This window comes from Lygodium microphyllum, chromosome 14 (assembly GCF_053477565.2).
Source record: "Lygodium microphyllum isolate KBCC chromosome 14, Lygodium_microphyllum_v1.1.10, whole genome shotgun sequence".
Taxonomy (NCBI): Eukaryota; Viridiplantae; Streptophyta; class Polypodiopsida; order Schizaeales; family Lygodiaceae; genus Lygodium; species Lygodium microphyllum.
In genome coordinates this window covers 84,968,843-85,099,056 of record NC_141148.1, presented here as the reverse complement: position 1 = coordinate 85,099,056, position 130,214 = coordinate 84,968,843, and the positions used below count along the sequence as shown (strand labels likewise).

At 40.2% G+C, this 130,214-nt stretch overlaps 1 protein-coding gene across 4 annotated transcripts; it reads left to right on the top strand.

Annotated features, from left to right (window-relative positions):
* The first annotated feature begins 9,012 nt into the window (after window positions 1-9,012).
* Window positions 9,013-74,784, top strand: LOC148025801 (kinesin-like protein KIN-14C). Of its 4 annotated transcripts, none has more exons than XM_087693042.1 (22): window positions 9,013-9,711; window positions 10,057-10,214; window positions 10,301-10,420; window positions 37,077-37,494; window positions 37,654-37,778; window positions 37,933-38,007; window positions 38,178-38,255; window positions 38,378-38,479; window positions 38,856-38,885; window positions 62,654-62,995; window positions 63,083-63,164; window positions 63,458-63,553; window positions 63,709-63,888; window positions 63,993-64,099; window positions 64,321-64,501; window positions 64,640-64,802; window positions 65,108-65,361; window positions 65,437-65,600; window positions 66,306-66,512; window positions 69,156-69,904; window positions 69,984-70,171; window positions 74,393-74,784. In XM_087693042.1, exons 1-22 carry the CDS (start codon window positions 9,669-9,671, stop codon window positions 74,458-74,460), a joined length of 3,930 nt encoding a protein of 1,309 aa, XP_087549168.1. In that variant the 5' UTR covers window positions 9,013-9,668; the 3' UTR covers window positions 74,461-74,784. The 4 variants fall into 4 exon arrangements, with proteins under 4 accessions (XP_087549168.1, XP_087549166.1, XP_087549167.1 ...); XM_087693040.1 differs by having other exon boundaries at window positions 69,150-69,904; XM_087693041.1 differs by having other exon boundaries at window positions 62,651-62,995.
* The last annotated feature ends 55,430 nt before the right edge of the window (window positions 74,785-130,214 follow it).

Genomic DNA, 130,214 nt, shown 5'->3' with positions numbered 1-130,214 from the left:
GGCCAATAAAAATCTTCAGTTAACATGCGTAATGTAGAAATGATACCTCTATGACCTTGATATGGGGGACAATGAATTTCATTCAAAACAAAAGATCGGAATGGAATAGTAACACACAGTCTCTTTTCAAAGAACATGAATCCATCATTATATGACAATGAATCAACAGGAATGAAATTATTTTGAACTAATTTTTGCCAATCAGAATGAAAAGTAATATCCTGGTGATATGTGTCTTTCATAGCAATCAAAGAATCAAAAGATATGATAGAAATGTTATAAATTGCAGGTCTTCTACTTAATGCATCAGCAACTACATTTTCTTTTCCAGGTTGGTATTGAATGATAGGATGGAAACTTTGAATGAATGAAGCCCATTTGATATGGCGGTCAGAAATTTGGGGTTGGCTAAGTAGATGTCTAATGCTTTGCTGGTCAGTCTTTATCATGAATTCTGAACCCATTAAATAATGCTTCCATTGTTTCAATGCTTGGACAACTGCTAAGAGTTCCTTGTCATAAGTGGAATATTTAAGCTCAGAGGGTTTCAGCTTAGAACTAGAATATGCTATTGGATGGTTATCTTGCATTAACACGGCTCCTATTCCTGATCCGCTAGCATCAGTCACAACTAAAAAGAATGGTCTGTTAAAGTCAGGCAATTGTAGGACAGGGGCATTGGTCAATGCACGTTTAAGTAAATCAAAGGATTTCTGCTGGTTTTCAGTCCATTGATAAACAATACCTTTCTTAAGAAGTTTGGTCAATGGTAAAGCAAGTAATGAGAAATTACGTACAAACTTCCTATAGAAACTAGCAAGACCAAGGAATGAGCGTAATTCATGTACATTTTTAGGAATAGGCCAATGCAATATTGCGTCAATTTTCTTAGGATCAACTTTTATTCATTCTTCTGATACAATATGACCTAGATATTCTATTTCTGTCTTAAAGAATTCACTCTTGTCAGGATTTGCAAACAATTGATTTTCTTTCAGTAATTGAAAAACTAATGATAAATGCTCATAATGCTCTTTTTCACTTTGAGTGAATACTAAAATATCATCAAAGAAAACAATCACACAATATTGATATTTTAGAAAAATACGGTTCATCATTCTACTGAAAGTAGCAGGTGCATTAGTTAATCCGAATGGCATAACTAAGAATTCGTAATGGCCAAACTGTGTCCTGAATGCAGTCTTAAATATGTCGGATCTATCTAGCCTCACCTGATGATATCCAGATTTAAGGTCAATTTTACTAAATATAGAAGATCCTTGCAGTTTGTCCATAAGGTCATCAACTCTAGGTATAGGATACCTATTCTTTACAGTGATCTTGTTTAATGCTCGGTAGTCAATACACATCCGATAAGTATTATTCTTTTTCTTGACTAAGAGCACAGGTGCACCGAATGGGGAACTGCTAGGTCAAATTAAACCTCTATTTAGTAATTCTTCAACTTGACTCTGGATTTCTTTTTGCTCTATTTGATTGTGCCTATATGGGGCTTTGCAAGGTGGTTGTGTGCCAGGTATTAGGTCAATCTTATGGTCTTCTGGACGTGATGGAGGTAAACCTGGTGGTAGGTCTTCTGCAAAACAGTCCTTAAAATATGCGAGAAATTCCTTATGCCTAGGGTGCAGATGATTTTCTTTTGCGTGTAATTCATTCACCCAAATGAGATATGATTTAGTATTCTTGCGTAGTGCACGTTTTGCTTGAGTATGCGAAAGCAGTGGAAACATATGAGATGCATGCATACCAAATAATGTAATAGATTTTCCTTGAAAATTAATATTCATTGTGTGTGTGGAATAATCTATATTGGGATTATGTTGGTGTCTCCATGGCATTCCTAGAATAATGTCGCTAGACTGTAATGGGACAACTAAGAAATTTCTTCTTTCAATATATGGACCAATTTGAATTTCTAAATTTTGAACTTCTTGTGTGCCATTGTACCTAGTGCCTAAAAATGCAGCTTTTATGCGATAGTGCGTAGGTACTGTATGCAATTTCAATTCCTTTACCAATTTTGCTGAAATAAAGTCATGCGTACTACCGTCATCATGCAATACAATTCTTTCCTTTCCATGCACCATACATTTCATAGTCAACAATGAATGTAAATTAAGCATACCTGGTAAAGTGTCGGAAGTAGTAGTAGGATCATCTTCTTCTTCAGTGAAATCCGGCATATCCTCATGCTCGTCTTCGTCCATAGCTCCAAGGTAGCTGATATGTGCTGATGGCTTCTTTGAATGACAATTTGCTGCGAGATGGCCTGGCTGGTGACACTTGTAGCATACGATAGGCTTTGCTTTGGTCACATTATTTGCAATGGCTGGGAGTCTGGGTATATTTGGATTTGCTTGTTGGATAGGCTTAGGATTTGGATTGACAGTGGATGGTAATGCAGGTGGTTTAGGCCAATTCTTGCGGAAAGATGGAGATGAAAAACGACCTGGATTAAACCTTCTGAAATTTGAATTGAATTGTTTAGATCCATAATTACCGTTTGCTTGGAATGGCTGTGGTCGTCGATCTCTTCCACGTAACTTATCTTCAGTGTCGTGAGCTAAGGAGATGGCATCTTCAAGGGTAGCAGGCTTGAACATATTCACCTCAGCGTAGTAATGTCCAAGAAGTCCAGACATGTACTTCCGCTTATGTGTCGTCTCTGGTACGTCTTCAAGCATGCGTAGCTGTAGGAGTGCATTCCAAAAACGCTCTGTATACTGTGGAATAGGCTCACGGTCGCGCTGTTGTAGTAAATCCCATTGCTTGATTGCATTCTCATGAAATTGCGGTGGAAGGAAATTTTGCATGAACTTCTTCTTAAAATCTTCCCATGTAGCAGGACATTCTATGCTCTTGCGGACGACAGTCCACCAAAGTGATGCTCTATCTATCAGATGATTAGTAACACACTTGATTTTATCTTTCTCAGGATAAGTTTCCTCATGGAAATAGTCATCAAACTGGCTAATGAATGATAAAACAGTCTTTCCTTCTCTTATGCCATTGAAAGTGCGAAACTTGAAACTTCGTTTACTTATCTTGGATTCCTTGCGAATGGTTTGTGCTTCAAGAGTGGCGTCGATGGTACGGCGTATCAAATCTTCAGCTTGAGGTTCTTCTTTATCAGTGGACGCTCCTTGTAGCTTTGTCAATTGCGCTTGCAAGGCTTGCCTAGCTCTTCGCTCTTCGTCCAATTGGAACATGATAAGATCCAGCTTTTGCTCCATGGTAGGCTCGGTAGGTCGTCTTCAGCCATAGGATCATCCATATGTGGGGTAGTCATCCTGTAAAACTCAACAAACCTTTATCACTCAAAATCAGTTAGCGGGATGAGCGTAGCTCAAATTTGGGGTTACAAGCCTATGTATTTTTGGATATTTTCTTCTTCAATTTTCAGAAATTCTGAAATATTTCTGTCTCCGTTTGCTGAAAGTACTTCAACGAACTTGCAGATAGGTAAAACAGCTTGCTGCGAACAACTTTCCAGTTCTGAGTTTTTGCAAACGAACAAGTCTTCTAGGAGTTTCAAGCGTTAGTCAGTTCTGATTTAGTCTGACTTGCAGAGTTGCAGACTTAACAGACTTGCAGGGTTGTTGACTTGCTGGACTTAGCCGATTTGCAGGACTTAGGCCGACTTGATGAACTTGCAGGACTTGATTCCAATCGACTTGCTGAACTTGACTTCTGTAGTGCGAGACCCGGAGTATTTTGACTTGTCAGATCTGTGTGACTTGCAGAGATTTGTGTGATTTGGCTTAATTAGGCTTGGTGATTAAGCTTAAGAGCTTAATTGGTGGACTAGCAGGCCGCCGTTTTTCAATCGTGGGGGGGGGGGGCCGTTTTTGATTCCGCGATTTTCGGGGGTCCTCCTCTTGGCAACGATTTGTTGATTTGAAGCTAATCAAGCTTCTCTAATACCCTTAAGCTTTATGATTAAGCTTTTGATTAATAGGATTAAGAGCTTTTCTCACAGTTTCATCACGACTTGTTCATGGAGTTGAGGGAGTGGTCCTCCGCCGACAGAGAGTGGTCCTTCGCGATCTGAGAGTGGAAACAGGGGTTCTTGATCGCCAGAAGTCTGCCTGTATCGACGGTTCGCGACGAGATTGACTGTAGAGGCCGTTTGTTCCTGGAGCTCCGCCTTCGCCCGAGATTGGTAGCGATTGGAAGCCCTTGATCTCTGCTCCGCTCTGATACCACTGGTGCGTAGATCGGACGCAGGTAGCTCACGTAGTGAATTCCCAAAGGTCCCCAAGAACAAAGCACTCTACTTTTTAGTACAAAAACCAATGTGAAAGCAAGCACGACATAAGACAAGAGACAAATTGGGTTGAATCTCCCCCATGCCTTGTGTGAGCGCTTCACAAAGCATGTATTTAATATATATTTCCAATCTTTATGCTCAAAAATAGCCCAATTACAAAAATATGACAAGCTTTTAGCTTTTGAGTTTGCTTTCTACCAAAAATAGGAAAATAAAGCTAATGGACGGTGCCCAAAGAGTCTGGCACGCCCAATCTCAATGTCCAAATAAAAATAACATATCCAGGCGCATAAGCGCATACAAAATAATAATAAATAGTCGATGTCTCTATAGACATAATCAAAATATAGGCGTGGCGCCTATCAAAATATAGTCGAAAGATCGGAAACCCGCTAGACTCCAATGCTTTCCTCCGCCACTGCTGCTATCTCTACACATCAACTGAAGCATTCACAATCGTTAGTAAAATAACACAATTAAACCGACAAAAGTGAATACCTAGCAGTCTTCAGCTACATAAATAAATCAACTGGTTAGAAATAAATCCTAACCTTAATTTATTACGAGTGCGCACTCTAAACTCATAAACGTTTATTAATTTAATATGCATTTTGCGGAATCACCCGCTATGGAATCACCCATGTACACACTAAATTAATGAAACGCCCGAAAAGGACAGGCGTCCCCATCAACTTCTCGCACAAAGAATCCTCTTTGCGTATGAGCCCCGGTCATCTAAGTTTACGGAATCCACCGTAAAACCTCACGGAATCCACCGTGGAATATGCCTCCTGGCATCACTCTCTCTACCTAACTAACCAACTAATGTAACTAACAACTAACCTACTCTCTCTCTCTCTCTCTCTAACTAACCAACCTACAAACTGCACCGAATAAACCAAAATACTAATACATTAAACCATACCAAGCAAACCTCTCTCTCTCTCTCTCTCTTCCTTAACTAACCCATAACACATATATAAACTAAAACAAAAAAACAAACTAACCCTAAACTATATCCATAAATAAAAAATTAACATAACACACAATCTAAAGTAACTAACTAACTAACCTACTAACTTGCTATATCTCACTAAAGTAATCTAAGGTAAATAACTATTGCAAGGTAAAACCTACTAACTTACTAACCAACAAACTAAAGTAAGGTAAGCAACAAATCTAAGGTAAAACCTACTAACTTACTAAACTAACTTACTATTTAAAGTTAACTCCTAGTTAACTATCTAACTAAACTAATCTATACTATATCCACAAATAAAAAATCAAAATAACATAAGAAAATAACTAACTAACTTACTAACTTACTAATTCAATCAATTAAACAAAAAAATAATTAAAACTTACTAAATAAGTATCTCACTAAACTTACTAAAAGTAACTAACTAACTAAACTAAACTAACCAATCAATCTAACTAAACTATCCAATAGATAATAAACAAAAATAAACTAATCTAATGCAAGCAACAAAATTAAACCAACATAAAAAGCTAACTAACTAACTAACTAATTTAAACTAACTAATCTAATAAGCTAATGTATCTAACTAAACTAACTAACAGTAAAAAACTTACTAAAGTAAACCAACAAAACTAACAACCTATTTAACTAACTAACTTATTATTTAAACCAATAAATACATCAAAACAAATTTACAACCCGAGAGAGAGAGAGAGAGAGAGAGAGAGAGAGAGAGAGAGAGAGAGAGAGAGAGAGAGATCACCGACCTGAATAATAGTTGCAAATATTGGCTAGACAACCAATTCTCACAAACAAACTGCACCAAATAAACCAAAATACCAATAAATTAAACCATACCAAGCAAACCAACCTCTCTCTCTCTCTCTCTCATAACTAACCCATAACACATATACAAACTAAAACAAAAAAACAAACCAACCCTAAACTATATCCATAAATAAAAAATTAACATAATACACAATCTAAAGTGACTAACCAACCAACTAACTAACTAATCTACTAACTTGCTATATCTCACTAAAGTAATCTAAGGTAAGTAACTACTGCAAGGTAAAACCTACTAACTTACTAACCAACAAACTAAAGTAAGGTAAGCAACTAATCTAAGGTAAAACCTACTAACTTACCAATCAATCATCAATTTATCTACTAACTCACTAAACTAAACCAACTAAACTAACTTACTATTTAACTAACTAACTTACTAAACTAAACTAACCTAGTTAACTATCTCACTAAACTAAACAATCAATAAACCAGAACATAAAGTAAATCAAATCAAACAAAAAATTGGAATAACTAAATAAACTAACTAAACTAAACTAACTTATCATTCTCTAACCCTAAACTTTAAAGTAAACTAAACTAAAACCAAGGATTAAACTAACCCTAAACTTTATCTACTAACCAACTAAACTAACTTATAATTTAAAGTAAACTATATTAAAAAAAAAAACTAACCCTAAACAGCTATATGTACTAGCTTACTAATCTAATCAACTAATCACAAACAATTAAAACCTACTAACTTACTAAACCTAAACAACAAAATTAAACCAACCGTAAATTAAACTAAACTAAACTAACTAACATAAAAAACTTACCAATCTAAATAAATAAACACGACCGTAAACAAAACTAACTAACTAAACTAACTAATCTAATGTAACTAACTAAACTAAACTAGCTAACTAACTAAATTAAACTAACTAATCTAATAAGCTAACATATCTAACTCCTCTCTCTCTCTCTCTCTCTGCATTCTGCCCGCAGCAGTGCTAGTGTGCCTAGGCGCCGACAACAGCAGCATGTGCCTCCTCTGCCTTTGCCACCTAGTAGCAGTGCCTCGCGTCAGCATCTCTCTCTGCCCAGCCACAGCATTCGCAACACACGGGCCTCTCTCGCTCCCTCTGCACGGTCTACAGCATCCGCAGTGCACGAGCCTCTCTCTCTCGAGAGAGAGAGAGAGAGAGAGAGAGAGAGAGAGAGAGAGAGAGAGAGAGAGAGAGAGAGAGAGAGAGAGAGAGAGAGAGAGAGAGAGAGAGAGAGAGAGAGAGAGAGAGAGAGGAGACTAACCTGCTTGCTCCTATTTGTTGCCCGTGAGAATGAGAGTGAGAGGAGAAGGTGGTGGAAAGAGACCACGTTTCTCTTTGCCCTCAATCATGTGACATAAATGGTCACTTACCTTTCCTTCTGCCTCCAATCATGTGAGCATCTAATGCCACTTTGGTTTGGTTTGGAAGCTAGGTTCAGGAGCACTGTGGTGCTTTGACACTTTCCTGAACCTGTAGCTCAAATAATAATGTAGTATAGATATCTTTGAACTTTTTTTGGGTCATCTCTAGTTGCCATATTATTGGCACATCTACCCCAAATATTATTCAAATATGCCCTAATTTCTATTCCTTACATTCATTCCATCCCCATTCGGATGTTTTTATAATCATAAACAAAGATAGGACTTATTACAATGTTTTTCTAAGTGGTGGTAAGGGGTAGAGTACTTTATATAGACCTCATAAAAATTAGTCTAATCTTCAAGGATTCGTTGAAAGAATCACAACTATAGGACTGGAAATCAATTAGAAGGTATATACATCCATTGTAAAGCATAACAATACAATCTTATGTCAAAATTCTTCAATTTGGAGCTCCTCTTGGATGTAGATACAGTGGTGTCCGCTGCAAACCTTGTTACACTAAATATGTAATAACTTTTGATTGGATGATTCGAATTAGACTTGTTATAGCTCCAAACTGAGATCTCTTTATTTAACAACGGATTTAGAAGAGTTTGGGACATAATTAGCTTTGGTAATTTGTAAACTATGGTCTACTAGGAATGATATCCTTTTTGGTAGTTGTATTAGATATAGAGTTTCCATGATCAACTTTGCAAAGATCATCGTGAAGGAAGTTGTGCCTCCATGGGTAGATTAGTTAAGAGATCATCCACTTTCAAGGTGGTTGCCAAGTTGCCCAAGAAAGCCTTTTAACCCCCTTGTATATTGACTTATGTATTTTTTTGAAATCTAATATTTACAACCATATCTCAAGGAAAAAAGAACGATTGAGGTCTAACTATGCACGAAAGATCTTAGGCCAGCTACACATAGGCTTATATAGCCACATTGATGTGTAGAATGAAAGGTTGTTGAGTTGACACATAAGCAAATGATTGGATTCTCATTTTGTGCACTCTAATAGATTTGGGCGGGGGAGATCTCTCGTTCAAGGGGTCGCATGTGTGCCCAAGTTAAAAGACGATAATATCTTTTATTTAAATATTGTAGAGGAGCTGACAAGGGATTTTGCTAAGTGGCCTTATCTTTGGGATTTGTGTTTACATGCTTTCGTTTTTTATCTTGAATGTAAGGCCACCTAAGGCCCCCCCCATCCCTTAAAAAAAAAAACAAAAAATAAAGCTTCCAATGTGGAAGTGGCCTTTCCAACGGTGTCATCTCCAGGTCTTGTATAGACGCAGCTGTGTGATTAAAGGAATTACTCGATTTGGACTAGGAGTTTTTAAGTAGGAAGAGTGGGACCCTCCGAAGAAGCAGCAGCAGAGCCCAGAGGAGGAACAGCACGAATCCTACGTGGCAACAGGAGGCGGGGCCCGCATTTTTCGGAGGAGAGAGCATTCGCGCGCGTACGTGCTGACGTGCCCGGATTTGAAACCAAGGAGGGAGCCAGAGATAGCGGGGGCGGGGCCAGAATAGCAGCAGGCCCGTGCAGAGGGAGCGAGAGCCGGGGGACGGCCGAAGGCCCCAGAGAGGCATGGCCGCCTCACCGCCAAATATGGCGGCCTTCGCGCCAGTTTTGCACGACATCGGCTTCTTGCTCTCCCCTCTCTCCCCCTCTCTCGCATCTCCTCGCCGTTGAGAGAGAGGGAGCCTGCGTCGCGTGGAGATCCTGTATTATCGTCTCTCTCTCCCTCTCCCTCCCTCCCTCCCTCCCTCTCTCTCTCTCTCTCTCTCTCTCTGCGCGTGCTCTCTTCTTTCCTTCTCTCCCTCTCTCACAGCGCGCGCTCTCTTCTTTCTCCTCCTCCCTCCCTCCCTCCCTCTCTCTAGATCTGCTCGTTCGTCAGCCCTTGTATATACCCTCCCTCCCTTGCCTTTACATTCCTTCGCCATAGCCTCCTCACTACACAAGCTCGCCCCTCCGCCTCGTCCGCGCAATTGAAGCTCCGTCATTAAGTTATGTACTCGAACGCGTGCCTGGCTTCTCGTTTATAGCTCTCATCAAACGCGGCAGGTGATCGACATTGCTTTCCATTGAGACCTCGCCGATTTCCACACCTCGGTCCCTGGTAGCTCGTTCAGGAACATGCGCTTTTCAATGACCGCCTAGTGACGCAGTGCCTACGGAACACTTACCATGGAAGACCCTCGCCGGCTTTTCCAGCACGCCGAGGAAGCAGGTACAGAGCATTGCTTCACCTCGTAAGTTTTTTGGTTACAAGGGAGCACGGGTTGAATCCTAAGAATCGATGGAGAAAGTGGCACAGGCTGCATTCTTATCGAGGGAGATCCAATCCCTACTGCTTTATACAAAGGAGCGTTTCCCCTGGGCATTTAGATGAGCTTTTTGCACAACATGGAACATGTAGAGGCAGGTCCTTTTGGCGGTTGCGAGTGTCAAAAGAGAGCAAAAATGCTTGTCTGCATGCGCGCGTCTTAACGATTTACACTTTCTTTTTCCGCCTACCGGAGTGATTGTAAGGCAAAAGTCTGCGTCGAATCTCATTATGCTTTACGTTTTCCAGTTGCTAGGAGGTACCAGGCGGCATCATGGTTGCAGAGGATGATTGGACCTTTGGATTTACCGATTGATCCATCAGAAGAGGATTTACGATTGAGCTTAAGAGATGGAAACGTACTTTGTAGGCTTATTAACAAAGTTGATCCAGGACTCCTTTCCAAGGTCCAGTTACACAGGCTAGTTTTGTCAAGAGTTCATGTAACTGGATTTGCATACGGTTCAATATATATTCGGTCTGGACCATGCAGGTGCAGGATGTAGGTGACCCTAATCAGAACTCAATGCTTTCCCGAGGCAACTTAAGGAAATTTCTTGGAGCAGCAGCCGAGATTAAGATAAACGTTTTTGAAGTTTCTGACTTGGAGCAGGTATGATGGAGCTCCAAGCTTATCATAGTTTTGTTATGTCTGTGTTAGTTCTCTTGCTCGCTGTTCCACATCTTCACAGTGGTTTTCAAAACATGTATTGACGAAGAGACATTCCGATATACTTGGATAATGACAAATGGACAGTTCTAACAGGTGTAAGTCTTAGCTCAGGCGACCATGCATGATCACTTGGTTGCACACTAAATTAAAAAGGACTCTTGCTTCTGAAACTTGCTTTCACATCTTGCCAATGGCTTTTCAAAACATGTATTGTTGGAAATACGTACTGATAATCTTATGTAACAATGAAGGCCTATCAGGGACAGTTCTAACTGGTGTAAGCTCTAGCTCAGGAGACCATGCAGGACCTTTTGTTCCACGTTAATTTAGGAATTGAGGAAAGGGACTCATGTACCTGTGTATCCAGGAAAGAAATGGTCCCGTTGGATTTGGAAATTGTGGTTGACAAATATGCTGGCGGTCCAAGTCATATTGAACTTCTAATGTTCTGGTTCACAATTGTGTCATGGATTGGATTAGTAAAAGGATTTGGTTTGGCCGGAACTTGAAGACCATACAATTTGGTTTGGCTGGAACTTGAAAACCATACAATTGTTTCACTATCAGCAAACAAGGCCTGAAACCTCAGGCTGAAAATGTCTTATCTCTAACAAAAGTAACAGAGTGGACCAGGATAATGATCTGGATGTATTTCAGAAATGAAGGCTTGAAGGATCAGTTGGTGCAATATTGTGAGCAATTGACTCCAATCAACATGCAAGTTACCAAGGTTCTCTTTTTCGTATCTCTCTTCGCTCCTCTTTCTTCATCCCTTTTTGGGCTTAAGAGGGGGTGTTGAGAAACCTCTTTTTCAGTTTATACACTTCATTTAGGGTTTTGCACCAATAGGTTCAAAAAGGGCTGGTGTCCACATTTTGGCCACTTTTTCAGTAGTGGTGCGCTACCCTAGATAGCTTATGCCTATAAATAGGTAGTCACTTCATTCATTCTTCACCACCCTAACACTCTTCAGTCATTCTTCACCCCTCTTTCTTTGTCATCAAACACCCTTCTCTTCTCTCACCAGCCCCTTTCATTGCCCTCATATCCCTTCAAAAGGACATTGTGGTTCGTGGCTTATGGCTACCTTCACCTTTCCTCTTCTACTTTAGGTGCTCTGTTCTAGCATCAAACCTTGTGTTTGGAGCTTCTTTCACTTGGCATCACCATTATCTGCTTGGCGTCAACACCCTTCTCCTTTAAGCTCAACCTTCACCTGCGTTTTTCAGTGTGGAGATTTTCTCCTCACTTGGCTTTATCATCTCCAACTTGGCATTTGCATCCTAGCCTCTAGCGATAGTCTATATCACTGAGCGTCAGTGATTTTATCACTCATCTATCACAAAGATTGTTGGGACTTACATTTTTGTAGCTTGGCTTCTTCTTCATCACTTGGCGTCACTCGTGTATCACAGGGGCTGTTGGGACTTGTGTTTTTACAGTCTGGCTTATTCTCCATCACTTGGCATCACTCATTTGTCACACAGAGACTGTTGAGACTTGCGTTTTTGTAGCCCAACTCATCTTCCATCATTTAGCATCATCATTATCCACATGGCATCAACATTTAGCATTTGGGTTGCTCTCCTTGCGTTTGATAGCTCCGACACTCTAGGATTTGTGTTTTGTTGCCCAAGTCACTCCTTGGCATCAGAGGATTGCAGTTCGCTCCCTTGATAGTTGGTGATAATCTTTCATATCTCTAATGGTATCGGAGGATTGTGGTTCTCTCCCTCGACAGCTATTCCTTACCTTTAAGTGATTACTTCGATAGCCCACTACTCGGAGGATTGCATTTCACTTTCTTCATTGTGCAGATTTTCCATAGGTGCTGCTACTTGATTCAAACAAGACAATGCAGTTATCTTCTAAACTTTGGCTTCGCTGTATCAACTTTTCTTCTCATAGCATAATGCAATGCATCATCATCGTGTTCTTATTGTGTTTTTGAGTCTCTCTTTTCTCTTAGTATTTGCCATATGCACTCCATGTTACTCCTTGCGAACCCTATTGTCTCTCTACATTGTTGCTTATTTTGACATGGTATCAAAGAATACTTGCTATTTTTGACAGTGGTAAGTCTACAAGATCCCATGTAGAGTTAGTGGCAATAGAGTCTAACTCATCTTGTATGGCTTGTATCCAATGTACATCTTGTTGAGCTTCGTCTAAGGAGGTAGACTCATTATCATCCAATAGTGAGCGCATAAAAACATGGTCATCACAATCATCTACTTTTGTAAAATCAGCCAAATGGGCTCTCCTTGCATCATGTGTTGCATGTCAAGAAGCCGCTCTTCCAGTGCGTTGAGCTAAGGGAGTATCCATTTTACTTTCTTGGAGAGTTTATAACAGCCATCTTAGGATTGTTCTTGTTGCATTTATAGCAGCCCTTTCATGCTATATAGCATCTTCCACTGCATGTGGCAAACCATTATCAATACCTTGTTGTTCAGACGTATATGGTGCAGCAATAGCTTGTTGTATTATGTCTGTCCGGCCATTTACAGTAGGCACGGACTTCAAAGAAAGTGACAAGAGACCCTCAAAGATATCACCAATGTTATGAGTGGCTAGCAATTTGAAACTGATCATGTGAAAATGTAGCGTTTTCAGCGCATGACATCTCTACTGACAAAAACTTTCTTTGTGCATGGGTCATATAGGCGATAGCTCTTGCTTTTTGAATTGTAGCTAGTAAATATGCATTTTACAGCCTTGTCATCAAACTTTCCACGAAGCTCTTTTGGAACATGTGCATACGCTATGCAATCAAACATTAGAAAGTAGTCAACCTTGGGTTTCTTGCTATGTCAAGCTTCAAACAAGGTATTGTCTTTAGTGCTTTAGTGGGTGTATGATTCAACACATGATTTGCGCATTGAAGGCCTTCTAACCAAAATTTATGAGGTAGCCCCTTACTTTTGAGCATAAAACGAGTCATCTCCATAAGAGTGTAATTCTTCCTTTCAGCAACATCATTCTTTTGAAGAGTTATTCTAATAGTGGCTTGATGTGTAATGTCATGATTAAGCAAATATGTCTCAAAAGCATGAGACATGTACTTCCTCTCCTCTATTTGTGCAAAGTGTTTGTACTTTCAAGCCAGTTTCAACCTCAAGCTTTGCAACAAGATGTTTAAAGTGCATAAACACATTAGATTTTACTTTCAGCCTATACACCCATGTATACTGAGAGTAGTTATTAATAAATATAACAAAGTAAAGATGACCTTCAAGTGCATGTATCCTCATGGGATCACAAACATTAGAGTGAATAAGCTATAATTTTCGGATACCACGCATTGCACCATTCTTTTTAAAGGCAAATTTGTGTATCTTGTTCAAAATATATCCCTCACATGTATGAGGAGAGATGGAGTCACTATTGGAGGCAATTCATCTACCATATGACACCTCTGAAGGATCATCAAACTTCCAAAACTCATATGTCCATAGTGGGCATGTTATAGCTCCAGATTTTACATGGCAGGCGATAGAGTAGTAATTGCTAGAGCATTATGAGACACTGCATCATAGGTATTCAACAAAAAAAACCCTTACATAGGGTTCTAGACAGCTTGAGTGGTCATCAATCACACTTACTGGTTTATACCAGCTACTTATCTCATCAAAAACATCTCTGCTCATTGTAAACTTACGAGTAGAAGGGTTATAGCTTCTATACTCTTTCTGCTGCTGCAGAGAGTAACCAATAAAGATGCACTTCTCAGCTTTTGGATCCAACTTGGATTTCAACTCATTTGGCACATGAACATAGACAATGTAACAAAAAATCTTCAAATGAGAAATATGTGGTTTTCTACCAGTATACCTCTCCTCTGGAGTCATCCCATGTATTGCTGCAGTGGGAGTCCTGTTTATTATATAGACTGCTGTAGCAACTGCTTCAGCCCAGTAAAAATCTAGCAAGTCTTTTTTGTTGAGCATGGCACGAGTCCATCTCCTTGTCTTTGACAATACGTTTGTCATCCTCAAAGATGACTTGAAAGCCATGCTTGCTAAAACTAAAGATAGACAACAAGTTTTTTGTAATGATGGATACAAATAAGACATCTAAAGCATGAAGTTAGAATCATCTCCAATAATAATAGTGATTATTCTAATGCCACAAACATCATAACTGTTGCTGTTCACACATTTAGTATGCTTTCCAACAAGGGTTGAATGCAAAGAGGAAAACAAATACTTTCTAGAAGTGATATGCTTTGAAGCTTCATTGTCAAAATATCATGTGTAATGTACTCGCCTTGGTTATGTGATGGATAACGTTTTAGTAGTTGCCCAGAGTTTACCTTCCAGCCGTTGCCATCCGCCAGAATGATCGGATTTTGTCCTAGTTAACCCTAGCTCTACCTCGCAAGGGAAGCGTCTTGATGCTACCCACCGTGGATCGACCTAAAAGTTCCTAATTGGCCTAACAGTCACCTATCAACAACTAGCTCACATTTAGAGGTGTTTTTTGAGAGGCTTCTTGTCCGGAAGGAGTGATTGCCATTACCCTTCGTTCATGAAGTACAACACTTTTTTCCAATAGTAGACTAAGGATTTATGAAATCCCTCGCAGTGCTCTGGCACAATCGTTGTATCTTTTTCCTAAGATAATTTATAGCTTGGATTCTGAGACCAAACCCTAGGTAAGTCAATGAATCGGCCCTTTCTAGACTTTTTTTCTAGCATTTGTTTTTGGGGAAACCTCTCGGATTTAGCACTCAACATTCTACGTCTCTAGGCATCATCACATGGATCACATCTCACAACCCTTCTCTAAACAAAATAGCTACACCACCACATCCCTCCAGACCTCCTAGGTTGAAGTTAATATGTACTTTCCCATCCATATCTACATAAATCAAGTAAGTTACTACCCACACATTGGTGTATCTTTATATATATAGCAATGTTTGAGTTCTTGAAAGTATCTTCAAATTACCTTATATCAAATCTTAAAGCTCCATTACAATTCCAAAAAACTATCATATGCAAAGTCCCACAACTATGCATCATCATGCAAACGAGCATTCCATAAGGATCACTCGTCCCACTCATCCCTCTTGGGCCTCCACCTTCACCACAAGATATTTCAAAAACCGCTTTTAGCACAAGGTACGATCATTACGAGTTCATCGTAATGTCATTTGGATTAATAAATGCCCTTGCTACCTTCAACATATTAATACAAGATATATTCAGACCTTATCTTGATGATTTCGTCCTTGTATTCTTTGACGACATCTTAATATATTCCAAGGATGAAGGAAGTCACGAGTCACAACTGCATACAGTTCTTGAGACAATGTAGACTCACAAGCTATATGCTAAGAAGAAGTGTGCATTCTTCGTGAAGCAAATCAAGTATTTAGGGCTTATAGTTTCAGTAGAGGGAATTTCAGTAGATCTGGTTAAGGTCAAGGATGTACAAGATTGGTCGCCTCTAACCACTGTAAGCAAAGTTCATAGCTTTTTGGGTTTAACAGGATGGTACTGGGTCTTTATCAAGAATTATGCCTTGATTGTTGCACACCTCACCAACCTACTTAAGAAGTAGGTTGGCATTAAATGGACTCAAGTTGAACAGTCTAGCTTTGATAGGCTCAAGCTAAGCTTAGTCACGGCTCCGATCCTTAAACTACCTGATCTTAGCAAAGAATTCGAAGTGGTGACCAATGCGAGATTTCTTGCTTTGGGATGTGTATTCATGTAGGAAGGACATCTAGTAGTATATTTCTTTAGAAAATTGAAGACTCACGAGAGAAGTTATGCTATTCATGACCTAGAATTACTTGTAATTATCCACGTTCTTAAGTTATGGAGACATTATCTACTTGGAAAGAAATTCTCACTGGTAATTGACTATAAAAGTCTTAAATGGATTTTCACTCAACCAGATCTAAATATGAGGCAACGTCGGTGGATCAAAGTCTTGCAAGAGTATGATTTTGAGATCAAATATAGACCGGGCAAAGAGAATGTAATTGCAGATGTTTTAAGCCGCAAATCATTTCTCAATGCACTCTCTCACTTATCTTAGAAGAACCTCTTAGAGCTCAAACACTAGCTACAATGATATCAATGTCTACCAATCCCATCATTGAGCTAGCCAAGGAGAAGGCAAACAATGATCCCAAACATCAACAAATGTTGAAGGAAATTCAGAATAAAGAGCAAAATCCCAAGCTTAAGACAAAGTATCTTAACTTCTTTGATGACGAAGGGCTTATCTACTTCAAGACAAGATTATATATTCCTTCAAGTCAAGAACTTAAGAAGAAGATACTATGGGAAGCTCATGATTTCCCATTATCAGGATATCTTGGCTATGTCAAAACTCTCAATGCAGTTAGGAAAAGCTATCATTGGGAAAAGCTCAAAAGTGACGTACTTAAATAGGTAACCGAATGCTTGAGTTGCCAACAAATAAAAGCTAACAAGTTAAGATGTCAGGAAAGCTACAACCACTTGATATTCCTCATATGAAATGGGAATTCATTATTATGGATTTTATAGTTGGATTACCCTCAGTTTAAGGAGAATACAACTCGATCATGGTAATTGTGGACATGTTGACTAAGGTTACCCACCTTATTTTGGTCAAAATCAGCTACAAAGTCTCAGATATTGCTAGGTTATTTATCAAAGAAATCTTTAGAATTTATGGACTGCCAAAGAGAAGTATCAGTGATCGTGATTCTCCATTCACTTTGCATTTTTGGAAGGGATTATTTGAAGCTCTCGGTACACAGCTTTGTTTTAGTACAACTTATCACCCTCAAACTGATGGGCAGACAGAGCGTGTAAATCAGGTCATTGAAGACATACTAAGGGCACATTGTTGTCACTTGGGTTAATGAGGTAACCCTTATGAAAGAATGCCCCTAGTTTTTCTCGAGATGAGGACATCTCGATTTCTCTAAGGAAGGAAGAATGTAATGTTCCCATTACTTAGTTTATTTTAATGTGGGTATATATTCCAAAGAAAATTGATTTATGTTACACATTTAAAAAAAAAACTAGCTCTAATTATGAAACTGACTCTCATTATGAAGATAATTATTATTATTAATGAGGTATTATATGCCAATTCATGGAAGAAAGACTTGGGAGACTCTCCTAAGACAAGCTTATTAAAACTATGTTTGTAGTATAGAATAACAAAAAGAACTAGTCTAGTGGATAGTCACTTGGCAGTTAAGTGCGCTTGGGTGACGACATTGTCGGGATGGGTGATCTCTCGGGAAGATTTTTTTACAAGCTAGTGGAAGCTTCTCGTGCGCAAGCAACGGCACCAATGAAGCATTTGTAGCCCATTGCCAAGTATGCCAAGGCCAAGAGGCCAAGGTCTATGCCTTGGTTGTCGCCTTAGTCGTAAGCCCTCTTCTCGGATTAGAGTAGAAGAGAATGAGAGACCTTTAGTGTATCCCTTTCCTTGGGTTGAATGGAATGATGTCTCTTCGTCTCGCAGAATAGAGTCTCCTCCTTCTCGATCAGCATCTCGTCCTCATTAAGATTGCTCTTGTCCCTCTCCCCGGTCATTCCCAAGCCCTCAATTTATAGTTTTACAGGGGAGGGGGTAAAAGAGAGAACTAATGATATAATTGATAACGTGAGAGAGAGAGCTCCATTTTTGTAGCACGAAGATGAAGATTTACGAATATATGGGCGAGCACCACGTGGCGCGTCATCAAGCGACCAGCAAGGGGGATTTGTGAAGTGTCACAAGGAGGTTAGTGTCGACTGACACTAGTTGAGTATCAATAGATACTATTCTTGAGCTTAGTATTGAATGTCGGTGCTTGATCTTTTTCTTGCTTGTTGATTTGAAGTGTTAATCTTGTTGGGAACTGAGTTCAAACTCAGATAAGAGTGGCAGTGTGTGCCCTAAGTTGAAGGGAATGAGAAATTGAAGAAAAAATGAGCTGCACCTTGATGGCTATGGCTTCCTGGATTAGGGTTTTGACCTAGGCCTGGTTTTTTTTCAAATATCTAGAGCTAGAGTTGATCATTTTGAAAACTTTTTTTATGGAAATGTAGCTTACTCCATGCTCTACAAGAGCCCCATGATAATTGTCAAGATCGGGTACAACAGTATGCGCGCAGATCAGCAAAATGTAACCAGGCGCAGTTATGGCAGCGACGTCGAATTTCAGCAATGCCAGGCTTGTAAGCATCCAATATCAGGCTTAGATGTGATAGGCAGAAGCTCCTTGAGTAGAAGAACAATCCTCCTGAAGAAAGCACATTGAAATATTGCCTGATTTGAGAGATATGAGAGCTCAAAGTGAGGTATGTCCTGTAGGCCACAAACTGGGGCTATGGCAGCAACTGACAATAGTGACAATGCTGAGGTCCAGATAGCCAAATCTCATGGATTGATGTGACACAGGCAAGCTTTGTGAGGTGGGGAACAACTTTCCAGAAGGAAGCTCAGAGAAATTTGGTATGTGGAGTGAGATACAGGAGCTTCAAGATGACAGGGTGCTGCTGGCTATGGCTGCCACAAGGTCCAACTGAGATTTGAAGTTGAAACTGAAGATATGAACTGAATGTGGGCTGGTTAGAGATCACTAGAGATGAAGGGAGACTAGAGATTCAGAGTGTGAGCTGTGCCATGCCCAACTGGGCTCTGATACCATGTTAAATGATGTGGATCTAGGACATGACACAAGCTATGGTGGATCAAAGATGTAAACCAAGTTCATAATGACATGGACAAGTAGAGACAAACTATTACACAAGTGAATTAGGTTCCAAGATAGATTAGCTTGGACTCATAAACACAATCTTGTGTAGAATTGACAATGACAGACACTTAACTGAAAGTACAAAGCATCATGATATTGTGTTCATTTTATAGTCAAGTATAATGCTTTATAGGCTTTGAGTTGTTCCACTCTCCTCACTGTGCATATGGGATTCAGGACAGCTCCTCTTGGAGCATACATCATTTGTCTATTTCTTAACAGTAATACTAGCTAGCAAAGGTGTGAGACTCTCGATGATGATGATGGTTATTGCGAGATTCAATGATGTAGGCCTTACGGAAGGTTCTTCTTGCCTCATGGAGAGCAATACTTTTCTCTCTCTCTCACCTTGGCAAGCAAGGGTAAGAACAAAGGTGCTCTTTCTCTAGTATAGAGCAAGAGTGAGAGAATAGGTATGATCTCTCTCTCTAGTAGATAGAATAGGGACAAGAGTAGAGGCATGACTTCTAACCGGATCAATAGAATAGGATAGAGTTTTCTCAGATTATTGGAGCTGCTCAACATGGCAGAACTTGAGCAAATAGCAAAGTTCAATGGAGAAGGCTTCCATGCCTGGAAGGAAAAGACCATGTACCACCTGATGCTAGGGGAAATGTACGATGGTTGTGCCAGAGCATTGCGAGGGATTTCATAAATCTTTAGTCTGCTACTGGAAAAAAACGTTGTACTCTATGAACCAAGGGTAATGGCAGTCACTCCTTTCGGACAAGAAGCCTCTCGAAGGACATTGTAAACACCCCGAATAACGTAGTATGCTTAACAATTATGATTTTCGCTTGTTTTCGAGATTTAATATAAAAGAGAATGAACACTTAAAGCTGAAAATGAAAATTACTCACAAAATTACAGCCATGAAAATGTAAAAGTAATGGAGACAAGATTGAGGGTTGAAGATGGGTAACCCCTCCCCCCTCCCCCGAAGGAACGTATTTTTGCTCAACCCAAGTCCCTTAGGGAAGAGCTCAGTTACAATCAACCTGAGAGTGAGGAGAAGTAATTCTCACTCTCACAAGATTATGCAAAGATGTACAAACACGCATGCATTATCTATTATGCAATGATAAGAACTGATTTCTTTACAGTATGAGAGAAGAAAGAGGGGAAATCAGCCTTTCTCCATCGTTGATCAGCAGTACATGGATAGGGCTTGCTTCTTGTTGCTAACATGGAAAAAAGAGTTTGAGAAGGAGGTGCTGTAATGAATTTATAGGCTTGCTGTCCTGTAAAACAACAGTGATAGAAGAGGGAATATGGAGGAATTTGATAATGGAGAAGTAGGGAATGATGATGGGGATGGATGGGCTAGTTTCTGGCTATTTGTGGGTGCTGTACATGAGTTTATAGCAAAGAAAAATGATGTTGAATGAAGAAAAACGAGCTCTTATTTATAGGAGAGGGAAAAGCCAGTATAAAAGGAGAAAGTGGAGTAATACAAGACAAGTGTCCAGCCACATGTCATGAGATGTGATAAGTCGTGGGACACTTGGAAACTTGTGTGACAAGTGTCTTGACACTTGTCTCTTCTCTATGGCCTTCCTTTTTGGGCTGAATACTGTCAAGAATAGAAACAACCAAATTTAGTAAGCACAGTCAAGGTACACAATTTACTATTTTTAGAATGACATCCCTATTTTTTAGGACTAGCATTTTTAGGCTAATTCGAGGCTCCTAAAATTTAGGGACCTCTTAAAATTTAGGGACTCCCCAATATGGATGTCATATGAAAGCTTTTTCCATGTACATCGCAAAAACGGTATCAGAATCTTCATGTGACTTTCCTATGCAAAGAAATGTGCATTTCAAGCTTTCAGCCCACACATGCACTTTGTACAAGCATTTCATGATCATGCCATCTTGTTGATTGTAACTGTCTGTTCTGGTGTGAGTTTTGGTCACAGGCGCCCAATCGGGCCATATAGGTGGAAGTGTGAACTATCTTTTCTCTAATCCACCGCACGGGTCCACCATAACCTGTGACTACTCATCAGTAGCCAGCTCCAATGCACTTTTCTTTATATCTAATTAGTGCAAAGGAAACAAATTGAATAAATCATTATATAGAAATTAACGAAAAAAGATACAAATTCTGTTTCTATAGAGTTGTGACAGCTCTCTGGCTTTTATTCAGCTGTCCTCTGCTGAAAAGCTTCTTGATATGGTTGAAGAATGTCTGGGTAATCCTTTATGAATTTTTCATCTACCCACTGTGCATCTGTTGTGGGTAGATTCTTGAATTTTAGTAAGAATTTTCGTGTCACAAGGCCAGTTCTCGTGGTTCGATCCTTGTGAAACAAAATCTGTTCAAGTTCCAAGAGTTGCTCTGTTTCTTCAACTTCTGGGGGATCTTCAGTAATAGGTTTCTTTGGTTTTGGTCCTATGTAAGGTTTTAGCAAACTTACATGAAAAGCATTGTGTATTTTCCAATGAGCAGGAAGCTCAAGTCGATAAAAAACTTCATTTATTTTCTCAATCACTTTGAAGGGTCCAAAGTATCTACTGGAGAGCTTTGGAAAAGATGAATTTTGATCGGAACCTTGTTTGAGCTTGCTTTTATCAAACTTTAGCAAAACATATTGACCTTTTTTAAAAGCCAAAGGTCTTCTTCGTTTATCTGCTTGCTTCTTTTGTTGCTCTTGGGCAACTTTGATAGTGGCTCAAACTTGATTCATTGCTGTTTTTAAATATGAAGCAAACTCATCAGCAACAAAAATCTTATTTTTAGTGCGAATAATTGGAGGAGGAATCACTTTACCCTGTACTATTTCATTTGGAGCTTTCCCTGTGGATGAGTGCACTGTATTGTTGTAAGCAAACTCCAATAATGAAAGATATTTCTCCCATTATGACTTATGTTCACTAACATAAGCTTTCAACATATCTAAAAGAGTGAGATTCATCACCTTTGTTTGGCCGTCAGTTTGAGGATGAAAAGCTGAGGAGAATTTTAAAGTGGTTCCCAAATTCTCAAATAAAGCACGCCAAAAGTTACTTGTGAATTTGGAGTCTCTATCTGAAATGATCTCAGAAGGCATACCATGTAATCTGAAGATATGTTGAATGAAAAGTCTTGCAGCTTGTGCGGATTTCAATGTTTTATGACATGGAATAAAATGTGATTGCTTGCTGAATCGATCAATTATGACCCAAATGATATCATGACCTTGAGGTGTTCTTGGAATACTTGAGATGAAATCCATTGTGATAGATTCCCATGGATCTTTGGGCATCTGAAGATATGTTGAATGAAAAGTCTTGCAGCTTGTGCGGATTTCAATGTTTTATGACATGGAATAAAATGTGATTGCTTGCTGAATCGATCAATTATGACCCAAATGATATCATGACCTTGAGGTGTTCTTGGAATACTTGAGATGAAATTCCATTGTGATAGATTCCCATGGATCTTTGGGCACTGGAAGAGGTTGCAACAATCCTGGAGTCTTCTGCCTATCATACTTGGATTTTTGACATACTAGACAAGCCTCAATGAAGTTATGTGTATCTCTTCGTAATGTTGGCCAATAAAAGTAGCGCTTAATTGCACTTAGAGTGGCTGCCCTCCCTCTATGCCCTGCATGAGGGGGTTCATGACTTTCTTTAAGCACCTTTTGTTGAACAGAAAGAGTGACACAAAGGCGATTGTTCATGAGAAGGTAACCGTCTTTGATGGAATAATCTGGATGAGAACTTGCTTGCTGTAAATTTGACCAAATTGTTGCAAAATCAATATCTTCATCATAAGTATTCTTCATCGTTTGAAAGTCTTCATGATGAGCCACTGTAATAGTTGCAATGCGAGGCACTCTAGAAAGTGCATCAGCAACTACATTTTGTTTCCCTGGAGTGTACATAATTTGAAAATGAAACATAGACAAGAAATTTTCTCATCTTGCATATTTCTCTTGCAAATGCTTTTGAGTCTTGAAATACTTCAAGCTCTGATGATCAGTTTTAATAAGAAATTTATTGCCTAAAAGATAATGTTTCCATATCTTCAAAGCATGAACCACTGCTAAGAGCTCCTTTTCATAAATGTCATACCTTTTCTCCACATCATTTAGACGGCGGCTTTCAAAGGCTACAGCATGGCCTTTTTGATTTAGCACTGCACCAATACAATCACCGCAAGCATTTGCTTCCACCACAAATGATTTTACCAAATCTGGAATGATAAGAACAGGTCCAGAAGTAAGAGCTATTTTCAGCCTTGTGAAGGCTGCCTTCTTTTTTTTCTTCCATTGGAAAGAGGTCTTTTTCTTTGTAAGGTTATGAAGTGGAGAAGCCATATATGCAAAATGCTTGATGAAGGGGCGGTAATAAGAGCATAAGCCAAGAAATGATCGCACCTCATGTACATCATGAAGATGAGGCCATTCTTGGATTATCTTGATCTTTTCAGGATCCATTTGAATCCCTTCAGAAGAGATGACATGCCCAAGGTAATTTATTTTATGCATGAAAAATTCACTCTTTTTACCATTTACCAAGAGTTGATTTTGTTGAAGTAATTGTAGAACAATCTCCAAGTGTTGATGATGCTTTTCTTCATTCTTACTAAAGACAAGAATATCATCAAAGAAAGTACCGACATATTGTTGATACTCTCTAAAGATGCGCTCCATCATTCGATTAAAGGTGGCTGGTGCATTGGTTAATCCGAAAGGAACCACCAAGAATTCATAAAGACCGTATGAAGTGCGGAAAGCCGTTTTGTGTACATCTTGTGGTATTACCCTAATTTGATGATAACCACTCTTTAAATCAATGCGGTTGAAAACCTTTGAGTCTCCTAGACGATCCAAAATGTCGTCAATTTTGGGAATAGGAAACCGATTCTTCACAGTGATTTTGTTGAGGGCTCGATAATCAATGCATATCTTGAATGTGCCATCTTTCTTTTGAACAAGAAGAACCGGTGAACAAAATGGTGAGCTACTTGGTCTAATTAGCCCACGGTTGAGTAGGTCTTCGACTTGCTTTCTGATTTCTTCTTGTTGAGGACGTCTCACACGGTATGGTGCTATATTAGGAGGAGAATTGCCCGGAATAATATCAGTATGATGGTCTTCTGGCCTTTCTGAGGGAAGTTGATAAGGAAGATCTTCCGAAAAACAATCTTTATACTTTTCCAAGAGTTAAAGTCGCTCTTGGTTTTCGGCATTTATATTATCTTTTACATCAGTGACATAAAGCAAACAACATTGAACACAATCCTTAATTGCTCTAGAGACTTGCATATGGCTTACTATAGGTATGGTGTCTCCAAAAACTCCAACTTGGATCTCGTACTTCTTGCCTTTGTTGGTGAGTTCTATCTTCTTTTTTTGAGAGAAGATGGTTGAATCTACTCTATGATTCCAGGGCATGCCAAGAATCACATTGTAACCATCAAGGTCTCCGTTACAAAAGGTATCTTCGTCACTGTAGCCTTGAATTTGAAACTTGAGCTTGCCAATGTAGGGTGTCACAATCTTCACTATGTCACCTTCATCGGTATTTAAAGCTTGGCGAACTTCTGCCGAAGTGTCTATCTCTTCATTCTTTAATCCAAGCTCTTTAGCTAATTGCAAGGAAATGACATTTTCATTCGCCCCAAGATCTATCAAGAATAGTGCTTGCTTACCTTGCAACTGTCCCCAAGCTTTTAATAATTTGCGCATCTCTGGAGTGTGAGTTGTGTTTGCAACTACATCACTGATAGCATTGATTTTCACTCGCGACTTAGGCTTGTTGTCAGAAACCTTGCTTTGTCCTTTGTTTGGACATCGCGTCGCTATGTGGCCTGTTTGTCCACATTTAAAGCACTTCCCTTCTTTCATGAAGCGCTGCTTTTCTTCTTCGGAAAGTTGCTTTGCTTGTGGGTATAGATTGGAGCGAAATTGAGGAGCATTAGGAGGTGCATAGGGCTTCTTTTGATTTGATGGCTGCTTTTGCCGCTGTTTTTATCCTTCATTTGGGGCTGAACACTCCTCATCATCAGCTATTCTCTTCTTATCATTCTTTTGGAATGATTTGTTGCCATTGTGCTCCATTTCCCATATCTCAGTATGGTCAATGAGTTCCCTGAGACTAGAACAATGATAATGATTAAGAGCAGTACGAAGTTTAAAATGCAAACCTCCTTAAAACTTCCTAAGCTTTTCCGAACTGCTGATCTTCTTGAAATGTTGGACCTTCAAAAGTAGCTCCCAAAATCTCTTGGTATAGTCACCAAGTGACTCATTTTTCCTTTGCCAAAGCCGATCCCATTCCATTTTTACATCTCTTTTGAAATGAACAGGAAGAAATTGGCTTTGTATCATGTGAACAAAGGACCGCCATGATTTTGGGGCAGCATGATCATATTCCAACCCCGTCTACCAAGTATGGGCTAAGTCGGTCAAATGTAAAGCTGCAAACTTAATCTTTTCTTTTTCTTTATACTTGTCACGACCATACAAAATTTGAAATTCTTCTTCTTCTTTTTATGCTTTCGTCCATGCTTGGATCTTGAGGTTGAAGATGGTGAAGTGCTTGATGTGGATGAAGATGGAGATGAGGGTGAAGAATGTCGACGACTTTGACGATGATGAGGTCTTCCACGAGAAGGCTGTGACTCTTTGTCACTAGAAGAGGGTCCATCAGAGTAGGCGCCAGATGACTTTGAGGAAGAGGATGAGCTTCGACGCGATCTCTTTCTTTGTCTTGAAGTAGAATGGGACTGCCTCTTAGAAGTAGTTGGACTTCTTGATCGGCTCCTTTCATTGATATTGCTTTGTCTCCTTGAAGTAGATGGGCTTCTTTCCTTGAATTCTTTGGGATTCTCAACTTTTTCTAGTTTGAGAAGTTGCTCACGAATTTGCTAATTCTCCTCTCTAAGACTTTGAATGGCTTGAAGGATAGCACTCGACTGATCCATTGAGACTCTAAGAAAAATATGCTCAAGCACTCAATGCAAGGGCTGAAAACAAATAAACTTATAATTGTAAGCACTACCAGTGTTGGGGTGAGGACCGAGCCAAAGCTCTGATACCACTGTAAATGCCCCGAATAACGTAGTATGCTTAACAATTATGATTTTCGCTTGTTTTCGAGATTTAATATAAAAGAGAATGAACACTTAAAGCTGAAAATGAAAATTACTCACAAAATTACAGCCATGAAAATGTAAAAGTAATGGAGACAAGATTGAGGGTTGAAGATGGGCAATACTCTCCCAAAACCTCTCCCCCCCCCTCCCCCCCCCCTCCGTGATAAACCTGCACTTGTTACGCACCCAACACGGCACAGAAAGGTAACACGATATATGAGCTCAAGGTATACTCTTGTATTATTCAATCCAAAAAGCGGGACAATATAGACACATCCCAAGACTACACCCTCGTGACGCTGCACATAAGAGGGTTCACCATTGGGTATAGGGAATCACACGTAGAGTGGAAACAAGGCAGGGCTTTGAGTCACTACTACTCCGTATATAGGTGCATTCGGTAGCAACGGCATGGTATAGTTACAAAGCCCTTACACTCACCCCCGCTTACTGGATTGCTGTCCTCAGCAATCTAAGGGTAGCGTTTGTTATTTTGACTTATCCGGGGTCTTAACACAGCTTTTCCTAGCAAGCTGGTCAGTGTCTGCCGGTCTAAGGGGGACTGCGGGGTCTTAACACAGTCTATACTATCAGACTGGTCAGTGTCTGTCGCACTAGGAGTTGGGGGTCTTAACACAGTCTTTTCTAGCAAGCTGGTCAGTGTCTATCCATCTAAACTGGACAGTTGGGGCTTTGTTCCTTTTGGAGTGATGTGCTGATTGTTACCATGCGGGTCCACCCTTGACTCGATTACATTTGAGGAGTGGAGGCACGTTTGGGGTCTATGATTGAGAACCGCCTTATTTTTGGATTTTCTGGAGAGGCTCAAGGGTCGTTGGAAGAAGCAGGGGGGTTCTCCTCGAGCCAAAGGGCAAAGGCATCCTTTTCGCATTTGCGGGCCTCCGCTTCTGAGATCCAAGTGGTCTCCTTGAGTGGACGCCCGTACCACTTGGTGAGGTATTCGAGAAAGCCTCTTTGCTCCCGGCGTCGGAGGAAGGCTTCTACTTCGAAGGGACCATTGGAATGGAGCATTGGTACGTGCCGTCCCGATTGGTTGTCTAGATAGAACCTGCGCAGAAGACGAGCATGAAATGCATTATGAACACAAACACTGTCTGGCAAGTCCAGTTTGTAGGTGACTTCGTTCAGCACTTGAGTGATTCGGTAGGATCCATAGTATCGGTGATTGAACTTGGGGGTCATGTTTTTGGAAAGTGACATGTTCTTGGAGCTAACTAGGACCATGTCTCCTTTGGCGAATAGTATAGCCTTTCTCTTCTTGTTTGCTTGCTCTGTCATGGTGATCTTGCTCTGCTCGAGGCTTTGCTTAGCTGCTGCATTGCGGTCTCTCCATTTCTTCAAGAATTCTTCTGCATCCTGATCTTCCGCTTTGGCCGCTCTAGATGCTAAGGCTAGTGGGGTAATGACTTTTTTTCTTGTAGCTAACTCGAAGGGGGTGTACCCCGTTGCCGAATGGATTGAGCTATTATAGTGGAATTCCAAGACATCAAGGTACAAGGCCCAATCTTTTTAGTCCACTCGGGTATAGCTCCGGAGATAATCTTCGATGCCTTGGTTGACTCGTTCTGTCTGTCCATCTGTCTTCGGGTGGAAGGATGACGAGAATCTCAATTGTGTGTCCAGGGTCTTGAAAAGTTTCTTCCACATGTCGCTCATGAATCTTCCATCTCTATCTGATACAATGGCCAGTGGTAAGCCATGAAGTTTGAATACATGTGTGAAGAAGAGGCGTACTACCTCCTTGGCATTCAGTGGTGGTTTGGCTGGGATGAAGTGGGCCTGTTTGGAAAAATAGTCCACCACTACAAAGACGATTGTGTACCCATGGGACTCGGGTAGTTCCACAATGGAGTCCATGCTGATGACGTCCCATGGGCGGTTGGATACCGGTAATGGTTGTAGTAGTCCTGCTGGTCTTGATCGTGGTGCTTTGACCATTTGGCAAGTGGGGCAAGTTTTGATGTAGTCTATCACTTTTTCCTTTATATTTGGCCAAAAGAACTGCTTCCTAAGGGCCTCCAAGGTTTTGCTTTGCCCTTTGTGGCCTCCAATCTTGCCATCATGTATCTCATGCAGTATGAGTTTCTTCAACTCCACATTGTTGGGGATATACAGTCTCTTGCCTAAAAATAGGATGCCCTCCTCTAAGATGTACATTCCATGTGGGGTCTTCTCTGCTTCCACATCTTTGATTATCTCGTGCATTTCTTGGTCTTGCTCTAGGATCTCTTTGACGAGTTCTATGAAGTTGCTGCTGACCACACTGATAGCTTTCAGGTCAGCTTTCTAGCTCAAGGCATTTGCTATCTTGTTAGTGGAGCCGGGCTTGTGCTTAATCTCCAGGTCGAATTCGGCTAGGAAGTCTAGCCAGCGGGCTTGCTTTGCCGATAACTTAGGTTGAGATTGGAAGTATTTGAGGGAGATATTGTCGGTGAAGACTATTGTATGCTTGTCTTGAACATAGTGCTTCCACTTTCTAAGGCAGTGGATGATTGCCAATATTTCCTTCTCATGTGTGCTCCACCTTGTTTCAGTATCGGTAAATTTCTTTGACTCATAAGCAACGGGGTGACCTTCTTGTACCAGTACACCTCCTATGCCGTAGTCAGATGGATCTGTAGAGATTTCAAAGGGTTTGGTAAAATTCGGCACTCTTAGGACGTGAGTTTGGCTCATGCACTTCTTCATGTGCTCAAAGGCTTCCTGTTGCGCGTTCCCCCATGTAAAAGAGTAATCTTCTTTGGTGAGGTGGGAGAGGGGGACAGTGATGAGGCTGTAATCTTTGATGAACCTCCGACAAAATACTGTGAAGCCGAGGAACTCCCGCACTTCTCTTACAGTTTTCAGTACAGGCCATCTTTGGACAGCTTCCACTTTCTTAGGGTTCACTTTGATTCTGTCTGCTCCTACAATAAAGCCTAAGAACTCCAACTCTTTCATTGCGAACTCACATTTTTCCGGCTTGGCATATAACTGATGCTGCCGCAGTTTCTCAAAAACTCGGCATTAGTGGTGTTTGTGTTCTACTAGGGTCTTGCTGTAGACTAGGAGGTCATCTATGTAGATAATGACAAAGATATCTATCTCCGGTCTAAAGATTCCATCCATGAGGCCACAAAATGTACTAATACTAACCACTCAAAACTACCATATCGGGTACGGAAGACTGTTTTTGGGATATCTTCTTCGGCTATGCGGATTTGGTGGTATCCTGATCTAAGATCAATACGGCTGAAGTACTTGGCCCCGTGCAGTCTATCTAAGAGGTCTTCCACTAGGGGCATGGGGTATTTGTTTTATGGTGATTTTGTTAAGGGCCCTATAATCTACACAGAGTCTAAGTCCCCCATCCTTCTTCTTTACAAATAACATTGGGACACCAAAGGGGGATTTGCTAGGGCGAATGAATCCTTGTTCTTCTAGTTCATATAGTTGCTTCTTCAATTCCATGAGCTCAGTATGGTTCATGCGATAGGGAGCTTGGGCCGGTGGGGCAGACCCTGGGATCAACTCAATTTTGTGATCCACATCTCGCCTGGGTGGTAAACCCTTGGGTAGCTCGGCTGGCATTACATCTTTGAATTCATCAAGTATTTCTGTCACCTCTGTGTTCCTATTCTATTGTTTGGGTCTCTTGCCCTTTTCTTCTTCTTCAATTGGTCGGATTATACACAGATAGACCATATCTCCTTGTTTGACTGATTTTTCAACCTGCTTGGCACTGCATGTCATGATACGTGGCCTGATAACGGTCCCTTGGACCGGTGCATTTTAGGTCTGGCCCCTTGGTTGGGTTGTAGCTGGTTTCACTGTTTGGCATGATACTCCTGGCTTATTCTCCTTCATTTGCACTTTGATTGGGGTTCTGCCAGGCAGTTGCATTCTTTCACATGGTACTCTGACGCCTTCTCCTTGCATATCTAGCATCATTTCATTCACACCTTTACCAAACATTGCAATGACATACTTGTCATAGAATTCCAAGCCCAATATCACTTTAAAATCATCCATGGGGATTACTAAGAAGTTGAGTTTGGCTTTCCACTTGTCGGCTTCCACTTGGACTGCAAAGACTTGTTTTACTTCCTTGGCTTCTCCTTGTGCGAATGTTACTGTTAATCCTTCTGGGGCCTTTGATAGTTTTAATCCATGTTTTGTTGCATACCTTGGTGTCATGAAGTTGTGTGTTGCTTTTGTGTCCACCATGATAGGTTGGTTTTCCTCGCCCACTCGGCCATTGATATATAGATTGTGGACTGCCGCTACTCTGGCTGCCATGCATTGGGGTTGGGCGCTAACTGACCCTACCCTTGGGTGGTCCGTGCTTTCCTCACTCCCATTTGGGATTTCCTGGATATGCGGTGGTTGTGGTTCTTCTCCTCCATATGCACTAGTTGCATTCACCCTTGATCCACTTGACGAAGCTGTATTTTCTACTAGGCATCTGTTTTGGTAGTGTGGACCCCCGCATTTGAAACATCTGATTCTGACGGACGGGCATGGGGGTCTCCACCATGATGTATTTGATCTTGTGGGCCCATACGATGTGCTAGGGGTTGGCCTATAGTGATCGTTTCCCCATCTTCCTGCTGCTCCTCTTGGTACTAAAGCAGTTTGTGACACGGCCGTGGTGGTAGTGGTGTTTTGGCTCCTTGTATTTGTGAATGTCCCTCTAGGAGCACCGGGCCTTTGGTTCCATGAGTTGTTGAAGGTGTTGTTGAAATTGTTGTTAAACCTGTTTTGATTCCCTTGTGCTGTTCTTCTGCCTTCCAGGTCCACCAGTCTTTTGGCCATTCTCATGGCTTCTGCTAAGCCTGCTGGCTCCTGTCTCTCCACATCTCTTCTAGCCCATTCTTGCATCCCAAACAAAAATCCATGTAGCTTAGTGTCTGTATCCATGTTTGGTAGCTGCAGCATGATCTACCTATATTTGCTAACATATTCTTTCATCTTTCCCTGTGTTTGCTTGAGGTTCCTCCATTCATCTCTCACTTTGAATTTTTCCATCTTTGGAATGAAGTAGTCATTCAATTCTTCCTGGAGTTCTTCCCATGAAAAGATGGTGTGGCCCTGCTCTTGTTCCAGCAGGTATCGACTGGCAGCGTTCTCCTCCAAGTAAATGGCTGTCACCTCCGCCTTCCTATCTTCGGTTATTCGTGAATGCTTCAAGTACCTGTCTACCTCTGCGATCCATTTCTTCAGAACTAACCCATCTCTCTCTCCCTTGTACTTGGTTGGTTGGGGCATCTTGAATTTTCCATAATCATATTCTGAACTATCACTATCTTCCTCTTCTTTACAGTGGTGCTTCTTCTCCTTTTTCTTGTCTTTCTTTTTGCTTCCTAATTCTACTACTTTCTCCTTCTCCTTCCTTGTATCTTGTGCCCTTCTAGATGTCTCCTCTCTACCCATTCTATCCATCTCCTCTTGCATTCTGTGTCTTTTCTCCTCTTCTTGTTGTTGTATCACCCATTCTCTATAGCCCTGCTCTGCTTCTAGTTTTTTCCTCCTTTCTTCCTCCTCTTTCTTCATCTGCATGTTTCTCCATATTGACTCCAGCATGCCTGACATACCATCTAATTGTCTTTCTAGTTCGGCCACCTTCTCTTGGGCCACTCTCCATTCTTGCCCTCTACTTTTCTTCCTCTCCTCCATTGTTGGGAGGGTGACGTTCTCCCTCTCGTCCTCCATGTGGTTGGTGGTGGTGTTGACGCGGGGAGGCCGCGTTTCGCCTTGTGGTAGTGTGGGTCGTGCCGCGGGGAAGCTGCGTCATGTCTTCAAACGGTGGGATGTCGATGTTGGGGCGTCACGCCGGGGTGACGCGTCGTCGTGGGGCGTCACGACGGGGGTCGACGTGACGTGGGGCGACACAATGCAAGGCGTTGCGCTGTGGTTTGTTACGTCTTCGATTTCTTCGGGGCACTGGATCTTTCCTCTTGCTTCTGTGAGCACTCCTTCACTCTGAGCAAGAGTCGCTCTAATACCAAGTGTGATGAACCTGCACTCGTCACCCAACATCGCACAGAAAGGTAACACGATATATGAGCTCAAGGTATACTCTTGTATTATTCAATCCAAAAAGCGGAACAACATAGACACATCCCAAGACTACACCCTTGTGACACCGTACATAAAAGGGTTTACCACTGGGTATAGGGAATCATACGTAGAGTGGAAACAAGGCAGGGCTTTGAGTCACTACTACTCTCTATATAGGTGCATTCACACACACACACATCCCCTCGAAGGAACGTATTTTTGCTCAACCCAAGTCCCTTAGGGAAGAGCTCAGTTACAATAAACTTGAGAGTGAGGAGAAGTAATTCTCACTCTCACAAGATCATGCAAATGTGTACAAACTTGCATGCATTATCTATTATGCAATGATAAGAATTGATTTCTTTACAGTATGAGAGAAGAAAGAGAGGAAATCAGCCTTTCTCCATCGTTGATCAGCAGTACATGGATAGGGCTTGCTTCTTGTTGCTAAAATGGAAGAAAGAGCTCGAGAAGGAGGTGCTGTAATGAATTTACAGGCTTGTTGTCCTATAAAACAACAGTGATAGAAGAGGGAATATGGAGGAATTTGATAATGGAGAAGTGGGGGATGGTGATGGGGATGGATGGGCCAGTTTCTGGCTATCTGTGTGCTGTACATGAGTTTATAGCAAAGAAAAATGATGCTGAATGAAGAAAAACGAGCTCTTATTTATAGGAGAGGGAAAAGCTAGTACAAAAGGAGAAAGTGGAGTAGCACAAGACAAGTGTCCAGCCACATGTCATGAGATGTGACAAGTGGTGGGACACTTGGAAACTTGTGTGACAAGTGTCTTGACACTTGTCTCTTCTCTATGGTCTTTCTTTTTGGACTGAATACTGTCAAGAATAGAAACAACCAAATTTAGTAAGCACAGTCAGGGTACAGAATTTACTATTTTTAGAATGACATCCCTATTTTTTAGGACTAGCATTTTTAGGCTAATTCGAGGCTCCTAAAATTTAAGGACCTCCCAATATGGGTGTTATATGAAAGCTTTTTCCGTGTACATCGCAAAAACGGTATCAGAATCTTCATGTGACTTTTCTATGCAAAGTAATATGCATTTCAAGCTTTCAGCCCACACATGCACTTTGTACAAGCATTTCATGATCATGCCATCTTGCTGATTGTAATTGTCTGTTCTGGCGGATCTAGCCCACACTTCAAGGCATCAGTCCTTTCTGTGTGCGAGTCTAACCCTGATATGCGTGAGTTTTAGTCACAGGCGCCCAATCGGGCCATATAGGTGGAAGTGTGAACTATCTTTTCTCTAACCCACTGCATGGGTCCACCATAACCTGTGACCACTCATCAGTGGCTAGCTCCAATACACTTTTCTTTATATCTAATTAGTGCAAAGGAAACAAATTTAATAAATCATTATATAGACAAATTAATGAAAAAGGATACAAATTCTGTTTCTATAGAGTTGTGATAGACACCTTCGGATGTGAGCTAGTTGTTGATAGGTGATTGTTAGATCAATTATGAAGCTTCAGGTCGGTCCTCCGTGGGTAACGGCAAGACGCTTTCCTTGCAAGGTAGACCTAGGGCTAACTAGTCGGGGACAAAATCCGATCATTCTGGTTAGAGTATGGATGACGGCGGCTGGAAAGTAAACTCTGGGCAACTACTAAAATGTTATCCGTTACATAACCAAGGCGGGTATGTTACACCATGTTTGCCATGTTTTATCAGCAGTAGATTTGTTGATTGATATCTCTTGCACAGCCAAACCAGAGTCCTTTTTTTTTCTCTTTGGCTAATCTCTTACAACATTCATCAATATAGTGATCTGGCTTCTTGCAATAATGACATTTTTCCTTCTTTTTAGACTTTTGTATGTCTTGAACAGCCTTATTTGATGGCTATCCAATATCACTCTCTTGCTGTTTTTGGCATTTTGCTTGACTTTTCCTTTTCCTTTGAACTTGGAAATGTCAAAAGACGCGGGTCTAGAGCATGGCAAAAGCTATGGCGGATGAAAGATGAAGACCAAACTCATGATGACATGGACAAGTAGAGACAAACTGTTACACAAGTGAATTAGGTTCCAAGATGGCAGCTTGGACTCATAAACACAATCTTGTGTAGGATTGACAAAGACAAGACACCTAACTGAAAAGAGAAAGCATCATGACATTGTATTCATTCCATTATAAAAGTAATAGTTAAGTACAATGCTTTATAGAAGTTGGGTTGTTCCACTCTCCTCACTGTGTGTGCATATGGAATTCAAGCCAGCTCTTCTTGGAGCATACATTATTTGTCATTTCTCAACACCCCTCCTCAAATGATGAGTTTCTACCCTTGTTGGCTTTTACCCCCCTGCATGTAAACATGGACCAGGAGACTAGCTCTTTGGTAGCCTAGTCAAGTTAAGGCTTGAAACTTTACATCTCGGTAGGGTTTGTTACATAAGTAGATCCACTATGGGAGCAAATTCCTTAGAACAATCTGTCAGAGTTGTTGATAGTAGCAGAAGCATCTTCTTCTTCTTCTTCTTCTTCATTCATGAATTGGTTTTGGTGGTGGTCATTTTGCATCTGCTGTGCTCTTCTCTTGTGGAAACATTTAGTGGCAATATGGCTAATCTTACCACAATAATGACATGTCATCTGACTTTTGTTGTCGGCGTTGAATCCTCGACCTTTTCCTTTGGGTCCAGTAGCTCCTTTGGTGTATAAGAGATTTTTCCTTGAGCTGGTCTCTTTGCTTTTAAATTTGCTTTCTCCATCAAGCAATGAGTACACAATGTCTTTGAGTGAGAAATTGGGAACATTACTTAGTGTTGAAACAAGGTTCTCATACGGTTCATGATTAACACTGGCACACTGGTAGGTAAGTCACTGGCTGCATGGGTAGTGGCACTAGCTCCCTCTCCAACAACACTTGCATTGGAATCTATAGATGATGAATGATTGACTATGGAGGGGAGAGCTTGAATATATAGGCCAAGAATAATGCAATAAATACATCAGGTCCACCAGCAATAAATGCTGATTGGCCAGCCATAAATGCCAGAAATCACATAATAATGACTAATAAAAAATGCCTGAAAAATCTATAATGTCTGGCCCACTAAATCACGTGCCCAACTTACTCATGAGCTGACTATACTGCAGACACATGGCCGGTCAATTTTGTGCAGCCTTTGATCCCCTCAATAACTAAAAAGAGTCTTGTATCATCGTGACAAAGTTATGAATCCCAAGTCTAGTCTTGAGTTGGTGTAATGGACATGCTTTTACTATCTTGAGAGAGTAGCCTGTGTTGATGAGTAGCCTTTTGTCCAGAGTTCAGACAAGTCAAGGGCAGTTGTATGGGAGATGCAATGCCAAATGACTAGCTCACCCAAAGGGCTGGCATGCTGAATGTATGGTTTGATTGCAAGACAGCTCATGCCATCCTATATATTTTTTGATCGTTTTCTGTGTTATTTGGTGCTAGCCCTGACCTTAGTCAATGCAGAAGGATCAGTCTTTTGTGTAGTGGAAAGCAGAGAGGATTATTTTTGCTACTTTTTGCTGTCTTGTTTTTGTATCTGCTAATTCAGCAGGTGCAATCTCTGACTGTTGCAGCCACTCTCCTTTGGATGCTGAATCTTATCCCTGAAGGATTCAATATGTTCAAAGCAAGAGCAAATTCAGGCTAGATGTAGTGCCAAAAGGCATCAGGTCACTGAATTGTTATGTTTGCTGTCAGCTCAAATGACACAATGCATGTATCGACAGTCAACATCAATCGATCCAAGGCTTTAGAGAACAAAACTTGTGAGTCAGGTGGCTCAAGGGAATTAATCAAATGGCTGTTGTCAGGCCAAAGGGCACAGTGCAGTGGCATTTTAAAGTCAATATCAATTGTTGCAAGGGTTTAGAGAACATTACTCGAGTTAATGGGGCTGAATGGAAGCAATCAAACGGTTTTGTAGCCGCACGTGACACTTGTAAATAGTGATAACAAATATCTAAGAGGAGGCATCTCTTCTCAAAGTGTTCACATTGTATAGAGTGGTGATTATGCTTATTTGAGCTTTGGGTTATATGAGCATCATATCTCCTTACTTCTGGGAAAAGAGTGTCATTTATTGTAGTAAGATTAATTATAGCATTATGTGTCCCTACTTTTGGAGGAGTTTCTTTTAGCGTATTAAGATGCATTGAAGAGGTTCTGAAAGACTTTTGTGTTTACATTCTCATCTCTAGTTTGCACCACTGCACCCCTTGAAGTATAAAAACTGTGAACACATTCAAAAAGGTGAGCCCTTTTTGTGTTGGAGCTGTGTTGTTCTTGCTTTCCTGGCTATGTCGGAAACTTTGATCATTGCTCATTATCAGTGCATAATCACCATCTGCTTCCCTCCAAAAAAGAAAAGGAGAAAAGAAAAGTATACCAAGATCTTTAGCAGTTTGTCACCTGAGTCTCAAATGGACATTTGTATATACAGTATATTGAATGCACTGGATTCTATGACATAATTCTATCTAAGAAAGAAACACTGCTTGTTCCTTGAGCAATAAGCCCCTATGTACATGTTGATAGAAATGACTCATTGGTTAAGTGAGCTCACTATCAGCCTTTTCTGCATCAAAATTTCCAGACTGAGAGAATGGATTTCTTAGGGTCCTTTATCCTTGATCAGCAACATTTTATTTTTCTAAATGTTTGGGTATTGGTTTTGCAGCCTAATTATCAGCCTTCATCGTCAGAATTAGTTGTGGATTGCATTCTTTTGCTCAAAGCTTATTATGAACAGCTACAAAGCAAAGATTCTGGGCTAAATGATAGAAATGCAAATTTCTATGGCACCAGTAGGGCTTCAATCAAGGAAAGCTCAGCTTCACCTTCAAATGCTAGCTTGAAGCCCTACAGCTCACCCAGCACTGTACAGAAAAGCCCTAGTCAGCCTCGTAAACGCTGGGTTATTCCAGAGTTTGATAATGCTGCTGAAGCTGACACGGTCCTCTCACAAAACACTGATTTTTCTCTGCGGCCGATTGGGGAATATCCGGAGAATGCAAGTATTCTGCATAGATTGAATGGATGGAAGTCCAGTCTGACAGATGAAAATTTTGTTCCCAGCTTGACCCAGTCTGGAACAGGTTTTAAAACTGATTTTCGCTGTTCTTTGGATTTTTCAGATCTATAAGGCTGTGTTGGCCATTTTGTTGTTGAAAGTGAAACAAATTTAAAATATCTATATAGCATTGACTATCCAGGATTCCTTGTTTCATGCTTAGTCAAGATGTTTTTCTTTGCAGGACTAACTTCCACACACATACATCATATTAGTCAGAAGTTCCGGGAGATTTTGCGCCTAAAAACGAGGGGAGCAATGCAAGACTTTGTGACGACAGAGAACTCTGGTGTTTTCGGCAATTTAGATGTAATTAGATCTACTCAACTTCAGTATGTTTTGGGACATGCTTTCTTTATTATCTGATTAAGTGATTTGTAAGTGGCAATAAGTTATATTAGTTTGTGGTAACTGCTTCTATACTTTTGGTACCTTGTTGAGCTGATTCGGATTTGTCTTTCAGAACTCTTCTTCTCAGTCTTTGTCGAGTTTAGTGAATGCTATACTCGGAGATAAACAACAAGACGAGGTTCCAGCTGTAAGTTAACTCATAATAATGTCACAAGCCGTCTTTCTTCAGCCTTTCCATCACATGTTTGAAATCTGCTATACATTTGGTTGAGGCTTTCTGAGGTTAACAGCACCGTATTTTGCTACTTGTTTCTTTGTTCTTTTTGTGTTTGAGTTGGACTTTTTGTACAATTTCAGCTTGTGGAGTTTATGCTGAAAAAAGTCATGGAAGAGTTTGAGCGACGCCTTGTTACACAAAGTGAACAAGTTGTAAAAGTAAGTACAGGAAGAAGTTGTAGAAATAAGTAAAGGGTTTTTAGTAAACCATGTTTGTTTTCTGTTTCTCCTTTATTTTCAATCTCATTAATATGTTGTCAATGCTGTTGCTATGAATGCAGCTAAAAAATACATTGAAAGAGCACTTGACACGAGAAGATAGGCTTGCTTCAAGGGCAAGAGTTTTGGAGACCTTGGCTGCTGGTACAGGGGAGGAGGTAAAGGTAAGACTATTTTCATGACTCACTTACAACAAGATAACTTTATTGCCTTTTCAGTTTCAGGTGATAGCCACCTGAGCTGTAATGAGAAACTTGTTTGATTTGTGGCTGTATGCTCATTTCTCATTGGTTTTGCCATCTGTTTTTAGTCTACTGTGTAATTCCTTAAGCACATGCTAGCAGCAATGTCCAAAATAGGCTTCTCTACATGATCATATTTGCCCTTTCAATTGATAATTTTGCTCTTCTCATTTGCAAATTATTTTCTGAATAGGACCATATTAATTTGTCTTGCGCATCATTGATCACATTTGCTTTTATTGCATCGCTAATTATTCTACTTTTATTGCTGATCAAGAGCTCTTCTTTATGAATGCAGATTGTATCAAATCAGCTCCAGAAAATGAAGGTAATGCTGCCATACTATCACTTAATTTTTCAGAAGTTAGAATTATAGTTGCAGCAGTAATAGGAAACTCTGGTACGAATGCAGGTACATGAACATACATGCATATGCAGGTACATGAATGTAAACGCATATGCAGACATGCATTTGTAGTCGGATGCATGTACAATGCTTTGAAGGGATTAAATTCAGGAAAAAGCAGAACATACATAATGTTGGAACATTTGGGGCAAATACTTCTAGGGTGTTTTCATAACTAAATAATTGTAAATGGATAACCAAAAAACCTCAAAATTACAAAAGATTTCAAAGATGAAGGGACAAACATGTTTGAAGTGATTTATAAGTATGACATGGATATGGCTGAGGTTGCAACCTTTGCTACAGATTTGGGAGGGGGTTCCCTTCCAAGACGCACCTATCTACCTATCTGTCCACATGTCATCAGCTTTACTTGCTTGACTGCTCACCTGCCTGCCTGTATGTGTGTTGGCCTTGCTTGCTTGTTTGTATGCTTGCTTTGCCATCCCTAGCTGCCTACCCTACCATACTGTCGGAGTGTTTGGGGTCGAAAGCCTACCACGAGGGTAAGAGACAGTAGAGTGAAGGGAGATTCAGGGAGAGCAATTGATGAAAGAGAAGGGGTTCGAAGAAATAGAAGATGTAGAAGAATACTCAAAAGGTAAAGAATGTCAATTTATTTTTGCATCTTGAGAAGATAAATCCCTTGTAGACCAAAAAGGTGCATCAAACAGTAGCTTCTTCTTTGTTGCCTAGATCGCCAATTTGATGCTTCCGTTGGTTTCGAAAGGCGGGTAAAATACTAAGGCACTTGGTCAGAATTCTCCCAAATAGCTCCTTCTTCTTCTCCCAGTTTGGAGTGTTGTTTGTTGCTTGTAAACTGCGATCGCGCATCGCGCGATTTCGCCAATTTTTCTTTTTGCATAAAATTCCTCAAAAATGGCTGAAAGCCACTTGCTTTTTTTACATGTCATCCTATTCTAGAAGTTGTCTACAGCTTTTGGATATTTATAAGAAATAATATCCAAAATGTTAAAAATAGGCTAAACTTGTCCAAAAATCTAGTATTTTTGAACCATCCACACTACGGACACTGACACTAATGACTAATATGACATTGACTCTCTAAATCAATAAGATGAATATGATAGTTATTTAAATACATTACAGCTATCACACCTTCATGCTGAATATGGCTGTTTTTTAAAAATTACAGCAATAGACACATAAAAGAGATTTTGATTATGACAAGTTGAGGGTTGCCCATCTTCAAGCCTTAACTTGTCTCAATCTCTCTTATTTATATATGGTTGTAATTTATTTTTAAATAAACCTCAAGTGTTTGTTCCTTTTCTTTTCTTGAAATGCCTAAGTATGTGGATACTCTAATTGTTTAGTATATATGATGTTATATGGGGTGTTTACAATGATACCAAAGCTTTGGCTCTATAATCACCTCAACAATATAGTGCTTGCAATTGCAAGTTTTCAATCCTTGCATCTGTTGCTTAAGCATGCTTTTCTTAGAGTTTCAATGGAAGAGTGAAATTCTATCCTTCAAGATGAAATGAAAGAAGCTCATCGGCTTCCAAGAGACAGCTATAGTAGTGGAAGGATTTGATCAAGAGGTGTTAGAGATTGGCATTCCCTAGACAGGCAATTCTAGTTTTGAGCAGCTTTCTATAGTCGCACTAGGCAAGCCACGTAGCAGACAGCCCGAATAGGTGATGTCAGCAAGTGCCACGTGGCATAGCAAGACAGGTTGGATAGTTGTTGGGCAGTTGGCTGCATTTAATGCAGCCAACCTACATTATTTATTGCATTTCTTGTTGGCTATTTGTTTGGCCTAGCCTCCACACACTCAGTTAGTTCAGATCTCAGGTTTCTAGACTGCTGATTGTAGAGACTGTTCTCAGGGTTCACAGAATGTGAGATCCTCAAGGTGGAGACATATGCAGACATACACTCTACGTCCATGTACATATCTGCATCCTTATACAACATTCTTTACTGCAGATTTTCTGCGTTTCACTGTCTCTTTCTCTCTCTCTCTCTCTCTCTCCTCTCTCTCTGTTCACTCTCTCTTGGTCATACGCTTCTGCATTGCATCACTCTAACATGGTATCGGAGCATTGAAGAATTGCCCAAGGGTAGACCTACCTGAAGAGGAGATTTTAGCGTGACACAAGGCTGTATTTTCAGCATTTAAGGGCGAGTAGGAGGGCTGTGCATCGAAACAAGGTTGAGGCGAGCGTGGGTATGCGAGAAAGGAGCAGATTTATTGAAGCTACTACTGATTTTTGTTGTTTGAGAAAAAAGAAAATTGCATTTTGGGCCTTTAAGTGCAGATTTTATCTTTACATCGCCTCCGGTGGGTGAAGGAGTAAGATGAGCGTGTGAAGAGTCCTAATAGGTTGCATTTACACAGTTAGAGACGGTTGCTTTTTGTGTTTTATGCAAGCATTGCAGGTGAAGATGTCTTATGAGGCTAATACAGAGTCTAAAGTGATCATAGATCTGAAGGTGTCCGTGTTACCGGCTCTTCCATTAGATCAAAAGCTGGATTGCAAGAACTACTGCATCTGGCAGGTTATGATGCTTGCCATTTTGGAGTCTTATGATTTGGCGGAGCTTGTTACGGAGACTATTCATCGTTCTTCTTCGCGAGATGAGTCCAGACTTTCTTCAAGGGATAAGTTGGAGTTGGCAAAGGCTTAGGCACATTGGGACAAACTCAATGCTCGTATTTGCTTGTTTTTATTTCTCTCATGCACTACAACAGTGATCTCTCATATACAGCATTTGACGTTGGCCCAGGAGATATGGCTGGAGCTTGATTAGACGTATAAGTATATGCTTGTCATGAAAGGAGTTTCTTTGAAAGTGCAGATAAGGGCCATGAGTGTCAGTAAGTCATCTTCTATGTGGAAGCATATCAACAAGTTGTGGCAGCTTTAGATGCAAGTACAAAACATAGGGAATGTGATCACTTCTGAAGACATAGTGAGAACTCTTCTTTCACAGTTATCAGTAACTGCCCTTGGCAAGCCACGTGGCAACGGTCTGAACAGGTGATGTCAGTGGCGCGGTAGGCAGCACAGGTGCCAATTGGCACAACAGGATAGGTCGGACAATTGTTGGGCAATCAACTGCATTTAATGTAGCCAAGTTGCATTATTTATTGCATTTCTTGTTGGCTATTTATTTGGCCCAACCTCCACACACACAGTCAGTTCAGATCTCAGGTTTCGAGGCTAGTGATCGTGGAAACTACTCTCGGGGTTCATAGAATATGAGATCCGTGAGGTGGAGACATACGTAGACATACACTCTGCACTCATGTACATATTTGCATCCTTATACAACATTCTTTACTGTAGATTTTTTGCGTTCCATTGTCTCTCTCTCTCTCTCTCTCTCTCTCTCTCTCTCCTCTCTCTAGGTTCACTCTTTGTCTTGGTCATATGCTTCCACACTACTTCACTCTGACAAGAGGTCCATCTTCTTCTAGTAGGAGGTGAAAGGGAACAAATGAAAGGATCCATTTTACTTAAAGATAAAGAAAGAGATTTTGTTGAAGCCTATCTTGTTTTTAAAAGACATTTGGTGCCTTTTTTGATGGATCCTTATCAAGTGAGAAAGAGTCATATCCTTTTCTTCGAAGATCAGATCATTGGCAAGGTTATTAGTATTCTCCACCCTTGTCTCCATTTTCATTTCCATCAGCCACTTCATTTCCTCCAACCTAGAGGTTTGGGTAGGAATGATGGCATAACAAGAATATTTTAAGTTGAAAAGAAGATCATAGTCAGAATGTATGATGGTTCTTGCAATCCTAATCTTCTTTTTAAGTTTATTTGTCAAAATTGGATATTGTATGATCATGGAAATTATAAAGTTACAGAAATGTTAAGTTTGTAGATCTAGCTCACACTTGGTAGATAGGGTTGGGATATGATTGTGTTCTAATTTTTTAAATAAGAAATAAAAGGCTTCATGATAGAAGAAAATTGCTTTAAATATGGAAGAACATGCCATATAGCAAAGCAGAGTTCAAACAAAGGGCAAATCAATATCTTTGATAGTAAGTCCTAGTTAATGATGTGATGCCAAACACACTTTGCACTTTGAAGATGATTAAAGGCTCAAGGATAGTTACAATGTAATCAAATACTATTCTTGATAGACCTTGGGGTGAATGAAACTTCATTTTTTTGTAGTTGGCTAAAAAAACTTGACTTGCAGAATGAAGACATGGAGACTCGAGCAGAAGTTTGCTAAATTTTAGATATTGAGGATGGTATCATAATAAAGATTGTTGTACCTTACATTGGTAAGCTCAATCTTTAAATCTAAGGCTACATTGATGAAGTTACTTTTTGTAATATACCTTACATTGGTAAGCCCAATCTTTAAATCTAAGGCTACATTGATGAAGTTACTTTTTGTAATATAGATCTTGATGGTTGTGATAGAATACTTAGTGTGCCTTGGAGGGTAGATGTAGTGGGACTTATGAAGAAAGGTAAGAAATATGAGATCCAAGTTGGAATCTAACTTAAAAGGCCATATCTATGATAAGCTACATATAAGTATCTTCAAAATATCATCCTTATCAACTTTTTTAGGAAGACAAGAAGTCTATTATATAAATATTATTCCTAGTAGCTCTACTTCTAATATAGTATATGTGTATGAGTTGACTTCAACAAGAAAATTATTGCTAGCCTTTATCATACAATAAATAAATATTAAAAAATTTGATAAAACATAATATGCAAGAGAAAAGACCAATAGACAAAACTTGCAAGACATAAAGACATTAGATACAATCTTTCTTTATGCATGGGTCTCTCTCTCATGCATGTATTTATAATTTGTATCAAGCTTTGTGCTCACAAATAACATTGAAAAGCATATTTTTTTAAAGCCTTTACTTTTTTTGATGAATGTAAATATTTTGCATCGATATTTTTAGCCCCTATTAAATATACCTAAACTAAGATTTTTAAAATAATAATGATCAAGCCTTCTAAGCTTCACAAAATAATATCATTCAAATAGATAAATTATGCATGTGCATCTATAATTTCCTTGTGCTAAGAGGCACATAAAAATATATATTTTTCATGTTGTGAGACACTTAACTATAATTAACTTTTATATATTAAAATATTTTTTAATCAAATATATTTATTTTGTATAACTTTGCTCAATAATTTGCTCATTACAGCACAAAGCACATTAACATCTTTCCATGTATCTACTCGAAAATGTTATGGAATCATGATATTTATGATATTTTACATACATTTATTATAAAAATAAAAATATTAATTTAATTTTATTTATTGTGAATTTTGTCAATTTGTCTCACAATCTGTGACTTGTTGCATAAGTGCACGTGTGATACTGATTACATTATATGTGATAGATAGATGGAAGGATACTAATGCACTTTGTGTTGTGATGAGTAAATTATTAGATGCAGTTATATAATATAAATATTTTTTGGAGCACATTTTGATACGTAAGAACTAATTATGGTTGAGGGCTTCGTAGTGTGAAAATATTATATTTTTGTATGCCTCTTAGCATAATGAAATTATAGGTACACATACACAATTTATTTGTTTGGATGTTATTGTTTTGTAAAGTTTAGAAGGATTGATCATTATTATTCTGTAAACCTTAATTGATATATATTTGAAAGGAGTTAACAATATTGATACAAAAGCATGATGTTTATGCAAGAAATGTAAATGCCTCAAAAAGAGATGTTTTTAAATGCTATTTGTAAATATAAAAGCTTAATGTAAATTATAAATATATGCATGGGAGAGGTGCTCAACAATATATGGGAAAATATTGTATCCAATGATCTGTTAGCCTGCTCTTATTTAGTCTCAGTCTGTCATCTCCTGGTTGTGAGCTCCTGTCAGAGTCTGACAGGAGACAGAGGAGCTCTGTCAGTGTGTTTTCAGGCTGCCTTAGTATGTATGCAGCCCTGGGCATTTTACAGCCCAGTTCTGGGCTGTTTTTGGGGTGACTGCCCATTATTTTGGGCAGTCGGACCAGTTCTGGTCAGTCGGACCAGAACTGGCCAGTCGGACCAGATCTGGCCAGTCGGACCAGATCTGGCCAGGTCGGCCAGTTTAGCTGGTCGGCCAGTTTTCTGGCTGGGGGCTATTTATAGCTGCCCCCCCAGTCAGTCCAGCATTCATCTCTTTCATGCTCTGCAGGTTCAGCACTGCTCCCTCCGTCTCCGTCTCCGGCATTGGTGCTGCCTCTGCTTCCAGTCTGTCCTGGTTCCCTCACTGACGCTCCGAGCTGCGTGCAGGGACTGTTCTGTCCATTCCAGTGTATTCAGCATTCATCTCAGTCAGTGCAGATTTTCTTCCTTCATTCTCTGCTTCATCTTTCCTCTCCTCTGTGTTCGTGTTCTTCTTTTGCTGCGCACTCTCACATGGTATCATCGCCTGATTGAGAGCACGGAGGACGCGAGAAATACCTTACTGCTGCTGTTCACAGTCCCACAACAGCCAGGCGATTCCTTCAGGAGGCTGCCAACAGGTCTACACCAGCCAGGCGACTGCATCAGAAGGCTGTACAGCCTGCGTTTGCTGTACACAGGGGCTGCCACGTCATCCAGTGACGCAGCAACCTTGCGTTTGCTGCCAGGCGACCTCCTCTGCTGCAGGGCGACCCTCCTACAGCCTGCGTTTTGCTGTTTTGCAGGTCGCTTCTACCCTGGCTGCTCCTATCCTGCAGGCGACCTCTGTCTGGGCAAGTTCCCGGTGCTGGTGGTCTCGATTCTGGTGTTCGCCATCAGATCTATTTGCGTTTTGCAGATCCAGGTGGCTGTAGGCGTTTTCTGCCTGCATCTTGGTGGTTGGTGACCACACTGTTGGTCCTATTTCGTCAGCGGCACAATTTTCTTTGGTATTTTGCAGATTGGAAGATGTCTTACCAGTTTTCAGGCTTTGAAGACTCAGAGGATGAGCTTCTTTCTCATCATTCCTCTGAGCGGAGGCGGGACTATCGTGAAGTTCGACAACGGGATGACCCTCCTCGCACTCGTCCTTCTTCAGTCCATGCATCTCAGAGGGTTCCATCTACTGCGAAGGTTTCTTCAGTGAAGACTGCATCTACTGTGCGGATGCCTTCCTTGATTCCCTCTATCCAGGTGCCGATTCTCCCTTCCTTTCCGAAGGAAGACAAGTTGGATGGTTCCAACTATTCCCTATGGTCATGCAAGGTGGCTTGCATCCTTGATACCTTTGATCTGTGGGATCTTGTTTCTTCGCCCATCGACCGACCCCCCGTGGATTCGTCCGATGGCACCTCTATGGACCGTGCAGCCTTATGGGATCGGCTCAACTCTCGAGCCCGTTCCTTTCTTTTTATGAGTCTCCATGATTCTGTTCTTGTACATGTTCACAGGTTAAAGACCGCGGCGGAAGTCTGGACAAAGCTTGCGTCTTTGTATCAGCACAAGACCTTGGCCCACAAGATTTCCCTGGAGAAGAAGTTGCGGATGCTCAGTCTTGATGGTTCTTCTTCCATGAAGGAGCACATCACGAAGATGGAGGATATGCGAGGCGAGCTTGCCTCTCTTGGTCGTCTGATATCGTCTGAGGATATGGCGATGATTCTGTTGACTCAGCTGCCATCACCCCGCTATGATGTCTTCTACACCAGCCTCATCACTACGAGAACCCGTGAGACTCTCCTATGGGAGGAGCTTTCCCCGCTTGTCTTGGAGCATGACGAGCGACTCAAAGAGGTGGGAGCCAGTGGCTCCACCAAGGCATTTACGGCTGCCACAGGTGGTGGCAAGAAGAAGAAACAAAAGAAGGAGAAGTCCAAGGACAAGAAGGAGGAAGATAAGAAGGATGCGAAGGAGAAGAAGCCCAAGTGTCCCCATTGTGGGAAGGGCACTCATCCCGAGGAGAAGTGTTGGCAGAAGTATCCCCATTTGAAGCCTAAGGAGAAGGACTCGAAGGCGGCCCCAGCCACAACAGAATCTGCGTTTGTGCATCTCTTTGTTGAGGAAGACACTGCCCTAGCTTCTACCACTCCGGAGAAGCCTTGGCTCGTCGACAGTGGCGCATCTTCACATATGACCTTCCGTCAGGATTGGCTTCAGGATCTTCGTTCCAGAGGGGGTACAGTCACCATTGGTGACAATTCTACAGTTCCTGTTCATGGAGTGGGGACTTTACCTATGTTTTCCGACAGGCGGTCTTCCTCCGCCAAAGTGCTCTATGTGCCTGATTTGGGTTTTAACCTATTATCTGTGCATGGTCTTACTCAGTTAGGTACCCGCGTTATTTTTACTCAGGATGCAGTCACAGTGGAGGATGCTTCTACAGGTGATGCCCTTTGGACAGGTACACAGGAGGGTGGGCTTTATACGCTCACAGCCTTGGCTGCGCGGACTTCCCATGAGCTTGGGCTACTCTGGCATGCTCGGTATGGTCATTTGAACCTTGATTCTCTTCGCCGGGCTTCTAGGAGGAAGATGGTGGAGGGACTTCCTGATTTCCCTCCTCTTCACACTGTGTGCCCTAGCTGCTTGAGGGGCAAGCAGCACAGGCAGCCTCACCCGCAGGTTGCTTCTAGGAGGGCTACTTCACCGCTTGAGTTGGTTCATACCGACCTTTGCGGACCTATGGGCACGGCCTCCCTTGGGAAGGCCAAGTATTTGATGCTGATTGTGGACGACTTTAGTCGTTATGTGTGGCCTTATTTCTTGGAGTACAAGAGCGAGGCGTACTCCCGTTTCTGTGAGTGGCAGGTGTTTGTGGAGACCCAAACAACTTCCAAAGTCCGTGGTGTTCGAGCTGATCACGGTGGAGAGTTCACTTCTCACCTTTTCTCTCAGTTTTGCAGGGATCATGGTATTCGGGTGGAGTATTCCCATCCGAACACACCATCAGAGAATGGTGTGGTGGAGCGTGCAAATCGGACCATGATTGAGATGGCCCGATCTATGCTGGAGCATAGGAGTCTTCCTCATTTCCTTTGGGGTGAGGCGGTGGCTACAGCGGTGCATATACGCAACCGCTCTCCGACTTCGGCGTTACAGGACATGACTCCATATGAGGCTTTCTTTGGAAAGAAGCCTTCCGTGTCCCATTTTCGCATCTTTGGGTGCGATGCTTTTGTCCATGTGGACAAGAAGAAGAGGAAGACGAAGTTCGACTCTAAGTCGAGAAAGCTTATCTTCGTTGGTTATAGTATGACCACGAAGGGATATCGGCTCTACGACCCGACGACGCGGTAGGTTGAGGTGAGCAGGGATGTGATCTTTGATGAGGCTTCGGTCTCTGAGGATCCAATTGATGGTTCTATTTCCGATGTTACTTCGTCATCGACGGACCCCCCCCCCCACCGTCTCTCCCTTCACTTCCTTCCAGGATCATCCTTAGCACCCCCCCTATTCCTCCTCCTCCTTCGGCTTCCCTTACCCCTTTGGTGGATGTGCCTTCGTCTTCTACGAGCTCTTCTACCGCCTCTTCGGGATCTTCACGGGATACACAGCCTTCTTCAGATGCGGAGGATTTACCTTCACTCGGTGAGGGGGAGTCCCTCTCCGATTCGGGTGCTTTACAGGTTCCGGAGACCCCCCGGTCTCCCTCACAGAAGGAGTCTCTCAGGATTCCTTTATGGTATCGCCGGCTCATGCAGGATTCAGGTGTTACTCACTTTCCTGCTTCTTCTACAGGTCCTCGTCGATCAGCCCGTTTACAGGCCTAGCGGGACAGTTCACTATGTGTGAACTATGCTCTTATGTCACAGATTCTTCAGGATTCTGAGCCTTCCACAGTGGAGGAGGCTCTTGCACAGGATATTTGGAGACAGGCTATGCAGGTCGAGCTCGACTCCATCGAGCGAAACCATACGTGGGAGCTTGTACCGCGTCCCGCGAAACGGAAGGTGATTGGTGTGAAATGGGTCTTTAAGACCAAATATCTTGCAGATGGCTCCTTGGACAAGCATAAAGCTAGGCTTGTTGCCAAGGGTTTTGCCCAGCGTGCAGGGTTGGATTACTTTGAGACTTTTGCTCCTACAGCTAGGATGTCCACCATCCGAGTGCTTTTGGCTCTTGCTGCACATCACCGTTGGCCTGTCTATCAGATGGACGTCAAGTCTGCTTTTCTGAATGGCGTTCTTGAGGAGGAGATTTATGTTTCACAACCTCGTGGTTTTCTTGTGCAGGGGAAGGAGGATCATGTCTACAGGCTGCGGAAGGCTCTTTATGGCCTAAAGCAGGCCCCTCGTGCTTGGTACCAGCGGATTGACCGCTTCTTTCTACAGAGTGGCTTTGCGCGCTCCGCTTATGATCCCAACCTCTACTTACGGGTTGTGGATTCTCTTTCGGTGTTTCTCATCTTGTATGTGGATGATCTTATTATTACAGGGAGCGACACTCAGCAGGTGGAGCATACACGGTCCATTCTACAGCAGGAGTTTGACATGACGGATCTAGGGATCCTTCACTTCTTTTTAGGTCTGGAGATCTATCAGATGGCACAGGGCATTTTTATCTCGCAGCACAGGTACATCTCCGAGCTTCTTTCGGAGTTTGATATGGCTGAGTGTCGGCCTATCTCATGCCCTATGGACCCTGAGTCCAAGCTTTTGACAGCTGGAGTTCCTCTTACCGATCCCACCCGTTACAGGTGCCTTGTCGGCTCTCTTATCTGGCTGCTTCACACTCGGCCGGATATCTCCTTTGTGGTGGCTTTATTGTCTTCCTTTATGCAGACTCCTACCCAGGATCACTGGCAGGCGGCCCTGCGGGTTCTTCGCTATTTGCAGGGGACTCGATCCTTTGGGATCATGTATGGAGATGGGATTACCCTTTCTGGATGGAGTGATTCTGATTGGGCAGGTGATGTGGATTCGCGACGATCCACTACAGGTTATGCTTTCACCCTTGGATCTGGTGCTGTCTCTTGGAGCAGCAAGAAGCAGCCTACTGTGGCACTTTCTTCTACAGAGGCTGAGTATCGGGCCCTATGTTCGACCGCTATGGAGGCAGTTTGGCTCCGTCGCTTACTCGCGGAGATTGGCTTTTCCCAGACCGGACCTACGGAGCTGCGCGTGGATAACCAGAGTGCTCTTGCTCTGGCCAAGAACCCGGTGTTTCATGCTCGTACGAAGCACATTGAGGTTCAGTATCACTATGTTCGAGAGCGGATCGTGGATTCGGAGCTGGTGGTGGTCTATTGTCCTACGGCGGCCAATGCAGCTGATCTCTTTACGAAGCCTTTGCCTCAGGCTTCTTTGCTTCATCACATGCGGTTCTTGGGTCTTCAGTCTCTCCCAGGAGTTGAGAGGGGGTGTTAGCCTGCTCTTATTTAGTCTCAGTCTGTCATCTCCTGGTTGTGAGCTCCTGTCAGAGTCTGACAGGAGACAGAGGAGCTCTGTCAGTGTGTTTTCAGGCTGCCTTAGTATGTATGCAGCCCTGGGCATTTTACAGCCCAGTTCTGGGCTGTTTTTGGGGTGACTGCCCATTATTTTGGGCAGTCGGACCAGTTCTGGTCAGTCGGACCAGAACTGGCCAGTCGGACCAGATCTGGCCAGTCGGACCAGATCTGGCCAGGTCGGCCAGTTTAGCTGGTCGGCCAGTTTTCTGGCTGGGGGCTATTTATAGCTGCCCCCCCAGTCAGTCCAGCATTCATCTCTTTCATGCTCTGCAGGTTCAGCACTGCTCCCTCCGTCTCCGTCTCCGGCATTGGTGCTGCCTCTGCTTCCAGTCTGTCCTGGTTCCCTCACTGACGCTCCGAGCTGCGTGCAGGGACTGTTCTGTCCATTCCAGTGTATTCAGCATTCATCTCAGTCAGTGCAGATTTTCTTCCTTCATTCTCTGCTTCATCTTTCCTCTCCTCTGTGTTCGTGTTCTTCTTTCGCTGCGCACTCTCACATGATCTTGCGTCGTACAAGCATTAATGTTGCTAGGCTTTATGATATGATACCTAAATATTGATGGAAAATTGAGAGAAAACAAATTGTAAGAGGGAAGAAAAAATATACAAGTACGATTTAAGATTGAGTGCAATCTCTCTCCATGCATGGGTGAGTATATCTTTTATGCATGGGTGATTATCTCTCCCATACATGTATTTATAGATTTTTATTAGCTTTTGTGCTTAAAATACATCGAAGGTATCTTTTGTGTTTTTGGCTTTCCTTGCTTTTTTTTTTTTGTATGATTTCTTTTTGGCAAAATAAATCTACTATAATCTATCTTAATAGTTTTATATACAAATATATTTTAGTCATTTTAGATTTTTTATAATAAACACATCTTAAAGTAAATAAATCTCTATATAAAATCCTTGCATTTGTATGTGATTATAAAAATTTAATATTTTTACATTATGAATTATTTATTTCTTATCCATTAAAATATATTTTTATAAATTATTTATTTCATATGACTCCATTTAATAATGTATTCACTACAACATAAAGCATATTACCATTTTTTTAATCTACTATGCATAATTCAACTAGTATCATTGTAGCGTCATGCGAAACAAGTCACAAATCATGTAGCAAATCGATAAAGGTAAAGTAAAAACTATTTTATTTTTGTAGTGAATTTTGTTAAATATCATAATATTTATTATTTATAATATTTAATTAATATTAATATTAAAATAAAATGATTTTTATTTTATTTATTTATATTTAGATTTTATCTATTTATTATGTGATTTGTGATTTATTACATATGGTGTTACGAGTGATGTTGGTCGCGTTATGTGTTATAGATAAATGAAAGGATAGTAATTTGCTTTGTGTTGTAGTGAGTAGATTATTTGATAGAGTTATGTGGAATATATATTTTGTGAAAGCGCATTTAAAAATGTGAAAATCCTTTGACTCCCGTCGCATCCTCGGGATCCTTTGCTTGTTACCATTAAGCAATTGCCACGTGCATCACATGTGCTAAACAACCAACCCTTTCTTTGGACATGTTCCTATTATTTGAGATTTAATAATACTATTTGTGTTGGAAACAAATGTTTGTGGTAATTATATAGGTGTAGTGCTTGGATAGCTACTAAAATTATAGGTCTACATCAACACAAAATTACCATGCATTCTAGCCTAAATTTTCTCCACAAAAACAGCCCTAAAAAGAGTTGTTTATGGAAAATGCATTTATTTTACTGAAAAGGACAAGTGGCCCATAATCTCCTATGTAAGGACATGTTGTGGACTTCCATCCACCCTCTCCTATTACTCTCACCCATCATTATCATTACTTCTGTATCTCTCTAAGTGTTCTTCCTTGGTTTCAGCCATCTCACCTTGTAACTTATCCACACCTCTTAGAGGAGCTATTGCTTTGAGTAGAAGGTGCCATCTTGTTGTTTAGTGGTGCTACCTCATTGCCCGATTGTCAGTTAGTACCATTTGGACACCCAATATATCATTTGCAGTTTGGTAGTTGTTGCCTTGTCTTGGACATCACTAGCCCTTGGAGATCGTCACAAGCTTCTGCCATGCTACTTGGCCACTAGGAGTAGTAGCCTCCATTTACATGTAACATCTTGCATTTTTGTTGCTCTCGAGAACTGCCAATTGATGTCATCATCATCTAGCTTGTTATTAGTGAGGCTGCATTTCAGCCAAGCCTTGCATTTGACTGTGTGGAGTCATTGTTGATATCTTGCTTCTTGGAGGATTGTGTTTTACTCTCTCCATTGCTGCCCATGTTGTTCCTTCTATTGCGTGGAGTCATTGATATCTTGTTGCTCTGGAGTTGGAGGATTGTGATTTGTCTCCTCTATGGCCACCCTTTATCAGTTAGAACATTGTAGTCATCTTGAGCTACTTTAGTGTTGTTGATCCCTTGGCTCTTCTTAGTCTCGATTCTAGAGATATAGAGGCTTGAGGTCATTCGATCGTCATTGTATCTTATTCATCAGTGCTTGTTCATGCTTTTTATTCTTAAGTTCATTCACAGCTATTGTTTGTTATACACTCTCTATTGTCTCTGTAGCAAGTCCTATGGTCTATTTACAATACAATGCTCAATCAAGAAGACCATGATATTACCAGGATGTGTTGTTCCAAGCTTGAGATTAACATATGATTAACTCCTAGCTCTTTGGATAGGTGAGATTGCATAAGTTTTGTAGAACATGGACATGTTTATTAGTGACAAAGCTTCAATATCCAGAAGCGGAAAATTACTTAATTATTTAACATGCGAATTCCACATGCACATTTGAATAATTTGGAGCTTTATGAACCTTAGTACCAAAGGCTCAATTAAAACACTAAATTTGGTAGGACCAAAGTTTGGGCATAGACATTGAAACTTAATATTTTTGGATGAAAATATGCTTTTTATGTCTTGTGAAGGCATGTAAAGGAGTGGTTGTGCCTTGCTTTTACAACATTATGGCAATTTTCTAGCTCTTTCCCGTAAGCATGCATGCTAAGATGAGTTGTTTTCTCATCTTTTCCAAACTTCATTAAGGTGGAAAAGCAGGCTGGAAGGGGTGGTGCTAACTTGTTGTTGAGGATTGTGTGTAAGCTACTCCAGCGTGCTCTCTCCTCAATGGATGCTAGTGTTATTGTTGGCAGCCATCTTGGATTGTGTACAAATGGTTTTTTTAATTTTGTGAAATTTGTTGCAAGAAACAAATTGTTTCTCTTCTATGTGCGTATAGATTTGGAATGGATAACATTGTATAGGGCTGAGCTGAAGTGTTTGGGACAAGAATATCAAATCACCCATTACTTGAGAGATGTTGTCACTAGATTAGTCAGCTCATGAGTAAGTCTATGCGTGTGTATTTATGGGTTGGGCACAATAGATTATTTTAGGTACTTTTCTAGTATCAATTTTTATGGTTTTTGGCATTTTTTTGACTACCTGACTTAATTCTTAGGCCATCATGATGTTGACTGACCTGATGCATTTTAGACATTATTTTTTGCCTATTTATTTTGGGCTCCCTCCTTCACATTCATTCATTTCCTTGCAGTCTTCCACAATAGGTTGTGTTGGAGAGAGGGGGTTCATGTTAGTACTCATACAACCAATGGCTCATTGTTGTACATGATTGTCTCATGTCTGGTATATGGATTCCATTTCTCAAGTATATCTTTGAAATCTCTGGGATCTTGGCAGAGGTTATGAGTTGGAGAATGTTGTACTCCGAACGGATCTCAAATTGCAGCAAAGGCAGCCTTTGTGTGTGTCAAATACTAGCAAATGCAGCCAAGGAAGGCTAGATCTTATGAAAATGGCAATGTAGGATAAAGAAAGACTAAAAACGTAGGTACTTGAGGAGAGAGAAGATTAGGGCCACAAGTCCAGACTAATGGCGACAACAATAGATGTTGACATTAGCATTAAATGCAGCAATTCGACTGTATGTGACAGCTCTAGGGTATTAGGTGACAATTGTAGAGTGAAGGTGAAGGTTGAAACCAGGTGCCAGATGGTAGAAAATGGCTAGGGGAAAAGCTCTAACAATGATGTTCTTTGCAAAAGGGGTGTGGGTAGTAGAGATACGGCTCTTGAAACTTGCAAAAACAAGATTAAGGAAGAGTGATGGACTGCATGTCTATTTACAGAAAGCTTGGGACACCTAAATTAGGGTTCTACATATGGGACACAGTAACTCTCTATGATCGCATTCCTAACCTATAGAAGCTGCTATATCGTCGAAAAACTCTCGCCATCGCGTCACGTCGTTGCCCTTCTGTCTTCGACTGAACTGCTCGCCATCGCCAGTCCCTCCGTGTTGCCCCCACCTTGTCCTCCTTGAGGCCCGATCAGACAGTCAAACCAGCAATTTGAAAACAGTAAATCCCCCCTCCCCCCCAAGTATCACAACAACGTGATAGGTAGATTTCCAACAGGGACGCGCAATGGAAACCCTTGGTTAGATGCTGGCGCATTTTGCGAGTGCCCCCAGTCAAATACCTCGTGTATCATCCTCTCTGAGGAACAACTCTTAGCTGTTCGTGCCACAGAGTTGGAGTTGAAAGAAACAACGGTCAGGTCGGACACTCCCCATCGAGGGCCCAGTTGCGGATTGGCTCCACTCCATGTTGCACATTGGTACAACGTAGATCATGGAGTCAGTCCTCATGGGCCAAGGGATCTTCATGGTTTGACTCACCTGTGCGGATGTAGCTCGTGAGTTAGTGGAGAGCTCGCTCTATGCCTCCACAAAGGGGGTCATTCACATGGTTCCCTGGTATAGCGGTTTCACAGTGGAGACATTTGCGCTCCATAACAGATTTCTTAGACATCAAGTCACCTTACTTTTCCTTGGATTGGCGGTAGAGTACCGCTAGTTAGTGGAGGACTTTGGACGGTTCTTCGGCACAGTTCTTCTTGCCTCCTTCGCGGATGGAGTGACAGTTGCAGGAGTCCCAAAGGTACGAGTGGTAGTGAAAGACACAGAGTATACTCGAGTTCCTAGAGATTGAGGCAGGAGGTTACTCCTTTAGGGATTAGGTCATCGTGATTGGGCAACCAGGGCAGTGTTTGCCTTGCCATGACTTTGGACATCGGGCAATAGTCTGCACGCATTTCAGAGCCAAGGCAACTCCACCGACAGGCCCGTTGGTGGATGTTGACGGCTTCACATAGGTCCAGAGATGACAGAGGGGGAGATGGTAGGGGCAATCTTGGCTAGCTTCTTAGACACAGCCTTGTCAGTACGGATCAGGAGGGCGAGTGACGCCTCCCCAACAGAACACTCCGCAGCCCCCCTTGCCCGCCTCACTCGGCAGGACCGCAGCCCCCCACATCCGCCACCTGTGCCACAGACTACCTCACTTGAGATCCCACAACCCCCATACCCCCCCATCTCCCATGGATCCCCCATTGACCCTGGCCCATGACCCCCGCCTTCCAGGGCTACTAGCCCTTCCCTACACTCGTCACGCACCTCGGACCACCCCACCATCCCTTGATCCTCTTCCCCCCCACCACCTTCCCTGTCGAGCACCCCCCTTGATCCGCATCTGGTACAAGCGATCCCTCCCAGACCCACCCCCCCTTCCCCCCCTCCCCCTCTCATAGGAGGTGATGAGCCACACATGCCCACACCCTCCTCGCACCAGTAGTCCTTCTCCCCCCACACAGCCACTAGCTCATCTGCCCCGGCCGTCCGTCACACCTTCACGAGATAGGTGCAATTGTTACCACAGGAGTTCTTCCGCAGTGGCCCGTGGTCTTACGTGAGAGTTGGGGAGTGCTGAGAGTTCCCACTACCTCTAGAGGTGGGGATCTCCGTGGTGCGTAAGTCAAGGAGGGGCAAGGTCCATCTACTAGCTCCATTGGATGGACCAAACTATGCCTTTTTCTTTCAATCCTATCACTCAGGGGATTGGACGATGACACAGATAGAGGAGGAGGTGAAGAGTCAGGTGGCGGGCCACATCTCCCAGTGGATGGAAGAAGAAGGACTAGCTTTGTTTGCACAGCAATGGCCAGGTTGCATGATGGACATTAATTGGTGGGCTGGTGCCGAGGTCCCACACTTGAGCATTATCTTTTGTGCCCCTCTAGAGTGGAGAGCTCCGATGGATGTGATCGAGTGGCCCATGGCATAGGTGGCCCGTTTCTATCAGTGTACAAAGTCACGACTCTCAGCATGGCTGATAGATGCTTTGGTAGTACCACTTGGAGCATCCTCCCTAGATACACGATCTTGTTGGTTCCTTGACTTGATCTACAGGAGAGGAGGTGAACGGATTGAGCAGATTTGGACAAGGGAGCGGAGCAAAAGGGACCAGATTGCAGAGGAGGTTGTAGAGGTCCTAGCTGCGTCAAGCAATATCTGCCAGGAGGCAGCCCTACAGGCGAGGTAGCAGTGTTGGGAGGAGGAGAGAGCACTCCGACGACCTAGCAGCTACGCAGAGATTACTACAGGAGACACCAGGGGATCCCATCCTCCACGCACAGGAAGTGTGCGCACGAGTAGCCATCGCCAGCCTAGAGGACATGCGCTAAGAGTTCTCATTCCGCACCTCAATAGCCTTCTGGGCGCGAAAGGGAGACATGATGTGTGAGGAGTTCTTTCAGACACACTAGCTTTGCACCTCAAGAGAGCAGATACGCAGCCTTCGGGATCAGTATGGGAGGATTCACTCTAGCCTAGACGAGGTGATGGAGATTGCCACTGACTATTACAGACGCCTTTTCTAGCAGGAGACAGCCTCATCCAGAGGACAGCGTTGCAGACAGTAGGTCTAGGATCACATTCCGTCCCTCGCCACAGAGAAGATGGGACGTTCCCTCCTAGCTCCCTTCATAGAGAAAGAATCAGAGGAGGCTTTTCACACACAGGACAGGTAGAAATGTTCAGGAGGGGATGGCCTCTCTAAGGCCTTTTTCACTACGTACTGGGAGGTGGTGAAGGACCCCCTACTAATGGCCTTCTAGGAGATTTTCACCTTAGGACAGATGCCATGGAGTCTTTCGGCAAGCCTTATCAGTCTTCTCCCCAAAGGGGGAGACAGATTTGAGCTTTTCTAGTGGAGACCGATCACCTTATTGTCAGTGGCTTATAAGGCACTAGCAAAGATGATTGGTAGGCGACTATGCCTTGTGCTTTCAGGCATCATTCATGACACACAGACAGGCTTTGCCCAATATAGTAGGAGCATTCTAGACAATGTATTCACCTTCTTTGAGGTGACAGAGTGGGCTCAACACAGTGGGCAGAGACTGGCCATACTACTCTTGGACTTCGAGAAAGCTTATGACAGGGTGGACTGGGATTTCCTAGAGGGCACCATGGTGAGGTTGGGTTTCTCCCAAGCTTGGATCTGTGGGGTCTCCGCACTTTACAGATCGGCCACCAATAGGGTTTTCATAGGCGGTAGGTGAGGGGAGGAGTTTCGGCTGGAGAGATCGGTCCAATAGGGCTGTCCCTTGGCCTCGTACCTGTTCCTACTCTTTGCAAAGGCGATGTCTCACTTCCTCAGGTCTCTGTGAGCGGATTACGCGGCCTCCGACTTCCAGTGAGAGAGGAGACTGAGTTGCTAGACTCAGAGTATGTAGATGACACAACACTCTACATAGAGGATGATGAGTTGATACTGGAGAGAGTGAGGTTGGCTCTTGAGGTATTCTGTTCTGTAGCGGGAGCGAAAATCAAGTTAACCAAGTCCTCCTAGCGACGGCCTAGTACATTGCCTTGTGTTGGTGCTTCTCCTCTTCTTGTGTAGTGCAGCTTCGCCACCTAGTGCGGAATTTCCTTTGGTCTGGATCAGATGGTTCCGAGGATTCCAGGGGTAAGGTAGTGGCATCGGTCAGAGGGAGGGCTTGGGATCGTAGACCTAGAGTATCAGAGTATGGCCCTCTTGGGCAAGCTAGTTGTCCGCAGCCTCACACCAGGAGGGTAGACTTGGAAGGTCCTATTGTAGGAGGGTCTTCAGGATTGTAGATCGAGACTTGGTGGTGAGTGGAGGCCATCCCTGAGATAGATCTTCACGTTAGCCTAGATCCCCCCTCCCCCAAGATCACCTTTCCTACGTAGCTTGCTTTGCGTGTGGCAAGGCCATCGTAAGGCCCTAATCGAGAGCCCCCCAGGTTGCTAAGAGGAGATAGACCGTCAACTGGTGGTCTGGAACCCCCAGGTGAGAGATCAGGAAGCGGCACAGATTGGCGAGCGCCCCCACATCTAGTGGGTTGGTTGGGAGGCCGGCCCGGTTTGTGCCATCAGGACATGGCGAGAGGTGTATAGGATGGTGGACGAGGAGGTGCTGCAGCGAGTATCAGGATGCTAGAGAGGAGCGGAGTTGAGGAGAAGGGAGAGACGAAGCAATACCTCAGGAGTGGCTTGCTCCCGCGGTACGAGAGCCGATAGAGCCCGGGGAGGTATGGGCCACTAGGTTTTCACAAGCAGGCATCCCCCTATAGGTAGCAGGTAGAGTGGGCAGCGCTCCAGCTGGGACTTTCTTCACCGTATAGGAGGGGGGGCGTATGGCTCTTGACAGAGGGCAGTAGGATGAGGGGATAGCTGCCCTTTTATGGAGGAGGATCTTGGTGATTGGCTTGCAGGGGAAGACATGGCGGTCGGACCCTTTTGTCTTTTGGACAGAGCTCAGGGAGTGGCACCTCTGGATCTGGGAGGGCAGGCCACTTGATGAGATGGAGTGGGATTCAAGAGAGTGGCTATGGTTGGTCACTGTGGTCGCCAAGAAGCCACAGAGGTTCCTGGAGTATACTACCAGGATTGGCAAACAAGTATTGATGTAGGAGGATATGGATTGGGCGCCATTACGTAGCAGGCACTGGGCGGAGCACAACATCACTGAGCCTTTCCGACGGACCTTCTAGTGCCGCCTTTGGGATAGCTGGAGGCCAAGGAGGGTATCGTATTTGTTATGGCTAGTGGCACATGGAGGCTTGGCGGTGGGAAATTGCCTTGCCCAAATGTAGGAGGGAGGTTGTAAGTGCTGCACACAACAGCCTCTGGAAATCCCAAAGCACTGCCTTTGGTCGTGTGAAGCAGTGTAGCTCGTGTGGAGAGGAGCATGCCGCATCCTTCGTCGTATAGCACCCAGCCTTGGATATATCTCATGGGGAGCTTTTTGCTAGCAGGCAGTCAGCCAGGGCCACCACCTTCTGTATGAGGTCGGGATGTAGGACATGATATTCATTATCGAGGCAGGGTCGTGCACAGTGGTTATTTTGGAGGCTCCATCCATTTGCCAGGTACTGGAGCCCACAACAGACCGCTTTGAGGTATGGGAGATCATAGGGAGTCTTATTGGGTGGCATATTTGGAAAGCGCGGTGTTAGGAGGCTTTCGACAGAGAGAGACTTTTAGTACAAGCGACCTTAATAGAGCTCTGGACCTCCATCATCCACTCCCTCTATGGCCGATGGGATCGGTGGGTGCAGGGCTAATCCAGGGCTCGTTAGGAGCTTCGAGGTCATTTCATGCGCACTTGGGGCGGCGAGGATCTGTTTTTCGTGATGCAAGCAAGCAACCCCAGATGGTGATATACCCCCCCCTCCATGGTTTCTTGCCCCCATCCCCCCAGACCGCCTTGGGAGGCTTGTATACATGATGTATTTGTTACTTTCATCAGGTCTAGCTGGTTTGTCGAGCATGAGCACTCCGTTGTAATCAGATTTTTTGAGTAATATAATCAGCCACATTTTACTTGCAAAAAAAAAAAAAAAACTCTCTAGGATCGCATTTCTTTTTAAAATAAGAAGGTTTCTTATTTAATTGAGCGTGTTTTGTGGCTGTTTAAGTTGGGCTAATGCATTTTTATCTCAATATAGTGTGTCACAAGTTTTCTATGCTTCCATCTTTGCACCGACTTTTGAGTAGAGGACAAGGCACCAATAGTGTGCAAACATGATTAGGCCGAGTGGTGGGTAGCTTATCTATTTATAGATGAGTGGATCCTCCCAAATTAGGGTTTGGCATGTGGGACATAGACACTCTCTATGAAAGTGGTCATTTAATGAAACTTTTGGTAATAAGCATGTTTTGGGGCTGTATGAAAGAGCTAATTAGTATATAATGCATTTTAAAGCTCATAAAGATGGATGCAAAAGATGACTACAAGTGGGCCAGCCCAAAAGTGGCCACCTAAAAGTAGATGGCCACACTCAAGACAATTTGGCATAAAATACTAAGTGCCCACTCAAATACACTCGCTCATGAGATGTACAATCCACTAATAGATGATGCATAGAGTTGCACATAAGATTTGTGCAACTATGAATGTTGTACTAACTCTTAGCTCCTACAACCAACCAATAGCTACAAAATAGTGAGTGTAATGGGTATGCTTGGCAATGTAAGCATCTAATTATGTAAAGGCTAAAGTAGTATTTTATACAATATACTACAAATGAGCACGTGTGTGCACACATACACATTTCTTTGTCTTTATATTTGTATTAATATCTATGTTTTTTGGGTTCTCATTTCCCCATTTCGGTGTTTTGGACAGGGGCCAAAACTCCATTTGGCAACTTAGAAACACACTTCCATTTCTGTGTTTTTGAAACTTTTGACAGCTACACTTGAACATTTTTGCCTTTCAATTGACTTTCTAGCTTTTGTGTGTTTTTTGGATTTTTGTAAACCTTTTAATAAAATATGAAATTTCTCAAAAGCAAGGCTCTTTTGATGCCAAGATCAAAAAGTAAGCATAGATTTGGGATCTTAAGATGGAGATGATTCTTTTTAGATAATAATCTTTTTTTTAGAATATTGAAAGTGCGCTTTTGAGACCTGACCACCTATTTGACAGAAATTATTGAATTTGTTTGAAATTATAAGCAACGTTTGGGTGGATACTTAACAATTGCAAAACTCAGGCACAACATCCCAGTCAAGCCTAAATCTAGGTTTATGTATAATCATGATTAGGGTTTTTATTTGGGCATCACAAGAAGCCCTAACCCTATACATGTAAAAAAGTTGAAAATTTGACCTTTAGCATCAGAATGGTGATAGTGCGTTCATTATATTTGGGAGTTCCTCTTGGATGCATTAATCCCCTAGTGCATTCTTTGTATCCTATCTTGATCACCTAGGTCATTTTCAAAGTCTGATTCCTTTACAATCAAGAGTTCATGCTAACTGATGTAGGGTTAGAGTAGAGAAGAGCAAATAGTTGGGTTGTTCTTTCCTCCTATTGTCTTCAGGCAGCAAAATCAGTTCTTCAATTTTAGTTCCTTGGTCTAAGTTGGTTTTATAGTGAATGGAAAAATGGTCAAGCAAGAAATCTTGGGCTAAGGAAACACATGGAGTGACCACTAGCTTCTCATAGGAGCAATGACATTCCTTTGCTACAATGGTATTGGTGAAGGCAAAGTGATTTGGGGTCAAGTTGACATCCACATGTAGCAAGTATAGAACTTGTAGGTGTCATTTGTCTTTGTTGTTCCTGATATCAAGATTTGCTTCCAAAAGCTTTGAGATCATGGAAGGTGGTTTACTATAGAAAGGTGCGGTCACCATTTTTTGCATCTTTGTTGATCTCGATAAGTAGCTTGAATTTTCCATTTTGTCAATCTCCACAAATAGCTTGAACTTTCCCATGAACTTAACCTTGCATTATTGTGTCTAATGTGGTGGTGTACAAATAGGTAGGGTGTTGAGGCAATGTTTTTCAGAGCTTTAGTTCTACTTGCTGCATATTGTTGGCATGCCATAGACTACTCTTTGGCAAGCTACAGGCTTTTGGCTGCCAGCAGTTGATTGGCTAGTCGAAATGTGCCATGTGAGAGTTGACTGCCATTTCATTACCTGTCTGGTTGTCCATCTATTCGACCGGCTGCTCCAACTGCGTGCTTCTATATTATGAGTGATGTCACTGTCTTGGTCATCTGAGTCACAATTCTGACTCAATAGAGAATGTTCCAATCTATAAATTCTGCACTAAACATATATGTACATTTTTGAATGAAATATATGAACAAGCAGTTTACAAACAAAAACTGATATACATCCAGCAATATTGTTCCTGTTGGTTTTGTGTGCAAGGGAAGCTTTCTTAAAAGGAACAGAACCATTTGCTATTATAAAGAATTATTACATGTATCTATTCACTCCTTTACTATCATTGGAATCTCTTTGATATGCCTTTTTCAAGATATGAAATCATGTCTGAAGTTTTACACGTGACTATGATGTTAAAGACTGAGCAACAATGTCTCTATTTGGCTTTCTGTACAGAGAAAGCAACTGACTGTTAGTATTTTTCATTAGCAGATGGAAAAGAAGCTCGCAGAAGAGGATACAAAGGTGAAAGAAGCTTTGATGAAAAATCTTCTATCTGAAAGAGAAGAGCACCAAACAATGCTTGAGTCACTAGAGAGGGAGCTTCAAGTTGTCAAGCAGCAGGACCAGGAACATATTATACAGTTAGAATTTCAAAAGAAAGAACTAGAGCATGAAATGCAAGAAAAGTTAAACAGGCTCGAGTTCCTTCAAGGAGAATCCGAAAGGAAAATGCAAGAGCTCAAAGCAATTTCAGCAGCTGAGATGCTAACACTTAGAAAAAAAGATGAAAAATATGAAGCTTTTATTGTTTCTCAGGTTCAATCGCTTCAGGTATGGTAAATTCTATTTTAGAATACGAGTGCAGTTTCAAAATAGATATACCATCTTCTTTGGCGTTGATTACATAATCTATTCTAGGATATCAAATTGGCGTTACAAAGGACAAGGCAGGATTTTGTACACATGCAATATGCTTGGCAGGAAGAGTTGGAAACTCTTGGTATGTGCAATTGTCCTGTCAGCAGAAAACAGATTGAAACATTCTTTAAAAACTTACTCTAGTATCCTTCCGTTTGTATTTTACCACATTCAGATTCTTGCAATAACTTACTCAAAGTGCCAAGCTTTAGGGGACGGTTGAGTGCTTCTATCCACTGACTAGAGGCATTTCTGTTTAGTTGGAGTCCTGCCACTAAAGAGGGACCCCTGCCCCTTACTTTGTAAGGGGTTTGAATGATCTATTGTGGAATCTTGAACTGCAGCTTATTATTCACATGACTGACGTGCATGCAGTATCCCAGCTTCAAGAAATAGCACAAGCAGCATCAGGGTATCATAAAGTACTTGCAGAGAATCGGCAGCTCTATAACGAAGTTCAGGATTTGAAAGGTACAGATGCTGACTATAATCTGTCTTGAGCAATATGATTTCCTTGGTGGATGTAAGTCTAATGGACATGACAGGAGCGTAGCTTCAGTGAAGGAATTGTTAGATTCTTAGTTGAAAGATGTTATTGTTAAGACTAAATCAAGACAATCTTGCAGGTAACATTCGAGTTTACTGCAGGGTGAGGCCTTTCTTACCTGATCAGGTTGCAGGGCAAAGCTCTGTAGAGTTCGCTGGAGAAAATGGGGATATAATGATCACCAACCCTATGAAGCAAGGAAAAGATGGTCATAAAATGTTCACCTTCAATAAGGTTTTTGGTCCTTCTACCACTCAAGGTAGTCTTCTCTAACCGTTTTATGTAGTTAGATTCATATTCGCTATTTTTGTCCAAGAAAGTAAGTCACAAGGTGTCTGACAGCTAAAAAATCTGTCACTGCAGAAGAAGTGTTTATGGATACTCGGCCCTTGATTAGATCAGTCTTAGATGGCTACAATGTGTGCATCTTTGCCTATGGACAAACAGGCTCTGGAAAAACTTTCACAATGGTGAGTGCATTTGAAGCAATAAAGAGGCCATTTGACATATTAGCTTGTTTTTTCCAACTGTGTGTTTTTAACCCCAGATCCTCACAAGTCAAAAGTTCATCCAAAATGATTGTGGGTCCATGTACCTTTTTGAACACTGATGCCTGCATTTTTCTGAGGCACACAAGAACCATTATTTTCATTATCACATGGTTGTCTTCTTGTGTTATTGTCTCTCTTAGAGTGGTCCAAGCACTTTATCAGAGCGGGATTGGGGTGTAAATTATCGAGCATTGAATGATCTTTTCCAAATATCTCAAGATAGGGAGGATGTCTTCAAATATGAAGTAGGAGTTCAGATGGTCGAAATCTACAATGAGCAAGTGCGTGATCTTCTTCTAGCAGACGGTCCGAACAAAAAATATCCTTTAACTAATAGGATGTTTTGTGAGAAATTTCTTATATATTGCGTCGCAATAATCTTTTGTAATATGGTGTTTCATGAAATTCAGTAGTTGAATCATGTCCATTTTGTATGTGTTCCTAAACCTATTTTAACATTAGAGATCCGATTCCATTCACAATTGAATGGCTTAAATGTACCTGATGCTTGTATGCTCCCTGTCACCTCCACATCGGATGTTGTGGAGCTTATAAAGATTGGCCAGAAAAATAGGGCTGTGGGGGCAACTGCCTTGAACAAACGTAGCAGCCGTTCTCACAGGTGTGCAAATTTTGTTTCTGGCCTTTTGTATATGTTGATTTGTGAGAGATGACATAGACTTTGACTCATTATCCATAATTGCTTCAATAGAAAGCTACATGTACTCTTTGCAACCCTGGAGGAGTAACAGAAAGTTAGATGGATTGTTCATAGTTGTTTCAGTCAGAGGTCACATGATCCCTTGCCTACTCTATTTTTGTGGGAGTGTTGTTTCACGAATCCATACTCTCTTTTGAAGGAAGTATCAATTGTATCTATGATTGGTTATCATGCTTAACACACCAGCTGAAATACATGTCTTGCAGTGTTTTGACAGTGCATGTACAAGGGACTGATTTGGCTTCAGGTTCCATATTGCGGGGATGTCTACATCTTGTGGATCTTGCTGGAAGTGAAAGGGTTGATAGGTCAGAAGCAACAGGAGATAGGTTGAAAGAGGCTCAACATATAAATAAATCCTTGTCTGCCTTGGGAGATGTTGTTTCAGCTCTTGCACAAAAGAATGCTCATGTGCCTTACCGTAACAGCAAGCTTACTCAATTGCTCCAAGATTCACTAGGTGTGCTACTTGGGTTAAGCTTTAGTGCACATATGTATACCAAGGGTTTCTTCAAGCAGCTTTTTCCCTTTGTAGGTGGACAGGCGAAAACGTTGATGTTTGTGCATATTAGCCCAGATGTTGAGTCTTACGGTGAAACAATAAGCACGTTGAAGTTTGCAGAGAGAGTTGCATCGGTTGAGCTTGGTGCTGCACGAAGCAATAAGGAAAGTAGAGAAATCCGTGATTTGAAAGATCAGGTATACTTTTTGCTGCTGATTAAGGTTCAACCTGCAACTTATTTGTGTTGACATTTTTTGCACAGTATGATTGAGGGACTTCCTTCTTTCTTCATAGGCATTGAGATATTGTATGGTATTTAATTTGTCTGGATTTCACAGACAGGCACCTTGGCACCTAATGCTGGCTTTAGGGGGTGCCTGTCTGTATTTAGAAAACCAGATTATTGTGTCTACTGGATCTAATGTGTTAAAAATTTATTTGGAGGTTCTATGAAAGTTGCAGTTAGCATGCTTGGATTCGCTGATCCTCTGTATTTGGTGGAGGACACTCAACATTATGTTAAGCTTCATGTCTGAAAGATCAGAGAACAGATAACCCCTCACACGTGTCTTGCTCAGTGATGAGCTATATCAATGCTTTCATGGTTTAAAAAGGGCCTCTTTGTTATCACTAAGCTGCAGATAGATAACTTAGGTGTAAAAGCATATCAAACTTCAGCCATAACAACATAACTTGCATTCAATTGACAATTGTTGATGTTGTGGAAGTACTAGTTCATTTAAATGTAGACTTTGTTACTCCTGCTCAGACTGTCACTTCTAAATGGTGTTAAAGCAAAGACTAATTCTCTACATCCTCTGCCAAGGGTATGGAGCTTTCAAATTGCCTAAAAGATGCTCAAAACTGCCTTCATTTCATAATGGCTTGTTTGCTGTTTGTAGGTTATGATGCTGAAAGAAGTATTGGCCAAAAAAGATGGAGAGATTGAACGCTTGCAAATGTTACGAAATGTTGGAAATGAAGCTCTGGTTGGTTCTGATAAGTCAAAACCAAAGATAGCAAGTGGCATCCCTTTGTACAAACCAACTGTAGAAATCCAACAGCATAAACCTCGAAGGCAAACAGTGGACATGGCAGGACTGAAAGAGGTGATTTCCAGTCTTTGTTGAGTTTATCTCTACTTCACTGTCTTTTAAGTACCGAACACTGGCAAAAAAATGCTCACATGGATCTTTGCGTCTCACATATTGCTTTTGCATGGAGAGTGAAGGCACTGAAAAGGACCAAGAAACGAGGCTAAGTGTGCCTTGTTGTTTAGCGCTAGAGATTGGCAAGGGGATTCGGCTTAACGGCACGCATGATGTCTTGCAAGTCATGGAAATCATTAGCATACAAAGGTTCGGCTCAGATGATTGCCATGCAAGATTCTGCATCTCTCCTGTTTTGTAAACATACCTAAGAGCAGTCAAGTGAAAGGCAGTGAGGACACCTCATGTCTCTCAGTAGTGAATCAGGAATGCCCCACTACCATCCTCTCACTGTCCCTTTCTGGCCCAGGAACCTGTGAGGGTTCCAAACACTACATCTAGAAAGGAAGTCCCTCCTTCGCAGTACGAGCTGCCATGGAAGTGTCAGAGTCAGACGAAGAGTCCACTCTACCCTTGCCCTTTTCCTCCATCATATTCTTCGATGAAGCATATTGACCTTTCTTGCAGTCTTCTAGAGATCACCCTTCTTGCCTCAGAAGTAATAATTCCTCTTCTTATCTTCTGTCTCTCCAGCCAAAGAGTGCTGTTGTATAGCCCCTCCTGGATTGAGAAAACGGTCTTCCTTGTAACTTCAAAGCCGACTCATGCTCTAGTAACATAGAGGTCATATGCTGAAAACTCACCAGTTGAATCAAATGTTAGAGTCCTCAATACATTAGCTACACCATCACACTTGAGAGGAAGCTTGTACAGAACAAGGTGATCTAGAATAGTCGTTACTTGGAGTAGAAAAGCCTGCATGGTTTCTCCTACCTGAGGGTGAAGAGTCTGAAGCTAACCTGGTCATGTAGCTTCATCCAAACCGCTGGGGAAGTCATATAGCAGTTAACCACTGGTCAGGCAACTCTTTGGAGTTGCACCTCAGCAGTGCAGCATTTGCAACATCAATGGAATCCCAATTCAAAACTGCAGCAATATAAGCATGGAGACAGACACTGAAGTCTTGAGCTCTCTTTGGAGGTGGTATGCCACATTCTTTTCTGCACAAACCAATCCCAGAAGTCTTGAGCTCTCTCTGGACGTGGTATGCCACATTGTTTTCCGCACATACCGATCACACAATTGTAACAAGACACATGTACAATCAAGAACAGGCTCAACAATGCATGGTATTTAATGATAGTAATGATTAAAGATGGAAGATCTCTCTCGTCAGGTACTAATGCAAGTGAACCAAGTTGGATTGCAGGCAAACATTATACTGCATTTGAATAGCTGCAAAAAAAACCACACAAAACAGTAACCACATGAACATAAAAAACCCAGCTGAGAGTTAAACACACCAGCATAGACAAAAATTGCAGTTTCAAACAGTAGCAAACACCAACATGTGTCAACCAAGTCAACACAGATAAGCCACTTGTCCTGCCAGTCAAGAAATACCAGACTCAGAGAAATTACTAAACTCAGCAGAGATGTCTGGAGTGCAGCAAGGAGTAATGACTCGTACACAGCAATCAAGGATTGAGCTAGTGCTGAAAAGCTCTGATACCATGTCAGAATGTGAATGAACAGAAGCTGACGTATACAAGGCACAATCACAAAATATGAAGACAATGAAATCGGAATCGGGCTGACATCCAAGATGGGCATGGCACTCCTTTGCGGGAACCCATCGGGATGGGGGTTTTACCTGCGGGTGAGGGGTAGGGTGATCCTTTCTGAAGTCGCAGGTTACGTGGGTCCCTACATGGGGTGCTTGGTTCTTATCCTCACGAGTGCAATGCTGTTCTCCCTGGAGCTATCAACTGAAGGGAGTGGAAATAAGCAGCTTAGTATGACAAAACTGGAGGTTTGGCCCTGTGATAGTGTTTGAATGACCTAGTCATGCATACTTGACTCACAAAACAAAATAAGTACAGTGCATGATTTGTGAGCTCTGCGCTCTCTCTCTCTCTCCCTCTCTCTCTCTCTACGACAAACTGAAAAAATGAGTGGAAGAGAGGTGTTATATATAGCACAGGAGGAGGTCAGCCAGCATAAAAGGCACCTGATAAAACGCCAAGTCTCAAATTGTGTGCACAATATAGTTGTATTCATGTGGTGGTATCTGCTATTTTTGCACAGAACGGGTGAATTGTCATAGATGTTATTACATGAGAACATAGTTAGTAGTGATCCTGCCATCCTTTCCATTTTGGGGTAACAAAAATGTTACTTTTAACTGGATATTAGGGGGTTGCAGCTTGTGCCAATATAAATAATGGGGCTTGGGTGTTTTGTTGACTTGAATTGAGAGCTGGTCTATTTCCTGCTGATCTAACTGTATGAGATCTGATTAACTTTGATTAGGGGTTTAGAGATTTGGCTCCTGCTTTGAGCCCATTTTTGAAATCACAAAGTCCTATGATATCTGGACTGAATCTGTGTTTTAGCAATATCCACGGGGAAGTGATTGACAATATTGTGTTACTAATGGTCTTACATGCTAGTTGGTTTATATCTGTTTTCATTGTTGTAAGATGCGTTGCACATGTCATTTTTCTATACTTATTCTTACCTATGACTGTTGAATAGTTGCAGAAGACTACTACACCACAACCATTTCAAGGTTCGCGATCACAAGATTTTGAAATCCCTTCATTGCCTACATCACCAAAAATATCAAACAAATTACATGATGGAGCTTTAAAAGATCTAGAAAAAAGGGTAGGGAAAGGTAGCGAGTTAGATAAATTACAAGATGGAGCATTAAAAGGTCTAGAAAAAAAGAGGGCAGGGAAAAGTAAGGAGTTAGATAACAGAGCCTTGAACAATGATGCTTATATGAAACAGTCGAGTGGAATGGAGCGACATGATTTGTGGGTCAAGGCTGAAGCTATGCCCAAGGAGTGGCAAGACCGATTACAGAGCAGTACAGACTCCTCTTTCTCTGGAACATCATCTGTAGATGATGTATATGATGGGAATCAGGCACAGAGAAATGACTTAACTTCCTCCTTGCCTCACTCTGAAGCTGGTTCTCTTCATGTTGAAAGTGGTATGGATGGCAAAGACAAAGGCTGGCAGACGATAGAAGTGCATGAATCACTTTTATCTGACTCTTCAAGATTACGACCAAAAGAGACAGAGGGGAGGGTGATTCCAAACTCATCCAATGGAGTGCGAATTAAACCACCCGTTGAGTCTCCAGATTTGGATGCTGGCAGTGACATTTCAGATGGTGATGCTTCGCAAGCAGAAACAGAACTTTCTTTACCATGTATGCTGGAGCAGGTATCATCTGTTAGGAAAGAAAGGATAAAGTCAACAAAGGCTACCCCTAATCACAGGTAATATGCCAATTTAAGTGGTTTTGATATTTAAAAAATGACTAATGTCGAGCTCTTAGATAGTTGCCTTTTTATGCAGGAAACCGCCTCTTTCACAAATATCACGGTCATCAAGAGGTGAATGGAAATCAATGAACCTTGGTCATTCACGCTCGCATGTGAGGCGACACACCATGGTGGTCTCTCCTGGATTAAGCTTGGAACATGCATCTATCAAAAGGCAGCCTGTTGTTGGCACCAAACATGCAATGGCAATGGATGCATCCTGTAAGTATGATGTTGAAGCTGGACTCTACTGGTTTTAAGTCTCAAATGAATTTTGTGCGTTTATATGCATCCTCTAACTATGATGTGTGAGCTGAACCTTTAATGTTTCATGTGTTAATTTGCCATATGTGTCTCCTGGAAAAACTTTGAAGGACTAGTACAAAGATCCTGCAGCTTGACTTACTTATATTATAGCTCTAAAGCATTAGCTTACTGGCTTACCAAATGTCTACATGATGTCCCCTGTTTTAGGCTTTATAAGCAATTAGCCAAAGCTATTGATATGATCCAACTAGTTGCTGATTTTCCTATTCTGTCTATATCATAAATTGCTATTTTTATTCCACAAAGCTGCAATTTTGTCTTGATCATTGTGGCTGCTCCTTGATCTCCTGAACACCAAGTTAAACATTAAAAGCATGTATGAAATAAATTTGAATAACTTATTCTTTTAAATGAGTATTTAAATGGCAATGTTCTGCTGCTTTCGGTTTTTTTTGTGTGTGTGTGTGTGTGGTGGTTATCTTATGTTGATCAATTATTTATTCATATCCATAATTGTGTGTATGTTATCAGCAAGATTTTGCCTGAGTTTATGCACCTTTAATATGCTGTGGTGCAAGAAAGGCTTGCATCGTAAGCTTTCTTGTACTCCCAAGGATTTGTCATATAAATCTACATGCACCTCCTTTTTGATGTACAATTCCAGACTGGGGATGCCCACTTGTGGTTTCCTGGCTGCTTGTAATTGTCTATGGTTGGGTCCATGTCAGGTCAATCATGGAGGAAAAACTTGCAGTCTATCAAACTTCTTTTAGGATCCTTGGAGATGGCTTGGAGTGATTACACTCCCTCCCAAATTGTTGGTAGCTCCAAGTTTCCTGCACAATGGCTTTCTTAAGAAGCATCAATTCTAATGAGCATCACTTGACAATTTGTTAATTTGTTTTCAAGGAAATGATTACACCCCTTCCCAAATCTAATCACTTCCAAATCCTTGATAACTCTAATTGTCCTCAACAATGGCTTCGGTAAAAAGCACCAATTCCCATGAGCATCACTTCAGAATTTATTTTCAAGGAAATGTTGTGGCCCTTTTAACTGCTTACACCCTTTCTCTGATTCCTAGATAACTCCAGGGGTCCTCAACCAGCCTCCTGAATCACCTATTCCTGCAGGGATCACATGACAATTTCTCTTCAAGGAGACACTAAAACCCCTTTAACCTCTATGCCTCTAGCAACATATTAGTGAAGCATAGTCTCTTCTCACACGAGATCAATCACCTGACATACTGCCCTTGGGGCCAACCACTGAAGACCAGAGGCATTTTCAGGATTTTGCACATGACAGCACATCCAATGAACTGTATCTCAGCTGATCCATCCAAAGTTACTGCTAGGGTTTGCCACTTGGTTAGCTGTACCATGGTGCCTGCCATGTCTATTCACACTGGTACTCTGGCATTTGCTGTGTAAAGAATATAAACAAGAGGAATGAGAACAGGAACACAGCATTTCTACTGTCAATCTGAAGATATAAGAGTTGCCCCACTAACTAATCCTGATTCCTCATGTTGTTGGAAGGCAGTCAAGTCAGTTTAACTGTGAGATGTTTGTCCAATTTTATAATCTAAACAAGCCCCAGGATTCAAAATGCTGTGTGGGTATGTCTATGTGAAGTTATTTAAGTTTGAAGACCAAGTATGGGACTCAAGGAGCCCACCTAAAACTTGAGTGTGTCTTTGTCTATTCAAAGAACCAATGGACCTTCAGTCTTCATTGTTCTTCCTCGTTCCATTTTGTCTATTCAAAGAATCAATGGACCTTCAGTCTTCATTGTTCTTCCTCGTTCCATTGTGCAATGCCGTGTAGTGGAATATTCGTAGCTTAGCCCTACTCTCCCTCTTTGCAATGTTTGCATGTGTTCTTTCAGAGTTTCTTTGTGCAACATCTCTACACTCAAGCTTTTGCATGTCATCTCAACAATTATAAGGCATTTGAAGCTCTTGTCAAAAGATGACGTACCAGCAAGACAGTAGGGTTTGCGGGGAGGAACACGGAGTGAACTTGGCAAACATGGAGAAGAGAAGAGAACAGAGAAGAAACTCTGATGAATGGAATGATGAAGTTCCGAATCATGGAGTGAATGTGATACAAGGGAACAAGGGTGCCGTAGCACAAGGAAGATGATGAAGACAGCCACGTACCACGAACCGCAATGTCCTCCTGAAGGGGTGAGTGTAGTGGAGAGGTTGGAGAGAAGAGGTGATGGACTGAATGAATCAGCCGTGAGGAATGAATGAGAGAGTGGCCTATAAATAGGCACAATCAGTCTAGGATGGCCCCCTTTTTGGGGCTGCAAACCCTAAACGCAAAACGCAGAAACGCAAAAAATGCAAACTACGGGTGAAGGGTTTCTCAACACCCCCTCTCAGGCCCAAAAAGGGGAACAATAGAAGAGTGAGGTGGAGAGGCAATGCTATAGGCTAAAGAATGCTCATGCAGTAGGTGCCACTTGGACAGTGTTCCTCGTGGGAAAATTGGTCACTTGCCCAAGTGCCCTAGTACAAAGATGATGAAAACATGCAATGCATAGGAGGAATGTCAAACTTTGTGTGGTGCCGAGAACCATAAGGATATGCTTGTACTCGATCTCGGGATGTGGCTCCATATTGACCAAATGACCAAGGCAAGAAGAGAAGAGGAGGAAGATGTAGAGGATCCCGAAGATCCAAGATTTTCACCGGAAAGGTAACCTGCAGTAAAGAACAGAAGACAGAGTGAATTGGAGAGAAGCCACTAGCTCCGTGCATCCATGCTGGAAGGAATACAAAGGCCTCGTCACCAAGTCGCGGCTAAACCTCCGAGGTCCCGATCTAGGTGGTACCTGAAGATCTTAGGTATCAGTAGAAGAGATGACTAGTTGAAGACAACCACCCCAAGAAAGTAGAGGATGGGTGAAGAACTTCATGCAGAGTAGGTTTCCCTTCTGAGGTGGGAGGTGGAGGGGCCCCTGCTAAAGTCGAAGAAGAAGTAGATGTCCCCTCTAAGGGCAAAGAAATAACATCCTCCTATGAATCCCCCTCTGAAGTAGGTAGGGAATCCAAAAACTCATGGATCATGGACTCCGAAATATCTGATGACGAAGAAAGTGCCGCCGGTCATGTTGAAGAAGGTATTTGGGGTGTCGAAGAGCTCCCAGAGGTAGCCTCTCGAACCTGAGTAGTTGAGGGTGGGGAAGGGTGGGTCTTAGAATGAGCAAGAGATGGGCAACAGTCGTTGTCTCTCAGTGGAGCGGATTGGGTAGCCAAAGAAGAGAAAGGAGTTGAGCAACCACTATCTCTCGAAGGAGCAGACTCTCGAGGAGACGGTATCAAACAATCACTGTCTCTTGATGGAGCGGATTGCAGATCCGTAGGTCGTGGAAGTGACTGTACTTGAAAATAAGTGGGAGAAGACTGCCGCTGGCATTGTGACAATCTCCAGGAGGTTGTAGTGCCAATCGATCCTCCATGTGCTCGAAAGGACTTAGCGCGCATCGGATGTGCCTTATTGACTTGAGCATAGTACTCTGATAGCCGATGCAAAACAATGAATTTCAGGAAATGCAAATTCCAAAATTAGTTGCATTATCAATGTACATCAATATAGCTACAATGCTTTGATGCTTCATTGACATGGGTGTTAGTGACAGCTTAGCAAGTGCTGCTAAAATAAATGATTTGCATGCAGAGTAGAATTAATAGGAGAAAGTGAATAACTGAAAGTTTAAACTTTGGTGTAGAAAGAAGCACTAAATGGTGGCAAATTCTGGACTGTATAAAATGTAGTTCAAGATTTGATGTGCCAAAACTAAAAGGGTAATCAGGCATTGTGCATCATACAAGGTGCGCCGAGGTTTTTGTGTATATATGATTTCTAAAACAGGATTGGCTGCATGCACATGCGTGATTGATTGAGAATAGTGATGACAATGTAAAGTATGTGTATTATTCTTGTCATCAGGAAGTTAAGTAAATGGTATATTTGAATGCTACCAACACTATCTTGATTTTTGCTCTGCTTGTACAAAGTAAAGGAAAAATGGGGAAAAAGAAAGACACGCTGCTCAAGGATTGATTGATTCTGATGTAATAATTCTTTCATCTTTCATGTGTGTTCCATTCTCTAGTTCTGGTGTGAATTCAACTCCTATTGCACTTTTCTGTTTTATCTGTAGCTTCAAGTGATACAAATGGAAAGCTGGGTAGTCAAGGTGGAGCTAAAGCAGCAAAGAGGTGGCTGTGAGTTTGTCTTCTGTAAGCCACGAGGCTAGTGGACGTTTTGAGCTGATACCCGCATCAATTCAGATGGAGCAAAATCTTTAACAAGGTGGCACTAATTTATTCTCCTACAGCCCAACAAGGCTATAATAACAAACATCCTGATTAGGTCAAATCAAAGAAGTGCTCATAAGAGCTCGCTCTACATACACAAGGCATTGCCAAAATTTTGAAGCATATGCCGAAGTGATTGTGTTGTAAAAAGGGTGGATGCATCCATTTTATTGTGTTGTAACATAGCATTCCTTTGTGTAGATTCTGTTTGGATTATTTATATTTCTTTGGCCAATGATGTTCCATCGTAAAGGAAAAGTTGTAGTGGAACAAAGTTAAAGGCTCGGTGCGTGTATTCTATGTTGATATTATATATTATATAGGATATTATGGTGACAACTGAGTTGAACCCTTCGATTTCACTACATGCATTTGTATAGTGAGATTTGCTTGATTGATGCATATTTGCGAAAACAGTTGGGCAATATATTTGAAGTAGCTAGAAGTTTGAAGCCCCTCTTGAGGAATTTATAAACAAAAAGGTCTTGCTTAGATGCACCAAAGGTAAGAGCTACTTTGAGCCCATGTTAACTTGATGAGAGGCTACACGTCATTTGAGCTGCGCCCTAGAAGTTTGAAGCTCATGAGGAATTTATAAACAAAAAGTTTGTGCTTAGATGCACCAAAGGTAAGCGCTACTTTGAGCCCATGTTAACTTGTTTAGAGGTTGCACGTCATATGAGCTGTGCCATCATAGCTCTTGTTGGCTTGAACAAAATGTAGTACTATTGGGCTTGTTTCCTTTTGGATCCCTAATCATAATTCATCTTCCCTTAACGTGAATGAGAGCAAGATTGCTACTCACAAGGGAATGCATCTTATCATGGGTTTTAATAGCGTGAAGTTGGCGCGCGCGCACGCACGCACGCACACCCACCCACCCACCCACCCACCCACGCACCCACCAACCCCATCATCATCATCATCATCATCATCATCATCCTTCTTTAAGATTGGGGATGGCATGGAAGTATTGAGTTTTTGTGATCTTGTTTTTCTATGTTTAATGTGCCAAGACATAATAAAGGATATCAACTATGAGGGCTCATGCTTAATTGTTAAGTTAATTAAACTCACCAAACATCAATAGATGGAAAGTTTCTCAATGAGTGGGGGAGCCAATTGATTCTTATTTGGAATTCACCATCTTCTAGTGTATTGCTTACCAGAAATCCCTAGCCATATTTGTGAGATCCATGATATATCTTGGCTCGAAGAATATATGACACGCCTTTGTTATAGTATTGTTTAAGTTTGCGTTATTGAAATTCACAATGCTACTATACATTGTATCCATTGAGGTTTGTCCACTTTGAAAGATGCAATGATGAAAGAAATAGTGGATCAATATGAGTATAATGTTATTGCTTTCTGCTAGGCAAAATCATCTTGAAACTCACTTTTGATAGGTTTTCTTTGCGAAACCTCTAAGGAATAGAATAAGAAATCAAAGGTGCAAAATGCTCAAACGGTACACCTCTCTTCTCTCATTTTATGTGATTTATCTCCATCCACCATAAACATGATTTATCTCTTATCTAGTTGGCTCACACTCTAAACTTCAAGTCATTAAGCTCTTGTCTAAAGAAAATGGAAATTAAATGTAACACTTGAAATGAGGATAGAAACTGAGTGCGACAAAGCCACATGTTGGCCTTTATGAGAGCTTAATAGTGGGGCATTGGATGGTTGGTCATTGTTTCAAGAGTTTAGTGCACTCATTGCTCAACTCTCTCACCTAGTTGGCTTACACTCCAAACTCCCAATCATTAGGCTCTTGTCTTGTAGTCAATGCAAATAAGAAAACCAAAAACTTGAGAGAGTGGGGTAGACTCATCAACTTACCTCCATTGCTTGCAGTTTGAATGTCGTTGAAGGTTCATTGATGGCCTCTTGATTCATGTGGTGGTCCTCAATTTGCTTTTGCTACTCTATGTTTGATTTGATCCATAATGGTGGCTCCAACAAAGAGAGGGAGTGGAGAGAAGAAAAAGAAGAACAAAGGTATGGGAAAGAGCTTCTTCAATTAGCCACTCTTATACACTCATTCTCAACCTCATCCTCGAAGTTAGACAAGCTAAAGGGAAAGAGAAGAAGAACAAGAAAAGTCCCTTACTCAAGCTCTCATTCACACTCTCTTATTCTCACTCTTTCTTACTCTCAAGTAGTAGTGTATAAGAGGATAAGATGGAAGCAAGAAGGGTTGCTCTCAAAGTTGTATACACAAAAATGAGTTCTTTGATTCATTTTTTCAAAATTTATACATTGGATTTGACTTTTAAGGCTTTTCATCAAGTTGGCCGTTGTCTATCCATTTCCACTTATGACTTGATTCTTTTCCTTTTTGCATGCATTTGATCTTTTATGGTTGCGATTAGGGAAAACCTAACAACCCTCATCCCTTGCAGGTCTTCTAGACAACTTTGAATGCTATTATAAATTGCATGGGAGCGAGTCTCACACACTAAATGCTTGTTAGAACACAGTAATTTCTCATTGATGAGTAATAAATTGGATTAAATTATAATTGAGCCTTATAGATAAGTGGCACAAATTGATACAAGAAACCCAAAAAAACAATCTTTTCCTAAACATGATTTTTGATACTTAACTTTGCATACTTCTAGCACTTTGACTTTTTATCCGTTTATTGCTTTTTAGGACAACATTACTTCCCTTCTAGATGAGTGTCCTTTCTTTGGCATTTTCGATTGAAGGTAGCATGCAATAGCTTGCACCGTAGATACAAAATGCTTAGGAAAGTCGTGATGCAAGCTACTTGAGGAGCCACGGTTGACATTGATGATGATGGTGAAGAATGCATTTTGGTACTTTAATAGATGGTGGTTGGTGACAAAGCTACAAAGAATTGTGCCATTGATGGAAATATATTAGACTAGTGGTTCTTCCTTATTCGATGGAACTTGATTGCATGATGTAGAAGGTGGGATATTTGTTGTTAAACTAGCAACAATAGCGTAGGATTTTTAAAAAACTCACACATATTCACTTCTTAGAGAGTGCTAGTATTCTATCCTCGTGTACAAGACATATACTATTGGATTGGGAGATATGTTAAACTATAAGAAAACATAGCATGTTGTCGCATACTTCAGGAGCCAATTCGTATGTAGGTTATGGTGCAATTAATATGTGAGTGCAAGTACTTACATAAGCTAATACTTGGTTAAAATACAACTCCATTGGGATGGAATAAGAGAGCAAGAGAATGATGGCCGCAAGTGGAAGCAAGTCCTTGTGGAGAGAGAGAGAGACAACTCCAATGGGATGGAATAAGAGAGCAAGAGAATGATGGCAGCAAGTGGAAGCAGAGAGAGAGAGAGAGAGAGAGAGAGAGAGAGAGAGAGAGAGAGAGAGAGAGAGAGAGAGAGAGAGAGAGATGTGGAAACTCCAACAGTCACAATGTGTGATCGGCCTTCCCTTATTCAAATGTCATTGAAAGAATAAAGAATGAAGTGACATTGATGGGCATATGCCACCTACAATGTACAAGTGTGCAGGTACTATTAGTGCGATGGATACACTGGCGGCTATGCACATGTGCATTTATCCCCAACAACCTCACACTTAATAGTGAATATGTCCCTAGTGAGGAGAGAACAAGGAAAAAAGTGATAGCATAAATATATAGGAAATGCGACAGGATGAGGAAATACACCATCTCATCCAACATCCATCCGTTTCTTAAGGAAGATAAAATGCTTCACTAAGAGACTCTTAGTGAGCAGATTTGCAGGATTTTGGTTAGTTGAGATCTTGACAAGCTCAATGGACTTGTCCTCAATGATCTCTCAAATAAAGTGGTAATGCATCTCAATATGCTTTGTCTTTGCATGGAAGACTAGATTCTTGGCCAACTAAATACCACTCATAGAATTCGAATGTAGAGAAGGGACCACATCAGAAATACCAAGGTCTGCAGTCTAGATGACCTAAGTAGAGAGCCTGCTTATAAGCCTTAGTGATTGCAAAATACTCTATCTCGATAGTGGATAGGACCATGCATTTTTGCACCCTAGACATCTAAGAAACAACACCTTTAGCAAACGTGAGAACATAGCTCTAAGTAGATTTCCTATTGTCTGCATATCTTGCATAATTAGAGTCAGTATATCCCACGACTCCTATATCTTGGCCTCCATAACATATGCACATATCTGTTGTGCCCTTTAAGTACCTCATGATACAACTCCATTGGGTTTCTTCTTGTCAATGGTAAGGCGATGGAGTAAAGGAACTTGGAGAATGTAAAAGATTATTGTCCTTGAGAAAAAGGAGATCATGGAGTTATAAAAAGTAAAGCAAGTAAATCTCAAGTCCAATCCATATTGTTCTTAAAGGGCATGGTCTAAAAGGGATTGACTATGGATGTTAGTAGCAATTGATGTAATTGATATATTCTTTCTTTTAATAGATTGATGTTTTTAACTCAATCTTCAATAGAAACAATTATCTTTAGCACAATAAGGATTCACATGTTACATTTAAAATGCATATAGATATTGAAGAGATCTTAAATGAATGAATGTTATTCAACTCAAGCTTAAAAAGAAATGGGTTATATATCACGAAAGAAAGATTTACCATGCCCTTTTTAAATTTTTTACAATATGTAAGAATGTTGATGCTTATTTGTAGTAACGCTTTTAGTTTCATTAATGTAGATGGAAATGCATACTCTATACTTTCAAGGGGATGATTGTCTATGACAAAGACAATATGTGAAGGATGTTCAATCCACAAAACAAGTGCTATTGTCATTATTACTTACAATAATAGAATGATGATCATTCAAGCCCTTGACTCAATCTCAATGTACAATGGGATGGTGTAAAATGATTAATATTTAATGCTTTAACTCTTAGTAAGCCCCTTATCCCAAAAGAAAGGGCAATGCTTTTGCGCACGCTTGTGTGCCCTTACTTATATACATATGGAGGGTATTCAACTATGGTACATCATCAATTGACCTTGGAATAAGCCACTTATAGAAGTTTAGATTGTATTGAGATAAAAGGTAGGTGTTAAGAAGTTGTGGTGTCATAGTCAGAAATCATGCATAGAAAAATATATCCAATATCATAGCTTCTTAGCCTATTTGACTTGCAACATGTAGCTCTTTGTTTGTGAGGATTTTTTCAATTAGAGGGTGTTGTAAAAGTTGTTTAAGTAACATGAAGACTTGTATTGTTACAAGCATTCATAGGAAAGTGGGAGCTACATATATAGCTCCTCTTTGCTTTGTGGTGGTCATTAATTGACTTTTAATTTTGGCAAAACCAAACCTCAATGATATACCATTCCTTTTCAAACATGCTTCATTCTTCTACTTTCCTTTCTAGTTCTTGTACATCCTCCATGCTTTTCCAATACAGAAATAGGAAATTAAGTGGATGTTCTTGGAAATTGCTTTGGGAATGTGCTCCATGAGTTCAAGTATAATAATTGGGTAACATGTGCAGATGTATTCTTGCTCTTCCCATTTCAGTGGCCATTCTAGGAGTTGCTCATGCTCTTCAATATCAAAATACCTATATTGTCTTGAGTGTATATATTGTTGCAAATCAGAGTTGGAAGCATGAGAGAGTGTGCACAAGAAGGAGAGAGAGAGCTCAAGTACAAGAACAAGATCTTGTTTAGTCATTTGCTCAAGGTACAACTAGTGCACTCTCCTCTACTTTTGTGTACTTTAGGCTGTTTATATAGCATCTAGGGGAGTTAGGGTTAGGGTTTCCCTTGTCCTCCAGTCCATTTACACCTAGCTACCCTTATCCTCTCCAGTGTAAGGAGAGTTCATATGCTTTGACTTTCAACACCTCCCCTTAATGCCAGGTGGCACTGGATAAAACATAATAGAATGCCTCCCTTTAATTCTTAATGAGATGCCTTTATAAATCAGGCTACAAGAAAAGGTTATAGGTAGAGAGTGTTACAAGACTCAAAAGAGTCGGTCACCTATGGATTGGGAGGTAACGTTGGTCTCCAATTCCTTAGGTACTTCTGGAACACTGGGACACTTGCTAGGGATATGCCCGGTCTTTTTGCTTTTATTGCACTTCATTTTGTCAGGATATTTCTTCCAGTAGTTACTCACAATATGCCCCTTTTCGTGACAGAAGGAGCACTTAGTAGAAGTTGTATGGACTAACACTTGCTCACGGGAAGTAAATGCTGAAGACCCTTTAGTATGATTTCTCTTCTCTTCATCCAGGCATGACTGGATGGTACTTGCTAAAGTTGGGTTCGGGATATTAGTTAGGGTAGTCACAAGGGTTGGAAAGACCTTCTTCACAGACTTTAGCAGGATGGCAATGGCATCTTCATCATGGATGGGTGCTTGAACGGAGGCAAGCTATGCCATAAGCCCCTTCATATGTGAAATGAACTTGCTTAGATCTTCTCCCTGTTTGTATTCCAAGCTAAATAACTCAATCTTGAGAAATATCTTGGAGTTCTTCCATGTAGCACCGTAGAGCCTTTCAATCTCATCCCACTTTTCTTTTGCAGTTGAGAGTTGGTCAATGTGATGAATTAAAGATTCATCTAAATGAAGCATGATGATAGCATGAGCCTGTTCATTATCTTCTACATCAAGGGGATTGGATGAATCAATTACTTTGGTCCCTTTTATGAAGGGCTAGTATCCTCTTTCCATCATTTTGTATTTGACCAAGGTTTGCCAAGGATGGAAATCTTTTCCATTAAATTTTCGAATTTAAGGACATACATTAGCATACGTTGTGGCCATTGGGAAGGTCTTACCACTTGTTAGAACAAGGGTAGTGCTAGTCCCTTATAACCTTGCCACTGAATGCGGAAGTAAATCAAGGACACCCTTACAAACAATTGATATCAAAGTTCTATTGAGGAGAAAGGCTGAAAATAAGACATATGTAATATTTCAAAATATGACTTTGGTGGTCCTTTCTTATGTGCAATCTACTTTCGAGGTTTAATGGTCTTTTTAGGCTTCAATGATGTGAACCTAGAATGGACTTCGGGCTCCTCCTTGTGGTATGGCTTAGTAGATGAACCTTGTGTTGGACAAGGATGGTCTATGATTTCAATGCTCGTTGCTGATGACTTCGAGGAGAGTACAATGACACTCATCCCTCTGATTTCATTGACCTGGGTACTTGAAAAAACCACACATGATATGCAATACAAGTTTAGGATAGGATGGTTTGTGTGTTTATAGTTGTACACATAGCCTTAAAAAATGAAGTAAAGCACTCAATTGTTTTAATTTTTTAATGAAAAAAACTCAGATTGTGTAAGTACCAGCATCAAAATGATTGAGCAATGTGCCTTAATGCTTACAAGCACTCATCTCTAGTTTATGTTGCTAGAGATGGTTGTTTTTGCTCTTGATGAGCTTGATGATGACCTTCCAAGTAAAAGAACATCTAAAATGAAGTTTCCAGATTAGTAACTGACTCTGGAAGAGATGACTCAGTGATTAAAATCACTGTTAGTGACCAAACATTGAAAAATTTGAAGGTTGAAAAAGCTTGAAGCTTCCTGGCTATGGCTACCAAAGACCCATAGCAACCAACATAGATGGAATTTTCCCAAACCCTCTTAGGGAAAGATGACCCACTAGGGGGGCTATGAAAGCCCTATGGTTGGCCGAGAAGAATGCACCACCCAAACCACGCCACACACAGAGATGCCACGCTGCCTAGACTACGCCTTTCCTGCGTTTTCTTCAATGCTACCCTTCATGACGCATAATGTCGCCTTCTGATGTACCATGTCAGGTCACCTTGTGTTGGGGAAGAAGTCCTCTATTGAGGTCAAGAGCTAGAATGCTCTCCTTTGGCTTCCCCAGGTCCTCCAAGGTCAGGGGGTCAAGGTTTGGCTACGGAGGTAAGAGGAAAAAGGTGAAGATTATGGAAAATCATGTGCAATTAGTGAAGTTGAGGGTATAGGAAGTTGAAAGGATCAAAGGAGGCTCTAATACCATGTTGCAAATCAGAGTTGGAAGCATGAGAGAGTGTGTGCAAGAGGGAGAGAGAGAGCTCAAGTACAAGAACAAGATATTGTTTAGTCAATTGCTCAAGGTACAACTAGTACACTCTCCTCTACATTTGAGTGTGTACTTTAGGCTGTTTATATAGCCTTTGGAGGAGTTAGGGTTAGGGTTTTCCCTGTCCTCCAGTCCATTTACACCTAGCTAACCTTATCCTCTCCAGTGTAAGGAGAGTTCCTATGCTTTGTCTTTCAACATATATGAGTAAGCATTGTTAAGTTTCTTGCGATACTTTGTTATCAAGCAATACTCCTTTGAGCTCTTTTGTTTGCCATCTCCTTAAGAGGTGTGGTAGTTAATTTGGGGCTTCAGTCTAGTGGAGGGTCTAATAAAATGAAGGAAATCTTAATAACTATTGTATTGTCTTATTAGTATTAATTGTGTAATGGGGACATTACACCTTGAGAGGAGTTATGCTACTTTTAGCAACCTTGATTCTCTCTTTCTTACTACTAGGAGGATCCTTGTTGAGTGGCTTTTGTTTCTCCTCTTGAGCCTTGAGGAACTATGTGAGCACATTCTTATTGTTCTCAGTAAGGGTTGTGCTTGATTCGAAGGCCTCATTGTTGACCTTCCCTTGAGCATGATTAAGATTATCTTTACTAAAAGGTATGATTATCTTGAAACTTGTGGGAGGCTTAGATGTGTTCATTGTACTTTATAATCAACATTGAACTTAATTGCATGCTTAAAATTTCTTTCAAGTAGGACTTCCTTTCCCACATCTTCACAATTCCACCAAAACACATTATTGGAATGGTTTTAGTTTCCACAATCATGAGAAGCTTGCACTTTCCTAGTAGGAAGTATAGGGATCCTTTGTAAGGCACTCATATTTGTTGATACAAGATTGGGTCATCTAATCTTGATTTATGTGTCATAAGTTAGAATATTGAAATCCAAACCCTTGTTGATGAGGAGATATATGATGTGTTGTCTTTGGTGATGGGTTTGATACTAAGAAATGCAAATGATACTAGCTCTTTGTCATTGGGGTCAATCCTTGTGTGAGACCTTGATCTTTCTTATCCAAAATTTGAGCCCAATAGTCCCAAATGTGGTGCTATTGGATGCCTTACATTCAGGAAAAAGTGGATACATATGAGTTATTCTCTACTCATTGCATCTCAGGTTAGCCTTATCTTCTAGGGGAAGTTGTTGTTTCTTTGGAAAGATCGTATGCGTAGGCCAAAAAAAGTACTTTATGGGTTAAAATAGGCACCGAGATCATGGAATGATCAGATTAACCCATATTTACAGCAACTTGGATTTTAGATGGGAAATGTAGATCATAGTCTATTCATTTAGCATATAGAGACATGGTATGTGGTCTTGGTTATTTATGTAGATGACCTGATCAAATCTAAATATGATGACCATGGCATTAGTTGTTTAAATAATTACTTTGTTCTTATTTTCTGATAAAAACATCATTATCTCCTCTCTTTAAATTAAGCATTAATCATGATAAGAGCAAGTTCTTTCCACACGCTTACGCATCTACATACACAATTCATTTTAAACCCAATGTCTCCCCTTAATTAATAAATTACTCTAGTGACCCTCTACTCTTGACTTTCTCTATCATCTAAGCAATGTTCATATGAATAACATGTCAAATTCCAATATAGATGTTGAGGCTTTCCCTCATGCCATCCATTTAACCAAATGTGAATGCCCCTTCCAAGAAGGCACCCCATATCTCATGGTTGCAACCATTTTTTCCCATCTCATTTTTTTTTTCAAAATCTCTTTCATTTTATCCATTTCCCCCCTAATCATTTAAGGTTAGACTCTTCCTTGAGTTAGCCTTCTAGTCTCTTTGTTTTTTATAAATCATCATGGAATCTCAAATGACAAAAGACTTTTACTTACAAGTGGTAGGCTGTAGGTCTTTTGTACAAGTACATATGCCATTTTCTAGTGTCCAAAATAGAGGCATGTCACCTATCCATGTACGGAATATATCATCTCAATGTCATGTTTACAATAAATATATCTTTACTCATGATAACTGTTGTAATTTCCTTAGTTCTGCTTGATGGATAGAACTTGCATTGAGAGTTTTTTTTCACTAGACTTCTCATATCCTCTTGAGAAGATTCCTTAGATACTCATACCAACTTCTATAAGCAAGAACCTTACTTTCCCTTGCCCTTGTGCTACTTTGGGACTAGCATCTTGCAAACCTAGCCACCCTTAGCTATCTGAGCTAAGACCTCTGAATGTCTTGACCTTACTATCCCTGGCAAAGCTTTAATCCCTCTCTACACCTCTAACTTACCTTGCAACTTATCACTTCTACGAAGATTAGCAATAACCCCTTTTTCTCTACTACAAGTCCTAGAACACTATGCTCAATGTAACATCCTTCTTTTCCCTCTTGCTAGACTGTTGGACTATCCTCTGAAAACAATAACTACAATTGCATTTGCATTGAAGTAATATAAAAATATGGTAACAGTGTATCAGATGTATACAATTTTATTAAAAATTTCAAACAATTTTTAGCTTGTTTCTACATGTTGTCACTTCTAAAGTGGTTTTTTGAAGAAAAGATACATTAGGTGCTCTATGGTGTCAAGGGAATCTCTAACAATTAGCCTAATTTTGTGGTTTGATTAGCCGCTCCAAATTCGACTTAAGATGATAGCTTGAAGAGTTTTATATATCGATCCAAAACTTGCAAGTCATACTACTGTATAGTTTTCAAAGTACAAAATAGGACAAAACAATGTTATTCAAGACATAATGAGAAGATTCGCTACCAAGTGAGCTTCCCAAAGAGAATAGTATTGTCTTATAGCTTAGGGATTCTCACACTCTCATCATGGATCAATAGTTTTAGCAACCAATTGCAATGCATCTAGGAGGCTTCCACTTTCTTTTTAATACCATGTATAAGAATGCAAATGCAAGGTGTAATGCCATACAATGCTCAAACAAATTAACTACAAATTAGCCAATGTGTCATGTGAAAAATAATATTTCAATGAATTTCTTTCTAATGTATTGCTGCATTGTAAAGAAACAACGCCGGACTAATCTGTGCCGTTGTTCCTTTAAACTTAAATGAAGCGAGTTCTATATATCATGATATGCATGGAAATCAGAATTCAATTGACACTTAACTTTCCACAACCCCTTTCCCCCTACCATTTAGGTTTTGCAATCGTACACCGATTTAACAGGGTGTTTCATGTCATTTTTCCATGTGGAAAAGTGGTAAACACACAATTTCACATAAAGATGGAGGTAGGTTGAGGCAAATCCCCATGTCCATGTTCACCATATATCCACACATATATACCTAATTTATAGTAAATTTGTACACATAAAAGTTAAAAATTTCTATAAAAATATCTTTTTATGTTTTTTATTATTTATTTTAATGCTAATTATAGGTTTTTTTAATTTTTAGATCTATAACACTTACGTTGATTGTGATTCAGCACTACATTCAATATAACTCCATAGGAATTACATTTGAACTGTAAAAACCTGTGAGATCATTTTTTACTAAATTTTGGATAATATATTTTATAGGTTCGATTTTCATTATGTGAATGGCTAGAAATGACTGATTATTCTATAATTTCAAACATTTGCAATCATTTTTCATAATAGGGATGAAAGGTTCATCATAAAATTCAATAAAAGACGCTTGCACTATAATCCGCATATGCATCCCATCGTATTTCGAAAACAGGAAGCTTTGATGCTCTTTTACAGTAGCTAATGCCTCCTTTACACTTCCTTGTTCCAATCCTTGCATCTTGCTACGAATTGGCATCCAATCTATCTCATCCTCTCAGCCCATATGAACATGATTTATGGTGGCGAGAGAGAAAGAGGAGAGAGAGAGACTGAAATTTGAACTTTTCATGCAATGCATAAAATCTCTTGTTGTTTCTTGCGATTCCAAGCATGGAATTGCAACATCTCAGCCCTAGGAGGAGGAGGCTTGATGCTTAGAGGCACAAAAATCAAAATTTTAGTGGAATGGAGGGGCGTCGAAAAAATGCATTCCCACCCATCCACCCCCTCGTTGAGTTTTATGCCTTTTGCTTCTTCTAACCTTGCTTAACTTATAACTTACAAAAAAACTAGTTCACTCCAGTGAGTTCATACTATCTTCCAAGTGGTTTTGGACCGAATGGAGGGGAAAATGACCTTAGATTTGCAATCCGATTGGACAGTTGGCTTTCAGGCATTGAAATCTATTACTTGGCCTCCATCACTTACTTTCTAACTTGTAGATCATGTTGCTACTTCATAATGCCAAACCTTATAGCGATTAAATGGGGGGTCAAATAGACACCAATCGACAAATGGACACTTGCATTGGATTTCTGGTGTTGAAATGCATCTAGGAAAACTCCAGCTCCTTTATTTGTGATTTGCTCATTTTTTTTGCCAAAAATGCTACTTTTATGGCACCTAGGCTACTTTTGTACTTTAAATTTGGCCTTAAACTCAGCTCTCAAAAGGACTTGCAACAACAACAAACTATGATAATAGTTGAGGTATACAACACCATCAAACTTCACATGATTGTAAGAATGCAGAGGAGACCCTCCTAGTGCCACTCTAAGAAGGCAGGGTCTCCCCTGTGCCACTCCAAATGCAATGAATGTCAAAAGTGGGTGAAGAAATGGAAGCATGAAGATTTTTGGAAATAGATTGCACAACACAAGAGAGAAGAGAAACATTGCAAAGAAAGATGAACACTGTAAAATAACTTAGAAGAGAAACTCTTAGGAAATGGAATCCATATCTCAAGACAAGAGCCAGTATAGAACAACCATGATTCATCGGTGCTTGTGTGGACATTAGTACCAGCTTTTTTTTTCATAATACCATCTGTGTGTGTGTGTGTGTGTGTGTGTGTCTCCCTTGCATAGAAGTTCAAACCTCCAAGTGTAGGAGTATGCACAAATCACTTAGGAGGAGGGAGCGCTTGGCCATAATAGGGCATAAACATGACTTGGTTAGTTAGCAATTTGTGGTCAATAAAGTGCATGTTGGCCACAATAAATGCGCAATTGGCCATCAAACCAGGCATCTAAAATAGGTAGTCCACATCACACCTTGAAATAAAGTACTTGGCCCACTAGGTTATGTAGAAACTCACTTATGAATACTGATATCTACTAGCACCTCTCTCAAAACATGGGTGATCTAATACAATACACTATACAATGATAGTGACTCATCGTATATACAAGAATGATACTTAGATAATAGGACAATAAATACCCAACTAATGGGTGTGCAAGCCACCACTAAGGTGCCTCAGAAATAACTTGAAATTGATGTCAATCATGTCAGCTCCTAAAAATAGAAAGGAATCATAGCAACTCTATATGTCTATCAACAATGCCTTTACAATAGCATACATGACCATGAAATCCCCTCCTTTGGCCATACCCCCAAAAGTATCCCTGCATGTGACCTTTGACTAGGAGCAAAGTCTGTTCTCTATAATGAATAGGTCTACATCCACCTAGAATTCAATCCCAACTTCGGGGTTTTCATTTGAAAAAATTCAATTGATGTGTAAGGGAAAATCTCATTTTGGGTCTTTTGTACCTGTACGAATGTGTGATAAGGCTCACTCGTCCCATTGCTACCACCCTCTCACACTTCCTCTTTAACATTGTAGACTCATGAGGAATGGCTTACATCACTTGTACTAGCAAGTTGGAAAGAAGGTGCATACAACTAGCATTGGTGGTGCATAGCGAGAGCCCAAACCTTGACGTATAGAGGATGAAGACTCGCCAATAGAGTCTATACCGTTTTGCTTGGTTCACTCCTCATTTCGCAATGCTGCTAATGTTTTTCAACCCTTCAAGAGATGTTTCTTCTTGTCACAATGATAATACTAAAGGTTATTCTTCTTGCACATGACACTCTTGTCTAAAGCTCAAAAATATAGAGCACCTAGAGACAATATCCTCACCACAAATTGGATCTGAATATAGCAAGTCTCCAATAGACTCACTTGAAGATGAGTAATTAGTGTTTGCATGTTGGTAATCAATAGTAGAATCTAGAGGAGCCATTATGAGGGAGATACAAAGATGATGAAATGAGGTAGGGGTTCTTGAGGTATATGTGCATGCCAAGATGATAGACTTACAACAATTCAAAAGTTCAAGCAACAAAGAAAACACATAGAGAATGGTTCAACAATACATAGAGTGTGCTGTATGGAACACGAAAATCGGATACATAAGAACCCTCTCAAAGTTGAGTAGTGAATCATAAAAATTATCACAAAACAAGACAAATGTTGCACACAATGATGAAATGAGAGAATACAGACCAAAATGCAGCCAACAGATGTAGAAACGTAGTCCCACTAGCCATGAAATAGAGATAACAACCTAAAAATATCGTCACCTAGCCTTGGACATGATCACAAATTGAAAACACAAATGCTAGCGTCAGAGTGTAGCAAATGTAGAAGCATATGACTAAACTGAAAGAAAATGAACATAAAGAAGAGCAAGAGAGAAAAGAGACAATAGAATGCAAAAATCTATAGTAGACAAATACTGAAATGAAGAAGGCTTCTATATACATGAGTTGTCAAAGTATCTTTGCGAGTTAATCTCTTTCTCCACCTAAAATGACAAGTGAAGAATGATCGGGACATGCTTCCTATAAACATGCATGAATAAAAGCAATCAAATAATCACGTCAGCTAGTAAAAATTTGATAGACTATTGCATAGGTACAATTGTTGACTAAAATAATTTTGAAATGTTAATAAAAGTGAATTGCCACATGGCACCCTAAGTGGCCTATCTAGCTTGCTTGATTGCTCGAAAATGCTAGTAATGGCATGTAGACTACATAGGCTTGAAAAATTGGAAATGTGTAACTATACCTGAGAATGCGAACAATACTAAGGAAGATTACTATGTATAAACTTAGGCATCACGTGCATTCAAGGCATGTTTCATATATCCCTATGTAACCTATTTTGTTAAATTTTCTTGACCCTTGTGTGACTTTTAGCAATATTTATAAATCCCTTACTATGAATTTATTTCTTTAAGTAAAGAATTTAATAGATCCCTATGTAATAGATGAGTAATAGATACAAGATACTACAATATAGAATTGATCACAAAGCAACTTTCAATGGTTCATAAAAATCTATTAGTATTTCTAGTGAGACTATGAAAATATTGTTGTAATATATGGAATCCAAAGATAGATTTCAAATTTTTATCAATAAAATTAAGATTTAAAAATAATTTCTAGACAGAGACATTAGGTATATAACTAGGGCATGCAATCCTTAACCTGGAGCTAGTTAGTAAGGGCATTCACATTACTAGTATCTTTGCTGCTACCATTTCCTAAAGGTTGTGAGCTATGACACACAATTACTAAGAGGCTAGTTGATAGCTTAAGCCTAGCCCAAAGTCACCCAAAGTGAGTCTTATAGGTCTTTAATAAAAATATACAAAAGCAAACGTTTTGACCATGCTATTACTATCTTTGGGCTCTCTTACATTGCAATATTGATCTTCGTGTTGCCCTATTATGGTGGTAGCAGGGTATATCATTATAGTGTTTGTATCTAGTTCATCTCAAAATATCCTATCCACCCTTCCTACAAACTAGATCAAACATATATATGTCGAGTATATGTCAAACACACACACATGCATGTGTGCACATGCATGCCTGCATACACACATACACACACACACACACATTGTCCTAGAGATGACAAGAGATAAATGCTACTCAATCTGTAATTCAAGGAAGACAATGAATATAAGCTTAATTTGTAATTTAAGGAGCTAACCACATTAAAAGGAAAAACATGATGTATTTCTATAGCCCACAAGTAAATTTTAGAACAATCCACATGATGATTCAATAAAGAATATTCTTATTGATTTTTGTATTTGTACAAAACTTATTTGGTGCTCCTTTATGAAGTAGGTATAACTATACAAAAAATGTGAATATGCAAAATCCACATGATGATTCAATTAAAAAATATGATGATTGGTTTTTACATTTATACAAATTTTATTTCATATTCATTTACAAACTAGATATAGCTATACAAAAAATGTGAATATACAAAAATTTTCTCTACTCCATAAGTATGTTCTACTCAGCATCTCAACATTTTCAAAGCTAAAGTCCATGTTGGTTCCCACATGCATCAATCATCACCATAATCCACTAGTCACATTCTTGATGTAGACATACAAATATAAAACATTAACATCAAGGAAAACACAAAAAAATTACCCTATAAGACTTCTTTTTTCACTCAATTTACATAGCATATAATACTAAAAAAGAGAAAAAAATAATATTCTTTTACTTATCCTCAATGGTCTTTTACGAATGCATTGAAGATCTTTAAATCATTTTCATCAAGGTCATATTTGTTATTGTTACAATCATATGTGAGGTTTGTAAGGGAAATGACACTTTGAATATCTATTGTATCAATGTCTATTAAGTCATATGTAAGACTCTATGTTCCCTTTGATTTTTGATACCATCCAAGTTGAACCTCCACTCCTAAGGGCCTATCTAGAAGGCTAAACCATCTTTTATATTACACATTCTCATCTTTTGAGCTCGTTCCAAGTACCACACCCTTTGGCTTTTATTATTTCTGATACTTTTTGAAGAGCTTATCAATGGCCTTGTGATATTCCCATTGGTATTCTTCTCTTGGAAGAACATGGTAGAATCTAAACCAATGCCAAATAGATGTATGTTGTTTCTCTGCCTTACTATAGTATACTCCTTGTCACACCCTTGTAAACCTATCTCTAGACAATGTGGGATTTTCCATTGAGTTGACTTAAAAAGAAACCTATTATTGTCAAGCTTCTACTGGATTTATTTTGTCTTTTTCATCTAATAGAGAATCTACTACATGTCTTATCTCACTTGTGGATACATCCTTCTCAGAATCCACTCCATCATTTGCAAGGATTGAAAAATTCTCATTTGTATCACAATCTAGAAAATTTGAACTGGCATAAGTATAAATATAATCTTCGAACTAAGGCTCCAACTACCATTGCTTATCCTCTTTACCTTTTGGTTTCATTTGTAAATGCTCACAAATGTGGTGAGCACTTTATAATCCCCTTTTCAAGGTATCAATTATCTTCTCATTAGTTGGAACACATATATAATCACCTAAATTTCTTCTTCCATAGTCTATTTGAGATTTGTAAGAAGCAAGGAATACATGTGTTAATGAGAGAGAGCTATTAATAATACATTGTCACATTGACATAGGTATAAAATGTGCAAGACATGTAAATTTTACGATATTTGATTATAATACAATTACTGTCTCTCATCTCACTTGCTTGTACTTGGCTTTCATGGTTTCTCTCTCTTCTTCTCTATCATTCTAGTCTTTCTATCTCCTTATAGCTCTTTCTCTCTCCTCTTTTCTCCCTCTTCTACTCTTCTTTCTCTCACCTCTCAACCCTCTCCTTGACAAGTGGTATTTGAGCATTGGCCTTTGATCCATTTGGTATAATCCTTTCTTGGATTTCCTTCCATAATCTTGGTACTTCTTGGTTACTTAAGAACATGGTGTCAGTTGAGAAAATGGACAAGTGCAGTGTTGACTAAGGAGAGCAAGGATGGCTAGTCAGAGGTAATTGGAGTACTTAAAGGAAAATTTGGAGGCATCATGGACAAAATGGAAGGTTGTATATCAATAATAAGCTATTTTGTAGGTAAAATAGAGTTAGCCTTGGCTAGAATATTAGTTACTTTTCAAGATAGGCTTTCTCTTTCCTCTCTCTCTCTCTCTCTCTCTCTCTCTATTTTTTCACTAAAGCTCTCATGGTGGATAGCAAACATTTGATTCTCTTGATCATTAATCACCCTATCTCCTTTTGAAAGCATGGGGCAATGAATCTTCATATCTTGATGACCATTTCAACTACCAAACTTGAGTTGTGACACACAAGAGATCAATAAGAGTAGACTTGAGATTTGCGCTGCATTTTGTGGTGATTTACTACGCATCTTCTCTAGATCTTGATAGTCAACAATCATCCACCTACTCTTTAGACTATTTTCTTGGTATTATATTCACTAGGATTAGCCTTCTAAAGCCTCTAATCTTCATCTTTCTTCTCTGAAACCCTAATACACAGCAGGGCAGCCATAGCCACAGACTTGGAAGCTTCAATTTCTTTAATATTTGGCTCTTTTTGACCTTCAAGGCTTCTCTACCATTATTTAGGAGGAAGAGAGACTTTAAGATTGAAGGAATTTCAAAGATTTCAGCATATTGAGTCTTTTGACACTTATATTGAAGGATTATTTTTGGGCTTATCTTCAAGAGGCTTGAATTTTTAACATTCAAGTGTTCAAGCAAGCCCAAGACATTGATTCTTCATGGATTCAATCTTATTCAAGCATGTATGGGATGATGTTATGGATTCTTGGAACTTCATGATGAATTCATGGTGGATTATCGAAGACTCTTCAAATAATTAGATTGAAGCTTGCATCAATCATCTTCTTCAAGCTTGATGAAGGTATTTCACTTGCTTAATCTCTGAAATCTCTCAATATCCACTTGCTTTAAGCATTTTCACTTATTGATGGGACATTATTGGTCATTTAGTTCTCTAAATTGGTCAATAGATTAGATATTAGTGCTCTTATCATTGATCAAAGATTATTACATTGAATTTTAGCATTTATTTCAATCTTATTTCATCATGGGTATCATTTACAATGTCTTGATGCATAACCTTGATTTGGTTGTCTTATTTTATCTACCCAAAATTAAAATATTGTAAAGGATAAGTACTAGCAATCAATGAGTCATTGAATTGCATAGGGTATTACACTCAAACAGTGAATTGGGATCACTCTTGGAAGACCTTTTACTTGGTTACAGGTGTAACATAGTAATTCAGAGAATTTTCAAGACTTCTACAGGATATTGGATCATGCTAAATGTCATATGCAGGCTATCTTAGGGTTGGAAGACCTTATCCTTGACTTGGGAGAAGTGGATATAGTAAAACAATGTTTTTACAGGGCGTAGGAATGTTTTGGACAGTAGTAAAAGAATATTTCCAAAATATTCTATTTTGATTTTGAATTTGAGTGCTACATCTCATCTTGAAGAGCTATTTGTGGGCTTTGATTTCCATCAAAAAGTTCTTGATTCCGATATCGGGGTCAAAAGTTATAGCCATTTTTGTAATAGAGGGTCTACTAGGATTGTACTATACTAGTGAATAGAAATGGCTGGAAACAAGGAAAAGAATAAGCCTAATGATGATGTTCAGCAACAAATTAGAGAAGCACTTGAAGAAATACCTAAGGAATATCAAGATGAGGAAGATTCACAAGAATATGGTGCTTACAATACTCTTAATGCCAGTATTTGTAACCATGAAACTAGGCATTCCATCACACACATGGAATTGGTTTCTAAATTGGATCATGTGGTTGAACAATTGGTTTAATTAAACATGCTGGCCAAGGAAGTCATGGAGCATATGGCTCAATCTACCAAGAATTATTTGGAGAAGTTTGCCTCTTCTACTAAGGATTCTTTGAACAAACTTAGCTCTCAAATTTCTATGCTTGTGGCAACACAAATGGCAGACAAAGAGAGTAGAAGTAAATAGTCTTTTCAGCCATCAAACAATAATCCTCAACTAGGTATTATTGGAAATAAAGGGATACCACATATCACTTATGAGATTGGGGAGAGTTTTTTTAGAGTTGATGAGATGATTTTGAGCATTCATGGGTCAAATCCTCCTAAAACCACTAGAAACCAACCAACTCTTCCTCCAGGCAAGTTTCAAACCAACTACATAGGAGTATCTCTAATCTTTCAAACCCCAATGGTAGTTACATGGACATGTATCCCCAACTAACTAATGGAAAGCAAGGCTTTGTTGAGAGGGAGCTATGTGATAATATTATGTTAACCAAATATAGTGGTCATTTATCATCACGGGTTGATTTGGAGGAGTGGACTTCCAAGTTGGAGTCGTGCTTTGATATTTTTCTTAGGTTAGATGGCCAAAAGATTCACTTTGCTACTCTTCATGTTGATGGCTTTGCTCATACATGGTGGAGGTACATAAAGAGGGAAAATCAACATGTTGATAGTTGGGAGGAATTCAAGCTAAAATGGCTTTGGTGTTTGTATCTCCCATTGAGAAAGCAAAGTTGGCAAGAAGATGATATCAATTGGACCAAAGAAGCATGTTAGTTAGAGAGTATATGAATCAATTTTTGAATCTTACTATGTATGTAGAGAGTGTGAGCAATGGTGCAAGGTTGCACAAGTATATCTATGATACAGAGCCTAATTTCTCAGCTAATGTTATTGCCCAAAACCTACCACACTATTCCATGCTATTGAGCTAGTTGAGAGGCATGCTTATAAGTATAAGAGGGACATTCCTATGTAGGCTTTTTTTGGACAACAAAGGGCTGTTACTAAACAAGTCAACTTTGGTAGCAATTGTGGAGTGCCAATACTTCATTTAGTAGTCCCAAAGTCCCTATATACCCTACTTTCAATGCCTCAAGATAGCAAAGTGCTTCAAAGCCTGCAATAAGTCCTAAAGTGGAGCCTAGGCAAGGTGACAATAGACCCAAAATAATTTAGCAAATAATGCAAAGTTTATACCTATGGATCTTTTTAAGGAAAGAAAGGAAAAGGGTTTATGCTTCAATTTGGTGAAATTTATATGACTGATCATGCATCAAAGTGTACTTTTAAGAATGCCAAGGCTAATAATTATAACATGATAGTACTTGAGGATGGGGATGATGAAGTTATTGATGAACCAACAATGAGGCACAAGCTTAATTTGAAGAGCATGATGAGGATGTTGACATATCGAGCTCCACTCGTGATACGCTAGGGTGACCGTTGTGTATTTATATCACCGACTTGCCAGTTGCAGATGCGGTTGGTACACTGCCCCTGAATAATAGCTACATGATAGCTATCCTTATCTACTCTAGTTCGTGGCTCAGTTAGTATGCCACCTTAGTTAGTTGAGTTTGGTTTGAGACCCATATCTAGGTTTCTTCTATTTCTTTGTACTTGAGTTCTTTTGGCTTCCACAACTAAGAAGAGGAAAACTGTTTTCAGCCTCCACCCTTGTGTGTATTCCCCCATTGTGCAAGCAAGAAAGCTACAAGTGAGACTCCTTCCTTCTCTCCCACAATCTTGACATGGTATCAGAGCCTTGTTCGTGGTAAGGAGCTCAAGAAAGCAAGCCAAGCTCGCGGTGTTCTGGTAAGAGGAGCAGTGTTGCTTTCATTTTCTGTTTTGGGAGCAGATCTCTGCAGGTAGCACAGCCAGAAAGTGCAGGAGTGCATTGTCTCAGGTTGAGACGCCCTTCGCGGTGAAGCAAGAGGGCAGTATATGCTGCGGGAAAGGGCTTTAGCCCTAGGCGACCTTGTTTTTTTTATTTGAGGCAATTTCGGGGCCTGTTTTGGAGGCGGAAGTTTTCTGCACCCCAGTTTTATGCTGTGCAGCCACTGTTCTACAGGTCGGTGAATAGTTACTGTAAAAATTGCATTGTATGCTTGTGCGCAGAGACATTGGGAGTTACAGAATCATCCCTGTTGCCTGTTGATGCAAAATCGTCACTAGGAAGTGACTGTGTGGTCAAATACCACTTTCGCCAGTTTTGCAGATTTTCCCTTGTGAGGGTGAAGCTGTGGTTTTTGCAGTGACAGAATTTTTTGCAGTCTTCTGTAATGGCATCTGATTCTCTTTCACAGATTGTCACTGAAAAGCTTGACAAGAACAACTTCCAAGCATGGAAGTTTAGAATGACGAATTTCCTTATGGGAAAAGGATATTGGGAATTTGTTGCAGGAAATGAAGAAGAACCAGTTCTTCCTGATGTTCCCAATCAACAGCAAATGCAGGCATTTAAAGCATGGCATGAGAGAGCCAGGAAAGTTATGTATTGGCTGTCTATCAGCATTTCAGACTCTATGATTGTGCATATTCAAGATGCAAGTACGCCAAAGGAGGCATGGGATACTCTGTCAAAGATGTATAGCACAAATACACAAGCCAGGAAAATGCAGCTCAAGCAAGAGTTGCACAATGTGCAAAGAGAAAATATGAGCATCAATGACTACCACATGAAGGTGAAGAAGATTGCAGATGCACTTGCTTCCATTGGGTCGCCAGTGGAAGATGATGATTTAGTTTCCGTGACCTTGAATGGTCTAGGAAAGGATTATGCATAGTTTCGGACATCCATTTCAGTTCGTGAAAGATTTCCTGATTTTGAGGAGTTGATTGCTCTTCTAATTTCTGAGGAGCAGAGAAATGGTGGTGCATCTTCTTCAGGAGGAACTTCAAAAGAAGCTGTCTTCTACTCAAATGCTGGAAGAGGTAGAGGCAGAGGTAGAGGAGGCCGATTTGGAGGCCGTGGTAGAAATCAGAATATGCAGCAAACTCAAGAAAACCAGTCCTATGGAGGAGGACGTGGTAACTCTAGAGGCAGGGGGAGCCCAAGAGGTCATGGTGGATGGCAAAGAGGTCAAAATGCAAACAGTAATGTTGAATGCTACTACTGTGGTAAAATGGGTCATATGACTAAAGACTGCTATAAAAAGCAGAATGACATCATGAATGGAAAACTGCAATAAGGGAATTATGCATCTTCTAGCAGACAGGGTAATGACAGAAATGAGCATTTGTTCATGGTGCAGCACATGAACAATTCTGTGACAAGTGCAGAAGAAAGCAATGATGTATGGTATGTTGACTCAGGTGCATCAAACCACATGACAGGTCATGCAGAATGGATGGAGGATGCAAGGAAAATGGAAAAACCAGGATTTGTGGAGACTGGTGATGATACTGCACATCCTATTGTGCAGATTGGAAAAATTCCCTTGTCTATGCAGGATGGGAAAAAGAAATACCTGTCCGATGTATTTCATGTCCCGAATATCACCAAGAATCTGGTTTCTGTCAGTCAAATGGTTGAGCAGGGCTTGCAGGTCAGATTTAATCCTCATGGATGCTTTGTTGAGGATATGAAAAATAAAGGTCGCTTGATAGCAAAAGGAAAGAAGAAGGGCAGAATGTTTACGTTGGATGCAGACATGTCTGAATTGAGTGCAGCAATGTTTGCACATGGGACCGGTGTAGTTGCAGATATTGATATCTGGCATAAACGCATTGGTCATGTTAATGTACAGCGACTTAAATCAATGCAGGCCCAAAATATTGTTGCAGGATTGCCAAAATTCAAGGTTGCAGAAATGCATAAGGTATGTGAAGCCTGTCAGTTTGGAAAACAGGCAAGGAAACCATTTCCTAGACATGTTCAAGAGAGTGAGAAGCCATTGGAATTAATCCACTCTGATGTGTGGACTACTAAAGCTGCATCTCTTGGAGGCTGTCATTATTTTGTCACTTTTATTGATGACTATAGCAGAAAAGTTTGGGTGTATTTTATGAAAAAGAAAAGTGAAGTTTTTGGGCATTTCAAAACCCTTAAAGCTATGGCTGAAAAAGAAACAGGTCTGCAAATAAAATGCTTGAGGTCAGATGGAGGGGGAGAGTACCTCTCAAATGAGTTTGCAAAGTTCTTGCAGGAGCATGGCATAAAGCAGCAATATTCATGCAGTTATACCCCACAACAAAATGGAATTGCAAAAAGGAAAAACAGGCATATTGGAGAGGTATCTCGTGCCATGCTCAATGAAAAAGACTTGCCAGATTTTTATTGGGCTGAAGGAGTTGCTACAGCAGTCTACATAATGAACAGGACTCCCACTACAGCAATACATGGAATGACTCCAGAGGAGAGGTATACTGGTAGGAAACCAGATATTTCTCATTTGAAAATTTTTGGTTGCATTGCCTATGTACATGTGCCAGATGAGCTGAGATCCAAGTTGGATCCAAAAGCTGAGAAGTGCATCTTTATTGGTTACTCTCTGCAGCAAAAAGGGTATAGATGCTATAACCCTTCTACTCGTAAGTTTACAGTGAGCAGAGATGTTGTTTTTGATGAGATGAGTAGCTGGTATAAACCAGTAAATGTGATTGATGATGTAGATGCACAAAATGGTAATGCTGCACAGAATTCACAGCAGCAGTCACAAAATATTAGTGGACCTGGAGCGTCCTCTAGCAGTGGTTCACATTCTTCGCCATGGACAGGCAGATTGAGATCAGGAGAATCTTCTCAAAGTAATGCAGATAGTGGTATGCAGGTATCACGAAAAGGAAAAGAGAAGGTTGATCAGCCCATGTTTGATTTGAATGCAGGTCACTCTTATGTGGATGGTGAATCCAGTGGCTCAGAACAGAGCATTGATGATGAGTTGGGTATTCCTTCTATTGTTACACCTGGAGTAAGGAAGACAAGGGATGTTTTGAGAGCACCTGGGAGTGAACCCACTTTGCGCAGGTCTACCAGAGTTAGGTATCCTGTGGATAGGCTGAAATTTGATGGATTTACAGCCATTCACTATGCATATATGGTCAAGGTGATACAGGAACCAGAACCCACTTCTTTTGAGCAAGCCATGGGAAAAGAAAATTGGGAGAAAGCCATGGATAAAGAAATGGATGCCTTGGAAGCAAACGCTACATGGGAATTGGTACCTTTGCCTAAAGGTAAGAATGCAATTGGCTGTAAGTGGGTTTATAAGGTGAAGCACAATGCTGATGGTTCTGTGAACAGATACAAGGCAAGATTAGTAGTCAAGGGGTATGCACAAACATATGGCATTGACTATGAAGAAACATTCAGTCCGGTTGCAAGGATGGCAACCGTAAGAGCAGTCATTGCTATGGCTGCATCAAAGGGATGGTCTTTACATCAGATGGATGTAAAGAATGCCTTCTTGCATGGTGATTTGCAAGAAGAGGTCTATATGGAGCAGCCACCAGGTTATGTGCATGTTGTTCATCCTGAGTTTGTTTGCAGGTTGAAGAAAGCTTTGTATGGCTTGAAGCAAGCACCTAGAGCATGGTCTGACAAGATAGGACAGTATCTTGTCACTATTGGCTTTCAGATTTCCAAGGCAGATTTCTCACTTTATGTGAGAAAAACAGAGAAAGGTATTATGCTACTTGTCATTTATGTTGATGATTTGATTATGACAGGTGACAGTGATGAAGATATCCTTCATGTGAAAATGCTATTGAAGCAGAAGTTTGAGATGAAGGATTTGGGAGAGCTGCGTTATTTCTTGGGCATTGAGGTGATTAGATCACCAAGTGGGATACAGCTCTTGCAGAGGCAGTATGGATTGGACATGCTGTCCAAATATGGGATGACAGGCTGTAAGCCTATTTCAGTTCCTTTGGAGCAGAATGTGAAGCTGAGCGCAGATGCAGGTGAGCTTCTGGAAGACCCTACTATGTACAGACGCATAGTAGGAAGCTTGATTTATATGACTATTATCAGGCCAGATTTGAGCTATGCTGTTGGATTGGTAAGTCAGTTTATGCAGGCTCCAAGGAAACCACATTTGGATGCGGCTAGACGCATACTCAGGTATGTGAAGTCCACATTGCAGTATGGACTATTTTATGAGACTGGGGTTCAGATACAGTTGCATGGATACACTGATGCTGATTGGGCTGGTAGTATTTCTGATAGACGATCTACCAGTGGATATGTGTTCTCTTTTGGGAGTGCTGCAGTCACTTGGAGCAGCAAGAAACAGCCTACAGTTGCCTTATCGAGCACAGAGGCTGAGTACAGGGGTGCAGCAATGGCTGCATGTGAGGTAGCTTGGTTGCATAAGCTACTTTATGATATGCATCAGTCTACAGATGGGCCAGTTGTCATTTATTGTGACAACATGAGTAGTATACACTTGGCAAATAACCCAGTCTATCATGCTAGAACAAAGCACATTGAGGTGCATTATCACTATGTGCGAGAGAGGGTTTTACTAGGTCTTATTGATCTAGTTTATGTCAGCACAGAGGATCAGGTAGCTGACATATTCACAAAGGCATTGGGCGCAGAGAAGCTGCGCAAGTTCAAAGACCTGCTTGGTGTGCAAGAATTGGGATTGAGCTCGAGGGGGAGTGTTGACATATCGAGCTCCACTCGTGATACGCTAGGGTGACCGTTGTGTATTTATATCACCGACTTGCCAGTTGCAGATGCGGTTGGTACACTGCCCCTGAATAATAGCTACATGATAGCTATCCTTATCTACTCTAGTTCGTGGCTCAGTTAGTATGCCACCTTAGTTAGTTGAGTTTGGTTTGAGACCCATATCTAGGGTTCTTCTATTTCTTTGTACTTGAGTTCTTTTGGCTTCCACAACTAAGAAGAGGAAAACTGTTTTCAGCCTCCACCCTTGTGTGTATTCCCCCATTGTGCAAGCAAGAAAGCTACAAGTGAGACTCCTTCCTTCTCTCCCACAATCTTGACAGAGGATCCAAATCTCGATTAGTCTTATGGGGTTGCAAATGGATTTCCATTTGACCCTAGTGGACATATTCATTTTCATCCTAGTGGGACAAATTTACCTTCTGCTGCCACTACCCTTTGATCTATTTCCATGGATGCGTGGATAGGTTCAAAGAGCCCTAATACACTCCGTATGAAGGGTACTATTCATGGAAAGGATGTGTTTATCATCTTGATAGACAATGGTAGTACATATCATTTTATAAATAAGTCAGTTGTGGACATGTTGCACTGCTTTCCCACTAATTTACAACAATCCATAAGAGTACAAGTAGCTAATGGAGAAGAGGAAATCAATACTCGAATATGTCCACAGGTTCCCATTTAGTTAGCTGAAAATTATGAAGTAGAGGTGAACCTAATTGCTTTGGAAATGGGACCCCTTGATATTGTACTTGGTTATAATTGGCTGATGACTTTAGGAAAGATTACTATGGATTTCTCACAGTTGTACATGGAGTTTGCCATTGATGGATAGCCTATCCAGCTACAAGGAATCCCAAGTAAATTTGATTTTCAACTTTTCACCATTAAACAACTTAAGGAGTACAAAAAATGTTCAAATTTTTTTATATTACACTTGAATAAAGAGGTGGAAGATCAGTCCAAGAATTTACCAAAGCATCCTACTTTGAAAGCTCTACTTGAGGAGTACAAGGACTTGTTTGAAGTATCTACTTCATTACCTCCTAAGAGAGTAGTGGATCACCCTATTGATTCAGGGCCTCATTCAAAGCTAGTCTCAACAAGCCACCCTATAGGTTATCAAAATATGAGTGTGAGAAAATAGCCAAGCAAATCAAGGATCTCTTATAGATGGGATTTATTGAGCTTAGTTCTTCACCTTATACATATTTGATCTTGCTAGTGAAGTAGGAAGATGGATCTTTCATGATGTGTATTGACTACAGAGATCTAAACAAGATCACAGTGAAGAACATGTATCTAATACCTAGAGTTGATGATTTGCTTGATGGGCTCAAGGGGGCTAGATTCTTTACCAAGATTGATTTGAGGTTTGGATATTATTAGATTCGTATATGAGAGGGTGATGAAGTGAAGACTACCTTTAGGAATGATTGTGGGCTCGGGACTATGGAGACATATCCAAGGTGTGGTACTCGCAGGTATCAACAAGACTTGTAAGTAATGCCATTTGGGATTACTAATACTTCAGCTACCTTCCAGAGTTTGATGAATAAGATTTTGTAGCCTTTTCTCTTTTAGTTTGTCCTAGTCTTCTTTGATGACATATTGATTTATAGCAAGACTTTATAGGACCATTTATCACATACAAGGAGGGTTTTTGATGTGTTGAGACATCATAGACTCTTTGCTAAGGAGAAGAAATACACTTTCATGTAGATTGAAGTGGAGTACTTGGGTCATATTGTTAGTGAACTAGGGATATAGGCTGACCCTAAGAAGGTGAAATGTGTCAAGGATTTACCACCACTACCTCCCATTGAGGATTTCTTGGTCTATCATCATTCTACCACAAATTCATTAAGCATTATGTGGATGTAGTAGCTCCTTTGATTGACATGTTGAAGAATAAAGCTTTCTTTTGAGATGCACTTGTTGCTGACAGTAGCTTCAACCAATTAAAGGAATTACTTACCTTTACTTATATTCTAGTATACCCAGATTTCTCTAGAGAGTCTACCATATAGTGTGATGTTAGTGCCCATGGCATAGGGACTGTTTTTCTACAAGATCATGTAGTTATTGCCTTTGAAATATGTAAGCTAAAAGATAAAGAGATGGTTATGAATGTCTATGCCCAAGAGATGTTGGCTATTCTACATGCGATAAAGAAATGGCATCATTATTTGTATGGCAGTTGGTTTAGAGTTCAGAGTGATCACGAGATCCTAATGTACTTCCTTACTCAGTCAAATCTTACCCTTAAGTAGCATAGCTAAATAGCTACCTTACAAAACTATGTTCTTGACATCACTCGTATAAAGGGAAAAGACAATGTACTAGCTAATTCTCTCTCTAGAATGTGGGTATGCCAAGTTCTAGCTATGATTGAGTTACATGGTGATTGGATTGATGAATTATAGGAAGTCTATCTTTTGGATGATGAGCTTAACCATGTACTTTAGAAATTAAAGCAATGTCTTATGGAGGAAAACTCAACATTATCAAGTTAAACATGGCCTAATTTGGCTTAATGGTAAGATCGTTATTTGCTCTACTTCTTCTTTTAGGCTGAAAATTATTGATGAGTTACATTCTTTGCCCACAAATCAGACGCTTGGAGTATTTAAGACCTATGATAAAATCAGCAAGAGCTTTCATTGGAAATGATTGTGGAAAGATGCTAAGGATTATGTTATGAAATGTATGCAGCATAATAAGGATAATGTTTGTAAGCCAAGTGGTTTGCTAGAGCCATTGCCTATTCCAGAAGACAAGTGGACACTTTGGAGTATTTAAGACCTATGATAAAATTAGCAAGATATTTCATTAGAAATGATTGTGGAAAGATGTTAAGGATTATGTTATGAAATGTATCCAACATAATAAGTATAGTGCTTGTAAGCCAAGTAGTTTGTTAGAGCCATTGCCTATTCTAGAAGGAAAGTGGACACATATTACCATGACTTCATTATTGGTCTACCTATTACCAAAAAGGGTTGGAATAGCATTTATGTAGTAGTGGAAAAACTCACTAAGGTTGCCCATTTCATTCCTACCAAGAATCAGTTCATTGCTTCATAAGTGGCTAGTCAGCTCATGGAGCAGATCTTTAGATTACATGGACTATCGCATGTGATTGTGCATGATAGAGATATCGAGTAGTTCATGAGTAACTTCTGGTAGGTGGTATTCATCTCCAAGGAAACTAAATTGGATCCTTCTATAGCCTGTCATTTGCATACTGATGGTGAAACAGAAAGGATTAATAGGTGGTTGGAGACTTACCTTCGCCATTTCTATCATGATGTACAACATGAATCGGATTCATAGTTACATTTGGTTGAGTTTTTCTATAATAACTCCACTCATGCTAGCATTGGAGTTTCACACTTTTGAGGCTCTATATGGCTATAAGGTACCTTTACCCACAATTATTTTCAATGAGAAGATTAACCCTCATGGAAAGGAGGAATTGGAAAGAATGCAAGCTCTTGCTCAACAATGTAAGATTAATAGTAGAATAGCTCAAGATAAGATAAAGATGTATGTTTATAAGAAGAGGTGACCTTTAGAGTTTTAGGAGGGAGAGTTAGTTCTCTTAAAAGTACCCATCTCAATATCCTACTTTAAAGGATGGATCTAGTAACAAACTCACTCACAGGTTTTATGGTCCCTATAGGAACTTGAAGTGTATTGGAGACTTGGCATATCGATTAGAACTTTCTTCTTCCACTAAGATTCATAATGTATTCCATGTTTGTCAGATCAAATATTTTCATGGTAGTCAAGTGAAAATAGTTGATGAGCTGCCTTCTCTGGATGGAGAAGGACTTATTCAGTACATTCCTAAGGAGATCATCGGTCAACATGAAAACAAGCTTTACTCTTACTCCATCATTGAGTATTTGATTAAGTGGAAGGGTTTACCACTTGAGAAAGCTTCTTGGAGGCCATATTCCATTTTGGACGAGTTTACTTATCTGTGGGATGCATTGATGGTTGAGACATAGTCATTTGGGAGCCAATTGCACTTTAAATAGGGTATGGACAATAGTTTGTTTTAGAACAGATTTTATTCTACCTAATTTTTACAATTCATCCACCTATATAGAATCAAAGTACTCTTAAATATCTATGTATTGATATGTTGTATACCCTATTTGGATACTTTTATTAGAACTTATGGCAGTTTTCTTTTGCATGCCCTGCTTGTTTTATACAACAAGCTATTTACACTTTATAGAGGTTATTTCTTGAAGATTTGAAGGCTCCAATTTTTTTGATGACATCGAGATTATGTATTTGGTAGAGGCTCTCCTTAAAGTCTTCATTTCAGTGACTAACTCTTCACTATTTGATTCCTATTATATATTTTTTATAGCTAAATTTAGAGTAGTACTCTATTTCATCTGTCCTTTTTTGCCATTCTAATTTTGTTTTTGTGGGCAAAAAACCTTTGGATAGGGATGAATTGTAAGAAGTTGGGAACACGTGTGAGTGAGAGAGAGTTATTAATAATACATTGTTACACTAACATTTATAAAAGGTGTGAGACATGTAAATTTTGTGATCTTTGATCATAATACAATTATTGTCTCTCATCTCACTTGCTTGTACTCAGCTTTTATGACTTCTCTCTCTTCTTTTCTATATTTCTAGTATTTCTCTCTCCTCATTACTCTTTCTCTCTTCTATTTTCTCCCTCTTTAGATCTTCTTTCTCTCACCTTTCAGCCCTCTCCTTGACGAGATTCAACTCTCTCCATACATGTTCTTGTGTCTTATGGGCACATGTAAAATTCACACTATTCTCCTTGTATTCAAAATATGAAAGCTTATTCAAGATCCCTATACTATGTAGCATGTTCATCAAATCATAAGTGAGCTCTTCCTGAACCATGCTCCCAACTTTGTTGAAGAAGATTTTAGTTGCATTAGATTTGATTAAATGTATTGGAAGAAATTTGAATGAAAGTTTTGTTTTATGAGTAGTACAACAAATAGGCATGAGAGTTGTACATCTAAGAATGCCTTCTTATTGGTAAAATTTTTTGACAATATATATGTGGCATGTTTCATAATCCAAGATCTCCAGATTTGAAAAAAGAATACCACTTTTGATGTTAAATGGACTCTCTCCACCAAGCTGAAGTGTGGAGACAAGAAAATATCAATGTAGTCTTCTACAATTTCAAGATAAGCTTGTGTTTCCACCATGCTCCTCTCTTTTCTATATTTTCCATTATTTGCTAGCTCTCCCAAATACCATTGAACTGATGCTCTGAAGACTTGTATCCATAAAACCCAACAACCATATCATCTTTAGGGTTTCACCTACAATCAAAACAACAAATTTCATAAAGGTTAAAAGTTAGTCAAGAATATTTTTTGTAAGCCAAAAAAATAAATATTGCAATGTATTTACCTTATTCGCTGCTTTATGGTAGTCTCTTCTTCCACCAAAATAAAGGGAATCTTTTCTATAATGTAATGTTTTTCTCTCCTTTTGATATATTTCAGCAATGGTATAAAAGAGTATATCCACATATACTAGGTATGAAGTGGGTGGCTTGTCTATGGGCTCTCTTTGTCATCGAGAGTGAAGGGCCATTGAGATTAGAAGTGAGGAAATCATGCGACCTTGGTCCACCCCACATCTTTGCAATCTCAAACAAGGCTTTGGTTTTTGCACCATATCATTGACCTCCCTTTGATCGCAAGATATTTGTAGCTATGTCTTGCAAAAAGTCCCACAGAGTAGGTTTTTCGCCAAATTTTTCCAATCTATGGGCTTTTATTATATTGTTACAAAATCCATTTACATTTTTTCACTTAAAAGACCTCATGTTGGTTTCATGTAAGCTCGTTATTTTCATTATTTGAGAGAGCCGCAAGCCAAAGCTTATACTTGCATAATTTTAAAGTGAGTTGTCTTAAATGCTCTTTGGCAACAAGTGTTGTCTGTCTAAGCTCTTGTCTAGTGAGATAATCTTATCTTTTGCCAAATCTACTTTCCCTATTTCCTCTCTTCTATTAGGCTAACATCTCCCTATATACTCTCATCCTAAATTTAGAAAGCTTAGGTATTCCTTTGCAATGAGTACAAGTGAAGTTTGTGAATGATTGCCTATTACTTGAAATATGTGGATAGTCAATGTGATGAAAGCAACCATCTCTTTAAAATCATGTATTGCCCTAGTAAAAGGCTCTAAAAACCAAAGTTTGCTATTGCACTGATCATCTAATTTCACATTGATACTCTTCTTGTTCACATCAATTATGTGAATCCATAAACCCCAACATAACAAGTTTAAACTTATAAATGAATTTCCATTATCTTCATGGTTATCTAGTGATCAAACCAATGGATCACCCTTAGCTGAATTTCTTGCCTTTGTAGGGACCATGAACTTGCTAAGAGACATTTGCTTTGGATCATATAACATACCCTTTCGAGGACATCCACGTAATCTTGTTATCAATGGCTTGAATCATATAACATACCCTTTCGAGGACATCCACGTAATCTTGTTATCAATGGCTTGGATTTTTCCTCCAAAAATGCCTTTGTGTGTAAGATTGATTTTGTATGTTCTTTCAAAATTGTATATAAATCAGACTTTGGAGGATACAAATGTAGTCATTTGTCATTGTACTTGCACCTTACATGAGCAAAGCTTTTGTCTTTGAAGTCATGACCTCAAAATCCCAACCTACATGAAAAGTAGACATGTATTATGCAACAAGTTTGATATTAAAAAGCCTCATCTAATGCATAACCTATTTTTTCAAAAGAAAAAATTGCATCTACAAACCCCAGCAAATAAAAAAAATTACCTTCATGTTTCTGCATGTAAGAATGTAACTTCCTTATTAAAATTTATATTTCTTTCCCATCATCTGGTTCTTGATCCACTATAGTATATGTTATAGATCCACTTTTGTAAGCCCTTGAAACATAACACAAAATTTTTCATGACATTTATTTTGCATAATGTGTGTTCTCATGAAGTTAGAAAGACAAGTATATGTGGCATGCTCCCTTCCATTGAGCCTTTTCCATGCAATGAGTAACATTTGTTACACCAAACTCAAACTCGGGGTTCTCCATTAATATCTTTGATGTGTAATTCAAACCTATCATCCCTTGACATTGTTGATTGCTTTAGCCTTATTCTATTGCATTCATGTTTCCAATTGTCAAGAGTGATTGTCGATAACTTTAGCATTATTCTATTGTATTCATGTTTCTAAGTCTTGACAGTGTTTGGACTTAAAAATTTACTTTTTAACTTTGAAATGAGGTTGCTTGAAGTTTCACATTGTTCCTCTCCAACTTGTTTTAAACATTGTTTCTTATTTGAAGAAAGAGATTCATTTGTCATACTGGCACACTCTTGATGCAAACTTGAAGACTATCACTAAAAGTCCACCACTCCTCTTGCTACTTTTTAATAATATAATTATTATCAATAAAGTTAAAAGATCCATTTATGGGCTCATCACCTTCAATTTTTTCATGAATTTATGGATCTATCTTTTCCTAGTCTTACAAGACCTAGATTTTCTTGAGTATCATCTAAGGTTACTTGAATCTTGTAAACAGATCCCATGAAATCCAAATGAAAAGTCCCTTATTTAATTGTAAAACTTGCATTCAACATTAAAAGATTGTTACAAGAGAATATCTTAATTGAATGAGAATTCATGATATTTTAAGTGTTATATTTATTAATTATATCATAATAAGCATTGTGGAAAGATTATGGATCTATAATCTAAAGATTAATATGTGATTAAAAATAGTAAGTTTCATAGACAAGTCAAATATCTTGAAGCAACCCATACAAATATTGCTCAAGCACATGGAATATTAATTTTTCATGATGGCATGGGGATGGAGTATGGTGCTCATGAGATGGTATTCCATATTACAAATCACATGTTGTATTCCATATTACAAGTCACAAGTCTATTCCATAGGGTTTTACAAAAATTGCTATCCTTTTTAAGGTATCTTTGGATTCACGAGTCATAGAGACTAATAAAATTATATTACTTGTTTTACACAATATGGGAAGAGATTGCAATATGTGGACTACTAAGAAAGTGTAGGCTAGGATAGGACCAAGTTCTACAAGTGGTCATTGTGTCTTTGTAGGATCAATGCGACACTCTGTCCTCAAAAAGTCATCAATGTCTGCAAATGACACTTGCATGCTCTATCATTTTTCCAACATGCAATCCCTTGCCTTGAACTCTATTAGATGCATGATCACTTTATTTAAATCATCCCTCGGCTCACTATGTAACCACAAACATTGGCCTAAGTGCCAAAACTCAATGAGGTAGATGATGAACTAGCCAATTGCATGTACATCTAACTCCTTGTTGTATACAGATTGGCAAAGTGGGTCGTAGATTTTGGGTGCAATCCATGACCTTCTTTTCCTTTTCAATGCTCCTTTCAATCTATGCTCATCTATAATGTACATGGGCTTATCTACCCCCCACATTGCCAATTGAGGACTAGTCTTGTCACATCAAAAATAAGTATTAGACCCTAGTCTATTGTACCCACCTAAGGGCCAGTACCATATTGTTAGCATTTCACTCGACTTGTCTAGGCACCCATATTTTTAGCCTAAAAGGAAAAAATTAGCCTAAAAGAAAAAAAAATGGGCCTACTAGAGGAAGCACCTTTTATGAGGTAAAAGAATCAAGTGCCTTTTGCATGGCGCACCCATGGACTCTTCTCCACTGGACATAGTAGATCTATTTTTTATTATGGAATATCATTGCCTTACATAAATTTATAATGATAGATAGGGGTGAAAGCATGTATAGGTGGCTTGGAAAGTAATGTCCAAGACATTGCTTTTTGGAAGTTAAAAGAGGGTATTTGAAAGTACTTATAATTTCAAAGAGAATCTCGATGTTTAAATCCAATAAGAAACTAAATTTAGTAATTTAGATATAAAAAAATGGTTTTCTCTCCATTTAATAAAATGGAGAAAAAGGTTGGTAACTTGTAGTCCCACAGTTGCACACACACACACACACACACACACAAACACACACACACACACACACACACACACTCTCTCTCTCTCTCTCTCTCTCTCTCTCTCTCTCCCCCCTATGTTTTGATTGAGTTGTCATGTATGCTATCTCTCCCTCATTCTCTCTCTCTCTCTCTCTCTCTCTCTCTCTCTCTTTATCTTTTTTTTTTCTTTATCTATATGCTAAAAGGCTCCAAAGTTGAAGCAATTTTCTCCTCTCTTTGAGCTTTCTCTTTGGAAGCCTTTTGAGCTCCCCGTCTCCCTCCCTACCTCTCTACCTTCCTTCCTCTCCCCTCCCCCTTGTTGAGAGATATGACAAATGATGTATGCTCTAGGAAGAGATGCTCAGTATCCCATAAGCACAGTGAGGAGAGTGGAACAACCCAAAGGCTATATAAGCATGTACTTGGTTCTTATTTCAGTGCAATGTTATTGTACTTTGTACTTCCAATCTGTGTCCTTGTCATGTCCTACTCAAGCTTATGTTTATGAGTTTGAGCACTTAATCTTGGAACCTAATTCACTTGAGTAACAGTCATTGTCTCTTGTCTTTGTCATCATGGTATGTCTATGTATTCTATCCTCCATAGCTAAACCATGCTCAAGATTTGTGTTTCTCAACATGATATCTGTAGAGGCGAGCTCAACCTCAACCACCAAAACCCATGGACCGCTAAATCTTCAAGTGTTTCAAGCAAACACCTATGGATATCTCTAACCTAGCCGATGCACCTTTGATCCTAACGGGGTGTATGAGCTTACCTTGATGCCCAAACAAGTTGCCTTCTCCCTCAAGCACACCAGTAGCTCCACGATTCATGATGTGAGCTCAAGTAACCTCAAGCCTCCACCTTCAAGCTCCATCCTCCATAGCCGTGCATGAGAGGAGAGAAAAGAAGAGAAGAGAAGAAGAGAGGAGATGATGGAGAGCTTCTTCTCCTTGATCCCTCACCCTCACACACTCACTCCCTCACACTCTCACACTCCCTCTCTCAAGCACACACAAGCAAGAAAGAAGGAGAGAAGAAGATGAGTCCACTTTTCCACACACCAAAGAATGAGCTCCTCATTCACTTTTCAACTTTACATACAAAACCCTAAATCCCTCTTGGGTAGTCATCCCCTTTTTTACATGGCTGTGGCCTAAGTCCTCTTTCCCATTGTCCTCCTATCTTCCTTGCTTCCTTCCTACCATCCAATTGACCTTTACAATTTGCATAGGAGGGATCCTAACACTCTTTTACAAAAAGTTTTAGGGGTGCCTTGCATTTAAAAATGCACTTTTGCCATTTGCTTAGCTTTTGAGGCCACCCTTGTGCTTTTAACCATTTCCCTTCCTGCTTCTTTCATTGTGTCTAATTTCCTTATGGACCACCTCTTATAGGTCCCAACTTGCACTTTTTTTTACTTTTTTCACTTTTTCTTGTGCTACAGTTAATAGTATCAGAGCCATGGTGAGTACGGTTTAGCTCTTCTCATAGGTTCTCTAGCTCCCCACAACCTTAGTCCATCTTAACTCCATCAAATGACTTCATTTATTACCTCCATCTTCACCCTACCTTCTTGTCTACCATAGCCACATGACCTACCCTACTTGGAGCAATCAAACCTCTTCATATAAGCCATATCTTAACTAACTTTCTTTTGAGGATTTGTCCTTCTATTCAAGGCACAACTACCTAGCATGTCACAGTCTAACATTGGATTCTCTATGCACTAGAAATACAAAAATTAGAGATTGTTGCTTGTTCTGCACCATTTTTAGTCCGTATGGCCTATTTTTCCTACACGTGATGTGATCCTCCTTGCAACATAGGATTTTTGGAGCTCACCTCATAGGCCTTCTACCCACCAGACATCTCCTGAAATGATTGCATGTACACACTGCTATCAGTAAAAAAACCAGTCGGCCAGTCAACCCTAAAACATAGTAGCCATAGCCATTGACCTTCAAGCTCTTTTCCACTTCATTTTCTCACTGGTTCTAGCACATTGAAGGCTCTATGACTCAGACTTGAAGTTTCTAGTAAGTCAAACCTCATGAAGATGATTTCGAGCAACCCACCTGAATTCAAGCAGTCCACCTGAAGATCAAGAAGACCACTTGAAACCAAGCAACATCAAGCCTAAAATAAATCTAGCATCTCTTGATACTAACCTATTGATTCTTGGCACATTCATTCAAGAGCAACTCATTTATTAGTTTTACCTCAGTTCTTGCAATGACAAACATGAATATTTTTAATGTGGAATGCTCAATTGATTAAATCCCTTGTAAGATTCAATCTCATTGTAAAAGGATAGACACTACCTGAGTATACTTGCAGTAAGACATCCTTCAAAATTTCTGAGCTTGAGAAAATAGCCAAATTCAATGGTGAAGGATTTCAGGCCTCCTGGAAAGAAAAGACAATGTACCATCTCATGATGAGGAAAGACCTCTGGGATCTATTTGAGGATGATACAGGAGATGCATATGGCAATAATGAAGATGATGAAGATGGGTTCGTTGAAGAAGTCTAGCCCAAGACAAAAGAGTGGAAAAAGATGAACAACAAGGCTTTAGGCATCATTGGCTAGGGACTATTTGATGATGTATTGCACCATATCTCCAGCATTAAAGATGCAAAAAAGGCATGGGATGAGCTTGATAGGATCTTTGGAACTCAATCTAAAAACCCAAAAGTAAAATTACTCATGTAGTTCTATAAGATAGATGTAAAGGATAGTTCTTCTATGACCATGCACATTAACAATTTTAAGGGCCTAAAAACTCAACTTGCAACTTTAAAGAAGAACATAGATGAGGATGAAGCCATAGCGGTGCTACTAGCAAGTGTAAATCAAGAACCACATGAGAACCTTGTGTCTACCTTAAGTAATGTTCCTAATCTCTCACTCAAAGAAATTGAGCATTCTCTACTTGATGGAGAAAGTAAACTTAAAAACAAGAATACAAAAGAAACCATCTCAAAGGATAATCTCTTGTATACCAAGGAAACTTTTGGAGCAAAAGAATGTGGATGAGAATTCAACACCAACAACAAGGACCCATTCACATGTCATTATTGTGGTAAGACTGGGCACATGGCCAATGAATGTTTCCATAGGAAAAGAGCACAACAAGCACAAAATGATAACCATCAAAATCAATTCATGAATGAAGAAGATGCTTCCAACAACTCTGACAGATTGTTTTGAAGAAAATTTCATTGTATCTTTCCCATAGTGAATCTTGTGTTTTCCCATAGTGGATTTGATTTTTTTAAAAAAAAAATCTTTCCAAAGATGTAAAGTTTCAAGCTTTAACTTGATTAGGCTGCCTATGAGCTAGTATCCCAGGCCATGTCATCATGTAGGGGGGGGGCAAAAGCCAACAAGTGTAGGAACTCATCATTTGAGAGGGGGGGGGTGTTGAAAGATATGGAAAATGATATATTCTCTACGAAGAGAAGTTTTGTATCCCATAATCACAGTGAGGAGAGTGGAACAACCCAGAGGCTACATAAGCATATACTTGGTTCTTATTTCAATGCAATGCTATTGTACTTTGTACTTCCAATCTCTATGTCCTTGTCATGTCCTACTCAAGATTGTGCTTATGAGTCCAAGTACTTAATCTTGGAACCTAATTCATTTGAGTAATAGTCATTGTCTCTTTTCTATGTCATAATGGTTCATGTCTATGTATTCTATCCTCCATAGCTAAACCATGCTCAAGATCCATGTTTCTCAACACTCTCCTCTATATGTGTGTGTGTGCGTGTGTGTGTGGAAGCCTGGCATATGATAAGCTTATGGAAGCACCATAAGTAACACACACTCACTTCAATATAGTTTTGGGATGCACTCTCTTGGCTACTTAGCTATATTAATTGGGATATAGTTACCTCCTATACACATACACAATATTGTTGCAAATGGGTGCAAGATATTTTCATGTTTCTATTAAAAGTGAGCATCTATTAATTACCTTTCTTGTTGATTTTTTAGGAAAATCCCTTACAACAATAGAATTCTCTAGGATCTCTTCACTGAATAGAAATTTAGCAAAAAAAATCAAAGATAAAATATTGGGCTTCTCAAAAGTAGAAGTAATGAGAGATAATGGTCAAATCTGGGATGGAATGCAATAATGGAGTGCTTAATGAACATAATAAACATCGGAGATGGCAATCCATGGTAGAATACTTTGAGAAATCAATCATTGGAATGGATGCATATGCTAGGAAAGAAATATTTAATGAATTTCTTCAACATCCTTGCTTACATGGTATGTAGAGTAAGTTAAAAGAGTTGGAAGAAATTATCGTGAGGAACATCTGCAACACATTAAATCATATGAAGATCTTGAAAGGTAGAGCTCAAGTGGAAGCACACAAGAAGAAGCAAGAGAAAAGCAAGAGTTATAATTAATGGAGTAAGAGAGCAAGAGAGAGAGACACCATATGTGGGAACTCTAACAATCACAATGTGTGAGTGGCCTTCCCATATTCAATAGTTGCTAAAATAATCAAGAAGAAAGTGACAATGATGGGCGTTGACTACCTATAGTGTATAGGTGTGCAGATACAATGTATGATGAGCAAATATGGGTAGTTAGGCACATATGCCTTTACCCTCAACAACCTCCCACTTAAAGGAGGTGCATGTGCTGTAGTAAAAAAAAAAGAGAGAAAGTATAACATGTACATAGAGTATAATAGGATGAGGAAAAATGTCATCACATCCTACACCTATCATCTTCCTAAGAAAGAAAAAATGTTTTGCTGAGAAACTTATAGTGAATAGATTTGTAGGATCATAGTCAATTGAGATCTTTGACAACACGCTCAAAAGACTTGTCCTATACTACCTCTCTGATGAAGTGATCATGTCACATGGAAGATTGGATTCTTGGCCAAGTGAATAGCACTCATAGAATTTAAATGTAGTATAGGAGTCATATACATGCCAAGATTTGCAATCAAATGGTCTCAATATAGAAGACAAGGCCCCTGATTCTTATGCCCTACACCTTTAAGAGATAGCACCTCCAGCATAGGTAAAGACATACCCAGAGTTGGACTTCCTACTGTCTACATGTCATGTATAATCTAAGTCTGTGTAACCCATGAGTTCTATATCCTAGCTACCATATTAGGTTTCTCATGATACCCTTCATGGTGTCTCAATGTCACTAATAGGTGTAGCCATGTAGTGTGCCACAACTCCCACTATAAATGCTTTGTCAAGGATAATTGGTTATCATGGCATATATCAAACTAACCATTGTGGATGTATGTGGAACCTTGGTCATCTTGGCCTTGCCATAATCTAACTATGGTCAATCAGCCTAACTAACCTTCACATAAGAAGGTAAAGGAAAATCATTATGCTTACCATCCTGCATATGAAATCGGTTAAGTACTCTATATATGTACTTCTTCTAGGATAAGTAAAGAAGTCCCTTGGAGTGATTGCACATAATGTGCATACCAAGTATATATGAGGCATGTCCCATGTCCTTCATCTCAAAGCTTTTCTTGAATTGAGTCTTTAAAATATCTAGTTCAGCGTGAGCACTCCCAACTATAAGTATATCATCAACATAAAGCACCAAAATGATAAGTCTACCTACCATCATGAGCCTTCTTTGTGTATAAATATGGATCCATATCACTATGGGAATACTCTTATCAATATATAAAAGCATCAAATTTAGCTTACCACTCCCTAAGTACCTGCTTAAGCCATGAAGACTTTTCTGCAATTTGCACACTAGGTGTCCCTTGCCTTTCTCCGAAAAGCCCTTAGATTGTTGTATATAGATCTCATCATTTAAGTCCCTATATAAGAAAGCCATATAAACATCCATCTGATAAGGATCAAAATCTAGCTGAGCAACCAGGGCCAAGACTAAGCATAGGATAGTCATCTTGACTACAAGAGAAAATTCTTCATTGAACTCAATACCATAATCCTGCTTAAAATCATTTGCAACCAATCTAGCCTAATATGCTAGCTTGGGGTGACCAAGGGTACTCTTCAACTTGCAAACTCACTTGCAGGGCAATGCACGTTTCCAATTAGGCAAGGAAACTAGGTCCCATGTATGTTTCTTCTGTAGTGAATCAAATTAAGACTACATAGACCTCTTCCAAGAATGAGAATCCCCTTTGCATATAGTCTCCTCATAGGTAAGTGGCTTAGCAAAGTTTGTCGCCATGACATAATGCATAGAGAGCTCATAGCGATCTAAAGGATGTGAAGCCCTAGCAGAGCACCTCAAAGATGGATGTGGGGCATGGCATGTCCTCTCTATCTAACAATGTGATAATACATAATGGGTAGATCATGGGCCACTACATAATTGTGATATCGTGACTTTGATTTAAAATATTTCCAACTTTTGGAAAAATGGACTTGAAGAACTCTAAAATCATTAAATAGAGAACATTTCGAGAAAAAAAAACCAAGGATCATAACCTAACATTTTTTCTGGATTGATAAACTGTAGCCACCCATCATAGAAGTTACCATGTGAATGAGAGTTATGAGCCATTTTAGTCATTAGTGTTAGTGTCTAGTATGGATGGTCCAAAGTACTAGATTTTTGGACAAAACTAGTATATTTTTGATATTTTGGATATTATTTATTGTAAATATCCTAAAAAGCTATGGAAACTTCTAGAACAAGGTGTCATGTAAAAAAAACAAGTGGGTTTTTCAAATACTTTTGGAGATTTAATGTAAAAAAAAAGGATTGGTGAAATCGTGTCCGTCGTGATCACAGTCTACATGCAACAAACATCACTCCGAATGGGAAAAAGGAGTGATCTGGAATATTTTTGAGTAGGTGTCCTGGGGCTTTACCCCCCCTTTTCGGAGCCAAAAAAGTCATCAGATTTTTTATTTGAGCATCAGATTGCATCTTGGAAGCTTCAAACTACTGATTTTGCCAAGATCCCCTCCATAAAGAGCTCTTCTTCTTAGCCACAATCCTTCTTCTCTAATTTAGTTGCTATAAATAAGAGGCATGGGGAGCAGTTGAGAGAGGTCGGAGCAAGAGGGGAGAGGCCCTTCTTAGGATTATAGAGCAAGAGGGAGAAAAAAAGAAGGGGAGATAGAAGGATAGCCCCCCATGCCCCTAAGAGATTGCGAGATGGAGCTAGAGAGGGAGAAAACTAGAAAGAGAGAGAGAGAGGGAAGAAGATCCCGAGAGAGTGTGAGAGAGGGGGTTAGAGAGGAAACAAATTAACTCAACCTTCCCCTGTCTTAGTCTTCAACTCGACAAGTTGCTCTCACACTCTCCCATTCGGAATTCATTCCGCCTTCTTCATCTCTCGAACCCACTCGTGAATGATGGCTCCAAAGCAATGAGGTAGAAAGACCATGAAGTCCATCGCAACTGGTCAAAGAATGGGTATTGCCAGAGATATATGAATGCTCAAGGTTGCCGGAATTGCCATTATTGCCATTACCAACAAAACATCAGGTGTAGCGAATGCAAGTACAAGCAAAGATGAAATTCCCAATGATGTTGTGCCAAACTAGGTTATTCACAACTCAGAAATAGGCTATTATTTTCATATCGCCACATAAAATAATAAGGTTTTTTTCAAAATTAAGTACATAAAATGTTAGCTTTTGCATTTACACTTACACGAGATGTCAGTTTCATCTAAAGAGAGTATTAATACATGCACAAATGGTTAACAGCTATCTATGATTTGTAGATGGATTAATCGAGATTATAATTCATAGAATCGTGATGAAAATAGTTGGAGGAGGTTATTGCATGAAATGAGTAAAGAACGTTATGTGTACCCAAGATTAGTAAAATAACTCGATATATTTTTTGCCAAATGTGACAATGGTTAGGAGTTGATTAACACTTAAAAAGTGAAAGTTTATTTAAAGAATCTTGTCAATCATCTCATTAAATTATTGTCGCAATATTTTTCTAAGTACCAACTAAAGGAAATTTGCTTATGTTGGGTAAGTTAGCCCTAAACATGAAATTCATGTCTTGCTTAACAGCCTTGAAAGATTTGTACTCAACACTTCTTTATGGGAAGAAGAATCCTCATTAGAATGTAAGGTTACCTTGGGTTAAGGATCTACCTTGGCTATGTGAAGCTGTGAATTGTACGATGGGGTGATTGTCATTGTTTGAAAGGATTATTTGTGTTTGCTAGAATCTAGATCTCTCAATAAAAATATTGACAAATAGGATAAAAGGATAGATCGCACTAGGATATCCCCAAGCTAGCTGCTGCAAGACCCTACTCCAAGGGGATCATTTGCTTCAAGAGGCTTAGACTGGCTCCGTAGTGGAAAGGTCTATCTGTAGGGATAGTCTTGAAAGGTGAGAAGGATCGAAGCTTGCACGTGAGCTATGGCGGGAGAGCAAGAGCAAGAAAGAGAGAGACAAGAAATGGGAACTCCAACAGTCACAATGTGTGACCGGGCCTTCCTTTATTCAAACTGTCACTAAAAGAATAAAGAATAAAGTGACGTGACGGGCGCCCACCACCTGCAGTGTGCAGTGGCGGGTACTGTCAGTGTAGTAATACACGGGGCGGCACGCGGAGGCGCCTTTACCCCCAACAACCTCCCACTTAAAGGCGAATCTGCCCTAGTGAGAGAGAAAATAAAAAAGAAAAGATAGTACAAATGTACATAGGTACAAGGGATGAGGAAAGGCGACATCTCATCCAACGCCCATCAACCTCCTGAGGAAGGCAAAGTGCTTAGTAGTGAGGCTCTTCGTGAGTAGATCTGCATGATTCTCGTCAGTGGAGATCTTGACAAGGTCAACAGACTTGTCCTCCACGACACCACGTATGAAGTGATACCTCACCTCAATGTGTTTCGTCTTTGCATGGAAGACCAGATTCTTAGCCAACAGAATGGCACTCATAGAATCCGAATGCAGTGTAGGTGTAGCATCAATCCCAAGGTCAGCAACTAGACGGCCTAACCATATGGCCTCCTTGCAAGCCTCAGTGCAATATACTTGGCCTCAGTGGTAGACAAAGCCGTACACTTTTGAACCCTGGACATCCAAGAGACAGCCCCTCCAGCATAGGTGAATACATAGCCAGAAGTGGACTTCCTACTATCTGCATGTCTTGCATAATCGGAGTCAGTGTACCCCACGACCCCTGTATCCTGGCTGCCATAGCAAATACACATATCTGCTGTGCCCTTCAGGTACCTCATGATACCCTTCATGGCATCCCAATGTCTGCTGCCAGGTGTAGCCATATAGCGTACCACAACACCAACTGCATGCGCAATATCTGGACGAGTGGCTATCATGGCATACATCAAACTGCCCACGGCTGAAGCATAAGGGATCTTAGCCATCTCGGCCCTCTGCTCATCTGTCTGCGCACAATCGGCCTGTGATACCTTCACATAAGAAGGTAATGGACAGCCAATAGGCTTTACATCCTGTATGCGGAAGCGCTCAAGGACTTTATGAATGTACTCCCGCTGTGAGTGATACAAAAGCCCCTGATGCCTATCGCGCTTAATGCGCATCCCAAGTATATGTGAGGCCTGTCCCAAATCCTTCATCTCAAAGCTCTTCTTCAGCTGAGATTTAAGAGCATCTAGCTCATCATGAGCTTTCCCTGCTATCAGCATATCATCAACATAGAGTACCAAGATAAGCAAACTGCCATCACGGGCTTTCTTCATGTAAAGACACGGATCCATAGCACTCCTGCTACAGCCCTGTGACTGCATAAAAGCATCAAACTTATGATACCATTCCCTAGGTGCCTGCTTCAAGCCATACAAGCTCTTCTTCAACTTGCACACTAGGTGCTCCCTGCCAGGTTCTGCAAAGCCCTTAGGCTGATCCATATAGATCTCATCATGCAAGTCCCCATGTAGAAAAGCCGTCTTGACATCCATTATGCTAGATGAATGCCTTTTGAGTCGAGAGAGTCTCTTTTTAAGGAATTGATGCATTTAAGAAAGGCATATTTGATCTTTCCTATTGAAAACACTGAGTGATGCTCATCAATTGTAATAAGGAAGAAGAAGAATAATCAAATTCTCCTATACATGGATTTTAAGGAGTTGAATAAGTAGATAGTAAGGGACTACTACCCTCTTTCTTTTATTGACCTGATTTTAGATCAGCTGGCAGGGTGAGAAATGTACTCCTTCATGGATTCTTTGTGGGCTATAATCAAATGGCCCTGGCTGAGGATGATAAGTTAAAAATGACATTCATTATAGTCTTTGATACCGTTGCATACCATATCATGGCTTTTGGTTTATGGAATGCTCTTGGGTCTTGGCAAAGAATGACTGACAAGACGTTTGCCAATTTCTCCCCTAAAGAACTTAAGGTTTTTATAGATGATTTGGGGGCAGATACCACAATCCATAATTGACAAATCATCATTCTACCTAAGTGCTTCAAGCATTATCGTGAGTATTGTATAGTGTTAAATCCTCAGAAGTGTGTATTCAAGGTTCCTTATAGCTTATTGTTTAGTCATGTAGTGAGTGTGGGTAGCATGGCTACTAATCCTAAGAAAGTAGCAGTAATTGTGGGCTATTATCATCAGTTCATTAATGCATTGGCTAAGTACTTATTACCTTTGACAAATCTCCTAGTGCACAACCATGTTTTCAAATGGACTAAATTATGTGCAATGGCAGTTGTGGATGCTAAGATGGAATAATAAAAAATGCCAATGTTAAAATCTCCAAAAAGGAGTGAGGTTTTCGTATCTTTATGGGTGCAATAAGGCATAGTATTAGTTGTTGCCTATCCCAGATTTGGGAGTTACAGCTTTATCATCCAATCGCTTTTGCAAGCTGAAAACTAGGTATTTTGGAGCTTCATTATAGTCATTTAAAAAAAGTATGTCTAGCTATGGTGTTCTCCACCAAGAAGTTTAGTCATTACATTATTTATGAGAAGGTGTTGCTTTTCACCAAGGCTATGGATCTACACTTATTGTTGAACAAGCTTCAACCCCCTGATCATCTAGCCAAGTGGTTAATCTCTTTGCAAGAGTTTGACTATGAGATTTGAAGTAAGCCACCAAAATTTCAAGGAATTGTGAAATGTTTATTGGATTTTTGTGAGCCTAAGAAAAATTGGCTGATATTAATGACTACGAGGATCTATACAAGACATAGCCTTTATCCCATTGTGGTATGCGTCTATTACACATTATCTATACATAGGCAACCTAGCGAAAACAATTTTCAAATTTGAGAAGAGAAAGATTAAGCAACAATCACTTCACTTTTCCATTATAGTTGGTATCTTGTATAGAAGGGGAGTGGATAAGGTATATCGTCATTGCATGGTACCTAATGAGTGCCATTCATTCTAGAGGAATGTCATGATTCAACATTTGGGGGTCATTTTACTGGATGACTTACCACCCAGAAAGCTTTATGTATTGGCTATTGGTGGCCGATGGTTTTCCAAGATGCTTTTGCATATGTTAAGCATTGTGATATCTATTAGAGACACAATGCCATGGAGAGTCGTAAGAGGTTGATAAATCCCATTCTAGTGGTCGTGCCCTTTGAGAAGTGGGGCATTGACTTTTTTGGACATGTGCATCCTTTGTCTACTACACAAAAGCACTATATAATTGTGGCGAAAAACTATTTTACGGAGTGGTATGAAGCCCATGCTACAATGAAGGATAATGCCAAGAGATAGCTAGTTTCATTTTGGAGAAAATTGTTTGTTGTTTTGGTCCATCTAAGGAGCTTGTCTAGACCATGGAGCACATTTTTTGAATAAAGTGGTTAAGGATTTGATGGAATCTCTACAGATTAAACAAAATAAGACCATGCCTTACAACCCCCAAGAAAATGGGCAAGTAGAGAGTATCAATAAGCAGCTTGTGGGGATTTTATCTAAGACAATATTCGAGGGTAAGCCTGAATGGGATAAAAAGTTGTAGGTGGCTATCTAGGCTTATAATATGATATTTAAAAGAGCTACAAGTCACACCCCTTTCAAAATAGTATATGGGGTAGAATGTGCTTTACCTTTAGAGATTGAGTTGCCTACAATAAGGTTTGCTCTAAACATTCTTTGGGTGAAGAAGAAGCGTTGCAAGAAAGTTTCACTTCCCTAGTGCATCTTGATGAGATTAGATTACAAGCCTTGTTACATCAAAAAGTAAGGAAGAAGCAATTGAAAGTGTTTCATGACCTTCATGCTAGAAATTATAAAAATTTCAAGGGTAAATTGGTCCTATATTATGATGCTTGTCATGAGCTATTTCCAAATAAGTTAGAACCCAAGCAGGATGGCCCTTATAAGATTGTTTATGTAGGAAAGAATGGCTCCAAAACTCTTTTAGTGGACTTGCAAGGGGGTAGAGTTCAAAACTAAAATAAACTTCAATAAATTGAAGCCCTATTATGTAGAGGGGTTGATGTCAAACTTGGTGCCTTTGTGGGTCCTTCAGAATTCAGCTTAAACTTGTAGTGGGTATGAAGACTATTAGATGGGAAACATCATTCCTTATCTTGAGCATTCATATTTAGAGCAATATTACCAAAAAAGAAAAGTGATCAAGTGGAGTAAGGGTTATCACATTACTGAGTGGCAAATCTTTCACGTGGGATATTCAAGTCTATTGCTATCATTGCCATCAGGTTCTTACTAGTGTCCCCATTGAGTTTAGTAAGGAAGGAGGGATCGTGCCTGTCTTACAGCCCCCTCTCTAGGTTATACTTTGACTATCACAAGTACGAGTAGGTTGATCATTATGGCAGGTTATATCAATGAAGCCTTGGTTTATACATTATATTTTGATGGATCTTCTCGAGGATTTGTTAAGCATGCGAGTGTAGGGGTTCCATAAAAGACCCCCTCGTCAAGTGGTTTTGAAAATGGAAGTGTATTTAGGCACCACTTTTACTAATAACACCGCAGAATACAAGGCTTTGCTTATGGGGCTAAATCTAGCAAGACGTGGTGGTATTCACTGGTTATTGATGAAAGGAAACTTGAGTTAGTGATCAACCAATTGAATGGGACCTATAGTGTGAGAGACCCCATTCTAAGGATATACCATCATGTAGTCTTGGACATCCTTGAGATCTTTGAGACAATGAATTGCCACTTGATTCCCCATCAGTGGAATCACTTTGCAGACTCCCAAGCTAATTATATCTTTGTTGAAGATATCTTTCTCAACTGTGGTCCTAAGGGGCTTTTACAATTTCCTCTCCTGATATCAACCCAGGGCTACTATAGGGAGTACTCTGATAGGTTCTATGTTGGCTACCGATGGTTAGTATGGGTTATGAGCTAGGTAGTGATTGACCATCTTCCTATTCTTTCATGGACGCATCGGATCGTCCAACGGCATATTCATCGGAATCCCCTTGCGATTTATGTAGGGGTTTTAGCTAACAATTTGATGCATTTAGTGTAGGGCCTGAGTAGCCCATCCCCTTGGTCTAGCTTTGTGCTTCCATAGGGTTTATGTAGGGACCAAGGGTTTGCTTTCAACAGTAGGTTGCTAAATGGTGTGTTTTATAGTTCTATTTCGTTAGGCCAAGGGGGCCATTTCTTTTGTAGTGAAATGTTATATTTCATTAGACCAAGAGGGCCATGTGCCTGTTTAGTGTGGGTGCATTTAATGGTTCTTTGTTTTAGTGCCGCAGTAGATAGATTTGAAGGAGCACCTAGAGGGAGCAAATTGCTACGTGGATGCTTTTTGTGGCTAGTCTAGGTGATATCTTTCCTTTCCCAATTCTTTTCCCTTAAGAAAAATTTATTATGTATATTTTAGGGATTTTTCTTTCTTTTGTTGGGACCTAGCAATAAAGGCACATGAAGTCCTAAGATAAAGTTAGGCATATCTAGGGAGGTTTGAGTAGTTGTCCGCCTCTTGTGAAGACATTGTCAGGGATGTAAAGAGTTATTTTAGAGGGTAATCCTAGTGACCTTGTCCTTCTAGCCTACTAGGAAATTGGTACTAGGAATCCATGTTAGTTGTGAGATAGCTAGGAAAGCCTATCAAATAAAAGAAGAAAATGATAAAATATAGATTATAGAATATCTATAATACGGAGGTGTGTAAAAAAAGGTTCTAACCCTTGCAGTAAGGAAAAATAAAGAAAGAAAATTTTCAAAGAGCCGATGTTCATCACCTTGTGAAAGCCTGGTAGGTTCTTGGGGACGAGTCAGCAAACCTGGGATTGATGACTTGTCTTCCTAGGGGTGGCATTTCTCCAAAAGGGAAATAAGGATGGTTGGAGTGAAAATTAAAGTGAGCAAGAATAAAAAGGAAAATTGTGTTACCTAGTAAGAGCTTGGTAGATCCTTGGATATCGAGACCAGACCTAAGCCCAATACCTTGTTCTCCTTGGGTCACACTACACTCAGCTCCCTTCTTTTTACACATTCGACTACAAAAATAATGAAGAATAGAGATCAAGCCAAATTAAAAAATATATAAATGAGACATGCTTTTTGAGTCCTCACCTAGTAGGAGTTCATGGTCTAGTTGTCCTGGGTTAGGTAGGCAGGTTAGACCACCACTTTGGATGACTCCTTTGATAATTCTTTAGCCAGTCTAGGGTAGAGCAAGAGCTGTGTTGTGTCATGTTATGTATTTTATTTGAAGCAGCTTGATGCTTATTACATTTTGTATGTGTGTAGATCAGTTCATGGGTTCGACAAGCTGAGTCACCCTATCCCATGGTCGCCATTGAGAGCTCATTTTAAGAACGAATTTAAAGTGCAAAGCGGCTCGAGAGCTCTAAAAGTGGCAGTTTTGGTGAAAAATATGTCAATCATAGATCGAAGAGCTTGAGTTTTTCTGGGTGCACTTCTACACCAAGAATCCAACACAAGTGTCCATTCATTGATCAACATCCTTCTGACCCCCCCAATTTAATGGTTGCAAGGTTAGGCGTTGTAAAGCAACTACTTGATCTAGAAACCAAAAAGTGAGTGATAGGGACTAGGGCAATAGTTCTTTATGCTAGGAAGCTGCCCATCTAGTCAGATTGTGAATCTGAGGCCGTTTGCCCCTCCATTTGGCTCAAAACCACTTATTGGTAGTGCGAACACGAAAGAGTTGAATCAAATAATTGAAAAGTTAGTTGTTAATGAAGCTTAGGAAGCTTCAAATGAAGAAAAACTCAACAAATGCGAAGGGGAGGAGAGCATTTTTTTTAGTGCCCCCATTTTTTATTTTTAAAAATGGATTTTGTACCTCTTCGAATCATGCCTCCTCCTCTTGGTTTTGAGATCTCTGATTTGGACACTTTGTTTCCATGCAGACAATAAGAGAAATAATGCATTCTATGAAAAGTTCAAAATTTAGTCTTTCTCTCCTCTTTCTCTCTCACCATAATTGCTGTTCATATGGGCTGAGAGAATGAGGGGAAATGGGTACTCGATCATGGCAAGATGCAAGTAATAGAGTAAGAAACCATGAAGGAAGCATCAATGGCTATGTGATGATGTCAACGGCTCCATTTTTTGAAATATAACGTGTCACGTGTGCGAGATTTAGCATAAGTGTTGATTTATTACATATTATGTGGTATCTTTTGTGAAAAATGGTTGAAAATGCTTAAGTTACGTTTGCCAATGTTTGAAATCATAAAAATTCAGTCACTTTCAATCGATCACATAAAAAAATTTAAAACTGTAAAATTTGAGATGCGGGATTTACTATGAAAATGGTGATTTTGTTGGGTTTTGAGGGTTCAATGTTGTTCACATGGAATAATAATTGATATGATGATGGGTCACAATCCATACTAGTCACGTAAATTAAAAAATCAAGAAAAATCAATACTATATATTTAAATGAATGAAAAACCACATAAAAAATAAAAGAAAAAATAGAAAAAAATTAGTTTTAATGCATTGATAATCATAATAAATTAAGAGTATGTATGTGGATGTATAGTGAGGGTAGGGAATGAGGACTTACCTCATTCTACCTCCATTTATATGTGAAAAGTGTATATTTACTACTTATTCATACAAAAAAATAATGACAAAACCCTTTTATACATGTGTACAAAAGCAAAATCTACTTGGTAGGGAAAAAAGGGCTGAAATGAGATAAGATTTAAATGAGTACTAAATTCATTGCATATTATGGCATATAGTTGAAGAGGAATAGTAACAGGAGTTAGCATGGTACTATCCCTTTAAACACATTGTAACATTAAAGAAAAGAAATCATGGAATTTTTGTTTTTCCATAACACTTGGCTAATTTATAGTTAAAATTGTTTGAGCACAATGAGTTGTACACATTGCATTTGTATTTAAGCATGGTAAAGGAAAACTCCTGGATGTATAGCACCTATATGCCTAGTTGTGACTAACACTGAGTGTGTGAGGTTCCTTTGTTGTAGGGTATTATGGTGATCTTTGGAGAGATATTATGTGAGGCTAAAATATTCCTGGATTTTTATATACATCATGAGAGAATTTTAACACATTTGCTCTTTATTTTTGAGATGGCGCATCTTGGGGCTAATCCTTGGGGTGTAGGAGAGCCGTACAAGCCACATCATTTAGTTGGGGGGTGCTCTATTTGTGTGTATAACGAGGTGTTAGTCACCTATATGTTTGGGATACTCCCTCTACTTGGAGTCAAGATGGGTAGTACGTAGGACTACAATTTGAAACTCATGTCTACAAACACATTCATTAGATAAATCATATCATAGCATCCAATCGCTGTTGGCCACAAGGCTGTGGGTGTTGTTTCGAGAGTGTAGGAGCTTGGATAGACCCTTGGAGCCAGTGCTAGGCCCATTTTTGGTCCCACAAGACTCACCTTGAATCTTGCTTCCACATTGCCACATTCTCCTTTGCCCTCACTAGCTCCTCCTTTCTGTCCTTCCTTGGCTCCCTTCCCCCCTCCCCCTCCCCCTCCCCTCTCTCTCTCTGTCCCCTTGTAACTTTGTTATGCCAAAATTGGCATGGAAAATTTTGCCATTTTTTCTTAATATATTATCATTATAAGCATCACAAAAACCATCTCTGAAATAGTGACACTTATAGAGACATAGATACTAACACTATGAATAGCAACACCATGAAATGCATCGGGTGCATATCATCAATATACTATAGTGTGTGTGAAAACCAACACTTAAATTCTCTCTTACAAGGAATCATGGCAACAAGGTATACATAGACACCATTAGAAGCAAAAGTAGCACAATGATTCTTGAGACAATCTACTAAAATGGCCACATTGACAAATTTGACAATCGTTTTGCTAGCTTCCTACTAAGCTTTTCATTTCTCTCCACTATGCCCTTAAGGTTGTCTCTAAGTGTGCACTCCACCTTGTGCACATTGACTTGTTGGCTCCACATGGCCTTAGTGTACTTGATATCAGTCTCCATGGAATCCTTGGTGGTACATTAGAGCTTCTGCAGTCCTTCAGATCCTATCTGAGAAAGTGCTTCCTCTCCTTCCAACCTTGCATGTAGGCTCCTTACCATGTTGGCTACTCATAGGAGAGGGCAAGTAATGACCATTAATGGCAAGTATTGCCCATATGATAGATCTATTGAGATATCGAGCTCCACTCATGATATGCCAGGGTGAGCGTTGTGCATTTATGTCACCAACTTGTTAGTTACAGATGCGATTGGTACACCGCCCATGAATAATAGCTAGATGACAGCTATCCTTATCTACTCTAGTTCGTGGCTCAGTTAGTATGCCACCTTAGTTAGTTGAGTTTGGTTTGAGACCCACATATAGGGTTCTTCTATTTCTTTGTAAGAGAGTTTTTTTTGGCTTACACAACTAAGAAGAGGAAAACTGTTTTTAGCCTCCACCTTTGTGTGTATTCCCCCATTGTGCAAGTGAGAGAGCTACAAGTGAGACTCCTTCCTTCTCTCCCACAATCTTGACATGGTATCAGAGCCTTGTTCGTGGTAAGGAGCTCAAGAAAGCAAACCAAGTTCGCGGTGTTTTGGTAAAAGGACCAGCGTTGCTTTTATTTTTCTGTTTTGGGAGCAAGTCTCTGCAGGTAGCACAGTCAGAAAGTACAAGAGTGCATTGTCTCAGATTGAGAGACCCTTTGCGGTGTAGTAAGAGGGCAATATATGCTGCGGGAGAGTGCTTTAGCCCTTGGTTGCCCTGTTTTTTTGATTCGAGGCCATTTCGGTGCCTATTTTGGAGGCGGAAGTTTTCCGCACGCACTCATCCCTATTTTTTGCTGTGCGACACTGTTCTACAAGTCGGTGAAAAGTTACTGTAGAAATTGCATCGTATGCCTGTGCGCAGAGACATTGGGAGTTACAGAATCATCCTTGTTGCCTGTTGATGCAAAATCGTCACTAAGAAGTGACTGTGTCGTCAAATACCACTTTCGTCAGTTTTGCAAATATGCCCTTGTGAGGCTGAAGCTGTGTTCTTTGCAGTGACAGAATTTTTTGCAGTGTTCTGTAATGGCGTTTGATTCTCTTTCACAGATTGTCACTGAAAAGCTTGACAAGAACAACTTCCAAGCATGGAAGTTCAGAATGACGAATTTCCTTATGGGAAAAGGATATTGGGAATTCGTTGCAAGAAATGAAGAAGAACCAGTTCTTCCTGATGTTCCCAATCAGCAGCAAATGCAGGCATTTAAAGCATGGCATGAGAGAGCCAGGAAAGTTATGTACTGGCTGTCTATCAGCACTTCAGACTCTATGATTGTGCATATTCAAGATGCAAGTATGCCAAAGGAGGCATGGGATACTTTGTCAAAAATGTATAGCACAAATACGCAAGCCAAGAAAATGCAGCTCAAGCAAGAGTTGCACAATGTGCAAAGAGAAAGTATGAGCATCAATGACTACCACATGAAGGTGAAGAAGATTGCAGATGCACTTGCTTCCATTGGGTCGCCAGTGGAAGATGATGATTTAGTTTCTGTGACCTTGAATGGTCTAGGTAAGGATTATGCACAGTTCCAAACATCGATTTCCGTCCGTGAAAGATTTCCTAATTTTGAGGAGTTGATTGCTCTTCTAATTTCTGAGGAGCAGAGAAATGGTGGTGCATCTTCTTCAGGAGGAACTTCAAAAGAAGCTGTCTTCTACTCAAATGCTGGAAGAGGTAGAGGCAGAGGTAGAGGAGGCCGATCTGGAGGTCGTGGTAGAAATCAGAATATGCAGCAAACTCAAGAAAACCAGTCCTATGGAGGAGGATGTGGTAACTCTAGAGGCAAGGGGAGCCAAAGAGGTCATGGTGGATGGCAAAGAGGCCAAAATGCAAACAGCAATGTTGAATGCTACTACTGTGGTAAAATGGGTCATATGGCTAAAGACTGCTATAAAAAGCAGAATGACATCATGAATGGAAAATTGCAACAAGGGAATTATGCATCTTCTAGTAGACAGGGTGATGACAGAAATGAGCATTTGTTTTTGGTGCAGCACATGACCAATTCTGTGACAAGTGCAGAAGAAAGCAACGGTGTGGTATGTTGACTCAGGTGCATCAAACCACATGACAGGTCATGCAGAATGGATACAGGATGCAAGGAAAATGGAAAAACCAGGATTTGTGGAGACTGGTGATGATACTGCACATTCTATCATGCAGATTGGAAAAATTCCTTTATCTATGCATGATGGGAAAAAAAAAAACCTGTCGGATGTATTTCATGTCCCGAATATCACCAAGAACCTAGTTTCTGTTGGTCAAATGGTTGAGCAGGGCTTACAGGTCAGATTTAATTCTCATGGATGCTTTATTGAGGATATGAAAAATAAAGGTCGCTTGATAGCAAAAGGAAAGAAGAAGGGCAGAATGTTTACGTTGAATGCAGACATGCCTGAATTGAGTGCAGCAATGTTTGCACATGGGACCGGTGTAGTTGCAGATATTGATATCTGGCATAAACACATTGGTCATGTTAATGTACAACGACTTAAATCAATGCAAGCCCAAAATATTGTTGCAGGATTGTCTAAATTCAAGGTTGCGGAAATGCATAAGGTATGTGAAGCCTGTCAATTTAGAAAACAGGCAAGGAAACCATTTCCTAGACATGTTCAAGAGAGTAAGAAGCCATTGGAATTAATCCACTCTGATGTGTGGACTACTAAAGCTGCATCTCTTGGATGCTGTCATTATTTTGTCACTTTTATTAATGACTATAGCAGAAAAGTTTGGGTGTATTTTATGAAAAAGAAAAGTGAAGTTTTTAGGCATTTCAAAACTCTTAAAGCTATGGTTGAAAAAGAAACATGCCTGCAAATAAAATGCCTAAGGTCAGATGGAGGGGAAGAGTACCTCTCAAATGAGTTTGCAAGGTTCTTGCAGGAGCATGGCATAAAGTAGTAATATTCATGCAGTCATACCCCACAACAAAATGGAATTGCAAAAAGCAAAAACAGGCATATTGGAGAGGTATCTCGTGCCAT

What these genes read in the sequence shown, in the direction of transcription:
- LOC148025801 (XM_087693039.1), top strand. Translation starts at nt 9,669, where the DNA reads ATGGAAGACCCTCGCCGGCTTTTCCAGCACGCCGAGGAAGCAG. An exon ending in GTGTTTTCGGCAATTTAGAT is followed by an intron (nt 37,779 to 37,932) that starts GTAATTAGATCT and finishes TTTGTCTTTCAG; the next exon opens with AACTCTTCTTCTCAGTCTTT. An exon ending in ATTGCTCCAAGATTCACTAG is followed by an intron (nt 65,362 to 65,436) that starts GTGTGCTACTTG and finishes TTCCCTTTGTAG; the next exon opens with GTGGACAGGCGAAAACGTTG.